This window comes from Citrus clementina, unplaced genomic scaffold, assembly GCF_000493195.1.
Source record: "Citrus clementina cultivar Clemenules unplaced genomic scaffold, Citrus_clementina_v1.0 scaffold_7, whole genome shotgun sequence".
NCBI lineage: Eukaryota > Viridiplantae > Streptophyta > Magnoliopsida > Sapindales > Rutaceae > Citrus > Citrus x clementina.
In genome coordinates, this window is record NW_006262075.1 from 8,158,622 (window position 1) to 8,276,422 (window position 117,801).

Genomic DNA, 117,801 nt, shown 5'->3' on the forward strand with positions numbered 1-117,801 from the left:
ACAGAATAGATGCTCTTGATATTGTTTCGAATTATTGAGTTGTTGTAAAGAGATTTACTGAATTGTTAGCTTTGTCTTCAAGGTCTCAATTATTATTTTTTAATATATTAATATATTACAATTAAAATTTTATTGACGGTCTCAATCATTTTGGCAAAAGGGTTTTTCCAATAAAAATCTCTGATATTTTTAGCCTTTATTTCGTTCACCTATTGAAATAGAAAAAAGTAGTGTAGAGTTCATTTCCTTGTTCATGAAAAGTCGCTACGTGTAGAGCGCTCCTCCTCATGATAGAAAACAAATATTCATTATTTTTCTACATGGCCATAAACTCATAATAATTTTATGTACTATGAGGTACATGAAAGTGTTCCCCCCTGCACGGCCAAAAAATTATGAGCTGTAAACCCCTTCAACTTCAAGGCCGCAAGGCCCACAACAGTCACGCCTTCCCCTTAAGACGACGACAACGAAACCCCCCTTATCAGAGTTCTGTGACACGAATGTCACTGTTACCATACGTGTCAAAATAATAACGTGTCCATCAGTCCACGGAAGAAACCAACTCCATAACTAGCGTGGGCCGTCCGATGAACGGATCCACCGCTTGTCAACGTGGCAGCGGTGATACCGAGACAGGAAATTAGCGACTGCCGTATGAGAACAAAATTGCCAGATAACAATGTACAGAAAAACGATGCGCATTGACTCGATGCCACGTCAGTAGGTCCCGCAATTGGGGTCGCGGGGACTGTTTGAATTGCGGTTTCCAACTGGCATCTGACTCGAATCCATGACATCAGTCAAGAACTCTATCACAACGTGGACCCCACAATATAATAAATGTGAAACATTTTCTTCGTTTTATTTTTGTTTTCTTTCAAATGATCACCTACCACATTTCTTTTAGTGGTAGATTAATGACGACTTAATTTCCTCTTTAAATTGGGACCTTTTATTTCCACTTTAAAGATTTTACGAATTAAATATCAAATGGTATATAGGCGCAACCTCAAGTCGAAGTATAATTTGCACGTTTTGTAAATACAAAGTCAGCGTAGAGAGCGAATTTAGTTTTGTTTCTTAAAAATAAATATAACAGTATAAATTTATAGATATTTACAAAAAGAAAAAATCAATTGATTCTTTTGGATCAATTTTGTGATGCCGAATCACAATTGTAAAAAAATAAAATGAATGAAAAGCCCCGTCAATCCAAGAGTCAAAGCTATAAGTTTTTTCACCCTGTCTATGGGAAAAAAAAAAAAATCAGTTGAATCTTTTGGATCAATTTTGTGATAGCACTATTCAAATATTCAAGCTTAAATTAAGTCAACTTTACTTTCAAATACTAGATAATAAAAGAAACTCGAACCACCTTCTAGCATTTGGGTTCAAGTTCCATTATATAAAAAAAAATTATAAAAACCACATGAATATGACTCAGAAGAAAATAATATAATAATAATATTACAGATACAAATAATTGTAAGCTAGGAGATGAAATGATTAGTTTTTTTTTTATGTCATGAGACTATTGCTCAAATTACAACTCATATTACATGAGAGTATAACTGATATGTACAATCATATATATATACTGAGTCCTGTTAACATTAATGCTGATATGGCACCGCTCAGATTTTTAAGCCTCTCAAATATTCGAGGGACGTCAAACTCCCACCGTGGGAGAAATACTGTCTTCACTCAAGCTCTGGGCTCTAAGGAAGAACTTTTTAAATTAAACCCCTACAATGCGTCCGCGAAATTTCGAACCCCCTCCCGCGAAGTTTCGAACCCCCTCCCTCACATTTGTGAAGGAGTGTCTCTAGCTACCTGGGCTTAGCCCAAGTGATTGATGAAATGATTAGTTGAAAAGAAAAAGAAGTTAACAAAATTATCATGTGGACCTATGATTTTTTTTTATTATGCTAATATCTTCGTGATATTTAAATCGAAGAATCTGATTCGATGGCCGCATAACATATGGCATTATAGTATTAAGTAAAAAATTATTACTTTTTTTAATTAACATTATAAATCCATGTAGTTTTATAGTTACTTTTATTATTATTATGTCAATATTTAGACTGTTATTTTGCCCTTTTCATATATTTTACGCTTTATTGTCAACTCAATCCGTACAATTTTTGTGACACTATCATAATTGAAAATAAAATTTCTAAAAGTAGCTTTTTTTTTTCAGAGTCGTGTAGTTGCGACTGGCATGGCATTCGTCTTCCTTAAATATCCTTGGTTTTTATTATATTTTGTGTGATAAAATAATACAAGTAAAGATAAATATGGAAGTATCAATCAAAGAGTGAATGAATATAAATCATAAATATTAGTTAAAAGATTTTATAATTGTGGATATGGTAAAATACAACAAAGAAAGTTTGTAGATTTTCATGGAAGGACTTGGGACCAAAGAATTCTCAGAGAAGGACTCTCCGGCCACTTATAAATACCCTGCGTTTTCCAAACCAAAAATGCAACCCCACACAAATTCTATTTCACTAAATTTCTTGCATTTTGGTTTTTGCTTCTCTTTCTTTGAGACTGTGAGCTTTTGGTACTTTGATTCAGGATGACTATCCTCATTGATCAGCCTCACTTTGGTAATAATTTATTAATTTTATTCAATTACTTAGCTTATTTTTTCTTCAATAATTGCTCATAATTACTCACCAAGTTTTTTTTGTTCCCTTTTTCATTAATGTTTGATCAATTGTACTCAGATTTTGAAGTTTCATCGTGGTTTCCCAGTTTGCTTTTCTCACAAATCTTGAATGAATTTCAAAAAAAAAAAAAAAAGTTGCATTGATTTAGTTCTAACTTTTATGCACTATTATTTTTTTTATTTTTTTTTTTGACTCTGTTGTCTAATTAATCTTTCCTTATAAACCAAACTAGGGTTTCTGGGTTATATTTTTTTTTTTCTATAACTTGTTGTTTTAATTTAATTCCATTTATACACTTTATGGGCTGTTTTTTTGTTTAATATTTTCAATTTTCTCACCAACTCATTCGCTTACAAAAACTGTATCAAGAAAAGATATTTTTTTTCCCCCGATAGTTAACATTAAGTGATTTATTTATTTATTATTACTGTATTTTTTTTTTTTTGGGTTTAAATCAGGAGTTGAGGTACAGGAAAAGAAGGTCCCTATTGATGAGAAAGAACTGTCGTTAGACGGTGGATTTCTGGTGCCACAGACCAACTCATTTGGCCACACCTTTAGGTAGCTCTTTGCTATATGATTAATCCTGCTGTTTAATATCCAAAATTTGCTCAATTACATAATATAATTTAGACTTGTTCCTGTATTATTTCCACCTGGCTAGACTAAATGTAAATACAATTAATGTAAAGAGCAAAATGAAGCGATATTGAATCTGGAAAAAAGTTTATCATGGTTAAAGCTCCATATCCCTTGACCTGGACAAGCTTTCTATGTACCCCTTAATTAACTTTCAATTTGATGCCAAACACATGTTGGAATTTCAATTGGATCGTTTCGGACTTGATGTTCATGGCCCACGGGTTTTGTCCTACTCCATGATATATACGGCATATATATTATGCTGTCAAGTCATAGTTCAGCAAGAAGTTTTCTAATTAAATTTTTTGTTGGGTGGATAAATTATTGTCTTCCAAATACGGACTTTTATTTATTTATTTTCCTCAGCAATTGCTAACATTTTGTCACACTTTTACCAGTAGTCATGTTATAATCGATAATTTTACATTAGTCATCCATCATTTCAAAGAGAAAAATATCTATCAATCTAAACATCAGATGTCTTGACAGAGAACTGTTAATCGATTCGTGACTTTTTAATTAAGTGAAATTAAGTTGATGCCTCCAAATATTTAAAAATAATAATTGTGCAGAAATGTTAATCATGACATAATTCTAGGATGAATTATAACAAAAAATTGGCGTAGCTTGTAAATTTTAGTACTAAAAAAATTTTAATTGGACTAATTTTTATTTTTTATGTAAATTTTATGTTTTACCCCTCATATTCATAATTATTATAACACAGCCTCCGTAATTTAATATTTTTTAATTATAGGTCCCATCGAACCAAAATCTTGTCTCTGCCGTTCCCTTTTCATGATCGACCTCTAATTTTTCTAAATTTTAATCTATGCTGAATTTTGTAGTTATGATTGATCTAACATTCATGTGTGTTCCATGAACAGGGATTATGATGCTGAAGGTGAAAGGCAAGAAGGAGTGGAGAATTTCTACAGAATCAATCACATTAATCAGACATATGACTTTGTAAGCAGTCCATTTCTCAGTCGCATAGTACATTAAACCAAAAAATTAATCCGAACATTGTCTAATTTTAGCAAGTAATTTTCATTTGAACTGCAGGTGAAGAAGATGAGGGAGGAGTATGGCAAATTAAACAGAGTGGAAATGAGCATTTGGGAATGCTGTGAACTTCTGAATGATGTGGTGGATGAGAGCGATCCAGACCTGGATGAACCTCAAATTGAGCACCTGCTGCAGACTGCCGAAGCTATCAGAAAGGACTATCCTGATGAAGATTGGCTTCACTTGACTGGCCTTATCCATGGTACTTTTTTTCCCTAACATTTTTCTCTTAAATTATGGCACGATCATGCTTCATGCTTGCATTGTTAGATTGTGCAACTGTTACCAAGAAAGTGCAAGTAGGGTATGATTTAGATTGAGGTGCTTTTTTTCTTTCAATCTGTGTAAATAGATGGATGATTGATAAACATTAGCGGTCGAGTAAAAGTGGGCATTTAAGCTTGTTGTGCTTTAAAATCAAGCCCGAGCAACACTTAAACAAATATGTCTACAGTAGCATAGGCTAAAATGTATAAAGATAACTCTTCAGTTTCTGATCGTTGGTTAACTTGGTTGTTTCATGGGTTGTAGATCTTGGCAAGGTGCTAAATCTTCCTAGCTTTGGAGGGCTTCCTCAATGGGCGGTAGTTGGTGAGTTGCATCCCCCCCCAAAAAAAATGATATTTAGAGAAAAATACTCTTGTTATTACCATTCAAACGACTGATCACATTTGTCTTCACAGGTGACACTTTCCCGGTTGGCTGTGCTTTCGATGAATCCATCGTTCACCACAAGGTCCTTTTTGTTCAAATTTTAAAAACATAAGAGATATATTAATAAGTTTTTGCCATGAGCAAATTTTGACTCTTATTGCTCTGTTGGTGCAGTATTTTAAAGAAAATCCAGACTACTCCAACCCTGCTTTCAACACTGAATATGGAGTTTACTCAGAAGGATGCGGATTGGACAATGTAATGATGTCGTGGGGGCACGATGACTACATGTACTTGGTAAAAAATTTACAAGCCTTTATCAAATCATACTTTTCGATTTTGTTGAATCTAGATTGATCGCAATTAACTCTAGAACGTCAAATTAGGTGGCCAATGAGAACAAAACAACTCTGCCTTCAGCAGCTCTTTTCATCATTAGATACCACTCATTCCATGGTAAGTAGAAAACACTTTTTTTTATTTTGACAAGTAGTACTTGTGAATTTGTTTGTTGTTTAGATAAAAGTTTCGCTAATGGAAGTAATTTTCATGTTGCAGCGCTGCACAAATCAGAAGCATACAAAAACTTAATGAACGAGGAGGATGTAGAAAATCTGAAGTGGCTTCAAATATTCAGGTAAGCCCTTTAAGTTCTTTTAGCAAGTCCAAGTACACGGTGTGGATATGCTTAACGTTCTTGCTATTTTTAAATTAATTCCAATTAGTTAACTCCTCGTTCTTGTTTGGCCAGCAAATATGACCTTTACAGCAAGAGCAAAGTCCGGATAGACGTGGAAAAGGTCAAGCCTTACTATCTCTCCCTCATTGAAAAGGTGAGTGCCAATAAATTTTTATTTGATTAGCTCACTTGCATCTACAAATATTTATGTGTTCTTAACTCAAGACAACTCTCTTGTTGCAGTATTTCCCGGCGAAGCTAAAATGGTGAGACTCAAGAGTTTTCTGAAACTGGCGATGGCTCAATATGGGTACTGGTGTGGTCAGCAGACAGAGAAGTTAGCTAATGAATATGATGATGAATTAGTTTTTGAGAGGTCATCATAGTTGCTTTGTTAAATAGCTAATCTATCTAGTTTGAAGTTCTTGTACGAAAAAATAATAATGTTGCATTTTATGGTTTGTGTGAGATGCATTTGGTATCTGTTTGTTTCTAATAAAAGAGTTCTATTTGGCAGTCTCTTGCAAGTTCTTTATCGCTAATGCCAAGTCTAGACTTTTCAGAAATATCTGTTAAAATTAATTTTTATTTCGTTCTACAATTCAATAGACAAACGACATACCTTATTTAGAATTGTAAATGTCAGTCTACATGACATTGGTCCACTTTTTGGTTAGACCTTTGCCGCACATGTTGGCTTGCGCCTTCAGCTATTCAAACCTCAAATAAAAAGAATAACCGTTATTAATTTTAATCAATCTAAATGAAAGTCTTATATGTGTGTGTATACATACATATTGACCACATATATATATATAGGGAACTGTTCCAATCCCAGACTCCTGGATTGGAACAGTTTCCGGGACAAAACCTAGTGGCCTTTGAATTTCAATGTGCAGCCAAAAAAAAAAAAAAAAGAAGACACCAACGGCCGTTGGATTGAAATCCAACGGCCCCTGGTGGATTCCCAGACAATGATCCAATATGGGACTCCCAGATTGGATCGCTATCCTACACACACACACACACACACACATATATATATATGGGTTGGCCTACCTTACGTTTAACGTAAGGTACAACCCCCTCACACAGCTGAGAAACGAATGCCAATGAGATCCAGATGTGTGAGGGGACTGTACCTTACGTTTAACGTAAGGTAGCAGCTCCCTATATATATAGACACACACACACACATGGTCAATAAACCATCCTTTAACTAAATTAAAAAAATTTGTGCTGGCTCATTATCTTACTTGATCAAAGTTTACTTGCTCACCTACTTCCTGATAATATATACAGGATATATTAGTTTATTTGGAGGCATTATTCCGCTCCAAATGCTGTTCGGGGACCAAGGGCGAATCCGGCAAATTAATTCATAGGGGACAACATTATAATAAAAATAAAAATTCATAAAATTGGTTTTAATATCAAATTTTATTTATAAAATTACCTCCACTCAAAAATAATTTTTCCAAAAATTGGTGGAAAATTAAAAGGAAATTTATATTTGAGTGGGATCAACTGCCCCCACGCTCTTGAATTTAAATCCGCCTCTGCGTGGAGCTCCTTACTACTATATATGAGCAGTGATCTATTCTCCGAAAGTAAATTCCGATTAACCCCGATAAAAGGCAAAAAAAAAAAAGAAATAAATAAAATAAATTACATTTGGGTCGTGTTCAGTCGGAGTTAATTTCGGGGCAATAAGCATTTTCCATTCTATATGAAATAGAAAAAGAATTTTGGGCTCACTCTTTGGAGCCTGTGTAAAAGTTCCAGCTTATTTAGGTTTGATTAGGCCCAACCCATTTCACATCACATTGAACAGACATTTAATTTTGCAGAAAAAGCAACCAAGATCCTCAATCTTTGCTTAAATGTACGTAGACATCCTTAATTTAGGCTTTGTTTGATATTAAAATTGTGCAGCTATAATTTTTAAAGTACGTTATCAAAATTTTGATAAATATTATCTGTTATAATTTAAAAATTAAATTAATTTGATCAACTACTTTTATAATGAAAAATTTACAATATTTTTTTAAATTGTTATTTAAAAATTATGTATACAATACATTATTAGATTTTATTTCATAATTATAATTTTTTTTATAGCAACTGCAACTTAAAAATTGTAGTACCTCAATATTAAATAAGACTTTAAAATAGTTAAACAATCTCTTTTCCATACAAATCTTAGGATTACTGTGATTATTTTTGAAAAAAAAAATGTGACCATTTGGGACTAAAAAAGATCTATATGTAAAATAAAGGCGGATCCGAGGATGGTTACAAAATACAATAGCACAAATAGTACAAAACAAAACTTGAATTAAAATAATAACAAATTGACACTATTGGGATAAAACATTGATGACGGCATCGTTTTCATCTGAAACAGTGTGCAAGTACACTAGAATTTGTCAACTATAAAACCTCATCAATCATCAAACTGTCCTTTTTGCTGTCATATCAAGCAAAATTGTTTATGCCAAAGCATTTCCCGAAATATATATATATATATAAATTTGTACATTATACAAGTAATCAAACAAGTCGGTAGAGAGTGGCATGGCAATAAATTCAAAGATTCAAGTAACATTAAAATTGCATGGTAAAAGTCCAATTATGCTGAGGTGGCTACTTGAAAGTTCCAACTAATTAAGATATAATTTGATTCACACCCTGTGATTAGTTCTCACAAGCATAAATACGTCTCCTTTGCATTGACAATCTGAGCAAAAGCAGTTATAGTTCTTCTCACAGCCTAAAAGAAATGGCAAGCAAAATTTCAAGCTCTGTGCTGCTGACCCTCTTCATCTTTGCCATGGTATTTTCATCAATATTACCTCTCGAAGCTGGTCCATCTACTGGTATATTTCTGACTCTTTTATCTTTTCTTGGGATGTTCTTTAGAAGCTGTTTTCAAATAAAATGATTGTCATTTATTGATCATCAGTTTAAGGTGCCTCCTCGAGCACCAATACGGCCTTCAACACCAATAAGGTTCTGTCCACAATGCGTGTGTTGCGCGCCAGCACCACCAGGCAAATGCTGCCCCTGCCGCTGCTAATGAAAACGCAGTTCGCAGTTGGGTCTCTATATGTTGATGTAATATGCATACCGTTCCAAGTGTTTCTGAGACCTATATCTACATATATATAGCTGGCTGATATGAATAAATGAGAGAAACAGTGAGCTTCTACCTTATTGTAATGCAATATGGATTCATCGTCATGTGAATTCAATCCATGTCTCTTGTCTTCGAATAAATAAATATCAAGTCTGTTTGGTACAGACAAGTATATATCACAACTATCCGAGACTCCGAGTAGCTTTGTGTGTAAACTAGATGACTTAATTACGAGTTTTTATGTGGCACCCTTGAACTGACAATTAACAGTAAAAACAAATTAATGATGTGAATTAATAGGAGCTAGAATCATCATACATTCCAAATGCTAAAACAATCTTGGGTTTCTGGCGATCAATGCCTCGCCACTTTCGTTACAACTAGACGCAATTGGGCTTGTATCCAGACAGGCCGAAAGTTAACACGAACTTGGGTTTTTTCTTTTTCACATCGGGCGCAATTGATCGAACATTAATGATGTAATAAAGATCTCTTTAGTTTTTTTTTTTTTTTTTAACTTTTACGACTTAAAAAAATTATTTATTACATCATTAATGTTATAAAATTGTAAAAAAAAAAAACACCGCTTTTGGGTTCTTTTACTATTATAAACTTGTTGCAGTCCTATGCGAGAGTTTTTAAAAAATAAGAACAAACTTTGCGTATATAAATGTTTGGACTTTAAAATTATGATAGTAAACTTAGAGATGTAATAGATAATTAAAAAAAAAATCAATAAACAAAAACTGAAAAAATGGAATAGTTTACGATCAAGTTTTTTTTAGTTAACTTTAAACAACACAAAAAAAAATTATTAAAACGAATAAATCATTTCACTTAATTAGTGATCACATAATGAGTAGCAATCTCTGAAATATGAACGGTCGTGGCGTCTAATTATGATGCGAAGAAAATAAATCATTTCATCATTAGATACCACTCATTCTGCGGTAAGTAGAAAGCACTTTTTTGACAAGTAGTACTTATGAATGTGTTTGCTGTTTAGATAAACGTCGCGCTAATGGAAGTAATTTTCATGTTGCAGCGCTGCACTAATCAGAACATACAAACACTTAATGAACGAGGAGGATGTAGAAAATCTGAAGTGGCTTCAAATATTCTGGTAAGCCCTTTAAGTTCTTTTGGCAAGTCCAAGTACACGATGTGGATATGCTTAACGTTCTTGCTATACATAAATTTAATTCCAATTAGTTGACTCCTCGTTCTTGTTTGGCCAGCAAATATGACCTTTACAGCAAGAGCAAAGTCCGGATAGATGTGGAAAAGGTCAACCGTTACTGTCTCTCCCTCAGTGAAAAGGTGAGTGCCAATAAAGCTCTTGTCGCAGTATTTCCCGGTGAAGCTAAAATGGTGAGACTAGAGAGTTTTCTGAAACTGACGATGGCTCAATATGGGTACTGGTGTGGCCAGTAGACAGAGAAGTTAGCTAATGAGTATGATAATGAATTTGTTTTTGAGAGGTCATCATAGTTGCTTTGTTAAATAGCTAATCTGCTTGCACTTCCCATTTTTTCCTCCACAAATGAGCCAAACAGTCAAAAACTTTGTAGTTAATGGCAAGAGTAACATCTCTTGAAATTAATTTTTATTTCATTCTACAATTCAATAGACAAACGACGTCCCTTATCTAGAATCGTAAATGTCAGACCACGCAACATTACTCCACTTTTTTATCTAGACCTTTGCCTCGCTTGTTGGCTTGCGCCTTCAGCTATTCAAACCTCGAATTAAAAAAATAACCATATTTAATTTAATCAATCTAAATGAAAGTCTTATATATGTGTGTGTGCATGTATTTTGGTCAATAAACCATCCTTTATCGAAATTAATTTTTTTTTGGTGACTCGTTATCTTACTTTGAGCAAAGTTTACTTGCTCACCTGTTTCCTGATAATATATACAGGATATATTAGTTTGAGTACTGATGTTTGATGTTTGCCCTGGGTCAAACCCCAAAAAGAATCGAAATGACGTTGTTTCTACTCTAATTATTTTTGTTTTTATTCGCTATGAAACAACGACGTTTAGGGTTATCTGTGACTCTGTCACCAAAATATCACTCTCCTTCTGCTGCAGACTTTTTTCCCCCCCTTAGAAAGGAAAGAAAATCAACCATCTAATTCTCTTTTTCTCAGGGAAGCCAAAGGTTTGACATTCCCTCTTCTTGAAAGCCTAAACACACAATGTTTTATTTGTGAGGTTTCAGCAATGGAGGAATTAGAAGAAGACAATGGGTTTGAAGTGAGAGAGGAGCTCATGATTTCACCCAATGGTGGTCCAAAACCTACAAAGAGACTTGGCCATTTTCTCAAACCTTGCATCAACTCCATTAAAGCATCCACATAGTTGATGACATAACTTTTTCTTTGTTCTTTTTTCATGGCAAAACTCATTGCCACAGAAAGTATCCACAGATGACAGAACTCATTGCCCTTTCCTTCATCGACATTGACATTTGCATTCTCCTCGTTTCACCGGACAACCCCTTTTGACTAAACAACCGCAACCCAACCACAACCCAACTGCAATCTTCCATGTAAATCAGAAACGGTTCACAGCAAATCAGAACAAAGAACAAAGAAAAAAATTAAATCAGAAACACAAGCCAACTGCAATCTTCCTAATGTATCCTAACCAAAACGATTTCGACCAGACAACCGCAACCCAACCACAACCCAACTGCAATCTTCCATGTAAATTAGAAATCAGAACAAAGAACGAAGAAAAAGTTTAAATCAGAAACACAACCCAGCTGCAATCTTCATGACGTATCCTAACCAAAACCACTTCATTCACAGCTAATCAGAACAAACAAAAAAAAAATTCAAGCTGAAACAGTGCCGTTAAGAGAATGAAGAAAAGGAAGAAGCAAGGGTTCAGATGGATTAAAGAAAGAGGAAGAAGAAGGTTGCAAACCAAAACCAAAACGACTTCGTTGAAATCAGAATAAAGAACAAAAAAATTCAAGCCGAAACGTCGTCGTCCAATACCACTTGCAAACAAAAAAAAATTAGAACGACGACGTTTTGAATCTTTTCGGGGTTTGACTCGAGACAAACATCATTTTCCTATTAGTTTTTTTGGAGGCATTATTCCGCTACAAATCTTGTTCAGGGACCAAGGGTGGATCTAGCAAATTAATTCATAGGGGGGACAACATTATAATAAAAATAATAAATTATAAAATTGGTCCTAATATCAAATTTTATTTATAAAATTGGTGGAAAATTAAAGGAAATTTATATTTGAGTGGGATCAATTGCCCCCACACTCTCGAATTTAGATCCGCCTCTGCGTGGAACTTCTTACAACCGTATATGAAAAGTGATATATTCTCCGAAAGTAAATTCCCATTAACCCCAATAAAGGCAAAAAAAAAAAAAATAAATAATAAAATAAAATAAATTATATTTGGGTGGTGTTCAGTCGGGGGTTAGTTTCGGGGCAATAAGCATTTTCCATTCTATATGAGTTACAAAATGTAGTTTGTGCTCATTCTCTGCGGCCTGGGTAAAAGTTCCAGCTTATTTAGGTTTGATTAGGTCCAACCCATTTCTCAGCACATTGACCAGACATTTGACTTTGAAAACAAAAAAAAAAAAGCACCAAGATCCTCAATCTTTGCTTAAATGTCCGTAGACTGCCTTAATTTTGGTTTTATTTGGTATTGAGATTGGACAACTATAATTTTTAATATACAACATTAAAGTGTTTAATAAACACTAACTATTAAAACTTAAAAGTTAAATTGATTTGGTCAATTATTTTTATGATGAAAAACTTATAATATTTTTACTATTTTTGTCACAATTATTATTTAAAAGTTATGTATAATAATATATTATTAACTTTTATTTAATAACTATAATTTTTTTCACAGCAACTGAAATTTAAAAATTATAACATCTCAATACCAAACATAACTTTAAGGTAGTCTAACAGTCTCTTTTGCATATAAACCTTAGGATTATTGTAATTATTTTTGAAAAAAGTTTATGTGACCATTTTTGAGACTAAAAAGATCTTTGTGTAAGGTAAAGGCCGATCCGAAGATAGTTACAAAATCCAATAGCACAAATAGTATAAAACAAAACTTGCCCTAAAATAATTACAAACTGACACCAGTGGGGATAAAATATTGACGATGGCATCGTTTTTCTGAAACAGTGTGCAAGGACACAGGAATTTGTCAACTATGAAACCTAATCAAACTTTCATTTTCGCTGTCGTATCAAGTAAAATTGTTTATGCCAAAGCATTTCCCGGAAGACACACACACACACACACACACACATTATACAAGTAATCAAACAAGTGGAAAGCGAGTGGCATGGCAATAAATTCAAATAACATTAAAATTGCATGGTAAAAGTCCAATTATGCTGAGGTGGCTACTTGAAAATTTCAACAAATTAAGACAATTTGGGCTTCAATTATTTTTATTGGTGGGAATTGAACCTTTTTTATTCACACTGTGATCAGTTCTTACAAGCATAAATATGTCTCCTTTGCATTGACAATCTAAGCAAAAGCAGTTGACAGTTTTTCTCACGGCCTAAAAGAAATGGCAGGCAAAATTTCAAGCTCTGTGCTGCTGAAACTCTTCATTTTTGCCATGGTATTTTCCTCAATACTACCTTTCGAAGCTGCTCAACCTCCTGGTAATTGTATACTCATATATTTCTGACTTTTATCTTTTTTCTTGGGATGTTCTTTAGAAGCTGTTTTCAAATAAAATTATTTGTCATTTATTGATCAGGCCCTCCTCTGTATAAGATGCCTCCTCGAGCACCAATACGGCCTTCACCACCAATAAGGTTCTGTCCACAATGTGTGTGTTGCGCGCCAGCACCACCAGGCAAATGCTGCCCCTGCCGCTGCTAATGAAAACACAGTTCACAGTTGGGTCTCCATATGTTGATGTAATACGCATACCGTTCCAAGTGTTTCTGAGACCTATATCTATATATATAGCTGGCTGATATGAATAAATAAGAGAAACAGTGAGTTTCTACCTTATTGTATTGCAATATGGATTCATCGTCATGTGAATTCAATCCATGTCTCTTGTCTTCGAGTAAATACATATCAAGTCTGTTTGGTGCAGACAAGTATATATCACAACTATCCGAGACTCCGAGTAGCTTTGTGTGTAAGCTAGCTGACTTAATTACGAGTTTTTATGTGGCACCCATGAACTGATAATTAACAGTAAAAACAAATTAATGATGTGAATTAATAGGAGCTAGAATCATCTTACATTTCAAATGCTATAACAATCCTGGGTTTCTGGCAATCAATGCCTCGCCACTTTCGTTACAACTAAACGCAATTGGGCCTGGATCTACACAGGCCCAATTGTTAACGCAAATTTGCGTTTTACATTTGTCACGTTGGGCCCAACCACAACACTGGGCTGGATTTCGCTTTGTTGCAGTGAAACGCACCTTTCAGTGGAGAAGCAGCAACACGGTGCCGGTTCGGAGAATTCCGGTCATTGACAGTCTTCTCGACAGACTACGAACTCGGTGGGGGAAACAATTGATCGAACATTAATGATGTAATAAAGATCTCTTTAGTTTTTTTTTTTTTTTTTTTTTTTTTACTTTTACAACTTAAAAAATTATTTATTTCATCATTAATGTTATAAAATTGTAACAAAAAGGGTAAAAAAAAAAAAAAACACCGCTTTTGAGTTCTTTTACTATTATAAACTCGTTGCAGTCCTATGCGAGTTTTTTTTTTTAAATAAGAACAAGTTTTGCGTCAATAAATGTTTGGACTTCAAAATTATGGTGGTAGAGTTAGAGATGTAATAGATTTTTTTTTTTAAAAAAAAACAATGACCAAAAATTGAAAAAATCGGAATAGTTTACGATCAAGCTTTTTTTAGTTAACTTTAAACAACACAAAAAAAATTATTAAAATGAATAAATCATTTCACTTAAGAGTGAGGCTATTGGCACTCCTTTACTTATCTCTTAAAATTCCACTTGGATAATTACAATTATTTTCTAAATTAAAATTACGAGAATAGACAAATAATAGAAGAGTTTAATTGAATGCAGAAATGATTTCATAACTCTTTAAATTAACTAATTTTTTTTTTTAACAACGAAAGAAAGCTGGCAAAAAAGATAAAGAATCTTCTAAGAATTTAAGAGAAAAAAATATTTGCAACACTTGGTGCAATTTTTTAGTCCCAAGAGCTTTAGGCATACAAAAGAGTCGATTATGTGGTTTCCAGCATTTATGAGGATGACAAATCAATATTGTATATGATTTATCATAAGTCTTGTGAATCTCATTACCAAAGAATCCTTAGCACTCCCCTTTCCTGTTTACATATTCAAACCAACACCAAATCAATCACAGTTCTCAAATGACAATTGAGAGAGCAAGTTTAAATATTGAAATAAATTCTCCTTCTTAATTATGTTCAATGTGAATATTGAGAAAAAAAATTTTATGGGACATTGAATTATACGTAAATTACAGTAAGAAAAAAAAAGTACTAATTTTTTGTTAAACCCAGTCAGTTGATTCACATAAAAACAAAATATTCTAAGAAATATTGTTCGAGAGGTGTAAACCGTGAGAGAGGGATACAAATTATCAAGAGTTTTATATATAATTTCACATATGAGTTGTTCGCAACTTCACATATAATTTGACTGAATACACAAAAAATAAAAAAATAAAAAAGAAGAGACGTTGAGAAAGAGATGACGAGACTCGTGAATGGGGTTTACGATCTAGGGCTAGTTTTAGAAATTATGTGAGTGTTAATAGCAATAGTACAATGTTTTCAAATTTTTAATGGTGTTTATTTAGTAGAGAGGTTTTAAGAGAACATTAGGGGTGTGCCAATAGCCAGTGGCGGATCCAGCTTGGGACCAGTGGGGACTTAAGTCCCCACTGAAAAAAAAAATCCTTTATTAACTAATTTAATTTATCAAAAATTTCTAATAAATTTTTTCCTAAGCCCCCACTAATTTATATTCAAACCCCTAACACATAAACATAATTACATACTTTAAGTTTTTAAAACAAATAAAAAGATATGAGCTTTACAAACTAAAATTAAGCCCACAAATATTAATATTAATCAAATTTTTAAATAACCCACAAACCCATTAATAATATTTTATTATTCTTTACCTTTCTCCAATTCCTCTGCCTGCACCAATACGCAAATCTGAAACCCCTAAATCATCTTCTTGTTTCGGCATCTCCAAAAGCAAAGTGGAAAGTGATTTCTCCTCCAAATTTCAAACAACCCCTCGTTTCTTCATTCAATAAAATTAAGGTACAAATTAATATTTTATTTGCTTTTTATTTTATTATTTATAAATCATATATAATTATTTGTTGAATTGATGTAGTTGTTTTTCTTCCCCATTAGTTAGTGTATCATCGGGCTATTGGTGTATTTGAAAAATATAATGTGAATTATGTGATTGAGTGTAGATTTCATAAAAAAGAACACATATTATTAATTAAGAAAATAACAATTGCAATTAAGCATTTGCTTGTTTAGCTTTATTGTCTTGTAATGTTTGTTAATTAATTTATAGCATTAATATAATTATATAATAGGAGAATATGCTAAAAGTGCTACTAGCCTAAGTAAACTACTCAATATTCATAATCTTTATTTATATTTTGAAATAGGTATGGAAAGGTTTTACAAAAGAAAGGAGCCACAATTTTTAGAAAAAAATGATGATGCTTCAACAAGCAGAAGCATCCAAATGAGTTCTCTACAATTGATATCATGGCACTTGAGATTCAACTTGATACATATATTTTGGATATGGGCACTAGTGGTGAGTTTTCACAATTAAAGGATATTGGTGATCTTGCAAAGCGGATGGTCGAGACTAAGAGACATAATGTATACCCATTAGTTTACTTGTTAATAACATTGGCATTGACTTTACCTGTTGCCACTGCGAGTGTAGAGAGAGCATTTTCAGCCATGAACATTTTGAAGAATCGGTTATGAAACCGAATGGGAGAGCAATGGATGAATGATAGTTTAATTGTTTACATAGAAAAAGACTTATTTAATAATATTGATAATGAAGTTGTAATGCAACGTTATCAATGTATGAAAACTCGTAAAGGACAATTATAAACATATATTGAAGTATGATAAATCTTTCAAATTTATATATTTATTACTCTTTAAATTTTTTTATCGTCGTTGGGTAAGCCCCCAGTCAATCAACATGCTGTCTCCGCCCCTGCCAATAGCACCACTCTTCACTTAATTAGTGATCACATAATGAGTGGTGATCCCTGAAATATGAATGGTCATGGTGTTTAATTATGATGCGAAGAAAATATGGAGTTCGATATTTCTTTCGACTTTCTATTCCTCAAAAGCAATTTGGAGTCCATGGAACGGAAAATGTTGGCTCCTATAAAATGTGTAGGAAATGGTCGACTCACGACTCTGCCACAAAAGTCACAACTGTTTGTTTCTAGTCATCATCAACGTCAATTTTTTATTAATTTCCAAACTCGAAATCCTATGCCACCATCAAGTAATTTAATGTTTTTAGGAAGATATTTATGAAAGTTCGATAGTAGGTGTGTGGAATCAACTCGCAAGGATTTGACGTGGTAGACTTGGCGTCAATTCAAAACTTCAACAGTATGAAAAGATATATATGAAATTGTGGGGAAAAAATCTAAGAGACCTCAAAAGTATTGAGGTTCCAAGTTGGAAGTTTAATTCGTCTAATAGTTAGACCATGTGATCACATCTTATGACTATAAATATGTCTCAGTAGCGATATTAATTGAAGCATATAACAGTCAATTTTTTTTGGGCTAAAAACTGAGCTTATAATAACTAAGATATGGCAGGCAACAATCCAAGATGCATGCTGCTAACTCTTTTCATCTTCGTCATAGTATTGTCTCCAACGTTGCCATGCAAAGAAGCAGCTCGTTTAACAGCTGCTAATGGTAATTAATCTCATACAGAAATATATGACATCTTTTTACATATATTTCATAAGAGTACTTTTAAAGAAAACGCTTTCTGTAAAAATCTATAAAATTTCTCTAATTACTTTGAGTAGAAATTAATTAAAACGCCGATATATTATCCTTCATTTTGACAGGCATTAATGTTTATCAATTATTGCAGGTCTTAGCGGAGTGCAGAGAGCACCTTTCGCACCTACAATCGTGTGTCCACTTTGTGTTAGGTGTTGCGAGCCTGCACCACCAGGTCGATGTTGCAAGTGCGGCTGCTGAACGTCAATCAGGATGCTTTAATACATAATTTATACGAGGGTCAAGCTATGCTAAATATAGAATGTACCATATAACAAACCTTGAGTTGTCATTGGCGACAACACATAGATTTGTTGTTATTACAATTATATGTAATCTGATATAGTCCTATATACGGATAAGAGAATAAAGTGAGTCTATTTATTGTAATAATATGTGGATCGGTGTACGATTCCCATGGCATATTTATGAATCCATTATGATGATTATGGCTTCCCATTTATACGTATTTTGCTTTTTCTATTTTTAGAATTTAATTAATTAGGCAACTTAATATTATGAAAGATTTATTAATTGAGAAGATGAAAGATTTGCAAGATTTAAGGGTTTCTCAATCATTTTGCAGAACAAGGTTTACAGACAAATTAAATGTTATGAGTAACCTATTTTCATTCCAAATAATAAATGTGGGTGAGGCTATTTGCACTCTAAAAATATACTTTGAACACTTATATTTTTTAAAAAAATTTAATTACAAAAATATGCTTAATATACTCTACAGTTATTGATAATTTAGTATAATTAAACACAAGATTATTATTTTGGACACCTATTTATTTATAATTAATCTTTATTTTAAAATCTAAAACTTGCTTCTTCATGTCCAATAAAACAATCATTTGTCTAAATTAGAGATTGTTTGCAGTCCATGTATGATTTAAAAAAAAAAATTAGGTTCAATTTTTTTCCTTTTTAATGAGAATTAGGATCAATTTTTGTGGTACAAAAAGAATAGCAAGAGAGAGAGAGAGAGAGAGAGAAGCAATATAGGAAAAAACAACAACATTGAGGTGTAATAAGTTAAGAAAAATATTATTAAAATAATAATTTGTCAATGTAGACTTAAGATTGTACTACTTATTCTTACGGGTGTGTAGAGTAATAAAGATGAGTTAGAGATTTAAGTGATTTTTTTTTTATATTTTAAAGAATGTAAATAATAAGATTCAATAATATAAATTTTAAAGATGAGTCGATAAAGTAATAAAATATTCAAAATAATAAAATATTCAAAGTAATATATAAAAGTGTAAATATCTCCCACCTGTTTAGGGAATGAAATAGGGTGACCAAGATAAAGATGTTTGCTCATACATTATCGTGCTCTCCTCCAGAGTAAAAGCGAGTGTTAAGTACATAAAAGCATCAGGTCGGCCATGCTACTATTTCCGCCCCAGCACGAATCGCTCAGCCAAAGTGATATGAGCAGAACACGTGGGCTAACATGAGCCGACCAGAGATGAATACAACCAGGGAAACATACCGACCAGAGGTATATACCGAGCCGGCATCATCCCCAGAGAAGCGGGAACACGATCCCACAGAATCGCGGTAGTTGCGCTTTTCCCAGAACCGTTGAAGGACACGCGAGATCCACGTTTGCCCACAATGTAACAAGTAGAGTCCCATGAGGGGCTGCCACTACCCGAAAAAGGTGGGATGAATGGCAAACGGAAACGTGGGGACAGCGGCTATAAAAGAAAAAGAAATCGATGAAGAAGGGGATAAAAAAAAAGAGAGAGGGAAAACGCTGCCAAATTGCAACCAGGTCATTTCCTTACAAATTTTTAATAAACTCCTGGAATCCAAATTACACTGTTTTCCCGTAAACACCTTGTGCTAACTTAGGCATCGGAGGGTTTACGCTGGCAAAACCACCGGCGTCTCTGATCCATTTTTAGTGAGTGCAGGTCTATTGAGAGAAAGGAGGACGATTCCAATCCCAGTGAACGAGCAACAGTAGATAACACAAACGTTGGTGAAAGAATCTGGTCGGTCAAGAGGCGAGCAGATTTCAGCATCGACAGTGAGTAAATGGTCGAGCAGATCACCTCGACCAGGATATTATTGGTCACCTCGACCAGAATAATATGTGGTGACCTCGAGCAGATCACCTCGACCAGGATGTTATTGGTCACCTCGACCAGAATAATATGTGGTGGCCTCGAGCAAATCACCTCGACCAGGATGTTATTGGTCACCTCGACCAGAATAATATGTGGTGATCTCGAGCAGATCACCTCGACCAGGATGTTATTGGTCACCTCGACCAGAATAATATGTGGTGATCTCGAGCAGATCACCTCGACCATGATATTATTGGTCACCACGACCAGGATGTTATTGGTCATCTCGACCAGAATAATATGTGGTGACCTCGAGCACATCACCTCGACCAGGATGTTATTGGTCACCTCGACCAGGAAGTTACCAGAAAGCACGATTCAGTCAAAACATTTTCTCCGAAATATTAGGGACCATATTCTTAGTGGGCTGAAAATTAGTAGTTTTCTTGAGAATTCTAGGGGAGTGGATAAAAACCGCTATAGTTTCCTATAAAAACCCTAGGAATAGGGGGGCTTGGGGCTATCTCTTTCTCTCTTTCTCTCTATAAGCAACTGAACCCATTAGACCTTTTTCTCTGTTTATCACAGAGAAATTTCTCTTTCGCCTATGATTTCTTTAAGATTGATTATTTTGAATTCTTCTCCTTTAAATTTACTTAAAAACTTTTTGTTTAAAGCAATCATAATTAAGCCACATGAATTGTGGTATGGATTTTTCCAAGTAAGACCCGAATTGTTGACTTGAGCGTCGGAGGGCTCTCGCCGGAAAAACTTCCGTCACCTCCTGACTGTTGGTTGTGCTCACAAGCTCACAGGTTATCTGCTCATGGATCGTCTGCTCATGGATTATCTGCTCATGGGTTGTCTGCTCACAGAACATCTGCTCATAGAAAATCTGCTCATGGTGCTAACTAATCAGTGGCTTCGTACCAAACAAATTTAATGCTGATGCAGGATCTGAGATTTGATCAACTTATCCGGATTTCGGCATCAACATTTGGCGCCGTCTGTGGGGACCGGTACGAGAAGCCAATTTTTTGTCTCTATTAATTTTCATCTAGTCGAAGCAAATCAAAATGCTACAGTGCATAAATGGATGAGCTTGCTTAAATAAGGAAGCAAAAACCTTAAATGAGAGCACATTGAAGGCACACGTTTGTAGAAATCAGAACAGGTCAGAAGTTAAATTTTTATCTACAAGTAATTTTTTCATGAAAATTTAATTATTTCTCTAAATCCTGCTATGTGAGATGAGGATACCTTATATTCATTAAATTGATTGTGCTCATATTAGGGCTGACGGTATAACTTTGTTAACTTGATTTCTTGAAAGTTACTCAATATGAGAATAATTTAAGAAGGGAGAGCTAGGCTAGCGTTGAGAAGCCAATCAAAGTTTACTAATAAGGCATGCAAATGCTCTAAAGTCTCAAAGCCTGTTTTATGGCGAGACCAGAAACCAAGCGTGCCAGGATCTGCTCGACCAAGCGAAGGCGAGCAGACCCTTAAGTGTTATAAAAATTCCTAAGGCATGCAAAAGCTCACCAAGTCTCAAAGCCTGTTTTATGACGAGATCAGAAGCCAAGCGTGCCAGGATCTGCTCAACCAAGCTAAGGCGAGTAGACCCTCAAGTGTTATAAAAATTCCTAAGGCATGCAAAGGCTCACCAAGTCTCAAAGCCTGTTTTATGGCGAGACCAGAAGCCAAGCGTGCCAGGATCTGCTCAACCAAGCGAAGGCGACCAAACCCTCAAGTGTTATAAAAATTCCTAGGGCATGCAAAGGCTCACCAAGCCTCAAAGCCTGTTTTATGGCGAGACCAGAAGCCAAGCGTGCCAAGATCTGCTCGACCAAGCGAAGGCGAGCAGACCCTCAAGTGTTATAAAAATTTCTAAGGCATGCAAAGGCTCACCAAGTCTCAAAGCCTGTTTTATGGCGAGACCAGAAGCCAAGCGTGCCAGGATCTGCTCGACCAAGCGAAGGCGAGCAGACCCTCAAGTGTTATAAAAATTCCTAAGGCATGCAAAGGCTCACCAAGTCTCAAAGCTTGTTTTATGGCGAGACCAGAAGCCAAGCGTGCCAGGATCTGCTCGACAAAGCGAATGCGAGCAAACCACCAAAATTTCCAGTCTTGATTCGTTTCACTCTCAACACTAGAAACTAGGGGACTGGTATTTAGGGAATGAAATAGGGTGACCAAGATAAAGGTGTTTGCTCATACATTATCGTGCTCTCCTCCAGAGTAAAAGTGAGTAAATGGTTGAGCAGATCACCTCGACCAGGATGTTATTGGTCATCTCGAGCAAATCACCTCGACCAGGATATTATTGGTCACCACGACCAGAATAATATGTGGTCACCTCGAGCAGATCACTTCGACCATGATGTTATTGGTCACCTCGACCAGGATATTATTTGTCATGACCCAACCCAGACCTGGCAAGATATTGTCCGCTTTGGGCCTTAACAAGGCCTGCACGGATTTGTTCTTGGGGCGCCCATACACCCCAAAACGCGTCTTGCCAATTAAGGTGTGGATCACCCCTTATAAACCCAGCATCTCTCCCGTGCTTTGCCGATGTGGGATTCGCCTAGGGTGTTACATACACCCCCCTTTGGGGACTCAGCGTCCTCGCTGAGGTTTGCCCCACCATCGCTCAAGAGGACACGCGGAGCCGCTCTGATACCATAATGTCATGACCCAACCCAGACCTGGCAAGATATTGTCCGCTTTGGGTCTTAACAAGGCCCGCACGGATTTGTTCTTGGGGCGCCCATACACCCCAAAACGTGTCTTGCCAATTAAGGTGTGGATCACCCCTTATAAACCCAGCATCTCTCCCGTGCTTTACCGATGTGGGATTTGCCTAGGGTGTTACATACACCCCCCCTTGGGGACTCAGCGTTCTCGCTGAGGTTTGCCCCACCATCGCTCAAGAGGACACGCGGAGCCGCTCTGATACCATAATGTCATGACCCAACCCAGACCTGGCAAGATATTGTCCGCTTTGGGTCTTAACAAGGCCCGCACGGATTTGTTCTTGGGGCGCCCATACACCCCAAAATGCGTCTTGCCAATTAAGGTGTGGATCACCCTTTATAAACCCAGCATCTCTCCCGTGCTTTGCCGATGTGGGATTCGCCTAGGGTGTTACATACACCCCCCCTTGGGGACTCAGCGTCCTCGCTGAGGTTTGCCCCACCATCGCTCAAGAGGACACGCGGAGCCGCTCTGATACCATAATGTCATGACCCAACCCAGACCTGGCAAGATATTGTCCGCTTTGGCCCTTAACAAGGCCCGCACTGATTTGTTCTTGGGGCGCCCATACACCCCAAAACGCGTCTTGCCAATTAAGGTGTGGATCACCCCTTATAAACCCAGCATCTCTCCCGTGCTTTGCCGATGTGGGATTCGCCTAGGGTGTTACATACACCCCCCCTTGGGGAATCAGCGTCCTCGCTGAGGTTTGCCCCACCATCGCTCAAGAGGACACACGGAGCCGCTCTGATATCATAATGTCATGACCCAACCCAGACCTGGCAAGATATTGTTCGCTTTGGACCTTAACAAGGCCCGCACGGATTTGTTTTTGGGGCGCCCATACACCTCAAAACGCGTCTTGCCAATTAAGGTGTGGATCACCCCTTATAAACCCAGCATCTCTCCCGTGCTTTGCCGATGTGGGATTCGCCTAGGGTGTTACATACACCCCCCCTTGGGGACTCAGCGTCCTCGCTGAGGTTTGCCCCACCATCGCTCAAGAGGACACGCGGAGCCGCTCTGATACCATAATGTCATGACCCAACCCAGACCTGGCAAGATATTGTCCGCTTTGGGCCTTAACAAGGCCCGCACGGATTTGTTCTTGGGGCGCCCATACACCCCAAAACGCGTCTTGCCAATTAAGGTGTGGATCACCCCTTATAAACCCAGCATTTCTCCCGTGCTTTGCTGATGTGGGATTCGCCTAGGGTGTTACATTATTGGTCACCACGACCAGAATAATATGTGGTCACCTCGAGCAGATCACTTCGACCAGGATATTATTGGTCACCACGACCAGAATAATATGTGGTCACCTCGACCAGAATAATATGTGGTGGCCTCGAGCACATCACCTCGACCAGGATGTTATTGGTCACCTCGACCAAGAAGTTACCAGAAAGCACGATTCAATCAAAATTATTTCTCCGAAATATTAGGGACCATATCCTTAGTGGGCTGAAAATTAGTAGTTTTCTTGAGAATTCTAGGGGAGTGGATAAAAACCGCTATAGTTTCCTATAAAAACCCTAGGAAGAGAGGGGCTTGGGGCTCTCTCTTTCTCTCTTTCTCTCTATAAGCAACTGAACCCATTGGACCTTTTTCTCTGTCTATCATAGAGAAATTTCTCTTTCGCCTATGATTTCTTTAAGATTGATTATTTTGAATTCTTCTCCTTTAAATTTACTTAAAAACTTTTTGTTTAAAGCAATCATAATTAAGCCACATGAATTGTGGTATGGGTTTTTCCAAGTAAGACCCGAATCGCTGACTTGAGCGTCGAAGGGCTCTTGCCGGAAAAACTTCCGACACCTCCTGACTGTTGGTTGTGTTCACAAGCTCACAGGTTATCTGCTCATGGATCGTCTGCTCATGGATTATCTGCTCATGGGTTGTCTGCTCACAGAACATCTGCTCATAGAAAATCTGCTCATGGTGCTAACTAATCAGTGGCTTCGTACCAAACAAATTTAATGCTGATGCAGGATCTGAGATTTGATCAACTTATCCGGATTTCGGCATCAACACCACCCATAACAATACATAATACAATCTGATAGATGTTGTGGACTACAAAGGTTTCCACACTTTGTTTTTCAAGGCGACTCGGAGTCCGTGGAAAGAAGATGCCATGGGGCACCGAGAAAATGTCCAAGAACTAACTTGTCAAGGTTAACTATCCATATGAACTAAAATTTATTCTAAATCAAAGTTTTTCCTTTTTTTCTTTTTTCTTTTCCTGAACTTAGTGAAATCCCATCAAAACTCTCTGTACTGTTAAGAAAATGTTAAGAACAATGATAAATACATAAAACAATGAAATAAACAATGATGAAGTATTTTATCTCTGAGTGAATATTGAGAATTCTTTTTAAAAAGAGAAAAATATAAAATCAGTGATTAAAATTTTATACAATCATTACAAGATAATAATAATAATATTTTTTTTTTTGGAGTTATGGTTGTGCTCTCCTTTATTGTTTTACAAAATTTTATTATCATAAATCAGATTTTCATGATTATTTTCCCTCCTAATTATGACGATTAATTAATCGCAATACAAGCCTACTGGATACACAATACTTCGTCACCTCCTGTTTCTCAGAGGTGTCCTGGGAGTCCATGGAAAATGTTTAGGGACTGGTCAAATATAAGTGGCGTCAGGCTTTCGTTTGCAGTCACTTCGGCCCTGCCCCAATACTATTAACATGAAAAAGACCAACGTGCCATTCCAAAATAATAATTAACGAAGTAATCCAGAACATTAAATTGCATGTTCCCGGTAGATATGGAGGTTTAAGATTGTAATTACAAATTAACGATTTGCCAACTTGCCTATGACAGATTATTATTGCTTTTCTTATTTATTTCGGAATAAATTAATTCAGTCAAGCAAAGCGAGCCTTAAATTCGACGTACAAAGTTTTTATAAAGGTGGTGGAATCAACTCCTAGAAATCAATATTCAAATTAAATGGTAAAAGTCTTCGACTTGAGGAGTACGTAATTAGGGCTGCCTAGGCTGGTGCTGGGGAAGTTTCAAGGTAACCAAAATGCACTCAATCTGAAAAGGAGCACAAGCAAAATCAACCCTTTCGAATTAAGACTTTATGAATTGTGATCACTTGGTGTGACTATAAATATGTCACACATGTTGCCATGATAATTAATCACAGCATATAACACTACTAATTAATTAATAGTACATCTCTTTTTGCTTTCAATTTGAAAGACATGGCACGATTGATCAGTTCAAAATCCGTGCTGCTTACCCTCTTCATCTTTGCCATTGTATCGTCTCCAATGCTGCCTTGCGAAGCAGCTGCTAAATCCGCCGCTAATGGTAATTTTAATACGTGTTTCTATATAAGAGCCTTTTAATTTATTTTTTTTAATTAAAATCCCATCTAAACGAGTATTCTCCCAAAATCTTTTGATGCTTCAAATTTTCTTACCTTAATAAAATCGATCGCTTGTCCTCCGTTTTGATTTATTTATATATCTTAACGTTCAATTCATATGCAGATCTCGGCGCAGTGATGCGAGCAAAGAAGCTGCCGCCGTTCCCACCGAAAGTCTACTGTCTGCATTGCGTGTGTTGTGCACCTGCGCCTCCGGGTGAATGTTGCAAGTGCGACTGCTGAAAATAATTTAATTCGACCACAATAAGCAACTCGGTCGTCGTAATTAAGTAAATTCTATATATGTACTTAATTTACAGGTGTTTTGATCGCATGATGAACAAGAAAATATAAAGAGTTCTTTGTATAATTTATAATTCATTGGAGTATAATAAGATGAATCCACAGTATTATTTGTATCCACTGTGTTGATCGATCTAAATAATTTGATCTGAGCATTATTGTAATTTTCAATACTCCAGTAAAATGCAAATTTAAAGTTGGGCTCAGCAATGAATCAATGGCAATGCAGATTAACTTTTCACAGGACACGAGATAATGGTGTTTATATATGTCCGCAGAAATCTCGTGATTATATATTTACGTAAACCAATTGACTTGTTCAACAAAATAAGAAATTTAAAAAAAAAAAATTGTCCCAATCAATTCTGTGATGCAATATCCCGAAGTTGATACATTAAGTTTTTGGCATTAAATTTTGGAAAAAATTTTAGATTGTCTCTTTGTAAAATGATAATTTTTAAATTATTGTAGATTTCATCTTATTTCATTTTTGTTTAAAAGATGAAAATGAATTGACGTATACAATAATTCGAAGGATATTTTAAAATTTATTATTTTACTAGGTGTACTCTATAATAATTCCTTAAAATTTAGGCCATGGGAGATGGCAAATGGCAATGGCAACGTCGTGTGGGTCGCAAGAAGAAATAGTAGAGGAACCAGTCAACTATATATATATATATATATGTATGTATGTATCTATGTGTGTGTGTGTGTGAGTGTGAGTGTGTTGACCTTAGAAAATTTAGTCTATAAGTCTATTCCAAATAATTCAAAATCGATGCAAGTTTTCTGTAAATAAAAGTTTTTTAAGAAATGAAAATTTTATTAATAAAATTACTGTTATGAATGGGAAATAATCCAAAATTTAACAGTAGTCTTAGAGTTCAAGAGAGAGATTTAAAGGAACGAGCTAGCACATATTCGTATTCTCGTCCATAAATCAATTGTGTCACGGCTAGGACAGTTTTGGGGGGGGGGAGGAGAGAAGAATAATAATAATAATCGTCTCTTTTAGTCTTACGGCTTTGGGCTAACTAATTATCTTTCCGTTGAAAAACATTTATACTGCTACACGTCCATCGTTGTTGGGCTCAACGGACAACAACTGTGGGTCCTCGAGACGAGGCGGTTGTTGCCCCCTGCCGCTGCACTGTGTTATCAGCTGACTCTCCGTCCCAAAATGGCTCTCCATTACGAGTATACACTTGTTCGTGATAATATTTTGTGCTGTTATTAACTTGAATAATTGATGTGCTTGACTGTGTTAAAAATTACAGTCCTGTTATTTACTTGAATGCAGCTCAAGTCAGAAAAGCAATTCATGCCGTAGCCAGCCACTGAAATATCTCATTATTTGATTATGGACTGTGCAAAATTGCAAATCACGTCGTAATCATCTCTATTAGGACATGCCAACTCAAATATTACATCAATTTTGAGCCAATGTCATATTAATTGGAAACAGATATTTGATTAAAAAATTGGGTCCGCGGAGGCCAAAAGTTAGCTCAAGCATTAAAGATGAACAATTGCGTAAAAATTTGAACGTCAAGACACACCTTTATTGACTATGCATACCATCAATCTCAACATGGCCTTAAAGATGCCATTAAAGACTGAAAATAACAAAGCACAGAGTTACTGAAACAAGTTGTATACAGTCCCTTTCATGTATGCTGTACTCTTTAATCGCTTTATAAATAATGCACAAAAGACTCCACTAATGGCTACCTTAAAAGGTAAGAAATGGGTTCAAAATGTAAAAGCAGTAGGGCTTATGATTTAATGATGAGGTTTATATTCATATCACTCTTTGCCATTTGTGTTTGCATTGAAAAGCAAACAGTTTTGGCTTCTGATGCTACATCTTCTGGCAAGAGTGAGAAATTTGTCGGTCACAAGCATGCTAGAAGGAAACTAGATGACATAGGAGGTAAGTACTTGAATGTCTGCAATTTGTCAATGTAAGTGCAATCAAATTTTACAATAACAAATAATTGAATGATTAATTTTTCTTTTATATATATATATATATATATTTTGGGTTTATGTAACTTATTGTAGGCGACATAAGTATAGACTGCGGGGTACCGGCAGGTTTCATGTACCTTGACGAAAAAACACAGCTAAGTTACAAATCGGATGAAGAATTTATCAGAACTGGAGTGAATAAGAACATTTCTTCAAAGTTCATGTCTGCAAATCTTCAAAACACTTATGCAACTGTCAGAAGTTTCCCTGAAGGAAATAGAAATTGTTACTCACTTAGACCTCCAGAAGGCAAAGCAAAGACCTACTTGACAAGGGCTTCTTTCATGTATGGGGATTATGATGACGAAGACAAGCTGCCTGAATTTGATCTATACATTGGAGTTAACCGATGGGACAGTATAAAGTTCGACAATGCATCTCATGTTGTAATTAAAGAGATTATACATTCAGCCTTAATGGATGAAATTAACGTTTGTCTCCTCAATACTGGTAAAGGAACTCCTTTCATTTCAGCATTAGAGCTAAGGCATTTCCATAATGCCACTTACAGAACTCAATCTGGAGCTTTAGTGTTATACCGGCGCCTTGATGTCGGTTCAACGACCACTCAGATAATCAGGTACCAAGTGATTATATCTCAATATGTGAGTCTCATGGATAAATTTTAGGCTGATAGAAAATTTTTATATGCTGACCTGGGTTGACTAGATATCATAAGTTCTGTTCCAAGTAACATACTTTCACTCAGGTTTAAAGATGATCACTATGATCGAATTTGGGTTCCTTACCCTGGTTTCCCTGGTTCTGCATCAATCAATACCTCATTCATCATTGATTCCCTGGTTGATTCTCAGTATAGACTACCATCAGCTGTTATGAAAACTGCTGTCAAGCCAATGAATGTTAATGATTCATTGGATTTTGACTTTGAAATTGGCGATCCGACATTACAGTTCTATGTGTACATGCACTTTGCTGAACTTGAAAGCCGCCAAGGGAACCAGTACAGAGAATTCAGCATAGAACTGAATGGTAACTTGTGGGAGAAGTCAGTTGTTCCTGAGTACCTACAGTCAAAAACTATATCTAGCACACAGCCGGCGAGAGGAAGCAAGCTCAATTTCTCTTTGTGTAAAACATCAAATTCCACCCTCCCTCCCATTCTAAACGCAATAGAAATATATATTCTGACAGATACATTACAAGAACCAACGGACCAAGATGATGGTATGTTCTTGCCATGCTTTTATGTTTCCGTTGTACTTAAAGGCTAAAGTATAAGCTAAATTTTGATACTGATATTTCTTTCAAAAAATCAGTCAATGCAATCATGGACATAAAGTTGAGCTATGATGTGGGTAAAGGCTGGCAAGGAGATCCATGCTCTCCAATGTATTATTCTTGGGATGGCCTGAATTGCAGCTACAACGGTTACAAACCCCCAAAAATTATCTCTTTGTGAGTGCTTGTGCCTAGTGCTTTGAAAAATTACATATGAGACTAGCTGTAGCTTGATTAACTATAAAAACTTACAAAAATATGTTTATGAATTATCTGCAGGAATCTAACGTCAGAAGGATTGACAGGCAAGATATCTCCTTCACTGTCCAATCTAAAGTCACTAGAGAATCTGTAAGCATAAGCCAAATACAATGTGATAATTTATCTTCTAATTTCAAAATTACTTGCAAAAGGTCCTAATCTGAAGATTTCTTTTTTTAAGGGACTTATCGAACAACAGCTTGACCGGATCAATTCCTGAATTTCTGTCACAACTACCTCTCTTGAGAGTTCTGTAAGTTATTGAGCTTTAATCGCATACCCTGATATTGACTTCATGGAAAACAGGATCATCTGAATTGAGTATGTATTTACAGGAACTTGGACGGAAACAAACTCTCCGGTTCAGTTCCCACATCTCTCGTGGCAAGGTCACAGAATGGATCACTCTTATTGAGGTTTGCATTTTATTTTGCCGTAGTAAATGATAATATTTTTGATATCCTGTTAACAAAATCAGCTTCTTTCCCATTTCTCCAACTTCAATGTTTTTCTCTAAGAACAATTTACCCAATAACAGCATCGGCAGAAACCCAGATCTTTGTTTGTCAGCTCCATGCAAGAAGGAAAAGAGAAATAGTGTGATGCCGGTAGTTGCAGCCAGTGTGTCATTGCTAGTTATTTTAATTGCATTGCTTGTTTTCTGGACCTATAAACGAAAACGAGGTATATAAAATTTCAGCTTTAAATTCCAGGAATTTTGCTTAGCAGACCAAATGCTAACTATATGATGCACTTTGATTCATAGCTGCAAGGCTGAATGTCGATAATTCTCACTCAAAGAAAGAAGGGTCTTTAAAATCAGATAATCAACAGTTTACGTACTCTGAGATTGTGGATATCACTAATAACTTCCACAGGATTCTTGGAAAAGGAGGGTTTGGAACAGTTTACCATGGCTACTTGGCAGATGGTTCTGAAGTTGCCATCAAAATGCTCTCTGCCTCATCATCTCAAGGGCCTAAGCAATTCCGAACCGAGGTAGAACTGATTGATTACTATAAAAATTTATCCCCAACATATTTTTAGTTTGGTTATTTAGACTTGTGTCATTTTGATGTATACAGGCACAGCTCTTGATGAGAGTTCATCACAGAAACTTAGCTTCTCTTGTTGGATATTGCAATGATGGTGGAAACGTTGGACTCGTCTACGAGTATATGGCATATGGGAACTTGAAGCAATATCTATTTGGTATTTTCTTAGTCAATCTTCATGTTTGTATAAAGAACACATTAAAATGAGAAATGTGTAGTGTGTTTTACATTTTTTTTTTCTCCTCCTCCAGATGAAACAAAGGAAGCTTTGAGTTGGAAAGATAGACTTCAAATTGCAGTTGATGCAGCACAAGGTGAAGAAAACAGATTGACCAATTAATAAATTTGATCTCTCTAGTTTTCATCAGTCACAGCCAAGCTAACATATTCTGCAATGAAATTTACAGGGCTAGAGTACTTGCATCATGGCTGCAAGCCGCCTATAATTCACAGAGATGTGAAGACTGCCAACATTTTGTTGAATGAAAAAATGCAGGCAAAATTAGCAGATTTTGGATTCTCGAAAATTTTCCCAGCTGAAAGCGAAAGTCATATATCGACATCAATTGTTGGCACAGTCGGTTACCTTGATCCAGAGTAAGTCCATCTAATTTCGAAAAGCTGAAGATAGCCAAAGGTTGCATATGTGAAAATTTTTTAATTTGATATCCTCTGCAGGTATTATGCATCGAATCGGCTAACCGAGAAAAGTGATGTGTACAGCTTTGGAATTGTTCTGTTAGAACTAATCACTGGCCTGCCTGCAATAATAAGAGGCTATAATAACACTCATATTGTTAATAGGGTGTGTCCATTTCTTGAAAGAGGGGATGTCAGAAGCATCGTTGATCCTAGACTGGAAGCAAATTTTGACACTAATTCCGTCTGGAAAGTTGCTGAGACTGCGATGGAATGTGTGCCATCAATTTCCTTCCAAAGACCAACTATGAGCCATGTGGTGACAGAACTAAAAAAGTGCCTGGAAATGGAAACCGCCCGTGAACAAATTCAGAGAACAAAAAGCCAAATGCTGAGTTTAAGCAGTTCAGTTGACATAAGTGCTGTGGAAGTTGAAACAGAAATGGGTCCTGAAGCAAGGTAGAAGTAAAAATTTGTGAATGCATTACCCATTGGAAGCTTTTTTCTTGGTTGAATAAAGGCCACTCTGTAAATATTGTGCTTCTGCTAAATTGTGAAATCAAAACAGATAAAGTGTTTGTAAACAAATGTCAATTCGGAGTTTGTACTAAGTTTCACATTTATTTGGGATTCATTTGACATTGAAGTATACATTCCCCTAAAGTGGTCACATAACCGAGCCTATTGTGCGTGCTTCAGCAGGACTGGCCGCTGAAAATAGAAACTGAACGAGCTAATCATGGACTGAATCAGATTTCATGTCCGTTTCAATTTGGCCCATAAACCAAACAGTGTTTCTTTTTCCTACTTTTCGAGTCTTTGCAAAATTCATTTATTCTAGAAAAGTAAACCCAACTATGGTGCTCAGGTCAAATGAGCAATTCTATTTTTGACATTAACGTTAGATTAATTAGAAAAAGTGTTGACTGGAATGACTCATGAAGTTAAATTAGTTCTATTTGTTGCTATTTTTTAGGATTATGACCATTTCTTCATGCTATTTTCTTACACTTAGTTGTTATTCTCAACATGTAGCAGATTTTTCTGCAATTTAGTTTCCATTATGCTGTATAAATAGAAGATTTTTGCTCAATAAAATATAACTCAGTAGTCTCTAAATCAGCCTTCTCTCATTATCTTTAAATCCAAAATAATGGTACCAGAGCACTTGATCTTTAGGGACCTGTGAGATTGAGAAAGCTTGAACACAATTCCTAAACAATTATCACCTATCTCCCCAAAAACACAAAACCTTTCCAGAATGAATTCAGAAAATCCATTCACTGTAATTGCACCTCCAGTGTTTGATGGAACAAATTATCAAGCGTGGGCTGTTAGAATGGAAGCTTATCTTGATGCGAATGATCCGTGGGAAGCTATTGAACAAATATATGAAGTTCCACCCTTGCTAGACAATCCAACTCTTGCACAAATCAGAAATCAAAAAGATATGAAGCAAGGAAAATCAAAAGCAAAAGCAACCTTGTTTACAGCAGTCTCATCCACCAATTTTTCCAGAATAATGACGCTGAAAACAGCCAAGGAAATTTGGGATTTTTTGAAGCAAGAATACGAAGGAAATGAAAGGGTTAAAGGGATGCAAGTGCTGAATTTGATCCTAGAATTTGAGATGCAAAAGATGAAAGAATCAGAAACAATTCAAGAATATTCTGACAGACTTTTTGAGATTGCCAACAAGGTAAGGCTCCTTGGTACTGATTTTTCCGACTCTAGAGTTGTTCAAAAATCCTAGTTATAGTTCCTGAAAAGTTTGAGCCTACATTTCATCTTTGGAAAACTCAAAAGATCTATCAAGTATTACCTTGGCAGAGTTGTTGAATGCTTTACATGCATTAGAACAAATGAGGTTTATGAGACAAGAAGAATCTGTGGAGGGTGCTTTTCAAGCCAAACCACAAAACAATAAAGGTAGCAAAAATAAGAAAAAACATAACAAAGTCAACAAGCTTGGAGGTTCTGCAAGCAGTAACAAAAATAGCCAAAGCAGCAACACTCAAGTCTTTCCAACTTGCCTTTACTGCAAAAAATCAATCATCCACAAAATAAGTGTTGGTGGAGGACAGATGCAAAATGTCATAAGTGTGGTCAGTTAGGGCACATGGAAATGATATGCAAGAGTCAACAGCAGCAAAAGAGAAGCCACGGTTGTTTATGATCAACCTCAAGAGGAACAATTGTTTATGGTATCATGCTTTGCCACCAACAGCTCCATAGAGAGTTGGCTTATAGATAGTGATTGTACAAACCACATGGCTTATGATCGAGAGCTCTTCAGAGAGCTTGACAAGACCGCTATTTCCAAAGTCAAAATTGAAAATGGGGCAGACATTGCAGTAAAAGGCAAAGGAACAATAGCGATTGAAGGCTACACAGGTCTGAAATTGATTTCTCATGTTTTATATGTTCCTGAACTAATCAAAATCTTTTGAGTGTTATTCAGTTGTTAGAAAAAGGCTATAAGATGCTGTTTGAAGACAAGAACTGTGTAATCAAATATGCAAAAGATAGAGAGGTATTCAAAGTTCAGATGAAAGGCAAAAACTTTGCCTTGGATTTGATGAAAGAAGAACAAGCTGTTGTATACAGAGAAGATAGCAATACGATGCTTGGGCACAAGAGATTAGGGCATTTCCATCATATTGCTCTACTTTACATGAAGAAGAACAATCTGGTCAAAAGCTTGCCTAAATTAGAGGAGGAGCCTCCTGAATGTGCTGCCTGTCAGTATGGGAAGCACGTTAGGATTCCATTTCAACAAAACAAAGCCTAGAGAGCTACACAGAGGTTGTAATTAATACACACAGATGTTGGAGGACCAATGAACACACCATCTTTGAATAACAGTAAGTATTATATTGTTTTCATTGATGATTACTCAAGAATGTACTGGATTTATTTTATGAAGCTTAAATATGAAGTTGCTGACATCTTTGTGAAGTTTAAAGCTTGGGTTGAAACTTAAAGTAGATGCAAGATGCAAGTGGTTAGGTCTGATAATAGAACGAAATATACCTCTAAAAAATTTAACAAGTTTTGTGAAGATGCAGGCATTGAACATCAGCTGACAACACTTTACAATCCTCAGCAGAATGGTGTTGTGTAGAGGAAAAATCAGACAATAATGGAGATGACAAAATGCTTACTTCATGACAAAATGCTGCCAAAGAAATTTTGGGCTGAGGCCATAAACACAGTAGTTTTTTACTGAACAGATTGCCAAAAAAAGCTTTTGCAGAAAAAGACTCCATTTGAAGCATGGTATGGCTACAAACCAAAGCTGCTTAATCTGAAGACATTTGGTTGTCCATGTTTCTCTTACATCCCTTAAGTTAAGAGAGACAAATTGGACAAAAAGGCAGAACCGAGGATTTTTGTGGGCTATAGCTCAATTTTAAAAGCCTACAAGATCTATTTACTAAAAAGCAACAAAGTAATAGTCAGTAAAGATGTTCAATTCTTTGAGTTAGATAACTGGAGTTGGGAGAATGACAAGAAGCTTGAGGTTCAGAAGGAGAATGATGATACATATTATGAAAACGTTAGAGGAACCAAATCACTCTCTGACATCTATAAGAGGTGTACTATTAATGTAACAGAGCCTGCATGGTATGAAGAAGCTGCAACTGATCAGACATGGATAGCCGCAATGAAAAACGAGCTAAAGATGATTTAAAAAAAATCAAACATGGGAGTTGGTAGACCGACCTGAACATAAGAAAGCTATATGAGTCAAGTGAGTTTACAGGACCAAGCTCAATCTGAATGGTTCTATAAATAAGTACAAGGTAAGACTTGCTGTCAAAGGATATGCCCAGATGTTTGGGGTATATTTTTCTTGCCCCAGTTGCCAGGTTGGACACTATAAGGATGTTGTTGGCTCTTGCTGCACAACAAGGTTGGGTTATACACCAAATGGATGTCAAATCAGCCTTTTTGAATGGATACTTGGAGGAAGAAATTTTTGTGGAGCAACCTGAGGGGTTTATTTTTCCAGGACAAGAGGAAAAGGTATATCAACTAAAGAAAGCCCTGTACGGTTTAAAACATGCAACTTAGGTCCTGGTATAGTAGAATTGACACACATTTAACAAACATAGGCTTCGAAAAAGTCTGAGTGAATCTACTTTATATATCAAGAAGGCTGATAATAAAATACTTGTGGTATCTCTGTATGTTGATGATCTACTTATTATAGGAAGTAGCAAGGAGTTGAGTGACAAGTTTAAAGTATAAATGAAAGATGTCTTTGAAATGACAGACCTTGGGAGGATGAAATTCTTCTTTGGTATGCAGGTATATCAAAAGCAAAATAAAATATTTCTATGCCAGCAAAAGTATGCAAAGGAAGTTATCAAGAAATTCAACATGGAAGAGTGCAAGCCAACTGCAACTCCAATGAATCAAAAGGAGAAGTTTTGCAAAGAAGATAAAGTTGAAAATGTGGATGAAAGGCTGTACAGAAGCCTAATAGGCTGCCTAATGTATTTACCTACAACCAGACCAGATGTCATGCATGCAATAAGTTTGCTATCAATGTATATGCACTGTTGATAACTCTATGAAATGAGAGTTATTACATCAATTCTAGACTTAAATCAAGTTAGAGAACAAATAAGGTGTTTTTATTACATTTTGGTTATATTTTGCATAAACATTCATTTTAGTTGAGTCTTAATAAGTTTTGCTTAAATCAAAGTAATTTGTGCTCAAAACAGGTGCATAATTGTAGGTTTTCATAAAGTCTTAATTCATGAAGGGATGCTGAGGCATTAGATTAGCAAGAGGAGGAAAGAAGATGGCCGCAAGAGAAGTAAAGCACAATCGGAAACAGTGCAATGTTGCAGCTGTTGTTAGAGCAACCAGTGCTATAGCATTCTGGAAGCAATGAGGGAGAAAACTTAGGTGCGGGCCAGCTGCAGAATCGCGATCTGCATGTTTCCTAATTTAACTCAGGCAAGGCCACATACTTTTATTTTGCCATAGTTTGCAGTATAAAAGGGAGGCGCGTACCACATAGAAAGGCGGCAAGGGAATTATCATTAAAATCATTAGAGAGGAAAGGAGAAGAAGATCATAATTGAAGAGTGTTGTTTGAGCAACATTGAGGAATCTTGCAGAATTATTTGGATTTGTCTTTCACCATTCTCAACTTATATTTATCTTCTTTCTTTGATTGTTCTGATGTATCCCGTGAACAATATATTTATGTTTGTTTTTCTTATTCAGAATATGAACTAGATTTGCTTGTAGTTGAGTGACAAACAATCCAATGGGTTCTTGACTATTTTTATGTGTTGTTATGTCATTGCTGCAGCATTTTACTCTAGTAGTGTAACACCCCAGTCCAAAATCCAAGGGCAAATATGTCCACAACTCACATATGATTTAAATAACTTTTTACAAACAATAAAAATTCGAGCCTCAAATACAAAGGCCAGCGGAATAACTTAAAAATTTAGCCAAACCATCTACCATCTTCAACTTGTCACTCATCACGAATCAATCCTGACTTCTGGAAACTGAATCACAATAAACTATAATGAGTACAAAACTCAGTAAGCAAACTAGTTTTTCTTATAGAAAATAAATACATACTTATACATAATGCAATGGATGATATGCCATGATCTTTTGGAAATACTGTAAAATAAATTCATAAAAATCTCTTTCTATCGCTCTCAAACTTTCTCATTTTCTTTCGATGAAATACGTATCCTGCAATGTGGCACTTTGTGCTGTGCGTGGCACTTTGCAGCGCTCTGGCCCTCAAGAGGTGGCCCCCGCATAGTCTCAAGAGGTGGCCCCCAATGCAAAATCTCATAAAACAGAAATTCCGTTTGCTAAAATCCACTTTCTCATTCGTAGAAAACTCAATGCATTTTCGTGCTCATGCCAATAAACCATCACACATACATATGCCCATGTACATAATCACGCTCAACACATGCCAACACATCACATAAACACATGGGCAAAGACATCTAAATCCATATCCGTATATATATCAAAGTAGGCTTTTCACACAAGTCAAACATATATATTGTTTAGTGTGATTCGTTTTAAAGTCTAGTTTACTTACCTCTTGGCATCCTCATGTAACAAATGCGTACTGATACCATCAACCTAAAATCATCAATAAATTCTCATAAGATATAATCAAATCTCAATCATAAAATCTAATGTCCTCAAATATCTCAATTTAAACAACTCTTAAGCTCAACTTCAAATGTCCTCAATAATCGGCCCTCAAAACATAACAGTCCATACTTCTCCGATTTTTAATAAATTATTCTCTTATTGGAAGAATCTCAAATGTTACAGACCATGTTGAGTGCATAAGAGCACCAGGTCGGCACCAGGTCGACCATGATACTATTCTCGCCCCGGCACGGATCGCTTCAGCCAAAATGATATGAGCAGAACACGGGGGCGAGCATGAGCCGACCAGAGATGGATACAACCAAGGAAACATACCGACCAGAGGTATATACCGAGCCGACATTCATCCCCGGAAAAGCGGGAACACGATCCCACAGAATCGCAGTAGTTACGCTTTTCCAGAGCCGTCGAAGGACACGCGAGATCCACGTTTGCCCATAATGTAACAGTTAGAGCCCCATGAGGGGTTGCCACTACCCGAAAAAGGTGGGATGAAGGGAAAACGAAAAGGTGGGGGCAGCGGCTATAAAATGGGAAGAAATCGATGAAGAAGGGGACAGAAAAAACTGAGAGGGGGAAAACGCTGCCCAATTGCAACCAGGCCATTTTCCTATAAACTTTGAGCAAATCTCGAACCATTCGTAAATCCAAATTTAATCGTTTTCCCGTAAACACCTTGTGCTAACTTAGGCATCGGAGGGTTTACGCCGGTAAAATCACCGGCGTCTCTGATCCGTTTTTGGTGTACGCAGGTCTAGTGAGAGAGAGAGAAGGGCAATTGCAGCCTTAGCGGTTCAAGCAACAGTCGAGAACTTAAACGTTGGTGAGCGAATCTGGTCGGTCCAAGGACGAGCAGATTTTGGCATCAACATTTTGGCGCCGTCTGTGGGGAGCTGAATAAAAAGCTACCACCAACTTAGTAATTATCGGAGAAGCAGCAAACGATTGGATATGGATGTGTCAAGAAAGGATACTTTAAGGGAGGACAATGAAACGGTAGAGACAATCACTCTCCGGGAGATTGCAAATGAAGCCCGAGAGAGGATGATGCAAGATAGACTGGAGCGAATGGAGAAACAAATGGAGACTCTTGCGGCCGTATTGTTTGAGCTGAGGGACGAGCGGAGAAGGGATTGTGAAACCCCCGTGAGAAGAGATGAAGTTGGAGCCAAACCCAACCTCCGGGGGCGTAGAGTCGGGGAGATCCCTCCGCCCGCAGACCAACCTAACGGGGTGCATCCCCACCGAAGTACTGGTCGGGTCCCAGGGGAACACGTGGATGAAGGGAGAGATCAACCTCGCCCCGGACGGATACTGGAAATAAATGGCCGAGGGGCCAGTGTCGATGAAGGAGAAATCAGACAGCGGTTGCAGAACGTTGAGCAGGAGCGAGACCAGGTAGCTGCACGTGACCCTAATCGTGCCATAGAACTGGAGGGGGAGGTGCGCAGGTTGGCGCAGGTGATAGAGGAGATGCAGGGAAAGAAAAAGCCCCCGAGCTGGAGGATAATGCTAGATGAAGAATCTCCGTTATCAACTGAGATCATGAGTACCATCATTCCAAGAGATTTCCGCTTCCCCGACCTCAAATACTCCGGGCGAAGTGACCCGTTGGTGCACATTGAGCGTTTCAACGACATGACGGGTGTGCAGGGGCTGACACCAGCTCAGAGGTGCAGGGTGTTCCCGTTGACATTAGAGGGACGAGCCCGAGAATGGTACCGCAAGCTGCCCCGAGGAGAAATAAAGGGGTATGAGCAGATGTGCCAAGAGTTGGCCGAGCAGTTCCGAGGGGCAGTGGCCCTGGAGGACAACATGATGGAACTGATGGGGATGAAACAGGAGGATCATGAATCCCTGCGAGACTTTGTGAAACGATATCACCGAGCCGTGCTGGATTTGGGAGCTTTTAATCACCCGCAGGCGTTGAGGGGATTAAAAGAAGGTGTAAGAATCGGCCGATTGTGGTATAACCTAAGGAGCCCCCTCGTACAGAACTACTCGTCGGGGTATGAGCAGGCGAGACGAGATATTGAAATCGAAGAGGAGAAATCAGCTAGACTTAAAAGTGAACAGCTGGAAGAGCTGAGGCAAAAGGAACGGAGAGCCCCGAAAGGGAGCGGGTCGGTAAAGCGAGCTGGAGAATCTTCAGGGATGGGTGGAATTTCAGCTCGGACCCGCCCTTACCCCATAGCTCCGAGAGCACAACAGTTCCAACACAGCCGGGCCCAACCTCCGCGCCCTCCGATCCCAGAGCGGTAGCGAGAATTCAGGCAGATGGCTGCCCACCCTTATCACAGCACTCCCAGAAGTTTAAGTGCACCTAATTACAGGTCGGGACGACCAGAGCAGCCATCCGCTATGCCAACCCGAGGTGACATTCATGATAGTCGAGCAGTTCAGCTAGTAGACCAGAGCTCGGCATATAGACAGTACACGCCATTAAAGATTTCCATGGAGGAATTATATGAGAGGATCGAGGGACGAGGCCTATTGTACCCTCCGGCCCCTATAACAAAACCCGCTCACCGGCGTGATAAGAGCAGGTTCTGCAAATTCCACAACACTCACGGTCATACTATCAACCAATGCCGTGACCTAAGGATTCAGGTGGAGGATTTGGTGAGGAACCAGTACTTGGGTGAGTACGTAGATGGGGTGTCCCCCGTCAGTGAGCCGCAATATGCACAGGATGTAGGAGTTGAAAGGGGTTTAGAATGAGAACAGCCGACTATCCGAGTGATAGCAGGAGGGCCAACATTGGCCGGGGATTCAAACAGAGCACGCAAAAACTATGGGAGATATGCCATGACTGGCAAGGAAGTGCTTCTCAATTTGCCAGCAGCCAAGAGGGCAAAAGTGCGGCAAGTTCCTATTATGTGGACAGAGGACGACGAAGAGGGCATTTTGTACCCTCACGAGGATGCATTGGTGATTAGAGCATTGGTGGCCAGCACAGAATTGCGGCGAATACTGGTAGACACGGGCAGCTCAGTAGACATTCTGTTTAAGTCCGCCCTAGATGATATGGGGATTTCAGACTTAAAGCTGGAACGAACGAATACATCCTTGAAGGGATTTGGAGGGGGACGGTTAACTCCCATGGGGGTCATTGAACTCCCGATTACTGTGGGGACAAAGCCATTTGAAAGAACGATGATGCTGGACTTTGTAGTGGTAGAGGAGAGGAGTCCTTACCAGATGATATTGGGTAGACCGTTCATGAGGATAAGCCAATGTGTAATGTCCACGCATTACCTGGCACTGAAGTACAGAATAAATGGAGTTGTGGGTGTCGTGAAGGGCGACCAGAGAATGGCCAGGAGCTGCTATGCTACAGCGGCCAAGGAAACACTGCAGGTTACGTCTCTAGATAACCGAGGGGATTCAAAAAACGGTCGCCAGGAACCTGTTGAGAAGCTGGAAGAAGTTGTTGTAAGCAGGAGTGACCCTAGCAGAGTGGTTAAGGTCGGAACAGAATTGAGCGAACCAATAAAAGGCGAGCTGGTGAAATGTCTACAGTCCCATGCAGACATATTTGCCTGGTCTCATGAGGATATGCCAGGTATTGATCGCGGGGTAGCATGCCACAAGCTGGCAATCAAGAAAGGGGCAAGGCCGGTGAGACAGAAAAGGAGGTGCTTCAACCATGAGAGGTACGAAGCCATAAATGCCGAGGTAGAAAAACTGCTAAAAGCAGGGTTTATGAGGGAAGCCAAGTACCCGGAGTGGATTTCCAATGTAGTGCTGGTAAAGAAGGCCAATGGGAAGTGGAGAATGTGTGTAGACTTCACGGACCTCAATAAGGCATGCCCGAAGGACAGCTTTCCGCTACCAAAAATAGACCAGTTGGTGGACTCAACCGCGGGTCACAGTCTGCTCAGTTTCATGGATGCCTTCTCCGGATACAACCAAATACCCATGAACGAGCAGGATGAGGAAAGCACGACCTTTATAACTAACATGGGTTTGTTTTGTTACAGGGTGATGCCCTTTGGTCTGAAAAATGCTGGAGCTACCTATCAAAGGTTAGTGAACAAGGTCTTCAAACCATTAATCGGCCACACTATGGAAGTATATGTGGACGATATGATCACCAAGTCAAGAGAACCGAGAGATCATGTGAAGCACTTGGAAGAGACCTTTGATTTGCTGAGGAAGTACGAAATGAAGCTGAACCCGGAGAAATGTGCATTTGGGGTCAGCTCGGGCAAATTTTTGGGGTACCTGGTGAGCCATCGAGGGATTGAGGCCAACCCAGAAAAGATACGGGCGGTGATAGAAATGCGGTCCCCAAGAACAGTTAAGGAGGTGCAGAGCCTTACGGGGAAATTGGCAGCATTAAACCGATTCATTTCGCGAGCCACTGATAAGTGCCACCCTTTCTTCCAAGTCATAAAGAAGGGGAAGAAGATGGAATGGACACCAGAATGCGAGGAGGCATTTGGACAGTTGAAGGAATACCTGGCCCGCGCCCCGTTACTATCAACTCCCAGAGAGGGTGACCAGCTGCTTTTGTACTTGGCAATCTCTAAGTGGGCTACCAGCTCGGTCTTAGTCAGGGAAGAAGAAGGAAAGCAACACCCAGTATACTACACAAGCAAGGCCCTGGTAGACGCAGAAACCAGATATCCACTAATGGAGAGGTGGGCGCTCGCCCTGATAACGGCAGCGCGCAAACTCCGACCATATTTCCAGCCCACCAGATCGTTGTGATGACTGACCAGCCCCTTCGGCAGGTGCTTCAAAAACCAGATGCGTCTGGTCGACTAGTAAAATGGTCCGTGGAGCTGAGTGAGTTTGACTTGTCCTACAGGCCCCGAGGAGCAATCAAGGCCCAAGCCCTGGTAGATTTTATGATTGATCGTGCTGAACCAGGGGAAGAGGTTCACGAGGAACAATCAGCTGAACAGGAGGATTCAAAGGGGGTATGGCTGGTAATGGTTGATGGATCGCGTAGTGAACAGGGATCCGGGGCAGGAGTTATAATACGAAGCCCAGAAGGTGTTGAGGCATCCTATGCAGTGAAGTTCGAGTTCCAGCTTACGAACAACCAAGCTGAATATGAGGCCTTCATTACTGGGCTCGGTCTTGCACATGCGCTGCGAGCAGAAAGGGTAGAATGTAACCAGCTCACTGATCAGTTCCAAGTAAGGGAAGAGAAATTGGGACTTTATTTGAAGAAGGCAAAGCAGATGGTTGGGTTTTTCCAGGAGGTGGAAGTAAAGCAGATATCCCGGAATGAGAATTACCGAGCGGATATGTTGGCTAGGATGGCTGCTATTGCAGATCCAAAATTACCGAAGTCAGTTCCACTAGAGATAAGGACCTCACCAAGTATTGAGGAAGATGCAGAGGTGATGAGAGTAAGTATTGGCGAATCCTGGATGGACCCGATTTGCGCATATGTCCGCGATGGAGTTTTACCAGAGGATAAGAGACAAGCAAGAAAATTGAAATGCCGAGCAGCAAGGTATACGCTACTGGATGGGGTGTTGTACCGCCGAGGGTTCACCTTGCCCCTTTTGAGATGTTTGGATGATGAGGAGGCGGATTATGTTCTAAGAGAGATTCATGAGGGAATATGCGGCAATCACTCAGGAGCAAGAACTTTAGCCTTCAAGGCACTCCGGCAAGGATATTTCTGGCCAACCATGCACCAGGATGCCAAGAGGATGGCAAAAAATTGTAAAACATGCCAAAGCTTCTCCGAGGTTCCTGCACAACCCCCAGAAAAGCTGACGGCTATGACATCCCCATGGCCTTTCGCTCAATGGGGAATCGACTTGATTGGTCTGTTACCTAAGGGACGAGGAGCGGCGACACATGCAATTGTGGCAATAGACTACTTCACCAAGTGGGTGGAAGTGGGAGTCCTCAGCCAGATCACAGAGAGGAAGACAACAGATTTTATTTGGAAAAATATCATCTGCAGATATGGGATCCCCTACGCCATCATCACAGACAATGGGAGGCAGTTTGACAACGGCAACTTCAGAGAGTTTTGCCGAAACCTGGGGGTGGACCTGAAGTTCTGCACCCCCGCACACCCCCAGGCAAATGGACAAGTGGAAGCAGCCAACAAGGTGATAAAGAAGCTCCTGAAGACTAGATTGGGAGAGAAGCAGGGAGCTTGGGTTGATGAGCTTCCAGGGGTACTGTGGGCCTACAGGACAACTCACAAAACCGCCACAGGAGAAACACCGTTCGCTTTAGCCTTTGGTCATGAGGCGGTAATCCCAGCAGAGATTGGAGTGGGGACACATCGAACGGAACATTTCGCTGAGGAGCAAAACGACGAGCAGATCTGCCTAAGCCTAGACCTGCTGGAGGAGAAAAGGGAAGGGGCCTCGAAGAAAGTGGCCCAATGTCAGCAAAGGGTCATGCGTTATTACAACAAGAATGTACGCGTGAGGCAGTTCCGAGCAGGAGATTGGGTACTTAGGAAAGTGAACCAGAACACCAGGAATCCTAACCATGGAGCTCTTGGTCCGAAGTGGGAAGGCCCGTACAGGGTGATACGAGCAACTGGTCCGGGAGCTTATAAGTTAGCATACCGAGATGGACGAGACGTGAAGAGGTCATGGAACGCCGAGCATTTGAAGAAGTATTTCCAGTAAGCAAATACTCTACCAAATCTTCAATTTGATAAGTTATATTGATCAAATGCATGATGGCTTGGTGCACATGCATATGTTTTGTACTTTTGTAACACATTCAAATTTCAATAAAGAGGAATTCAGCATGAAAAGTCCCGGCTAATAAGCCCATCAAAAATCCATTAAGGCAAGAAAGTGCCTACCTCTGCTCGGTCAAACGAAAGACCAGCAGCTAATCTACTAAGGCAAGAAAGTGCCTGCCTCTGCTCGGTCAAACGAACGACCAGCAGCTAATCTGTTAAGGCAAGAAAGTGCCTACCTCTGCTCGGTCAAATAAACGACCAGCAGCTAATCTATTAAGGCAAGAAAGTGCCTACCTCTGCTCGGTCAAACGAAAGACCAGCAGCTAATCTACTAAGGCAAGAAAGTGCCTGCCTCTGCTCGGTCAAACGAACGACCAGCAGCTAATCTACTAAGGCAAGAAAGTGCCTGCCTCTGCTCGGTCAAACGAACGACCAGCAGCTAATCTGTTAAGGCAAGAAAGTGCCTACCTCTGCTCGGTCAAATAAACGACCAGCAGCTAATCTATTAAGGCAAGAAAGTGCCTACCTCTGCTCGGTCAAACGAAAGACCAGCAGCTAATCTACTAAGGCAAGAAAGTGCATGCCTCTGCTCGGTCAAACAAACGACCAGCAGCTAATCTACTAAGGCAAGAAAGTGCCTGCCTCTGCTCGGTCAAATAAACGACCAGCAGCTAATCTATTAAGGCAAGAAAGTGCCTACCTCTGCTCGGTCAAACGAAAGACCAGCAGCTAATCTACTAAGGCAAGAAAGTGCCTGCCTCTGCTCGGTCAAACAAACGACCAGCAGCTAATCTACTAAGGCAAGAAAGTGCCTGCCTCTGCTCGGTCAAACGAAGGACAGCAGCTAATTTATCAAATGTTACTAAGGCAACAGAGTGCCTATTTCTGCTCGGTCAACGAATGACCAGCAGCTAAAGCTACGAACACTCTCCTAAGGCGAGCGCCTGTTTCTGCTCGGTCAATGAAAGACCAGCAGCTAATTCTACGAGAAGTTTACTAAGGCAAGTAAATACATACACCTACTCGGTCCACTAAGGAACCAGCAGGCAAGATCAGATAAGTTGTGCAATCATTTTGCAGAAACAGCCTATAAGTAGACATTAGACAAGGGAGCCAATAAAGAGCATCTAAAAATTTATTAATGTTCAGTTGGTTACAAAACTAATGAAAATCTAAAGTCTATACAAAAATAGACCTAAGGATTAGGAGGGTCAACGGCTTCAGCAGGTGAAGGATCAGTTGTCCCAGGAGGTGGAGGATCAGCAATACTGGGAGGGGGCGGCATGGATCCTTGTCCCATTTCAAAAGCACGTCCCCCAGCTCCCCCCTCCTGCACCTCATCTAAAGGAGCCTCCACCTGGTTCTGCTCACCCTGCTCCTTACCTCCCTGGCCGACCCCAGCCATGTACCTCTCCACTCCAGCCTCCAGCTTGCTCATGTCCAGCTCGGGATATTCTTCCTTATGCACAGACATGATGCACTTATAGGAGAAGGCAACCCCAGAGTCATACTCGGCATCCAGCCGATCGTCCACATCAGCGGATTTGCCTTTCTCCTCAGCCAGCTGCTCACCCAAGGATTTGATTTCCCCCTCAAGGGCGGTCCTCAGAGTATCCCTTTCAATTTGAGTAGCCTGAAGATCAGATCTCAGGTCACCCAACTCGCCCTCAAGCTTGGAGGAAGTGGACTCAGCAACAGCAGTTTTCTCCTCAAGCTCCATAAGCTGTTTGTTCAGCTCGGCCAGTTTCTCCTTGGTGCGGTCAGCAGACTCAACTTTCTTTTTCAACTCTTGGTTATCAGCCTGGAGCTTCTTCTCATGACGCGCAGACCCGGTCTTGTAGCACGAGACCATTGTGGCCAGCCTGAAGGAAACTCTCTGAACAGAGGCAGCCAACTCAGAAAGGCTCATGCTCTCGATGTCCTTCACCATCTTGGGCCCAACGGATTTCTTATAATCCTTCTGGTAGGGGCTCAGGTAGTCACCTTGATCTCGAGATGGAAGAGGAGAAGATCGGTCCCCAGACTGCAAGCTGACCTCAGGACTCTTGTCGGAGGTTTTCTCCCCAACACTCTTACGAGGTGGAGGAGGAGGCAGAGCAGGAACAGGTGCCTTGGAAGGACCGACGCTAGGTTTCTTCGGAGGAGGAGGAGGGTTGCTGGAGCTGCTTGCAGCCCGACCACGCTTCCTGCTCATCACGCTGAGGATCTTGTTATCCATCCCGGCAGCTATGTCCACTAAACCCGAGCCGACCAGGCTTGTTGGTGACAGGAGGTCTTGGCAGGTAGACGCGTTCAGCAGAGCCGTTTCCACCTAAAGCAAAGGCCGATCTTCAAGCCCCCCGATCAGACCCCACGACTCTGAAATAACACAGAAGGTTAAAGAACCCAATAAGTAGCAATCTAATTCAGAATATAGGCAAAAATGAACGACCTGGGGTGACAAAATGGGTAGGAAGATAAATGTCCCCACCAAGCGACCGAACCGCTGGACACCAGTTCCCTCCAGCAAAGAAGAATTTGTTCTTCCAATTTTTACATGAAGATGGAAACCCAGTGATCGGTTTCCTCTTTGCGGAACTGGACATGAAATAGTACCAGCCTGCCTCCCTCGGGCTACTCCGCAGCTGGTACAGATGTTTCACTTCAACAAGAGAAGGCTCCTCCGACCCGCACCTCTCCCACAACACAAACATTGCCGAGAGAACCCTCCACCCATTTGGGTGTAACTGACCTGGGGCCAGGTGCATACCGCCCAGTATCTTGGCAAAGTAAGGTTGAAGGGGTAGCCGAGCTCCTAGTCTGAAACTCTCCAAGTGCATCGTCACATACCCTTTCGGAGGCCGACTAGGGACGTCACCTTTCCCAGGAACTACAAGACGAACCTCGTCGGGGATGTTGTAGAGGTTCCTAAGTTTAAATAGATCAGTAGGGGTGGTGGCACAAGCCATGAAATCAATAGGGTAGGAATCAGCCTCCACCCTATGGCCTAGGTTCCTTTTCTGAGCAGCTCGGCTCGGTCCAGAACTGCTCCCCTCACCATCACCTACTCCTTCAGGGATCCCAACCCCACCAGAACTGTGGTTCTCACCAGAGCCCGACGCAGGTCCACCTCTATTCCCAACAAGCTCTAGTTCAGGGGAAGGAGAGATAACTAAAGGGCGTGGGTATTCAAGGGCATCCCTGCCATGGGAAGGACCTACACTACTGGAGGGGCCTAAGTAATCAGTGGGTATTGGCACATTGAAGCCTGAATCCCCAGACTCTTCATCACCCTCATCAACAATTAATTTCCTCTTCCGATTTGACATACCGGAATCCCAAAAAGAAAACAAAGAAAACCCAAGTACACGAATACAAAAAGGGGCAACACAGAACCCAATCAACAACAGCCAAAGAAGGGGTTAAAGGCTATACCTGGAATAGACTGACACTGATAGCGCTGCCGTGACAGAGAAGACACCCAGCAAATGGATACTCCGGGCGCTGGAAGTGTGAGCAAAGTTCAGAGAAAAATTTGGTTAGCGGCGGAGAAACGAGTAACAAGATGATGATGACTCCAGTCTAGGGATTTGAAACGAAAAGGCGGAAATAGAAGCATTTAAGTGATGGGATATGCCAGCTCACCCCCCATATATCGAGGACGAATAGCCCGTCGTTTCAAATTTCAAATTCGGAGAGTCGGGAAGCGCCACGTCACCAACCGTTACGAGAGGCCAGGATAGATGCAAGCCCAGATATGCAATGGGCATGCTTATTTAGGCCCATGCTCAGGTCGGAATCCCCCCAGAACAAGGATGGTACCTCAGGTCCGCCCCAGCAAACAAAAGACCAGATGAGAAGTTCCCCGGGTTGGCGAGATTTGACCATCAGTTTCTGCTCTTCATTCATTTCATTCACCAGACCAGAAACTGGGGGACTGGTGTTGAGTGCATAAGAGCACCAGGTCGGCACCAGGTCGACCATGATACTATTCTCGCCCCGGCACGGATCGCTTCAGCCAAAATGATATGAGCAGAACACGGGGGCGAGCATGAGCCGACCAGAGATGGATACAACCAAGGAAACATACCGACCAGAGGTATATACCGAGCCGACATTCATCCCCGGAAAAGCGGGAACACGATCCCACAGAATCGCAGTAGTTACGCTTTTCCAGAGCCGTCGAAGGACACGCGAGATCCACGTTTGCCCACAATGTAACAGTTAGAGCCCCATGAGGGGTTGCCACTACCCGAAAAAGGTGGGATGAAGGGCAAACGAAAAGGTGGGGGCAGCGGCTATAAAATGGGAAGAAATCGATGAAGAAGGGGACAGAAAAAACTGAGAGGGGGAAAACGCTGCCCAATTGCAACCAGGCCATTTTCCTATAAACTTTGAGCAAATCTCGAACCATTCGTAAATCCAAATTTAATCGTTTTCCCGTAAACACCTTGTGCTAACTTAGGCATCGGAGGGTTTACGCCCGCAAAATCACCGGCGTCTCTGATCCGTTTTTGGTGTACGCAGGTCTAGTGAGAGAGAGAGAAGGGCAATTGCAGCCTTAGCGGTTCAAGCAACAGTCGAGAACTTAAACGTTGGTGAGCGAATCTGGTCGGTCCAAGGACGAGCAGATTTTGGCATCAACAGACCATATGCTGACACATTGAAAGTTCATTGATAAAAATTTCATAACATAATCCTCCAAAACGATGAAAATAATTCACATTTCAGACATCATCAATACCGTCAAACAATTTTCTATTTTAAACACACTTCCTTTAAAAATACAAAACAATTTATTTCTTTATCATAAAATCATGAAAATTTCCAGAATCATACTAGACACATATAAAAATCATTGGTCCAAATTTCATAATTTTTGAAGAAGTCTAGATATGGTAGAAATAATTTCGTAATTCACTGAAATCATAAATTTCCAGGTTTTCAGACTTGATTTTGAAAAATCATAATTAATTTAAATCTTATCCGATTAACTTGAAACAAGTTTCAAAACATATTAGACGATGTCTAGTTTAACATACCCAAAAATCAGAATCAAAATCAATTTGTACAAATTATTATGATTTTCGTAATAATTCACTATCAGCATATTTATGTAAAATCTTTGATTTCTACTTCTATTGCAATCATGCTTCTCCACAACAATTTAATAGAAACCAATAATTAAAACATACCTCCAAAACTTCTCCCAACAATAACAACTTGATCCAATGTGTTGTCTATGGCAAAATTAAGAAGAAGAAGAAGACTTTCTTCTTCTTTTTTTCTTTTCTTTTCTCTCTTGTCTCTCCATCTCTCTTTTTCAACCGATCCTTCTTTTTCTCTCTCTTATAATGAAAAAGACATATTGTTCTATTTATACAAGGGTAAAAAGAATCACTAAAAATTAAAAAGACTTAAATACCCTTAGGAGATTTGGGGTATTATAAGTAGTTATTATTAATATAACTGTTATTTCGGTTGACCACCCATTTAATAGTTCAAGTTAAGATAGAGCCGCAAAAGGACATGTCTTAGCGAATATTATTAGAGTATTACTTGATCTTAATTTAAGTTTTTTGGATTAAGTTATCTTGAATCCCATAAAGGCTATACTTGAAGTTAAGATTTGTGACACACTAGACATAGGTGCTCACCTTGTAGGGTGGAGAGACTAAATGATCATAATGTCATACCATAAGTAGATTAGCAACTAGTCATTGTTAATAGATTTAAGGGTATGAGAGTTCCAATATGCGATAGCTGAGGATGTAGATTAATTTTGTCCAGTGCTGCAGCACTTGCCGTAACAACTAGTGTTAACGTGATGAAAAGCAGTCAGCCCATAAGGAGAGTTTGATCATTCAACTACCATAGTCTCAATTGAATCTTAAACACATTTAATTTGGTTTAATTCATTACGGTACTGTTTTATTTTATTCTCTCACAATCATCAATTACAATAGAACCCACTCTACATTTGTTAACTTCAGATTGAATTTAGTTGCACTATTGTGATTGCTATAACATTTCAAGTGACATCAATCCCTGTGGAGACGATCTTGAATATTCATCACTTTATTACTTGTTGTGTACACTTGCACATTGACACCAATAGCATTTGATTATAAAATTAACCAACAACTGTGCTATTGAAATTCATTTTCAGGCAAAATTCTTAGATATGTTAAGGGCACAATTGATTGTGGAATAAGGTTCAGTCAAGTTAAAAACTTCAGTCTTTATGGATATTCTGATAGTGATTAGGCTGGATGTGTTGATGATATGAGGAGCACCTCAGGTTACTATTTTAGCTTTGGTTCTGGAAATTTTTCATGGTGTTCTAGGAAGCAAGAAGTCATAGCTCAATCCACAACAGAATCAGAATATGTAGTTGCTGCTGCTGCTGTGAATCAAGCCCAGCAGAAGCAGAAAGTCATGACAAATTTGCATATGGAACAACAAGAAGGCACACAAATATTTGTGAACAACCAAGCTGCACTTTCAATTGCTAATAATCCAGTGTTCCATGGCTAAACAAAACACTTCAAGATAAAAGCTTTATTTTCTAAGAGAGGTACAAAGAGAAGGAGAATTGCAGCTGATCTACTGCAAAATAAAAAAATCAAAGTGCTGACATCTCAACAAAAGCACTTTCAAAAATGAGATATGAATTCTTGAGGCAAAAACTTGGTGTATGGAGGAGAATGTTGACCGGAATGACTCATGAAGTTAAATAAGTTTTATTTGTTGTTATTTTTTAGGATTATGACCACTTATTCATGCTATTTTCTTGCACTTAGTTGGTATGCTCAACATGTAGTAGATTTTTCTGCAATTTAGTTTTCATTATGCTGTATAAATAGAAGACTTTGTTGCTTAATAAAATATAACTTAGTAGTCTCTAAATCAGCCTTCTCTCATTATCTTTAAATCCAACAAAAAGCCTAGGACCACATTGCTAGTAGATTAGGGTAGAAATGTAGATCTATACATAAAAAATTGAACTCCTTTTTGGTCATATGTTTTCAGTTTCTCGATTTTACCTCTGACCTGCAAGATTCGCAGAAATTGGTGTGGGAATAGAAATTTATAGTTGTAATATATTGACTATCGCATATAAACATGGATGATGGCGCACATTTTAAAAACATTATTCAGTAAAGATATGCACCTAACATATCTGAGCAACTAGTTAGATGTTAGAAGCAATATGGCAACAATATATTAACTGAAGCACATGCAACTTTCTCATGGCTCCAACTCATAATGCCGCCATCTATTTATTCATCTCAACTACCAAGCCCCCCTCATCACCTACATCCAAGAGAAATCATTAATATGGTTTCTATACATTGTCTGAGCATGAAAAAATATCTGAAAAGGAAAACAACGAAACAAGATACGGAGCACATGCTTGGATGTTGGTTAAATTTACACAAAAAGTGCATACGGAAGCCTTCAATGTTCAGGCAGTGACTTGAACTACTCTCATTTATTAACTCCACTCTCAACTTCTATCCTCCTCCTTTAAGGCATAATGGGTCATTGACCTTTCTATTATAAGATCCAATTCACAGCTAAAAGACTCGACAGCAAAACCAGCTTAATGAAAGTGGATATGTGTTGCGGGAAAACAGTTCTGTTTGTGGTGCTTGCATTTGCACTTGCACTTGCAAGCAAAGGGTATGCACAAGATGCAGCACCACTTGTTCCTGCAATCATAACATTTGGTGATTCTGCTGTAGATGTTGGAAACAACAACTATCTTGCCACCCTTTTCAAGGCTAATTACCCTCCTTATGGAAGGGACTTTATCAATCATCAACCTACTGGAAGATTTTGCAATGGGAAATTAGCCACTGACTTCACTGGTTAGTAAAAACGCCTACTCTAAAGATACTGGATTCTCAAATAATGTTATATGTAAGTTCTGTTTCTTTGTTTGAATTTCTTTCTGCAGCTGATACCCTAGGCTTTAAGACTTATGCGCCAGCATATCTCAGCCCACAGGCTACAGGGAAAAACCTCCTTATTGGAGCCAACTTTGCTTCAGCGGGATCTGGTTATGATGACAGGACATCCTACTTAAATGTAAGAAACATTTCTTGATCTTATTTAATTTACAAAGTTTCTTGCCTCTAAACAACTGTTCTTTGTGTTGCAGCATGCAATTTCATTGACTCAGCAGTTGCAGTACTATAGAGAGTACCAGAGTAAGCTAGCAAAGGTAGCCGGTAGCAAACAATCAGCTTCCATAATCAAGGATGCGATATACATAGTGGGTTCTGGGAGTGGTGACTTTCTTCAGAATTACTATGTCAATCCTTTACTTAACAAAGTCTACACTCCTGAGCAGTATAGCTCAATGCTTGTCAATATTTTCTCAAGTTTTATTAAGGTGTCTTGCCATCTTTACTGCTGTTTCTGTTAATTTTTCAAAGTTAAACTGCTGATTTCTTAGAAAAAGTTGAAACTGATAATGGATTTTGGCTGCTTTGTTGTAAAGAACATGTATGGATTGGGGGCAAGAAAATTTGGAGTGACTTCACTGCCACCATTGGGTTGCCTTCCAGCAGCAAGAACTTTATTTGGATATCACGAGAGCGGCTGTGTCTCTAGAATCAATACTGATGCTCAACAATTTAACAAGAAGGTCAGCTCCGCAGCAACAAATCTTCAAAAGCAACTTCCTGATCTGAAAATTGTGATTTTCGACATTTTCAAGCCAATCTATGACCTTGTCCAGTCCCCTTCAAAATCTGGTATTGCACAAACTTGGGATCCCATTTAGCTGGTCATTTGAAACATGATACAAGCATTGGCTTAGCCCTTATGCCCTTATAATTAACGTTAGTCGATACCTTCCATGTTTTTTTAGGCTTCGTGGAGGCAACAAGAGGTTGCTGTGGAACAGGAACTGTAGAAACAACTGTCTTTCTGTGCAATCCAAAGTCGCCTGGAACATGCTCCAATGCCTCTCAGTATGTGTTCTGGGACAGTGTTCATCCTTCTCAGGCTGCTAATCAGGTTATTGCCGATGAATTGATTGTTCAAGGATTTGCCCTTCTCTGAAGGGGATGTCAAATCCATGGAAATGATCAATATTTCTGTTGAGGCTTCTTAATCTTCTTGGTGTCTGTGCTTCAGTTTATCAGCTTGTCTATACATCATTTTAAGATTTCCTTTGTTTCTTCTAACATTTGCTATATATACATAGTGTTTTGCTACTATTTTACCATCTCTATTATAGTCCTTAGCGAAGCAAAAAGCTTCTCTTAACAGTGATATAAATGGGGTGCTTGTTGTCCAGCAAGAGAAATTTCAATTCATGCTGCTTGTTCTGATCATAAAAAGTTTCACAATGGCATAAGCGCAGCTTCTATATAGTCGTTTAAGATCGATCTTAATAACATATACGCAGGGTAAAGAACAAACAAAAAACAAAAGGACATATCAACCTTTGGAATGAAACTAAAACTTTTACATGCGACATTTCACGGTGCCTCCACAGAAATTAAGTCATAAAAACATTTTTCATTTCACAGTCAAAGCAAATCATAGAAGAGCTACTTGTACGATGACATACTATACGATGATTGTGAACATGCACATCAATCAGCCATTGTAAATCAATAAATATATGAATAGTATAGGAACCACGTTTCTTATTTGAGAAATGAGTGGAGGCACATGAAACGCACATTATATGGGAAGCATGCGGAGCTTCCACTTTGCGAAATTTAGCGAAGTGCACAAATAAATGACTAAATAATAACAAGCCAGAAAATATGATAATTTTGACTATTGAACTTCATTTCAGTGGGCACTTTGCTCCTTTTCCAAAAACTCTCAGAGAATCAACTAAAAGAACATAAATGGCTAAAACTTTGATAGAAAAAAATACCTCACAATTTCTTCCCAAAGAAGTAAGCATCATGATGAGCAGGGCGAGCTGTCATGGCTGATTCCTCTGAGTCGAACTGAACAAATCTGAAACCCTTGCTTTTTGCTATCTTCTTCAGCTACCTTGCAAGAAAGAACAGCTGCAAATTGGCAGAACAAACCGAGCAAGCAAGTGCCTTCAACTGAAGAGGCCAAGTGCTTGACACGAAAGACTACCAACACCACATTTCCCAAGTGAAGGATGAAGGATCCCTCTGGCACCACATTATCCTCATTTGTTTTCTCTTTTTAGACATGCCATAGCCCTTACAAGCTAAAGAAAACATGCAAGAACTTTTCTTCTTTCTTAATTCTTTTGCCCTCTAGTGGATTTTCTGTTTTTGTTTAAATTGATAAAAGGGTTCCTGTAAATTTTCAAGCAAAATTAAAAGCCACGCAATGCAACCAGAGAAGATTGATGCTTGTAGCTTTGGAATTGTTTTTTGAATAAATGCCATTTGTAATTACTTGCTTCGCCTTGATCTTGAGAGCACAAAAGTTAGTGGTGCTATTGGCACACCTCTACTAAATAAACACCTCTAAAAATTTGAAAATATTGTACTATTGTTATCAACACTTACATAATTTTTAAAACTAGCCTTAGATCGTAAACCCCATTCATGAGTCTCGTCATCTCTTTCTCAATGTCTCTTCTTTTTTATTTTATTATTTTTTTGTGTGTTAAGTCAAATCATATGTGAAGTTGTGAACAACTCATATGTGAAATTATAAACAAAACTCTTGGTAATTTGTATCATTCTCTCATTGTTTACACCTCTCGAACAATATTTCTTAGAATATTTTGTATTTATGTGAATCAACTGATTGCTTCTAATAAAAAATTAATGCTCTTTTTTTTCTTACTGTAATTTACATATAATTCAATGTCCCATATAATTTTTTCTCAATCTTCACATTGAAAATAATTAAGGAGAATTTATTTTAACATTTAGACTTACTCTCTCAATTGTCATTTGAGAACGGTGATTGATATGATGTTAGGTTTAAATATGTAACAGGAAAGGGGAGTGCTAAGGATTCTTTGGTAATAAGATTCACAAGACTTATGAAAAATCATCTACAATATTGATTTGTCATCCTCATAAATGCTGGAAACCACATAATCGACTCTTTTGTATGCCTAAAGTTCTTGGGACTAAAAAATTGCACCAAGTGTTGCAAAGATTTTTTTCTCTTAAATTCTTATAAGATTCTTTATCTTTTTCACTTACTTTCTTTTGGTGTGAAAAAAATATGAATTAATTTAAAGAGTTATGAAATCATTTCTGCATTCAATTAGACTCTTTTATTATTTGTCCATTCTCGTAATTTTAATTTAACATATAATTGTAATTATCCCAACATAATTTTAAGAGATAAATAAAGGGGTGCCGAGAGTTCAATTCGGACTTTGTTTTAAATCAGTATGATATTTAATTGGGATTGGTATGACATTGAAGTTTATCTTCTCCTGGAGAGATGGACCCATAACTGAGCCTATTCTGCAACCTTCAGCAAGGCCCACCAGTGAAGAGATTTGATTTTTGAACCAGCTGGGAGTGGACTCGGTCAGATTTCATGTACTAAATTTGGTCCACTATCTAAACGACGTTTCTTTTTCCTAATCATTTATTGTAGACAAGTGAACCCAACTATAATGCACAGGCTAATTGAGTTACTTCATTTATTGCAAAACTGTGGACCGAATAGAAAAGGAGTGTAGCTATTGTCACCCCTATATTATTCTTATAAAATCTCACTTAAAATAAAATTATAATTAAAAATAATTAAAAATTAAACACATATAGATTTTTTTCAGTAAATTATTTAATTCATAATCAATTCTTTTAAAAAAAAATCTATATGTTACTTCCTATCTAACTAAAATAATTTGTACAAAATTAGAATAATTTATTGTTCTCTTTTGATTTTTTATTGATTAAATATTTTTATACTTAAAATTGCTTTGAAATTATAATTTGAAATATGTGTTATTTTAGCCAATGATTAACACTAAAAAACTTATTACTCATATAACTTTTTAATTTGTGTGTAGAGTAATAACAAAATTGAAAATAATTAAAAAAATATAATAATAATACTTTGAGGTTTAACAATAAAACAAATCAAATGAAAATTGTGAACTTAGAAAAGTGTATTAAAAAAAAGAGTATTTTCGGAGTTAAAATGAATATAATTAAAAAGGGGGTTTTATGAGGAGATAAGAGGGGTGCCAATAGTCCAACTTGAAAAGCCTTGGACTACATTACAAATAGATTAGGGTAGAAATATACAAATTGGACCTGTTTTTAGGAGAATTTTTCACTTTGTGGACCCAATTTTTGACCAGCAAGATTTGTAGAAACTGAGATGGGATTGCAAATTTCGGGTTATAAAATATTGAAAATCAAATGCGAAAATTGACGGGAAATTTACAAAAATAACCATAAAACTTTTGTTATTTTCACAATTAACCCTCTCAACTTTTTTCTATCAACATTAGCCAAACACACGCTTTTCTCCCCAAATTACCCTTCTTTACAAACCAAAAGCAATTTTCTTTCTCCTCTTTCGTCAAACCAAAGGCAGCTTCCCACTCTTGAATCATCAACCAACGACAACGGCAAAAGGTAACGATAAAAAGTGAAATCCAATCATAGTTTATCCGGATCCAACACTAATCGGCATCACATAGTGGTATGAGTTATTTTCTAAACTTGCTCGTGAGTTTGACTGAACTACGGATGGTTTCGTGGGTGAATCTGGCGACAGGTTGCCTGTCGCACGAAAAGCCAGATTCATTGCAATTAACTATTAATTTGATAGGGCTGAAATAATTTTTTTTTTTATAATTTCAGGCTTAATGGATTCAGTTGTACTTGAATTGTGTTACGATGGTTGGTGGGAGACATTAGAGGATGGGCGTTTGGAGTATGTCAATGGTAAAAATAGAGCTTTTTTGGTTGGAAAAAATTATCTTTTTGATTAGTTATTGGCAAGAGTATACGACGTGTTACAAATTAATCATAATGAATATAGTATCACAATGAAGACAACTTTGACGGCATCGCATTGATTGAGGGTTGGTGTTGTATCAAATATCATTTAAAATTAATAAATGAAAAGTCAAAAATTTCGATTAAATATAATTTATAGTACTTAGATTTATAACTGACCTTATGAACCCAGTCTGGAATGCTTGGCATGTAATCCTTCACAGTGAGCCAATATTTTCTACTACTCTCCTTTGAATTTGGTTCAAGGGTTTGTAAAACGTCCCCCTGCCATAAATTCAATTGAAAATTTTAAGTATACATAACTTAAATTTAGTAAAGTTAAACAAATAACTAATACATATTACTTACAATACGAGATTCGTCGTTGAAGAACGAATAAACCTCAGTAAAGTTGATTCTCGAAGAAGCCATGGGCTTCCATTGCACGATGCGGGGAATCTTGTTCTTCGTTTTCACGACCCATGTTGACGGCAAACCTCCGATCGCTTTGTAAATCCAAGCCTGCAACAACTAAAGTGAAAAACCTATTAACACATCTATCAAATATTTAATACTATAAAACTTATTAATAAACAAAAAAACAACGCACCTGAACCCCGGACGTAAAGCCGTAAAGATTGTACTTTTCAATGTTATGATCTGGGTTTTTCAACCGAATCATCTTAAATTTCTCGTCTTTCTCGAACAGTGCATCATCAAGACTATCGTATACCATTTCCCACGATATAAGACCCCATGGACGGTTTCGAAAGTACTATATATCATCAACTTCGTTAAGCCAATTGAAATTGATTTGACAGTGATTTTTTCTTGCATTTAGTACTCTGTCCGCAAAATAAAAGAGCGAAATCTTTAATGCGTCCATGTCGTCCATTTCCTCGAATTCCAACTCCTTAAATAATGCATCGAATTCCTTAACATTGATCTTGCGATGCACACCACTAAAATACGTTTTCCGTAGCCTATCCACTTTTTTGTCATTGCTTAGTTCGGTATCAACACCATATGAAAGTTCAGTAACCAGGCACCATTCTACAATTGACAAGCGAATCAAATGCTCACCAATTTGAAACCATAACTGATCCTCACGGCTATCTTCTTCATGGGCTACTTGCCTCAATAAAAGATTGTGCAAAATTACCCCACTAAATAGAAAACTTCGACACTCCAAGAAATGCCCAAATATATCCTTCTTGAACATATTCAACTGCCGCTTTGTTAATTTTTCCTCGATGTCTTTTACGACCGAAAATAACTTACACATGCTCGAAATTCGATCAGGAAAGTGATCGCCATAACCAAAATACATCTTGCCTACTTCGATATCCGGTGATTCTGATTTCGCCATGTATCTGTAATATTTATAAAATTATTACATTGCATTTACAGAAAAAAAAATTGACTTGTCAAAAAAAAAAAGACCACTGTAATTTTTGGTGCGAGAGGCTTGCTGTCGCACCTATTTGGTGCGACAGCGGGCCTTGCATGCACGCGCGCTGCCCATCCCCCCTTCCCCACCCCTAAAATTAATCCAAAAACAATACTTGCAAATCAACATACTCCCAAAACACCACCAACCACCATTATTCTCAAACTAAAACCATTATTATTCTAAAATTTTATTTTAAATTAATGAAAATAAGTAAATTGGCTAACCTAGGTTTTGTTGAAGGTTGTAGATCGTAGATCGGACGCCGATGAGAGATGGAGCCGCCGCCGATGAGGGATGATGTTGCCGCCGATGATGGGAGTTGGTTCGGTTTGGGAGAGATGAGTGAAAGGGAGTGTTGGGGGAGAGATGAGGGAGAGGGGTATTTTGGTCTCAAAGGTTGTTTTATGGCTAATGTTGATAGAAATTTGTTTGGGGGGTTAAGATGAAAAAAACCAAAATTTTAATAGTTATTAGTGTAAATTTCCCAAAATTGACGATGATGCATATTCTAACAACATTATTCAGTGAAAAAACATACTATATATTACCTCAAGCACATGCACGCAACTTTATTGTGACTCCAATTCACAGTGTCATCACCCATTTATTCATCTCTAAGTCTCAACTACCGGCCTCCTCTCATCACCTACATCTAGAGAAATCAAATTAAGGTTTCTATATGTTGTCTGAGCACAAAGGTAGTAGGACTCGATCCAAGCTGGCTAAACTCGGCTGGACAAAAAACAAAGCCCAAGCCGGCAGGAGCCGAAATATTGCAATGACTTTAACTACGCTCAACCTCTATCCTCCTCCTTTAATGCACATCTGAAGACTGACATAATTGGGTCATTAACTCATTGGCCTTTTTATCATAAGGTTCAGTTCACAGCTCAAAGACTCAAAAAACAAAACCAGCTCTAAAGAAAATGGATCTATGTAGCAGGAAAACAGTTGTGTTTTTGGTGCTGGCATTTGCGTTTGCAAGCAAAGGGTATGCACAAGATGCAGCGCCTCTTGTTCCTGCAATCATAAGTTTTGGTGATTCTTCAGTAGATGTTGGCAACAACAATCATCTTCTCACCTATTTCAAGGCCAATTACCCTCCTTATGGAAGAGATTTTATCAATCATCAACCTACTGGAAGATTTTGCGATGGGAAATTAGTCACTGACTTCACTGGTAAGTAAAGAACACCAACTCTAGATGATTATACTTATCATCAACATGGAAACTCTCTCTTCCAAAGAGTCTAGCACAATAGCATAATAAATCCTCTAATAAATTTATCTCATATATGAACTCAATCTGTAAAATGTTAGAGACAAGAGGTGAGTTGTTGAGTAAACGCATGCGTATGAATTGGTTATATAATAAGTATACAAAAAATCATTAGCCATAGCCATTTAGCATTTATTGAAATATTTAAACTTTTAATTGTCGAATATTTAAATATTGAACATTTAAATTACTTGGACATTAAAATATTTTAGCCGTTAAATTGTATATCATATATAAATCGATACAATATCATAATAAATTTTTAAAAGTTTTGTTAAAACAAACAATTTTATGACAAAATTTTCTTTAAATAATATATGATTTTTAACTCAAATGTATTCAATCTCATAAAATATTATAAATATAGGGAGCCTCTAAGTTACAATCATTATAACTTACACCTCTCATGTGAACCACACAAAATTATGAGACCCACAATTTATGTGTTTTACATGAGAGGTGTAAGTTACAATAATTGTAACTTATGCTGCGTTTACTTTTTGGATTGGAGTGGGAATCCTGAGGAGTGGGAATCCTTGGATTAGGAGTGTGGAGTGGGAGTGGGAGTAGGTTGTTTACTTACACTGGAATGGAAGCATGGAATAGAGATCATAATCCAATTTATGTGTTTACTTTGTCTTGGATTGGGAGTAAATAGTTTCAAATTACAATTTTATCCTTATTTAAAGAATTATAGTTTTTAATTACAAAACTAATAAAAAATATATTTAATGAATAATATATTTTTATTATATTTGTAAATTTATTATAATTATTAATATTCTTAATTATGAACAATAAATTATTAATTTTAATATAAAATGAAACCTTATTTTATTTTATTTAATATAATTATATTAAATTTATTATTATATAAAATAATAATATAATATTATTTAGTACAAAATTAATATTTTCTTAGAATAAACTATTTATTATTATTAATATTAAATAAATATAGTACTATTATTGTTAAAATAAATATAATAATATTATATTTATTAATTCTCTATTAATATAATAATATTATTTTAAAATAATTTTAACTTTGAATCAATGTAAATTATTATTTAATTAAATATAATATTATTATTCAAATAAATATTATTTATTTTATTTTATTAATTATAAAATATTAAATTAAATTAAAAATGAAAGGGTAAAAAGGGGAGAGGTGAGAGTGGGTGGGAGTCCCACTCCCACTCCCCACTCCAGCAAGTAAACACAACCTTAGTATTTGCCATAAATATAATACATGAATTCACTTACCTTGAATACCAGCAATCAATCAATCAAGAACACAACAATTATTTGAGCTCAGTCATGCCTTATATTCATCAAAATAATTAACATTCATCAGTAGCTCCAAGAAACTCAAATACGATACTCCCATTGATTGTCCCTTTTTCCTTTTTCCATATCTTTACTTTTCTAAGCCTTTCTTCTCCTCATTCTCTGCATCTCCTTTTTCATTTCCAAACCCTTTTCTCTTGTTTCTTTGTTTGAATTTCCTTTTGCAGCTGATACCCTAGGCTTTAAGACTTATGCGCCTGCATATCTTAGCCCACAAGCTACAAGGAAAAACCTCCTTATTGGAGCCAACTTTGCTTCAGCTGGATCTGGTTATGATGGCAATACATCCATCATAAACGTAAGAAAAATGTATTGATCTTATTAAATGCAAAGTTCCGTTTCTCTAAACAACCGCTCTTTGTGTTGCAGCATGCAATTTCATTGACTCACCAATTGCAGTACTATAGAGAGTACCAGAGTAAGCTAGCAAAGTTAGCGGGTCGCAAACAATCGGCTTCCATAATCAAGGATGCAATATACATAGTGGGTGCTGGGAGTGGTGACTTTCTTCAGAATTACTATGCCAAACCATCGCTTAACAAAGTCTATACTCCTGAACAGTATAGCTCAATGCTTGTCAAATCTTTCTCAAGTTTTATCAAGGTAACTTGCCACCTTCACTGTCGTTTCTCTTGTTTGTTTATGAATTAAAATGCAATGATTTCTTAGAAAAAGTGAAAGTGATAATGCTGCCCTGTTATGAAGAATTTGTATGGATTGGGAGCAAGGAAATTTGGAGTCACTTCATTGCCACCGCTGGGTTGCTTTCCCGCAGCAAGAATTTTATTCGGTAATCATGGAAGGGGCTGTGTCTCTAGAATCAATATTGCTGCTCAACAATTTAATAAGAAGGTCAACTCTTCAGCATCAAATCTCCAAAAGCAACTTCCTGGTCTGAAAATTGTGATTTTCGACATTTTCAAGCCACTCTTTGAACTTGTCCAGTCCCCTTCAAAATTTGGTATTGCGCAAACTGAGGAGTCCATTTAGCTGGTCAACTGAAAACATGCTACCAGCATTGCTTATAATTAATGTTAATTCGATTCCTTCTTTGCTTTGCTAGGCTTCGTGGAAGCAACAAGAAGTTGCTGTGGAACAGGAACTACAAAGAGAACTGTATTTCTGTGCAATCAAAAGTCAGCTAGAACATGCCCCAATGCCTCCCAGTATGTGTTCTGGGACAGTGTTCATCCTTCTGAGGCTGCTAATAAGGTTATTGCCGACGAAATGATTGTTCAAGGATTTGCCCTTATCTGAAGAGGATATCTAGTCCACAAATATGACCAACATTTCTGTTCAGGTTTCTTCACCCTCTAGGTATCTGGGCCTCAGATTATCTATTTGTTCGTTTTTCATTTCAACATTTCCTTTGTCACTTTTAATATGCTTTAGTGTGCTGCTACAATTTTATCCATCTCTATTATAATCCTTAGCAGAACAAAATGGTTGCAATCATAAAAGACTTTTAAAATGGCTTAATTGCGGCTTCTACACAGTATTTTATGTAACATCCTAATACCATAAAAGCAGGGAAAAGAACAACAAAAACAAAAGGACATATGAACCCTTTGAATGAAACTTAAACTTTGTACATGCAACATTTTGCTGATCTATGCAAAAATCAAGTGAAAATAATATCTTCTTTCCTCGTTATATCTGCACCGCCAAGCAAATGAGAGAAGGGCTACTTAGTTCCATGACGTTTATGGTGATACCAAACAAGTACACATCAATCAGCAATGATCTATTGTTCTTTTTCAAACATGATAATGAAAAAGGATTTTGCTATGTTACAATTAATGTAACATACACAAGCCACAAGAACCACACAAACATGTGGGTCCCATAATTTGTGTGGTTCTTGTGGCTTGTGTATGTTACATTAATTGTAACATAGGGACTCCCAATGAAAAAAGCTGCTCTCCAACTAAAAGATTTGACAGTTCAATCAACATGTTAGTGAAAAAAAAAAAAAGGCAATTATTGGCTGATGACATTTTTTTTAAAATACATATCTTTTCTTTTTTTCTTTCAGAATTCCACTGAAGTTTACATTATCTTGCACCTGTCCATTTCTATCTTAACTCTGTTAGAACCTTATTAACATCATAGGGGTAAAATTTTTATTGTATTTAAATAAAAAATGTAACACCTCGGCCTGAACTGCGAGGGCAAATCTAACCACAACTTATTGATTTACTTAAATGTCTTTACAATCAATAAAAATTCAAGCCTCAAATACTATTATTTAAATAACAAAAGACTTTAAAAATTTACCAAACCATCTATCGCCCTCAATTCAAGTCCTTCTCCTTACTCATCATGAATTAATCATAACTTCTAGAAACGGAATCATAATAAAATATAATGAGTACAAAACTCAATATGTAAACTAGTTGTCCTTATATCAAAATACATACATACTTATATATAATGCAAATGGATGATATGTAAACTAGTTTCAACCTTAGGCTTTCCTTCAACTTCTTCCGAGTCTGGATTTCAGTCTTCATCTTGCTGTCATACCTCATAATCTGCCCTTGTAATTGGTTGCTATGCAGCCTAACTTTTAAGAGACAAACTGGAAAGCATTCATCAATGCAGTAGCAATGCAGCCTTCCATGTCCTCAATGACTTTCTTTTTAACTATCATAACAGCATTATAAAAGAAAGAGAACAAATGTTTTGCTAGCTCAAATGGATGAGACTGCGAGGAACTAGCTAGAGCAAGAGAAAGGGGGGGCTAGAGACTTTGGGAGTAATGGAACTTGAGTTCGGCAAGGAGAAACTTAAAAGGAACCATAGAAGAAGTATCAGAGCCTTTGAACAAAGGGAAAACATCAACTAAGCCTCGAGCTTTATAACAAGTTCGCTTCCTCTTCAGCATTCTCAAAACATCTTTATTAGTGTCCATTTATGTACTTAAAAAGAGCAATTGAATCAAAGCAAACCAAAAAAGGCAAACAAATGAGAAAGGGCTATGGTTTATACCTGTAGCAGAGATGACCAGACAAGAATTAACTAAGCTACAGGGGAACAAAAGGTTTCTAAACGTGGCCTTCTTAGTCAGAGCAATTTGAACACTCTTGAGCAGATTATCATAAAAAAGGTGATCAACGCCTCAAAAGTCCACATAACAGAAAAGACAACAAGGATGATGAAGATTTAGTGGCCAGAAAAGCAGAAGCAACATGAATAGCAAACGATCTAGTTTACAAAATTATAAGGGAACATGAACATTGCCAGAGTTAGTTAGAGCCACTTGACCCCAGTAGGGAACATGAACATTACCAGAGTTAGTTAGAGCCACTTGACCCCAGTAGGGAACATGAACATTACCAGAGTCAGTTGGAGCCACTTGACCCTAGTAATCTCTAACAAAGAAAAACTTGCTCTTCCAGCTGTTACCAAAAATCGGGAGATCAATTATGAGTTTCTTCTTTTGTGCTTGCAAAAAATAATACCAACTTGTGTCTTTAAGGCTACACTTTAGCTGGTGTAGATGCTTCACCTTATGAACAATAGGTTTTGCTCATATCTATACCTTAAACCGTATTAGCTAGCAAGTATTCTCCACCTGCTAGGATCGAGCTGACCAAGAGCTAAGTGTAAACTATCCAATATCCAAACAAAAAAGGGTTACTGGTGGGAGCGAGACTTAATGTGTGTATGTTAGCAAGGTACACAATAAAGGAAGGTAGGGGATAACATACAAAGAGCTGAGGAATGTCTAGTACTTCTGCTAGTTAGTAACAGGGAGATTTTTCACATATTTTGTAGTTTTTAGTCTTTCTTCATTACATTCTCAACACTATAAATTATGAGAGTGGTGTTTAGGTGATAAAATAAGGCAATTACATTCAGGCTTTCCTGGAAATTTGACTATGCTTGCCTCACAGTATATCACTACTAGAAGATAACTAATGAGTAAGATTTTGTCAAAGAGCCGACTAAACTGAGTCAACCCGAAAGGAGACTCAATCAAGACCACTTCTCCTATCCTCTCTGAAAAATTAAGGATTAAACCCTATCTCCATTATGCTGTGATCCAAAAGAGAGAGGATTTTGATCCCTATAAAATTCCTAAGAGTCCAAGAAGTAAGGAGCTTCAGAGATTTTTATCCACCTAACTACCTATATTATCTTATTTTATTTGAATTAATTTGAATTCTTCTTCTTCTTCTTCTTTATTCACCTTTATCTCTCTCTCTCTCTCATTTTTTTGCTTATTTAAAGCAAGAAATGTTCTTCTTATGTTTTTTTTTTCTTCTTTCATTTTTACATAAAATCAAACATGATATTTTTTCTAATAAATCTGTTATACTGACTTGAGCCTCTGAGAGTTAATACTAAAAAAACTTTGAGTGCCCTTAAATGTTTCTGTGGTTGTATGTGCTTACTAGAATTCAATTCATGTTCGCCAATTTCTAGTTAGACTGTGAGACAAAGGGGAAACCATTTTCCTACATAAAAAAATCAAATGTTACATTAGGATTTGGTTGATAACCTACACACTAACTCAACTAGATTTTGGCATAAACATAAATGTACCTAGGGAACATATCTGTCTCCACAAATAATCTAGAAGAAATCAAAGAAACCTCAAATTATTAGCAAATATCATGATAATCAAGAGAAGATAAAGTTAAGAAAATGTTATTATCAAGTTAATTGCTAATAATATAAAACTAAAGTAGTTTTTTTTTTTCCTTTCCTTTCCACCGTTGCTCATCTTGAAAGGGGGGGGGGGTCGTTCCCCCACAATCATTTGATTTTTTAATAAACTAGTTTTTTACTTTTAAATTGACTGAAAATAACGAATAATTCTAAAAATGAACGAAAAGTAGTAGAAGACAAATTTCAAAAGGACTTTTTTACAATATTTGTTAATTTTCTCCTCCAACTGCTTTTAAATATTCCCGAGGGGGCCAAAATAAATTTGGATTAACAAAATTCGAACATATAAAAACAAAATAATCAAAGTTCTAGTATAATATTTGTCACTCAGTCAAAAAATACCAATGCAGTGATGTACAAAACGACATTATATTATGAGATGCCATAAATATGAGGTAAGAAAAGAAATTTTAACTTTGAATTATTCTACTAAATTTAATATGACATGTTACATTAGTTTCACGAACCACAAATATAAAATAAGAAAAGAAATTTTGCTTTAACATATCACATTAAATTTTTCTTTACATTTTTCATATTTATTATTGCAACAACCCAAATAATTTTTCAAGTTTGTCATTGCATTTTCACACACAAGTACGTCTAAAATCTTAAAAACTATTGATCACATAAAAACTTGGTGTTTATGATTTCTCATGAATATACAACGTTAAAATATTTTCATTTACATATACTTTCATAAACGATTTCTCATGAATTTTCTAAGTGATGCTTCCAATAAATTTTACAAAATTTTATCAATGTTGTTGATTAATTATGGGAATTTTGATGATGAGTTCTAAAATTTTCAAGTGAAATTTCTAGAAAATTTAAAACCAATGAAGTATATTTATATATGGTTTAACCAGACTTTACGAAGCCAATGAACTCGTAACAAATCGGTAACTTATGCTCTTAAGAGAGATAAATATGATAAACAAATCACTTGCCTTCCTATTCTAAAACTAAAGGATGACAAGTAGGCTACTTAGAATGGCTTCAATTGACTTGTCATCTGCACGAGCGAATCCTCAGTGACTGCTTTGCCTTTTCACCCTCAACCTAAAAATGCTTCCACCCGTGAACAAAAATAACAAGCTTGCATGCCTTTCGATCACTTTACTAACTTAGCAACGACAGTGAAAGCAATGGGTTCAAATACTCATGAAAGTTAAAAAGTGTATTCATTTGGGTAATGACTGCCTTGCAGATCCACATTTGTATTCATGTTTTTAACAAAAGCTTGAAACTTTTTACAATGCACTAACAATACTAACTGGGTATTTATAAACAGGGTATGAAGCTATACAGTACTTATAGTCAGCCAAATGTAAATGAAGACGAATTCGTTCGTAATCTGCCCTTTTTTTCGCCATGGGTACTCTTCAAAACTTGAGCAAATTTCAACAGATTAGCATCCTGATCAGGTTGCTTTCCAAAATCAATAGAACTTTCTCTACTCAAAGAAAACCTCTTGTATGCATCAGAAGATACCAAATCACTATTACTCCGACGACTTTTCACATTCCTAATTTCATCCTCATTTACACTTCTCAATCTTTGGATATCTAGAGAATGTCTATATGAACTCCGAGGCGAAACTGGATTCATTACCGTCGAAGTACCCGAACTGTACCACGGTGAATCGCCATCTTCAAAGGACCCTATTTTATCCACAGATGAACTACGTTTAAGAGGACTAACATCTTTCCCTCGTACAAGTTTCCTTAACTTATGGAAGAATTTGGTTTTGTTTGAAGAACTGATCTTGGTAGAAAATGATTTATCAGCAGAAGAGTCATCATGGTGATTTTTAGAGTCTGTGATACACGATGCTTGAGAGGTCAACCAGTGGTCAGAGTCGATATTCATAATGTTTCCATGCCCTTCAGTATGTGCATATTCAAGTATTAACTGCTTGGCTTTCTCTTCGGAATTGGGACTCAAAGTTTTGCTAAGGTCTCTTGCAACTGTCTTACCGGCTGGGGGCTGATAATTCCGCAGCTCATACCGTAAGCAAGCATTTATCCACTTCAGATAAACCAACTCCTCAACACCAGCACATTTATCTGCATGTAGTTTCTCAACTTCCTTAGACAGACTTGTGTTTTCTTCCCTCAAACGTTGGCTCATTTCGTTCAGAGCTTCTCTCTGCAAGAGAATGTACGGATAGGAGGAAAATAATTCAAGAAAAAGCAGTGGTATAAAGAAGAAAATGAAGAAATTACCACAAATTGACGGATTACCTCTCCATCTTCCAACACAGAAATTTCAAGCATTTGGGTGGACTCCAACCTCCGAGCCAATTGCGAATTTTCCAGTTGCAATTTCATGTTAGACTTCCTCAAATCTTCCGCTTCAGCCTCTAAAACCTTTAGCCTTTGCAATCTTGATTGCGTATCTGGATCTATTGCAGCAGCTTTGTGTGCTTGTTCTTGCAACTTAGTGACCCTTTCCTGAACGGCTAAGATTTGTTCCCTGTTCTGCTCAGCTTCAGTCCTCAATTTCTTCTTGAGCAGTTTAATTTTTGTTTTTGCAGCTTCAAGCTCACTAACAGTTTTTGCATGATCAGCCACCTGTGCTTCTAGTCTGCGATTATCTGCCTGTAAAGATTCAATCTTGAGATTAAGAAGTCTACCCTCCATATTGTTTAGCTTTAATCGGTTTTGGAGCTCCATCACAATGGTTTCTTGCTCTTTGAGGCCATAATATTCAAGTAACTCGACCTCAAGATTCTTCTCCCGGTCCTGAAGCATTTGAACCATGTTTTTCAGGTTCTTGACTTCTTGCTCACAATCATCCTTCTCTGAACCTCTGCATGGTCGGGGATTTTCGACATCTGACTTAGGTGTCACAATGACTTTCTTTGGATGATAACCAACATTGGGGCCACCAAAGTCTATTTCCTTCACTAGTTCATTGAACTCTGGCAGGAGGTAACTGTTATTATCTCTACTATGTCTACTACTAGGTGAAAGACCAACCATGGAATTGTCAACTACCACCTTCTCCATATAAGACTCTTCCTGCAATAAAGAAAGCAACAAATGATAGGTTTGCTGAAGTAATTCCCAGAGTAAGCTCATGAAAATGGGCACGATAGCAAGTAGTAATCGACATCATTCTCGATTCTAAACCAATTATATGTTTTTATTCTTCGAAACTCTCGGGTATGTCATTCAATCAATTCATAAATCAATTTGCAAAATTCATTTGAGCCTCAAGCCTAGCATTCAACTCATTGAAGTGTGTCACGGACACCAATTTCAATTGGAATAAAACTTCAATGTGTTAGGAACAAAAATTGAAATCGGACTAAACTTACATATCTTTGGCTAGCAACTGAAACAACACTGCAGGAACTAGGCACTGACTTTAAGTTGGGGACTTCGTCTTCATGTTGGGCCCTTACTCCTAATTCAAATTCACTTCCATGATCTGAAAAGAAAAAAATAAATAAACAAAACATTATCGATACAAGTACAGAAAAAGCCAAATTCATAAACAAGAGAATAAAATAACAAAGCGGCAACTCAAACCTGAAAAACCCGATGATGGAGGAGGCAAGGAAGGTTTACTTCCTTTTTTTCTAAGGCGCACAACAAAAATCCCTGCTAAAGAGAAAACAAAAGCCACCCCAAATTTCACAAGAAGAGGTTTCATGTCTTTCCTCTCTCCCAGCTTCATCATTCTGAAACACTAATTATAGCTTAATCACCGATCAACATAAAAAGAGGTATCATAGTTCTTCTTCTTCATCATCCATCTACACAGCCAACATCAACAAAATAAACAATTAGATGAATATTACCAAATAAAACAACACATGATTAACCAGACATTAAATTAATTACACATCCACAGACCAAAACTAACATGATCAATATAACTATAGCATATGCCCAAAATTTCATATGATCCATCACAGAACAAATTAGAAGGCACATTTAAAATAAATATATAAATCAACTTATGCTGATTACAAGGAAAACACACACAAAATCAAAAGAAAACAAAACATTTTATGCTAACTACATATAAAGGAAGTAATTCATACTTGCTCAGAAACAGAAACATCAAAAACAAAAACTAAGCAATACCCATTTCAATAAACAAGCCAAATAAACAACGAAGATCATGAGAATCATATAACCCGCATCAAATCAGTCAAAAGGTGCAACAAAAGCAAAACCCACATGAGTTTTAATAAAGACGGGCATAGAAACAGAGCACTCACTTTAAAGAGAGGATTGATTCCGAAGCACCTTGTGTTAAAATAGGGAATCAAACAGAGCAGCAACAGTAACAGCTTTGTCCTTTGATTTTATTTGTTTTATATATTCAAGTTTGAAATGTGATTTTTTAACTGGGTGTATGTTTTTGTCTCTTTTAAAAACACAAAACAAGTTGACAAAATTCAATGAATTAAGAAGTCTTCAAACAGCAATAATGACAAAGACGGACACTAGTTGTTGTTGGGTTCTCTGTTTTAAGGTCATGTTAAGTTGCCAGATGGGGTAAAGATTTTGTCCCATGAAGATTCTGATTCCAAGTCTAGACCAAGAAGAAATGGACTATGAATTTTGGATTTTTTAAGATTTTCAGATTTTTAAGATGATTTATGTATTTTTATAATAATCAAAGAGTTTTTTTAATTTTAGATATTAGATAAAGCTTGGCTGGAAATAATGGAAGGCCTTATTATGCGCCTTTTCTTTTGTACATTTTATCTCCATTGCCAAACTAATCGTTGCTGGGCAACAAACAATTGAATATTGACACCTGCTTTAGGTCTCGGGTTCGGATTCAACCCAACTAATTTTCCTTTTCTTTATATGTTTTTGCCTCTTCTAAAATAATGCTTTTAGAATCATCTTCAAAATCAGAAGAATTAAAAAGAAAAAAAGTATTTTCATTTTTTGCGTTTTTTTATTATTCTAATATACAAAATTGAACCGAAAACCATGAAGCCACGTAGAGGCATTTAATTGAACCGGTGTGAACAAAAGAAAGTTCACGTAGAAAAGCCCCCGTTTAAGCTTGATACACGTCAATAATTCCCACCAACCTTTTTCACTCCCACGCATTAAAGAACAAAAAACTTCCACGTATTTTCTAGAGAAGAAAAGATTAGAAAACAAATAATAATAGGAGAATAAAAACTAAAAAGACACAATAGTATTATTAGATTCTCAGGAACATGTCTTAAGATTTGGAAACCACGTAAATATCAAAAATTAATATAAGAGTAATTTAATCTTACTTAATATAAATATCTACGACTGCCAAAGTCACCAACTTGTGTGACTAATAAAGATATGAATTTGACATCATTAATAACTTTGACCTTCCGTGTCTTGAAGTCGGATCACCATCCTTAAATACTTGATCAAGATGTTTCTGAAGTAGTTGATGGTTTGAAGCTTGACACGTCCAATAATTTTACATCACTCAATCTCGCCATACAAATCAATTTTGGAATTGAATTCTTATTACTCAACCAAACATGTGGAAGTTAAAATCAAGGACAACGTAAAGGGTGATAGCATGCTGAGATTTGCCAACCTTTTACATTTTCACTTTTTCCTTAAAAGTGTGTTTGGGTGTTGGGTAAAATGCTTAGATTGGATTAATTTCGTAAAGTCTAAATCTAATCTCATGTTTGGTTATTAAAAATAAATAAATCAGGATAGTTTATCCTGAGCTCACACTTTTTCGAAAAATCATTCAAATTGATCGAATCAAGACTCAAAACATGTAAATCGGATAGTAGTCTGTCTCATGAATAGTTTTTGTTACCCCAGTTTACTGGCAAATCAATGTTAGTTACAGATGATCCACTAGGTCTCGTCAATATGTCCCCTTCATTCTCTTTCTCTCAAAACATTTTTAATCATTAGGCCGTCACTGAATCTCTCTGTTTTCACTTGCTGATGGTTAGCTCAGCGGCAATATTAATGGGGAACGCAGAGTAATGATTTCTTATTATGCGGAAGTAAAGCCCACATTCCTGAATCTTCTCCACTAATTGCTTCAACGCATTCTGCATACTTTTCATCTCATACTTAACAAAACCACCTTGTCGACGTGACTCAAACAACAAGTAGGATGGAGAAGATATCTCGAAGCATGCACAAAAACAAGTAGAGAGAGGGACACTAAAAAAATTAAAAAAAAAAAAAAAAAAAAAAAAAACTCAAAATTTTGTGGCTGCTCAGCTCAGGCTCATCAATTGTTTAATATTTTTGGTGCATGGTTGAACAATTGGGTATCTGGTTTTCCCTCCTCTTTGCTTTGCTTGACCTTTTTCGGGTCCAAGAAGCTAGGTTGGTTTGTTGAAGATAGAAGCCTTGCCCACATCCTGTCTGTTATCACAACCCTGTTCTGCCTTTCAGTAATTCGCTGCAAACCATGTAAGAAACATAGAGAAATCGAGTAAGAGCTCTACTTCTAACTCGCTAAGTATGGTATTTCCTATTGAAATAACTCATCAAGAGACATTCATCTCTATTACTTTTAGACAAATTGGTCAAACCAAGTTGCCAAAGGAAAAGATTAAGACTGGCCACTTTCCAGTCATCATAGGATGATCTGGAATAATAGCGTGAGCCTAGAAGCACAAATTCAGCATCACTTTACACTGAATATTTGGTTTTATAAGATACTAAGAATAGCATATAAGCCAGTAGAAGCATGAATATTTGCGTAAGCAACAAAGTACAAAAGAAAAGAAGATGATTGCTTCTAGCAAGGGAAGAACTTACGTAGAATGGTATGTAAGCATGTCTCCCATTAACAGGACCAACTGTGAAGCCCGTGTACCCTGCCATTGCACCATGAATGGCACTGTGAGCAAGAAGTGTGCAGTACACATTATCAGACGCATTGCTTGGAACAGCGCGGATCATGTAGGTGGGATCTGCCAGGCAAGAGAATTGTTAGTCGGTTACATTTTCGTTAAAATGGCTATATAAACTTTAACGGAGGAATGGAAAATATGAAGGCAGAATTCAACCAACTCACCTATATATTTGAGATTTATAGTCATCTTTCGCTTTTTACCGAAGTGATCCTGCAACAGCAAAAATTAAACGGGTTAAATGACAGGGCAAGAGATCTCTAACTACCATAAATTTCTTGAAGCAGCACCCAGTGTTTCTGAGACATGAGAAACACCACAATTCAAAATAAACTAATTTATTCAAGTATCCGTACCCTTATCTTTTGAGATATCCACAACCCAACATCTTGAAGCAATTTGTTTCCCGAAGCATCTTGCTGGTCCATGGTGTGCATAATTTCGGAAAGAAGCTCTTGCCCTGCGCCTTCAGCTATTACAATGACCATGTGTCCATTTTCTTTTAATCTTTTCTCAATGTATTCAAAAAGTCCACCAGGTCCTTCAAGATAAAATGGTGATTCTGGAATCAAGCAGCAATCCACATCTCGGCTGGCAATAGTAGCATACATTGCAATGAATCCTGTATTGAGTGTATAGTGTTAGATTCTAACAAGAATTTGGCAGAGTGAGTTCAAGTACAATAACACTGATAGCTGATAATCTTGCAAACCGATCTTATAGATTAGTTGTCTTGCATGACACTCAAGACTAAAAAACTTCAAAATACAATACAAATGCCTGCAACTTACCACTGTAGCGGCCCATTAACTTGACAACACCAATACCATTCTCAAAGCTTTCTGCTTCGACATGAGCTGCACTAATAGCTCGTTGAGCCTCTTCAACAGCAGTGTCAAAACCAAAGGACTTGTCTATAATCTGAACCAGGAAATGAATGGTTTTCATTACAAGAAGTCCTTACACAGTAAAATGCTAGTTTTGAACCATAAAATGAAGTGAAGTGAAACTCAAAACTCCAGAAGTTGAACATAACAAGAGTAATACCGGAATGTCATTATCAATGGTCTTAGGAATTCCAGCTACTGCAACTTTGAGGCCCCGCCTTCTAATTTCCTGAAAAGAAGAAAAATCATGTGAATAAATTAACAACATAAATAAACTAAAAACATTAAGTAGATAACTCCATAGATTATGCATTCTGCAAAAGATGAGGCCCTTTTCTCAATCAAAAATATTACCTCAAAAATTGCAGAAGCCCCTTTCTGAGTTCCATCTCCTCCAAGTACATAAACCTGATAGACATAAGTGTTAGACTTCTTGAATCCATTTACCAGAGCTAGTTGCTGGGGCAGAGGAAACTCGGCAAGCTCTACTATTTAAATCCTATTACGTGAATTACAAATGGCAGGCAATATACACCTGATTAATGCCACGGTCCTGTATGCTATCAACAATCTTTGAAGTATCATGACCCCCACGAGATGTCCCAAGGATGGTGCCACCACGCTTATGGATGCCGTTCACTATTTTTGGTGTTAAAGGAATTGTATTTCTAGCGTAAAAGCCTCTGTATCCTCCCTGCAAGCACAAAATGACCTCTTCAACTGATTCTCCATATCTACATATACTGTTTATGAGCAGGAATCGCAGAACCCAACATATAAATTGTGATTTGAACACGCACGAAACAAGAATGTGCTTACCTCTATTCCAAGAACTTTATGGACTCCATACATATAATATAAGCCGCATACTATTTCCCTAATCACTGTATTTAGACCAGGGCAAAGACCACCGCATGTTACAATACATGCATGCACATCATCTGATTCAAAATAAACCTGAAAAACCACACACAGTAAAGCATGTTATACTCGTAATCAGCAAACATGCCGAAACAAGAAAATTGCGGAATCCAGAAAGGGAGTTCAAACCTTCTCTCGAGGTCCAACTCGTCTAAAATGTCTCCCTCTTGGACTATCCTGGTGAACAACAATCTACAAAAAGGAACAGAAAAAAAAAAGAAAAAAGAATGGGAACTGCAGTGATCAGTCTCTCAATGCCATCACGTCATAAAACTAATAATTTCTCCCCTTCAAATGCATAAGCAATTATGTCAAGAAAGCCTTATACCACTAGTTTTCAGCAGAATTTTCACCAACTATTTTGCAAAATTAAAAGAATTGACAAACGGTGAAAAGCAAAAACTAACTTACGTTTTGGGCAACAGAGTCATCGACATCAACAAAATGCTGCCTGTCAATAAAGAAAAACCCGTTTTTTTAATCAGATCATTAGCTTTCTGAATATCATCACAACTCATTATCATCAATCAAATACAGGCAAGTCTCCAGATTCAAGTAAAGCAAAACTTACTTTACAACTGAATATGAAGGATTGTCTTGCAATGGATTAGGATGCGTCTGCACCAAAACGTGAAGATAAACAAATCAATTAATTTATCAACAGTTATTCACCAATATTTTGTGATTCTGTATAATTAATTGCGTCCAAACAGAGCCTTGCGTAAAGAAAGACATGCGCACTAACAATCACATAAATAAATATATATATGCTAACCCAAATTTTCTTCTTCTTTTTTCCTTTCCAGAATCTCAAAATATATATATATAATAATGATAAATCATAAATAGCGGGAAAAGGTTAAATTGAAGAAAACTAACAGAATAAACTAAGGAAATTAACAGAACTAGTTAGTTTTTTAAAATTTTGTTGTTGTTATTATTATTATTATTCTCATTAAGATTTTTGCTCTCAAACAAAATAATTAAACACTGATGGCAGTCCAACAGCGGCAAATGAAAACATTCGCCAAATAGGAATTAATCTCAACATATAATTATACAATTAAATCAAAATTTGGCTATTCAAATAATAACTTTAAAACACTTAATAAGTAACTCAACATAATCAGATTAACTGATTTTAAGGAAAACAGTTTCTAAAAGAAAGTTTCAAATTTCACTTTCTTTCATTTCTTCGGTTTTTCTTTCTTTCATTTTCTCAGCAGCCAAACCGGCAGAAACGTACCGGAAGATCGGAAATATAATCCGAAAAATGTGGAACATCCTCAAGAACATATCCAGCTTCTCCGGTGATGATTTTGCGTTCAGAATTCACCGAAGTCGCCATGCTGCCGTTGGAGTTTGTAGCACACGGAGTGAGACTACGGGACGAGGTAACAAAAGAACGTCTGTGATTGGGGGTCGCAGAGTAAGCGGACGTAGGATCGAAGCACCGGAACTTGAGAGTCACGAAAGAAGCAGCAGTGCTAGAAATGGAGGAGGAGTCCATTGAGCGTGGGGTTGGTGGTGAGAGTTGTGGAACTCTGAGAAAGACACAGCATATTTGTAGCCGTTGATCAGAGAGAGATATAAAATTGGAATTATTTTTATTTTTATTTTAATTATTTGTTCGCCATTGGTCACTGTGGCGGGTTCTAGAGTCAAGGGAAGAAGGAAGGTGCATGAAGAAGAAAGGAAAGCGAGGTGGTTACTTTGGTCTTCGGTTGACGCCTTGGCGGTTACGGTTAGGCACTTGAATGACAATTTTGGATTTGTTTCGGGGTAACAGTGTCCCCATAAAGTTTGAAATAATTTACTATTAAAGTAAATAGGATAAAAAAATTTTCATTTTTAATAAACAGAAAATTCGCCGACTAAACATTAATTTTTTTTTTCAATTATTCGAACCAAGTAGTTACTGCTAATCGTACCATGGTCAAGTTGAATACAATAATATTTACGAGTATAAAGATTTTTATCATTTTATACAATTAATTAATTTTAAAAAAAAACCTCAAATTGAAATGAGTTGATCTTATGGCAAACAAATCAAGCATGAGAAAAGTCATCACTTTGAAGTGGCACGCCAACCTTGAAACGGGTCCGAATCAGAATTTAGAAAAGGCGGAGAGTAGTTTTAACTTTCCTGAAAAGTTTGGTATAATATAATAATAGCACGACATAAAATAAAAAATTAAATTACAAAAAAAAAAAAAGAGAGAGTACGTAACAGTTCGTGCCTCAATCTTTGGAAAATATTTTGTTCTAAATTAAGTGCGTCAGCGTGCATGTGCGCGTCCACAATCTTTGGACCGGCTGCTGAGTGCTGACCAAGTGACCATTGAGTCCCACAGCGGCATGCCTGAGTGACGTAATACGGCACCGTTTTCATTTTAAATTTTTGGACGTATTATTGTATCGTGTTAGTCGAGAAATGAGCACACATTTTAAATGCGATTTTTGGTCTTGAAAGTCTTACTGACAATAAGAACAGTAGTACATCAAAATTGAATACATAATATGAATAAGTAGTACGTCAAAATTGAATACATCTGAGACGTTCATATGATTTTCTTTAATATATATATTTTGTTCATTGTCATATAAATTAGTATAATTTATACATAAGGCAAAGCCAACTGAGCTAAGAGTTTGCATGACAATTATTTTTTCTGTGTGTATATTTGGTTCGATTTGATCCTACAATTTGTTAAGCTTTCTCTCAATTTATTTTTTGATGTTTCACCAAATAATTTTACTAACTTTGTGTTAAGTATTCTAACTAACTAGATAATATTCTAGTACCATGGGTTAATTACCACATATACTTTTTGATTTTTTTTTAGGGGGATTGATTTGTTCCTATAGTTCCATAATTTTTTTTGGTTTCATGGTTCCCCAGTTCTACCTAATTATTTTGCTACTTTTTATTTGGTATTTAACTAAATGGGTAATATTTCAATCTTCTAGTTTAGATATCAAACATGATTTATAGATTCTTGATTAGTTCCTACAATTCACTAAGCTTTTTCAATTTATAATTTTGACATTTCACCTAAAAGTTTTACTAGGTTTGTGTTGAGTGTTCTGATTAATTAGTTAATACTCCAATACTATGGGTAAATATTACATATGCTTTTTAGGTTCCTTTTTTTTTTTTTTTGGTTTGTTCCTATATTTCATTAGGCTTTCTCATTTCAGGGTTATGTTATTCCACCTAATAATTTCACAACTTTTATTTTATGTATTACTGCTAACTAGGTCAAATTTCAATACTTTGTGTTAGATACCAAATATGATCCATAAATTTTTTTTATTTTTTTTTTTTTGTTCCTACAATTCGTTAAGTTCATTCAATTTATGGTTTTGATGACTAATAGTTGCAGTAGGTTAATGTTGAGTGTTCCAACTAACAACTTAATATTTCAGTACAATGGGTTAGATATCGCATACGCTTTTTAGGTTCTATTTTTTTTTTTTTCCATTTGATTTGTTCCTATATTTCATTAAAAAAATTTGTTCTATAGTTCTCTTGTTCCACCTAATAGTTTCAATAGTTTGTGTTGAGTATTTCGACAAATTGGTTAATATTCCATTATTATAGGTTATATTCCATATATGATTTATAGATCTTTTTTTCTTTAATTTGTTCCTACAATTCATTAAACTTTCTGAATTTATTGTTATAATGTTTCACCTAATAGTTTCACTCGTTTTCTGTTGAGTGTTCCGACTAACTAAGTAATATTCCAATTCAATGGGTTAAATGCCACAAATGCTTTTTAGTTTTTATTTTTCGTTTTCTGTGTTCCTATATTTTCTTCAACTTTCTCATTTCAATGTTATCATGTTCCACCTAATCATTTCACTACTTCTGTGTTTTCCATCCCAACTAGCTAGTTTATGTTTTGATATTGTGGGTTATATAGCAAATATGATTTATAGATTCTCTTTTTCAGTTGATTTATTCCTATATTTCATTAAAATTTTCACTTAATGGTTCTCATATCTCACCTAATAGTTTCACTACGTTTGTGTTCAGTATTCCAACTAAATAAGTAAATTCCAATATTTTGGGTTAGCTACTGAATACGATTTATAGATTTTGTTTTTGGATTTATTTGTTTCGATAATTCATTAAACTTTCTCAATGTATGGCTATTATGTTTCACCTAGTTTTGTGTTGAGTATTCTTAATATTTAGGTAATATTTCAATACCAAATATGTTTCATTTAATTTTTTTTATTGATTCCAATATTTCATTAAATTTTCTCATTTCATAGTTTTCATGTTCCGCCTAATAGTTTCATTAATTTTGTGTTGCATATTCCAATTTACTTTATAACATTCCAATATTATTGATTAGATACCGAAAATGATTTATAGGATTTTTTTTGTTTGATTTGTTCTTACAATTCTATAAACTTTCTCGCTTACGGCTATGATATCCCAGCTATAGTTTCATTAGTTTTGTATTAAGTATTTTTTTGGGTTTCAATTAGTTTGAATCCAACAATTTGAAATACAAATATGCAACCCAAGAGGGGGGGTGAATTGGGATTCTAAAATATTATTCAATTTATTAAAGAAAAACTTAATGCAATTATAAATCAAATTCAAAGCAATAACAATTAAGATGATCACAATATAAAAAGATAAGGGAAAAGGGATTCAAACACCGAGATTTTTACGTGGTTCGGCCAACCTCGCCTACGTCCACGCCTCTAAGCTTTCTAGGCTTGAGGATTCCACTAAGCAAGCCTCCAAGGCTTCAAATACTTACACTTGACTTCCAAGGTGTCAATGGACCTTTACAACAAGAGATTATCCTCAATCTCTTAACCCAAGTGTATCCCAACACTTACAATCACTCAAAGTAAAAGATTACAAATTGTTTTGCCTCTCACAACATATAAGATTACACAATGATGCTTAATATGTGAATAGATGAAGCAAGAATGTGTTTTAAGCTCTATGAAGATTGTATTCTCGAATATTAGCTCAAATGGTCGTGTTGTGATCAGCCTTCTTTGAATTTGAATGAGCTTATTTATATCTGGAGCTGAAAATCTAACCGTTACAAACTGTCGGACAGAAAACGGTTCGCCGTTAACCCTAAACGGTTAACCGTTTCGGTTGGTCAAAGTTACCGTTGGGCCAGATTTCTAATAAACGGTTTGCCGTTTATGATTAACCTTTAGCCGTTAACTACCAGAGACCTGCAAGATGAGCATTTGTTATCCGTTTACGCTAAACGGTTAAGGACTTGCGTGAAGTAACGTTTCTGAATATTATCGGTTATCCGTTTGAAATAAACGGTTCGCCGTTTGTCTCCAGTAACCTGCAAAACAATTTAGCCTTATCAGTTTTCGTTAATCAGTGCCAGAGGAGGACAACCTTCAATTCTGGACGTTATCGGTTAACCGTTTAAAATAAACGGTTCACCGTTAAGTTCCAGTAGCCTTTCCATTCTTGGTGATTTCCGTTTTTCATAAACGGTTAGAGCTTTAGGTATTATGTCACTCTCTGGTGTTAATCGGTTAACCGTTTAAAATAAACGGTTCACTGTTAAGTTCCAGTAACCTTCCCATCTTTTGTGTTTTCCATTTTTCATAAACAGTTAGAGGTTTAGGAAATATGTTGCTTTCTGCCTTTAATCGGTTAACCGTTTTAAATAAACGGTTCACCGTTTATAACCAGAATTGCAATTTTAAACTAGTTTTTGCAGAGAATCTCTTTCTAATTTGAAAGTCCATCTTTTATGAGGAAAGAATGCAATGATTATTAAGGCTTTCGTTTATTAAGAAATAGCTCCAATATTTTTGTCAAAAAACCATTTAAAATTTGTTATCATCAAAATTAATATTATTAACATATTCATGTTAACACAATTTATCCTATTGTTGGCATGGTGCAGGCTTAAACGTGGGTAATTGACTCCTGTAGCATAAGCTCGAAAATGGAGGCAGGCAATAATAATTTTATTTTGGCTGTGGAAATTTAAATTGATGGCCACATTTTATTTTTTAAAATATATATCAACCTCAAAATTTTAATTAAAATATTATTACAACAATAACTTAAATACAGTTTACCAGCAAAGATAATTTCGTTTAAGTAAAGGAAATATTATTATTCTAATAAAGAGATATAAACTATTTAATCGACAATGATACATTAACTAACCACCAATCGAAATGAAAATCAATGAATGCTAATAAATGGCATGTTTACCTACTCAAGAGATAGAATTGGAATCAAAGTGATGGGTCTCATCCAAACTTGCGAACGATTAATGGAGCTCTTATTCTCGTGGAGAATGTGAGAATGGGAAACGCTTGTTATCTTAAGTGACAATTCTACCCCAACTCAATTTTTTAAATTCTCATTTTGTCTTTCTTTATATTTTGTTAATTATTGCTAACAATAATTTTTTAATAATAAATATTTTGTTAATTATTGCTAACAACAATTTTTTAATAATAAATATTTCAATAATAATATTCACAATTATCATAACAAATAATAATAATGATAATATTAGACTAAAGGTATTGTAGTAATTTATAGTAGTCAATTCCTATTATAAGACAAAATAAACATATTAACAATAATATAATTCATTCCAATTATGTTTCCGTTAGCTCAAGTAAATATTTTTATTTTGTTTGTCATTCCTCATTCATGTTGCATCCCTTTCTGATTCTATTTTATTCTAATTTTAGTCCATTTCGATTACTTATAGTAAAACACCAAATTTTAATAAAAAATAAAATTCACATTAGAGAGAGTGTGGAAGGTAAACTTTTTGTAGGGTGTGCATATGATATTGTAGGAATTTGAAAATTCACAAAAAGCAAATTCTCTTATTTATACAAATAGCTTTATAATTCAAATTTTTACTTTTTATTTATAAGTTTTGTTGTATTTCGGTTACACTTTATTGTATAACAAATTAAAGGTCCGGCTACCTTGCAGCCATGACTTTGTATCCCTATTTTTTTTTTCTTTTTGTGATCAACGTAAATAATTTAGATTGCCATTTTTTTTGTTTAAGCAATTATAATACATGACTCATGCCCTATCCATGAGAGCCATGGCCCCTTAAAATACAAAATAAAGCCTACAATTATTCCCTAACTTTGGCAAGACAAATCCATTGATTTATTTCACAAATACATCAATATTCCATGATTTCTCAATTATTGCCATCAATTCCCAAATATCCAAGAGCATGTTTGCAAAAAGACAAAAAAGAGGGGTAAACTAATAACAAAGGTAATATAGCTATGACCAAGAAATTATTTCACATTAGCAAATTAAAAGAACTAATAAATGCAAAATAGATCACTTTTGAAATGTGTTATTATTGTGTAAATTTTATTATACTTGTAAGTACACAAATCTATTGCAGAATAAATTTATGGTGATAAGTGTCGATCCCACGAGAAAGTAGATTTAATTATGTGTAAGGTTAATTTTTTTAGTGTACATGTGAGTTAGTTTGAAGTGATTTTTTTTATCTTAAGATTTAAAATAAAATAGCAAGAATGAATTATAGATAAAACAATGCAAATGAAGTGTTTGAGTCTCACACTTAACATTTCATCACGAGCTTAATATTTCTTTTTTACTTCCAATTAATTTATGAGGGGTATTTCTACTCCTTATAATCTTCATTATAATAAATATGGTATCAAGCGTTCGGTGTGCCTGAGTATAACAATCTTCCACTAAATGTGGTGTCAAGAGTACGTTGTGCCAAATGATAATAATTTTTTTTTACCAATAATACAATAAGACCGCCTACTAAATAGTTTAAATGCATTGTCTATCAATATTGAGTCAAGACAAACCACAAAATATTAGAAGGAAATTTCTTTCTAATAAATATAGTGTAAAGTGCTCACTGTTTTAGACAATAAGCCGATATATTGTACAAAATCTAGATAAGATATACTGTCTGTCGACAATGACTTAAAACAACCATGTAAATTAGAGAGGAAAAAAAAAACTTACCAAAGCTTGAAACTAAATACTATAATAAGCTCGTTTAATAAGCCAATTTCATAAGCTTATATAAAGTTCAATTTCATAAGCCTATGGGCCTCAAATGCTGTAATAAGCTCATATAAAGTTGTAGACACGAGCTCCTCTAGACCTCGTGAGAAAGCTCATCATTTGACGACGGCGATTGCTACAAATGGAAGCCGTGAGCAGCTGAATAAAATAAACACACAAATAAGAGAAAAAAAATATATAATCAAAATGAATTCAACTTCAAAACAAAAACTTAAACTAGTATAGTATAAGTTGTTGTATACCTGAAATCCGCAGTTAGATTAGTATAAAATTGTTGCTACTCCGTATAATCTTTTTATTCTTGTTTTAATTATAAATAGGATAACAAATTAACGCAGACCTGAACTCTGTCCGCCCCAGGCCCCAGTCCCCAGTCCCGACTCCCGACATTCGCCATTTAGGTCCATTTTGCATCAAATATAAAAACTATGTTATTATTTGATAAAAGATAAACCTTCAGGGAGCTAAATATTATTAACCCTCATTCCAGTTCCTTGCTATTTGACACAAGCCCATCTTTTTGTTTAGCTCTCTCTCGTATTAACAGAAAATAGCACAGAAAGGAACAATCGTCGGGGTTTCTGTATCAAACTGGAGAAGCAGTCACTATGTACAGAGCCACAGTTTCAAGACTTGGATCTCTGAAGGTCAGTATTGGTTCAACCCTTTAAGCAAAAACCCTAACTTTCAGCTTGTTTCTCCATGCAATGCAGGAGCTGGCAACTGGAAAAAACGAAATTTATTGCTTTTGATGACTGGGTTTCACTGAAATGTTAATTTAAATTTATTAAACGATGAAAAAGAAAAAAAATGAAAAAAATCCTTTTCCCTTTTTTGGCATTTTCGTGGGTTCAATCTAGGATATTGAACTGGGTTATATGTGCGCTTTTCAATTTCTCTATTATGCATGTAACTTTTTTATTTTTTGGGGATTATAAATGTCATGCTTGTTTATGATGCTTAAATATCTTATGCATTTTTTTTGGTTTTGTGGGGGTGGGGGGGGGGGGGGGGGGGGGGGGGCGCTTTGAGGTCTTGGTACTGTAGTTTCAAGCTTGCATTTTTCCCTTTTGGCTTCCTGGGTGGGGCATTATTTGTTGGCTACCTTTTAAAATCTTTCAAGTTATAATGGTCTTTTAAGTTAATTTTGCTTCTGACGTGAGGATCTCATTATAACTTTTTCTCCGAATAGGGCCGTCTTGGCAATTTCCAAGCCATGCGGTATGCAACTTCAGGTGCAGCTGCTGTTAGGCCATCCTCGCCAGGATTCTTTAGCTGGTTGACTGGAGAACAGTCTAGTTCTCTTCCTTCTTTGGACACACCGCTTGAGGGTGTTTCTTTTCCACCTTCACTTCCTGATTTTGTTGAACCAGGCAAAGTTAAGGTCATGACTCTTGAAAATGGCATCAGAATAGCATCAGAAACTTCAGTTGTATGTATTATTTGAACTCCTAATTCACATGGGGAAGTTATCCACTATTGTTGTTGTTAATTGTTCTAATGGATTTTTTTGGCTAATTGGTCAGAGTCCAGCTGCCTCCATAGGGCTATATCTGGATTTTGGTTCTGTCTACGAGACACCATCGTCATGTGGAGCTTCAAACTTGCTGGAAAAGATGGCATTCAAGAGCACAAAGAACCGGAGCCACTTGCGCATTGTAAGGGAAGTGGAGGCTATAGGAGGTAGCATATTAGCTTCTGCCTCTCGGGAGCAGATGGGGTACTCCTTTGATGCTCTGAAGACTTATGTTCCTGAAATGGTAGAGTTGCTTGTTGACTGTGTGAGGAATCCCGTGTTTTTGGATTGGGAAGTCAATGAGGAGGTAATCGTAACATATATTTGCGTTCTTCAATAAAGTTAAAATGGTCTGTGATAATTTAGATATTTTCTCTATTCAGTACACTTGCCTGTAAAAAGGCAAAATTCACTTTTGGTGTTCATTGTGGATTATCATTGCGTGATGACCCTTTTATCCTTATTGAGGAAGTCCATGTCAAATGCTCTGATATGTTTGATGCCCCATGTCTTTGCACAGCTGCGTAAGTTGAAATCCGAGCTTGGAGAACTTCATAATAATCCTCAAGGTCTACTCTTGGAGGCAATTCATTCTACTGGTTATGCTGGTGCTTTGGGCAATCCTCTTTTAGCTCCCGAATCAGCGCTGAACAGATTGGATGGCACTATATTGGAGGAAATTGTTGCTGTAAGAGCAAGAAACCTTTTGATTGTAGCTTATATATTACATAAATGAGGCATAAAATGCACATATGCACATACATGTGCATACATATATTTTGATTTCCAAAATTCTTATCTGATTCTTTGTTTTGACTCTTGTCTATGTTTTTGTTTTGTCAAATCGGGTTGATGTGAGAATTTCAGGAGAATTTCACTGCTCCTCGTATGGTGTTGGCAGCATCTGGGGTTGATCTTGATGAGCTTTTACCAATTGCGGAGCCGCTTCTCTCAGACCTTCCAAGACTACCTCCTCCAACAGAACCAAAATCTGTGTACATTGGAGGGGATTATCGTCAACAAGCTGATTCACCGGTTTGAATTACTAGCTGCCTTTATGAAATGAGTTTGCATTGCCTCGGACAAAGAAAGGAAAAAAAAGAAAAAGAAAAAAAAAATAGCTTCTTCTCTTTTCAGCTACAGTTGTTCATAGGTTCATTGACTATGTTATAAATTTCAGGAAACACATATTGCTCTTGCTTTCGAAGTGCCTGGTGGCTGGCTTAAAGATAAAGAAGCTATAATTTTGACTGTTCTTCAGGTGATGCATTATCATATTTTCTTCTTAAAAGAATTTAATGCACTTACAATCATATACATCCCCTCTAATTTTGTGGTGCTATTTTGAACTGTAGGATTGGTCTCCTGCTGGTTTTTCTGCATCTGTTGTTTAATTTTTTAACGTGGCTTTGTTTTTCTGTCTTCATATCATACCCAATTATCTTGTGTTAAAATGACAATTCACTAGTTCTGTGTTAAACCAAAAAAAAAAAACTATTTGATTGTTCTGCAGGTGCTTATGGGAGGAGGTGGCTCCTTTTCAGCAGGAGGCCCCGGAAAAGGGATGCATACACGTCTCTGTAAGTTTTGCTTATTGGTGCATTAGTATCTTTTTCCACCACTTTTCTTTTTATTTGATTTTATTTTGGTCATGGTTATAGGTTTTATTTGCATATGAAACTTAATATACCAATTACTTAAGTTCTGCCGAGTTTGGTGTATATATGATGCTGAATTCTTCTAAAGTTTGAACTGTTCTTTTTCTTACATTTTGAACGCAGATCTCCGTGTCTTAAATGAATATCAGCAGATTCAATCTTTCTCCGCATTCAACAGCATCTTCAACAATACTGGATTATTTGGCATCTATGCTTGCACTGTAATGCATCTATTGTTTCTTTTTCTTTTGTGTTTTGGTTTTAAGCAGATTCCAAACATCTAATGATTTTAGTGGAATTCTTAGTTAAATGTTTGTATGTGAAGAATAGTTGCCAAATATTTAATGATGAAGTAGACCAATAAACCTATATTCACTTTGCAATTTGATTTACAGGCATAAATTGATTAGTGATAGGGATACAAACTTTTTGCGTACAAACTGATGTGTCAATATACTATTGGTTTGATAAAAATAAAAAGTTCAGCGTAATTAATGAAGTGGGCCCATATGAAAATCATCCAACCAATGATTTGATGACACAAAAAATTTCTACAAGAGTTCGTATCTCCATTATTATTGTAAATTAATTATTTTGCAAATAATGTCATCTCTTTACATTTGTAAGAAATGTTTGTTTGTTTCCTGTTCTGGTACACTAACCTCGAGTATGTTCAAAATTTTGGATTCAGGGTTCAGATTTTGTGTCTAAAGCAGTCGATTTAGTTGTACGAGAGTTAATTTTAATTGCAACACCTAAACAAGGTTTGTTTGCAGCTACCTGATTTTCCGTGTTTTCATCAGAGATAAAATTTCTTCTGTAGCAAGTCTTGACATTAGTTTCTTTTCAATTTTGCAAATTTTACTCTTGTTTGTCAGTTACCCAGGTACAGCTTAATCGTGCCAAAGAGGCCACAAAATCTGCAGTTTTGATGAATCTGGAATCTAGAGTATGATCTCCTCTCACCATACATTACTATTATTGTGGTTCTTTCATTTATTAGTATTTGCTTTTCATTTTTGGTTTGCTATCACGAGCATAATTATTTTGTGGCTTTGATATGAAGGTGATTGTTTCAGAAGATATAGGGAGGCAGATTTTGACATATGGAGAGAGGTAGGTCTGGAGTATATTCCTCTAGTGTTGTCTGCATATATTCCTACTAAGCTCAAACAAAATTTTTACTTTCTAGCATTTGTAATATTTGCTTCAATGCATGAATAAGAATTTTGTTTCTCATAGCATGATTTTTTTCATTTACCAGGAAGTCTGTGGATCAATTCTTAAGCGTTCTCGAACACATCACTTTGGATGACATTACCAACATTGCCCAGAAAATTATTTCTTCACCTCTAACAATGGCATCTTATGGTGATGGTACAGTCCTGCATTTTCAAGTTGCTCTCTTTTCCTAATTTTCATTGCATCTGGATTTTTATAAACTTATAATTGTTTTCTTGGCAGTGATTAATGTTCCTGGCTACGAATCTGTTAGCAGCAAGTTTCATGCAAAATGATTACTGCCATTGCGATTCAAACTACGTGGTTGCTCATCCCTTCACAATCACCCTGGCAATTTTCCAGCCCTCTCCATCTTAACAGCAGCTAAATAGAATAAAATACGAGGGAATTTTGGCTCGGATTGACCAGGAAAATGATCCATGCATAGCTTTTTGGATTTGTTTTGTGTTTTTCCTATTCGCTTAGGGGGGGAGTTGGAACATGGTTGCATACTTGCATGTCCATTTCACGATCATGTCATGAAAAATTTTGCCATTCTTGCCTTTCTTATGTTTTATGTTTCTTCAAAGGAAAATGAGCCTAGGAACGAGTCTTTTTTTCGAAGATAGTTCAGTATATTATTACTTGTTTACTAAAAGCCTTGGCACTAACAACTTATCATACGATAACAATTCTGGGATGGTTAGCATTATTCATTCAATTACTGAATATTACAAGTTAATGCCTTAGTGGTATCATTAGTTCATTACTACCCCTTTCATTTCATATGGATTCAAGTTACATTTTAAAATGAAAAAAAAAATCTTAAAATAAAAGATCATTTTCACCAATGTTTTGTATTATTAATACAAAGATTTTATTTCTTTCTCAATTTTCAATACATCAATTTTCAATACATCCTTAAAAATTAATTAAAATTTCTTTCATATTTAGCATAAAAAATATTATGGAAAAAAAAACTCGCAGAATAAAACCTTTTCACATTTAGTATTTATGCGTCTTTAGTGAGTCTTTAATGCCACCAACTTCGACAAAATAATATTTAGCAAAGTTGAGAGCTGCCACAGCAGCCTGCAGCCATGCACCGCCGCCGCCGCTACAACAACATCATGTGCGTCACCGTCAGGCGCCGCCATTACGCGACTAAGTACATAGCCAAGATCACCTCAACATCCCCTACAGGTCGTTCCGTCACAGCCGAGGTGACCCCACCGCAGCCAATCCCATCCGACACGCGCGGCTACCCTATACCGCGCCGCCACGTCATCTGCAAAGCCACCAACCTCCTCCTCCAGTCCCGCCCCTCCGGGTCATCCATCTCCGACTTCTTCTCCTCCCTCTCGCCGCCCCTCACTCCCTCCGAGGCCTCCGAGATCCTCAAATCCCTAAACTGCCCCCGCCTCGCCTACAATTTCTTCCACTTTTGCCCCTCGTTCTCCCCCGCCTTTCACCACGACGCCTTCACTTACAATCGCCTCATACTAGTCCTCTCCAAATCCAACCTTCCGGACAGATTCGACCTCGTCGGCACCCTCCTCGACGATATGGAGAGGTCCATGACACGTGGTACGATCTCCACCGTCAATATTCTCATCGGATTCTTCGGCTGTTCCAATGACCTCAAAAGATGTATTGGGTTGGTTAAGAAATGGGATTTGAAGATGAACTGCTACACGTACAAGTGTTTGCTGCAAGCGCACTTGAGGTCACGTGACGTGCACGAGGCGTTTAGGGTTTATGGCGAGATGAGAGCGAAAGGGTACAAGTTGGATATCTTTGGCTACAATATGTTGCTGGATGCCTTGGCCAAAAATGAAAAGGTTTCTTCTTTTCCTTTTTGGGAATTTCATTTTTCTCAAGTTTTAATTTTTTGAATAATTCCTGCAATTGTTAATCTTTAATGGTTATTATGCTGGGTTTTTGCTATTATTAGTTTTTGACAAATTTTAGAAAATAGGATAATTGGCATGTTTGGGTAATTGGCTTGATGGTGATATTGCAGTGTATAGATATTACTGGAAATGATGTGGTGTATGTACAAAAAAAATTTATATATTTGTCAATACAACTTGTTTGTGATCGATTGATGGTACCATTGTGTTATTATGCTAAACTTATTAGAATAGTCAATTGCGCCAGAGGGTAGTTATCACTAAGAAAAACAGCTTGGCTGGTGATAATATGGAATGACCAAATCAATTGCGTGCTTTCTACAAATTGAACAGACTTGCAAGTAGCATTGTTACATATATTGTAGATGGGTTATACAACTGACGAGAAATTTGAAAAGAAATATATATCAGCAATAAAACTTCCATGGAGCAAATATTTTCATCAAAATTCTTAAAGAAAATAGCCAGGTTTTTACTTTTCCTGATATTTGATAAAGATTGCTGTGCTGTAGTGCTCTAACCAATTGCTTATTCAGCTGGTTGTTAACTTCGCATATCAATCCCATGGATCCTTATTATCTGATCTGCAGTATTTTGACAGGTTGATCAAGCTTACAAGGTTTTTGAAGACATGAAGAGAAAGCACCGTGAACCTGATGAGTACACATATACAATTATGATCAGAATGACAGGAAAGATTGGTAAACCCGATGAATCACTGATACTTTTTAATGAGATGATAACGAGGGACTGCAATCCTAATTTGATTGCTTATAATACTATGATCCAGGCACTTGCCAATGGCCGGATGGTTGACAAGGTCATTCTTCTCTTCTCTAAAATGGTAGAGAGAGATTGTCGGCCTAATGAATTTACTTATAGTGTTATTCTGAATGTTCTGGCTGCAGAAGGGCAGCTTGGCAAACTAGATGAGATTATGGAATTGTCGAAGAAATACATGAATAAATCAATATATGCATACCTTGTAAGGACTCTAAGCAAACTGGGCCACACAAGTGAAGCGCACAGGTTATTTTGCAATATGTGGAGCTTTCATGAAAGAGGAGATAGGGATGCTTGTATGTCCATGTTAGAGACTCTGTGCAGCAAAGGTAAGACAGCAGAGGCTATGGACCTGCTTGATAAGATTCATGAAAAAGGAATAGACCCCAATACAGTCATGTATAACACAGTATTTTCAGCTCTTGGCAAGTTGAAGCAAATATCACATCTGCATGATCTTTACCAAAAAATGAAGCAAGATGGCCCTTCTCCAGATGTATTTACCTACAATATCCTGATTGCAAGCTTTGGTAGGGCAGGAAAGGTTAATGAGGCCATTAAAGTTTTTGAAGAACTAGAGAATAGCAATTGTAAACCTGATATTATCTCATATAATTCATTGATCAATTGTCTTGGGAAGAATGGTAATCTTGATGAAGCTCACATGAGGTTTAAAGAGATGCAGGAGAAAGGGTTCAGTCCTGATGTTGTTACATATAGTACGCTAATTGAATGCTTTGGCAAGACGGACAAAGTTGAGATGGCATGTAGATTGTTTGACAAGATGCTTGCTGAAGGATGCGCCCCCAACATTGTGACATACAATATCTTACTTGACTGTCTTGAAAGAAGTGGGAGAACTGCCGAAGCAGTGGATCTTTATGCAAAACTTAAGCAACAGGGGTTAACACCTGATTCAATCACATATGCAGTGCTTGAACGGTTGCAGAGTGGTTCACATAGGAAAGTCAGAACTCGCAGGCAGAATCCAATTACAGGTTGGGTTCAGGGATTATGTCTTCATCCGGTTGCTGCCGCAGGTACCTGAGCTGCCTTACCCGACAGGTTTTATTTTGCTTAGAAAAATGAAGGCAGTTACATCTAAATTTGAACCCCCAGACCAAATTCTCTTCCCAAGCTGCCTAAAATTGGATACTTTTGCCAAACCCAGCAATAGCTCCATCGCTTAGGATATGTTTGTGTTGGGTTTTGCATGCTGCTTCCTGCTTACTGCTTAGTCCAGCAAGAAGCATTGAAAGGTTCCCATCAAAATTTACGGAACGTTAAAAACCAGTTCTTGGATGCTTTTCTTGTTCATACGACCCCTTTATATTCACGTTCATTGGCCCTGAGTCGTTTGATAAATTGTTGCTGTGATGCACAGTAGGGTTTTGTGCTATTATAATGGTCGTTGTATAAGCTGTCCACAGAGATTGCATATTAGAAGCAATTACACCTCAAAGCTTGTCCGAGTTCACACCTCACAGTGTAGACGTTGTGCTTATGTTTTAAACGGGCATTATATCAACCTTTGTGTTGTGAAATTAACGGGAATATTTTAACTGCGACTGGTAGTGTTGTGTAATTGATCAACTAAGCATGAAGAATCTGGCGTTACTCAATTTTTAGGGGTTGCGCAAAAAGAACTAATGGCCCATGACCCAAACCCAACCCAAACTGAACAAGTTGGATTAGTTTCGAAAAAGTTTGGGCTAGGTTGGCTTATAAAACCTCAACCGACAGAATCCAATCCAAACTGTAAATAACCGTCGTGTCTTCATTTCCTTTTTATTTTTCAAACAATGGCCTGCCACCATCCTGCCGCCCTTTAAAGCAATTAAATAGGCGAGTTTCTAACCCAACTAGATTTTTGTTGGGTTGGATTGCTTCGAATATTAGGTTGGGTGGACTTAGAATTTTTTCAACCCAACCCATATCCACGGTAACTCATAAACATTATTACTATTATTTTTCACTTAAAAGTTAATTCGAACAAATTAACTAGGATCCACCTATGTTGCAACATACCACACTTTTTGTCTTTATTCTAAATTACCGTTGGATGTAAACTAAATGAATCTAATGGTTGAAATTAGAAAGTAGGTGAAGGTCTATGGTCGGTTGTTGAAAGAAATTATAAAAAAAATTATTAAATAAAGAAAGTGTATAAAAATATGTTAAATAAGGGGCCATGTATATACTGATTTTGACTTTGTTTTGGGAGGCCGTCGTTGAAAAATTTTTCACACCCTAGAATTTGAGATCATCAAAATCTTTTCAACCCCCAGAAAATCCGATCATCGAACAATTTTCCACCCCAGAATTTGCGATCAATTTCCCATAGAAAAAGCAATCGTCAAGTTTCATATGTAACTGATAGCATATTGCAGGAGACCTTTTTCTAGTGAGTATCCATCTGTAAAATGAGCCAAAGTTATCATCGACTCGAATACCGACCGTACAAAAGGTTACGGTTTTGTTAGATTTGGTGATGAAAATGAGAGGTCAAGGGCCATGATCGAAATGAATGGTGTGTATTGTTCAAGTAGGCCGATGAGCATAGATGTTGCAACCCCCAAAAAGGCTTCTGGATATCAACAACAGTGTTCTTCACAAGCTCTTGTATTGGCTGGTGGACCTGCGTCAAATGGTACTAGGGTCCAAGGATCTGATGGCGAGTCCAACAATGCGACTATATTTGTTGGGGCACTTGATTCTGATGTCAGTGATAAGGATCTCAGAGAGCCTTTTTCTCATTTTGGTGAGATTCTCTCTGTTAAAATACCTGTTGGTAAAGGATGTGGGTTTGTGCAATTTGCAAACAGAAAGGATGCTGAGGTTGCATTGCAGAAGTTACAAGGGACCGCTATAGGCAAGCAAACAGTCCGTCTTTCTTCGGGTCACAATCCTGGGAACAAACAGTGGAGAGGAGATCACATTAACCTTATCGCCCTAGCCCAAGATGCAACATACGTGAATAATCGAAATTTTTTCCCCAAGAAATTGTGACAAATTTCGTTCGATTTAGTTGTCTCCAGATTGATTCTCAACCACGATCCATCAAAACCTAATTTCTAGTTTTCATACATAAAACATAACTAGTTTAATCGGATGAATTCTGAGCAACCGGCATCAACAGTTCCCGATGTATACCTCATTTATCAACCATCTAATTCAACCTTTCGATTCATTTAATTTATATCCAACGGTAGTTTAGAATGAAGACAAAAGTTGTGGTATGTTGCAACTGTTGCAACATAGGTGAGTCCAATTAACTAAAGCCTTGCAGAGAAATAAAAAAAAGTTCATACTGCTGTAAGAAATTATAAAAAAAAATAATGGCATGAAAAATATGGTTTGATAATATGGTAGATAATAAAAGACTAATACTAAATTATATATATATATAACTTACAATCTTTTATATGAATACTAAATAGTATGGATCCACTCACCTTGCATATAACTTAAGAAATCCATAATAAAATGATATTATGTTCAGAACTCTGTACGTAACATAACAAATGAGGAGCATCCACGCATTGCAGGAGAGAGAAAGCTGTAGGAACTCAGCTGATACAAGGCCAGTTTGCACTGAGCTGTTACATATGGAGTCTGCAACGCAGCCTTGTCCTTATGTTCAGCTTTTTATGGCCTCTATCAATTATTTACTGTTTCAGCAGGATATGGCCGAGTAAAGGACAAAGGCGGGGCCCAAAGAGCAAGCGCCAAGGGGAGATGGGTCAGGGTCCCAACGTTGAAAACGTGTAGAAAATGGCCGTAAAAGTTGTGAAAAAATATGTGGTTAGAAACCAATTAATATTTTACTCTCGAGAGTCCAGACGGTGAATATTCGATGAAATTTGTCAGGGTAATGCTTGATGATTAGCTGATTGCTTGAAATTTCATTCATCTTCTTATGATAAGGTCAAATTCCAGCTGTCGGTATATGAAGGGTCCCTTTAACTTCAATACATAATTAGATTCAATAGAGTTTGGACCTTTCTACAGTTTTGGTCGTTTTCAAAATCAGCTGGATCTTGTAAAAAAAAAATAAAAATTCTACATTTCAATTACATGATCCGTAATGACATTATTGCTTGCCTCATGCATGCATGTTCATTGACTTATTAATTAATTATTTTCATGAACAGTTCAATCTTTTAAATGTTGGTAAAAGGCACAGAACCAGTCTTGAATTTATCTCTATTTATGCTTGCATTTAATTAGATTATCATTTTGAAAGATTTTCTTTAATTTCCGCTGACGATTGAAAATTGAAGTTAAATGTTGGCTGGTGGCAGGAACAACTTCTGAAAAGGGTCGCAGTAATCTAGTGAAAAATGCATGGTTATTACTGTGGGTGCTGGAGTTTCATTTAAATCAATGAAAGGCTACGATTATGTTGAAATTTATTTACAATAAAATACGAATTTTAATCGCACACATGAAATAGTAAATAATAAAAAAATTTATTATAATTTATAATTTATTATTTTATATGTATAATTAAAATTTGTGTTCCACCGTTACCGAACCCTCGATGAAATAACGTTCCTTCAATCATCGAAAAGTACCCATTCATGTATTTTCTTTTTCATGCGCGGTACATTTAAGCATGTGAAGGGGAACGCACAATCGACTCCTTTAATGAAATTATTGTACTCCTTTAATGAAATTATATAAGTTGTAAGGGAATCAATATAAAAATATTAGTATTTAGATTTTTTAAGTTAAAAAATAAATAATATTAAATTTAGTGATTCAGACAAAAAAAATATATATATCATTCATATTCAACATTTAGTGTTATTCAGAATGTAAACTAATTCAGGTCTATTTAGATTTCAGACAAAAAAAAAATGCCACATTAGTAATCTCTTAATATTTTTTAAATTTCTCAATCACATTTGTGTGAGCTTTAGTGTGATCTAATTGGGCACTAATTAATCTCTGATGGCACGATTCGAATCATTCAAATGCTTTCACTCATAGTCCTTTTATGAATCTACACTTAATACGTTTCAATATTTTACACACATAGAACATATTTTTAGTTAATTATTTATTTATTTTTTGAGAAAGAATTAATAAACATAATCAAATCCAAATTGCAATTGTTGAAAGAAAATTTACTAGTACATAGTTAATTCAAAAGGAATTTTATACCTTTTAAGGGATTTAGTAAAGTAGAATATTTTAATTCATGTAGAGTAATGCTACACATCCTAACTTGAGTTCCAATTGCTATTCATCATTCATCGATTAAATAATAAATTTTATAACTTATAAAACTACTTACCCTCTAATAAATGGTTGTCACATGATTTGAGACTAGACTAGCATTAGTCATTTATATACCAGACATTAGTTTATTGCACGAATTAGACAATAAAGACAAGCATCAACTCATAAGTTCTTCCAATATGAACTAATTACAAACGAAGAATTACTTGCATAGTTGGAATGAATAATTTATATCATAACTAATGCGGTACTCGACATATCACTTAATAGAATAGTAAAATTAGCGCGTTAATGATGGATAATAAAGAAAAGCACCAACTAATAAGTTCTTCCAATATGAACTAATTAAAACGAAGTATTATTTGCATAGATAGGATGAATAATTTATATCAAATATATATGTGGTACTTGGCATATCACTCATTAATAGAATAGTAAAATTAGCGCGTTAATGATGGATAATAAAATCAATAAATAAGTATATGAAAACTAATGATAAGTAAAATATCACTGAAAAACAAATTATATATTTCAACTATACAAATTATACTGATTACAGACTATGCACAATCAATATATACCGAACTTAGTTAAGAAGTGATACTTTGGTCCCTCTTAAAACTTGTTTTTACCACTTTATTCCATATAATAGATTTTTATTACTCATTAACCCCCCCCCCCCCCATTTCATTATTGTTCAAATAGCGACAAAAGAAAACATAAAGCGTTGACGTGTAAAAGTTACCCTATAAGTGATAATAGATTAATTAAATCTTAATTTGCGAATGTCTCGAATAGAATTAGTAAAAGTAAGCTCTACGAGGGACTAATTATGGTATCAATCTCACTACGAACAACAAGGAGAAAGTGACAAATAAAACGCCAAACTTTTCTTTCTTTAATTTGTAGGATGGTACTACATAATTTTGGAATTTCTCACGGTTCACATCAAGCTAGCGATCACATGTGATCAGTATAACAATGTGTGAATATGATTCTTTTAACATGCATTATGATTTTCCTTTTAAAAAAAAATAAAAATAAAAACTTGCCCTTTAATTTGATAGAACTATGAGGTCATTTTACAAGACTGGATCTTTATAAATTAAATTTCATCAACAAGTTTTTATCGTGAGGAAAAACAATATTACAGTTGTAATGAGCATGGGAGGGGTGTCACTGCCATTATTATTCTTTTTTCTGGCTACCATATCAGCAACATCCCATGGATTTAGCATGGACATCCGCCATCTTTTTCTGGCTACCATACCAGCAACATCCCATGGATTTAGCATGGACATCCCCCATCAGATTCATCTTCTCCGACCGAAAGCCGGTTCCCGGAACAACGATGTGCCCGGCTTGTCCTGCCTGAGTTGGCGACTCGGAGTGGAAACTAATAACGTTATAGGATGGGCGACTGTTCCCGAAAAATGTGCAGACTACGTGGGGCATTACATGTTAGGCCAGCAGTACCGCCTGGACTCTGAAGTGGTTGCTAATGAGGCCATTCTCCATGCTCAGAGCCTCACGCTTGCTGGCGACGGCAAGGACATTTGGGTTTTCGACATAGATGAAACCTCGCTATGTAATTTGCCATATTATGCTAAGAATGGATTCGGGTACGTCCGTGACCGTAAATTAACTTAAATTTCACTTTGTCGCCTATATAATTTGGACTTGAGATATATGCCATGATATGTATATTTTTTAATTTTTTGTTTCAGGGTGAAGCCGTACAACCCTACTATGTTTAATGAATGGGTTAACACCGGAAAAGCACCACCGCTGCCAGAGAGCCTTAAGCTTTACAAAAAATTATTATTGCTTGGAATTAAGATTGTATTCCTCACGGGAAGACCAGAAGATCAGAGAAATGTTACAGAAGCTAATTTAAAGCATGCTGGATTCAACACTTGGGAGAAGCTCATCCTCAAGTAATTAATGATGCGTGTTTTCATCACGTTTATTTTAATGTTTATATGTCAACTAATTAATAACAAGTAAAGATTTAATAAATTGGCTGCAGGGGATCATCTCATTCAGGAGAAACAGCAGTGGTGTACAAATCAAGTGAAAGAAAGAAGCTTGAGATGAAAGGGTACAGAATTATTGGAAACATAGGTGATCAATGGAGCGATCTCCTGGGCACCAACGCCGGCAATCGGACGTTCAAGCTGCCTGACCCAATGTATTACATTGGCTAATTAATAAATAATGTTTACTTGGGATTTTGAATAAATAATCGAAGGGCCTTCATTTGTGCACCAAATTTGCTTAACTTTCAAGCTGTCTGATCCATTGTACTGCATTAGCTAATTAATATAATTAGGATTTTCAATAAATGCAAGTGCATAACTAGTATTTTTCGACAACTAAATTTGAGGAAGTCTATCAAGATTAATGAACTCAAAGGAAGAAGTGAATTGCATATTTGAAAACTATTGAATCCTTTTTTTGTTATTTTCCCCTTTTCATTATGAATGAATTTAAAAATTTTCATGTTACTTATGGAATAACAAATTTCTTATGCTACATGTGGTGTCTTTTCTTCTATCTCATATCATGTTTTGTGATATTGGATACGCAAATTTCTTTTCTTATATTTATTTTTTTTCTCAACAATCTAATCAATTGATTCAATATACATTTAGAGGAATGACTAATTCAAATTGGATAAGAAAAGTGGATAAATAGTTCAAACTGAATTAGAAAAAAGGACGCACGGGCTCTCTCATCTTTGGTCACCAATTTACTTTCTTTTATTGTTCTATATTAATTGTTGTGAAATAGCAACCTCACATTGCAATTTCACAACAATTAGTTGTCATGGAAATCAATCTACTTTATTTCATTGTCTTTTAGCATTAGGAAATCTTCATTAGATGAGCGAAAATTTTTCTTTAAGATAGTGTCTCTTAACGCGACTTGATGAAGTTATGGTTCTTTAAAAAGTTGTGATTATAGGACTAGTCATTGTTATTGTTGATTGTCATTATCACTATTCATGGTACTGTTCATAGTCGCTGCACTCACTGGCCTTGATCACTGTTTATGCTGGTTGTTGTCTTTGTCCTTGCCAGTTTGATTTAGAAGGCTGCTGTTTTGAATCATATTCCAATAACTATTGTTAATATTAAGCTCATTTACTTCTTGGAAATTAAGCTCAATCAAGATACATTCATGACTAGCTAGTATGTTAAACTCCAATTTGCCTTCTATTTGTTTTACAATATTTGCGACCAAATGAAAAAGAACTGCGACCACATAATAGAGTATCGATTCACAAAATATTCTCTTAAAAAGAAAAGTCAAAAAGCATGTTACAATATGTGCTCTTTAATTAATCGTATCACTTTATGTTAATTATTAGATGCTTTAAGAGCTTCCGGAATATTACCTAAAAACAACTGTAGAAATAGTGAGCTGTGTTGCCTTAAAACATAGTCATATACTTATTTGATGTAATCCATCAAATATGGACAGTTGTTAGATGTTCTTTGTTTGGTTTATTGGAATAATTCTTAAACAGGAAATTCCAAAATTGGTTTGCTTTTGTGTCATCTAGGGCCAAATTTTGGGTCAATAATGAATTGGAGCGTTTTCCATTTTCTTTTATTCAAGTTTAAATAGGTTGAATTTATACGGGCACGTGAAAGATCAGAAGAAAAGCAAAGAATATATGTGCAGTAATTTCTGGAATTCACTTCTCATTTAATAAAAAAAAAAAAAGAGGAGGCTGATTTTGGTAGCATGCCTATAATTCATCCTATGAATTTTTAGGAGAATATATCCGATGATCATTAATCTTATCTATCTTAAATATGCACAAACTGATGGACAATTAACAAATTAAACACTCAAAAAATACACTATTTTATTTCTTCAGCAACACTGCTCACCAATTACAACTCTTATTTTTCACTCTTTATAATTTAGAGATTTTGTTACTTCACTTAATGCATAATCAAATGACACAAGGGGTATTTATAGTACATGAAAAGATATATAAACCATTCAAATAAGAAATTACAAAAAATTAATAATCATTCATCTTTACCTACCACACCTAACACGAATAATTCAAACCTCACCAACCATACCTATTTATGGAACCTTCCATGAGTTGGGCTTGAATTTATTCATCTTAGATCAAATTTATGATCCTAACATAAACTGCATGCTGCTTCCCGTTTAGTCCAGCAAGAGGCATTGAGAGGTTCCCGTCAAAATTTACAGGATGTCAAATACCAGTTCTTGGATGCTTTTCTTGTTCACACAACGCCTTACACATTCACATTCATTAACTCCGAGTCGTTGGATAAACCGTTGATGCGATATACAGCAGAGTTTTGTTCTATTATGATGGTGGTGGTATTATTTATCTACAGAGATTGCATATTAGAAGCAATCACACCTCAAAATTTGTCCGAGTTCACACTTCATAATGCAAACGATGTGCTTATGTTTAAAACGGTCCATATATCAAGCTTTGTATTGTGAAATTAGAAGGAATTTTTGAACTGATTGACTGCTAGTATTGCATAATTGATCTACGAAGCTTGGTGAAGCTGGCGTTGCTCTAATTTAGGGGTGCCCACAAAAACTAACAGCCCATGACCCAAACCTGACCCATTTTTGAACAGGTTGGATTTAGTTTTGAATAAGTTTGGGCTAGGTTGGCTTAGAAAATCTCAATTGATAGATTCCAATCCCAACTCTCAAAAACCGTCATGTCTTCTTATTTCCGTCTTATGTTAAAACATTATTCTACTGCCCGTCCTGCCACCCTTTAAACCGAGCAAGTTTCTAAGTTCGTCCATAGTAAATGTTTACTTTTTTTTGCCCCTTTCAATAACGCAGCCCAACCCAACAAGATTTTTGTTGGGTTGGATTACTCAATGTTTTGGGTTGGGTGGCTTATAATTTGTTAAACCCAACCCGCACCTATCGCAACTCATAAACATTTATTATTATTTCACTCGATAGTTAATTCTATAACAAGTTAACTGAAGCTTTACAGAAAAATAGAAAAAAATTCATATTACTGAAAGAAAATATTAAAAAAATGGCCGATTAAAAAAATGGCATGAAAAATATGGTTTGATCTGATAGATAATAAAACTACTTTTTGTTCAGCATTTTATCATTTCCGTCAGTTTGGCTGGATATGGCCGAGTAAAGCAAAAAGACGGGGCTCAATGTGAATGGGCCCAGGGGAGATGAGAGATGGGTCACGGTCCCACATTGAAAACGGGTAGAATTGGCACAAATAAGTTGTGAAAACTGTGGTTAGAAATCAATTCGTGATTTTAGAATTTGGTGGAATATTTTATCTTAACTAATGTACGATACAACTCAACAATAATTCTTCTTTAGAAATCTCCCCGTCTCTTTACTTTTGCATGATACACCTAAGTTGTTCTATCACTAATATATTCCGTCTTTGATACTATTTGTTGGGGAGGCTTGGCATAGAATTTCTAAGTATTCAACTCAAAAAACTAACTTATTAGATAAAATAACTTAGGAGTTTTTTATCTTACATGATGGTGTAAGAAACATGACTCTTTCACAGCCGTTTGATGAAAATCCAACAGTTATGGGAATATAAGGTAATAAACTTATATTATTTCCACAACCGTTGGATTTTCATCAAACGACTGTGGAAGAATTATGTTTTTTACATCATCATGTAAGATAATTAGAGTCAGTAATTTATTCACTTATAAAACTAACTCCCCTTTATTAGTAAACGTATGACACAACTCAACAAGTAAAATTATAGCAGCTGGTATATGAAAGATCCGTTCAAGCTTTAATACGTAATTAAATTCCATAGAGTTTGGACCTTTCTATAGATTTAGGTGGCGTTTGTTTTTTAACTTAATGACTTAAAGTGACTTAACTTAATTAATTAAGTTAATTAGAGGTATTTGTTTTTATAATTTAATGAAACTTTTTAGATAATTTTGACTTAATAAAATAAGCTAATTTTTTTGGCTTTTTACTTAATGGAGAAATCTGAATTAAGTCAATTACTTGCTAATGTCAAAAATATCTTTGTTTTATAATTTATTTTTCATGTCTATCCCAAAACTCACCCATAGATATTTACCCCATATAAAAATATCCATATTTTTTCTTTCTTATATTATATACGATAAAATTTGAAATTTATGGTATTTTATATATTAAAATTCTAAAATAATTATGTATTCGCTTGAATATAGTTTTACTTATAAATATTAAAATATTGTGGTATTTAATATATTATTTATTTGACATTCAAATTTAATAAGGATACAAATGTAAAAGTACATATTTTCAGCTTTTTAAGTTGAAAAAAACAAACAACTTAATACTTATTTTTCGAGATTCAGACGAAAAAATAAATATATTATTCAGATTCAGATATTCAGACCTATTCAGAATTCAGACTAATTCAGGTCTATTCAGATTTCAGACAAAAAAAAAAAAAAACGCCACCTTAGTCGTTTTCAAAATCAGCTGGATCTTGTTAAAATCTATGCTTCAATCACATGGTTAGCAATTACATTATTACCTCATGCACGCATGTTTATTGAATTATTAATTATTTTCATGAACAGTTCTGTCTTATACATGCTGTTCAATGATAGCTGCAACACAAGACACAAAATCGGTCTTGAATTCATCTCTATTTATGCTTGCGTTTAATTAGATTATCTATATGTAAGAAGATTTTCTTTAATTTCCATTGACCATTGAATTGAAATTAAATATTAGTTGGTGGTCGGTGAAACTTCTGTAAATGGTCACAGCACAGCAGTGGACATACAAACTTCTGACCCATGCATGCATTTTCTTTTTCGTGCGTGGGACATTTGAGCATGCGAAGAAGCATGTACATTCGACTCCTTTAATGAAATTTATTGTACCATGCTAAAGTTGGTAAAAATGAAATGGCCTGTGTTTTAATTTCCCTGATCCCTGCGGCAGCTTCTTTTTTACCTTATACTCGACATATATTATAATACGACAGTTAAGAAATCGACTTCCGCTAATATTTGAAAAAATATCTACTCCTACGCGAAGAAGAAGGATGGATGGATAACTGGCTACCATACATTATAGGCAGATTCTACAAATTCTCCGAAAAGAAGGTCAAAGCCCACACATATACAATTCTGCAGCTTGATGTTAATATATCTCTCGTGTCATATTGTTTAGATGCTCTTATCAGAATGCATTAAAGCCTGCCTGAAAACAACGATCGAAATAGTGACACGGGTGCTGGCTCAAAGAAGTAATATCTAATCAAGCTGGCTTTTATTTGCTTTTATTTGCAAATGCCTAGTTGCTAAATGTTTTTAAAACAGTTACAAGAAAATGACATCCTGACGAAATCAACTTTTGGAAAACCAATGTGATCCATCAAATGTGGATTGTTGTTTAGATGCTCTTTAATTGCTTCCTTGGAACCCGATAAATAAACAAATAATTAAATTAAAATCCCTGTTTTAATTTCTTGAGTGTCCATGTCTTAAGGGGTGGGCAAAATTGGGTTCGGATCACCCAATTGGGTTTTGGGTTGTTCGGATTGGACAAAAATCAATCCAAATAAAATCTGAATTGTTGACCTGACCCTATTTGATCCGAATTATATTCAGATCGAATTGGGTTAACAATTCAGGTTAAATTCAGGAAGGATCGGGTTTGGATTTGAAACAAGTCGGATTGAGTTCGGGTAATTTCAGGTCAGTTCGGGTCTAATCGGGTCGATTGAAATCGGGTTAAATCGGGTCGGGTCAAATCCGGTTAATGCAAGTTTGAGCTCTTTTTTTTTCCTATTTTTGCAATTTTTAGGGTGGTTTTAAGACATTTTTCTTAATTGTAGTCATTTTTACTAATTTTCAACCAAAAAAAAAAGAAAAAGAAAAGAAAATGCTATGAAATCAAATGAATAAAGTTAAAATGGTATAATAAGATTATTTGCCTATTGCCTTGGAGGGTAGGACTAAGATTATTATTTACTCAACTAACAAAGTCCAAACTTAATAAAAGTTAAAATTAATACAAACTTACAAAGGCCCCGTTTGGGATTGAGGTTGAAGCTCAATAAGCTGCTTATTTTATAATATTTTATAAAAATAATATTTGGTAAATTTTGTAAAAAAAAACTTATTTTTCATAATTTTCTCTATTTCGTTAGCAACTTTTAAAAGCAGGTAGAGGGTTGCTTTCATAAGTATCTTATTCAATAAGTTATTACGTCTTTTTAAGATACCTATTATAACCTTAATATTTTGATAAAAAGACAATTATATCGTACTTATCCATAAATCATAATATGTAAATCATTAGATATTATATTACTGTCACAATTTTATTGCAAAAAAATTTATTGTGAATGTAATACATATTACTTTTTATTTTATTTAGATTACGTAAAAGTATAAATTTTTATTATATTTTATGTAATAAATTATGAAGTTCTTCAGATTTTTCTTAATTGAGTTTTTTTAATTAATTTTACATATTTAAGAAAAAAAATATGTCTAAACAATTTATTAAACATAAAATAAAAAACAATTAAAACGTATCTCCACTGTGGTCATTATATAATACAACAGCACTTTCGTAATAAGATTTACCAAACGCATGTACTCTACTTTTTAAACTCACAGCAATTGCAACATCACAGTTTACTAAATACCAAGCTACTTTTTTAATCACCAACTTATTTCATCTGCACAGCACAAGCAACTTATTTTATCAGCCTCCGCAATCCCAAACTGGCTCAAAGTCCAAAGTTAATAGGCTATTAGTCTCCATTCAAAGCACAATTTCCAAATACTAGTTTTTGAAAGTTTGAAATACAAACTCACAAAGTCCCAAAATTTAAACATAATTAAATTGTTCGGAAACACAAATCACAAAGTTCAAAGATAAAAACTAAATAAGCTTCATTGGTTCATCGCTCCACGCAAGCACTTTGACAAGTTCTAAATTCAAATTCTTGTACTCCAAGTTCAAGCGCCAATTGCCTAGAGACTGATTGAAGAAATGTAGAATAACTATTTTCTTTAAGCCACGTTGCAAATGAATAAACTTAATTCATATAAAAAAAATTGAGCAAATGAATATACTCAATTCATCACGTCTATTTTAATATTTATTTATTTAGACGTGAACTAATTAAAAAACAAGTAGCACCTAATAAATCGGTTGCAGGGGATCATCTTATTAAGGAGAAACAGCAGTAGTGCACAAATCAAGTGAAAGAAAAAAGCTTACGATGAAAGGATACATAATTATTGGAAACATAGGTGATCAATGGAGCGATCTCTTGGGCACCAACACCGGCAATCGGACATTCAAGCTGCTTGAACCAATGTACTACATTAGCTAATTTGATGCAAGGGCCTTCATTTATGCACCAAATTTGCATAACTTTTAAGATGCCTGATCCATTGTACCACACAAGCTAATTAGTATAATTAGAGTTTTGAATAAATGCAAGTGCATACCTAGTATTTTCGACATTTAAATTTGCGGAAGTGTATCAAATATCAAGATTAATGAACTCAAAAGAAGAAGTGAATTGCATATTTGAAGGCTAATATTGAACTTCAAAAAAATTGTTGGCAGCTGACTTTAACCAACAAATATATGGATGGATTAATTAACAATTTTATCTCATCGATCCCGAGTACTATTGAAACATTTTTTTGTTATTTTTTCTTATTCGTCATGAATTAACTTAAAATTTTCCATATCACTTATTGAATAATAAATTTCTTAGGTTACGTGTAGCCTCTTTTCTTCTAACTCATACCATGTTTTCTGATTTTGGATGCACATGCATCTTTTCTTTTTCTTTTTTTCTTCCCAACAATCTCATCAATATATTCAAAATACATTAAGAGGAATTACTAATTCAAATTAGATAAGAAAAGTGGATAAATAGTTCAAATTGAATTAGGAAAATGGATAAGTTCTCTCATCTTTCTTAACCAATTTACTTTCTTTTGCTGTTCTATATTAATTTTTGTGAGCAACCTCAGATTGGAATTTCACAATAATATCATTATGTTATGGAAGTCATGTTGGCGAAAAATTAGTTTTTTAAATATTTTGTAAAAACTTTTAGGATCGCTCTCATACAATATATAAGAATTTGTAATTTAGAAATCGTACCTTGAAAATTCGATTTGGCTTTTTCCGCTGCGGTGATTTAGGCTCCCAGATCACGATCCGTCACCACCACTTATGTTAGATCACAATCCGCCACCAAATAATCTTCTAGGCCATGACTCAAGTTTGATATGCACTTGACATGTGGGCGCCTTTATCACCACTAAAGCAACTAGCACGAGAAAATTTTTCTCTCAACAATAGAGAGAAAAATACTTTTCTTTGATCTCTATAAAGTGGTTGTTCTACTCCTTTTAGGAGAAAATAAGTCCTTTTATATTTCTATCTCGTGGGAACCCTAGGCTCCATTTTTTATATTATTTAATTCTATTAAATTAAGTTTGATTTAAATTAAAAATAATAAACCAAAAGTATTGTTACTTGTTTCTTGTCATAGGGGTCCACCTTGTAAAATAACACAAAGTCTCTTAGACACAAGTACATTACATGGAGCCTCCCACTAAATAATATATTTAAGCTTTTAACCTAAATAGCTAGTTATCTTGCTTATTAATCCAGTAGTGGCGCAATCAATTAAATGAGTTAACCCGGTGATCATTTGAGAATATACAATAGTGGCTATAATAATTAGGTATGTAATTAAACTATCCTAATTATTTAATTCCAAATCTACTCCACTAAAAGTTTGGAACTAACCTCCATAATTGTATACTCGAATAATAATTCGTCCTAAGCTACATTGATTTCTTTACTGCACAATCTTTTGTACCACATCGTTAATTAAATTGATAGCTCAATTGTCCAATCAATTTAATAACATCTTATTCCTTGATACTTACTGGTTTTCTCTAATGATCATTTTCAACATACTAAATATGTTGACACACTCTGGCCAGAGAATTTTATGATCAAGTGCTGAAAACTCATCAAGAGATTGAAATACAAGTATGCAACCCAAGAGGGGGGGTGAATTGGAATTAAAAAAAATTATTTAATTTATTAATGAAAAACTTGATGCAATTATAAATCAAATTCAAAGCAATAGCAATTAAGATGATCACAATATAAAAAGATAAGGGAATAGGGATTCAAACACCGAGATTTTTACGTGGTTCGGCCAATCTCGCCTATGTCCACGCCTCCAAGCTTTCCGGGCTAGAGGATTCCACTAAGCAAGCCTCCAAGGTTTCAAATGCTTACACTTGACTTCCAAGGTGTCAATGGACCTTTACAACAAGAGATTATCCCCAATCTCTTAGCCCAAGTGTATCCCAACACTTACAATCATTCAAAGTAAAAGATTACAAATTGTTTTGCCTCTCACAATATATATAAGATTACACAATGATGCTTAATATGTGAATAGATGAAGCAAGAATGTGTTCTAAGCTCTATGAAGATTGTATTCTCGAATATTAGCTCAAAATGGTCGTGTTGTGATCAATCTTCTTTGAATTTGAATGAGCTTATTTATATCTGGAGCTGAAAATCTAGCCGTTACAAACTGTTGAACAGAAAATGGTTCGCCGTTAACTATAAACGATTAACCGTTTCGGTTGGTCAAAGTTACCGTTGGGCCAGATTTCAAATAAACGGTTAGCCGTTTAGGATTGCCCTTTCGCCGTTAACTTCCAGAGACCTGCAAGATGAGCATTTGTTATCCGTTTACGCTAAACGGTTAAGGACTTGCATGAAGTAACGTTTCTGGATATTATCGGTTAACCATTTGCAATAAACGGTTACCCGTTTGTCTCCAGTAACCTGCAAAATGAACATCAGTTAATCCGTTTTCATTTAGCGGTTAAGGGATTGCATAAAGTGGCTTCTCTGGGTATTATCGGTTGACCGTTTAAAATAAACAGTTTGCCGTTTGGCTCCAGTAACCTGCACAATAATTTAGCCTTATCAGTTTTCGTTAATCAATGCTAGAGGAGGACAACCTTCAATTCTGGACGTTATCGGTTAACCGTTTAAAAGAAACGGTTTGCCGTTAGGTTCCAGTAGCCTTCCCATCTTTGGTGTTTTCCGTTAAACATAAACGGCTAGAGCTTAGGCAATATGTTGCTCTCTGGTGCTAATCGGTTAACCGTTTTAAAAGAAAAACGGTTTACCGTTAATTTCCAGTAACCTCCCCATCTTTTGTGTTTTCCGTTTTTCATAAACGGTTAGAGGTTTAGGAAATGTGTTGCTCTCTGCCTTTAATTGGTTAACCGTTTTAAATAAACGGTTCACCGTTTATAACCATAATTGCAATTTTAAACGAGTTTTTGCAGAGAATCTCTTCCTAATTTGAAAATCCATCTTTTATGACGAAATAAGGCAATGATTAAAAGAGCTTTCGTTTATTAAGAAATAGCTCCAATATTTTTGTCAAAATACATTTAAAATTTGTTATCATCAAAATCAATATTATTAACATATTAATGTTAACAATCTCCCCCTTTTTGATGATGACAAATTTCATTCAATGTTAAGCTCCCTCTTAATATGTGCTCCCCCTACATGTATGGCCAAATTGAGAAATGTGAATAAAAGGATTTTTGCTTTAAATCTCCCCATTTAAAAAACCATCTTAAAAACCATAATATCCCCCTTCATCATAAAAAAGAAAAGAGGAAATAAGAAATACGCAAATCCATTAAAGAGGTTGCCCGGCTTGGGCGAGCGAAAATTTTGGCAGAGTTTCCCCTTAAAAATGAGCAAAACCACTTATACAAAATGAGATAGAACACTTCCAAAAATAGATTGACACCAACTTCTTCTTTCAACAAGCCAACAACTCCATGATCAAAACATAATAACACTTCAATATCCAACAAGCAGTCAATCAGAAATCATCAATCATCTAATCATCAAGAACATCATACACATATGCATCAAAAACAAAAAAAAAATAAAAATGCTAGCAACCAAAATGTAAAAATGTACGTGCGAAAACAAAGCTCAGAAACTATGGAGGTGGTGAAGATGTGCTCCCCAGATCATAGCCAAAATAGCCGAGAATAGTGCGCTGTCCAGCGATAAGCTCAAGCTGCTGATCAAGGCTCTGCTGCTGGAAGATCTGAAAGTCAGAACGCAGCTGCTGGTGGTCACGGGAAATAGTGTCCAACCGATCAAGAATCAGCTGCTGGCGCTTCGAAATCCGCTGAACATCAGTGATCAGCTGCTGCACTGCGTCTGAAGCAGGAGGCTGAACTGGAGCTGGAGGCGGCATAGAGGCAGATGGCTGCTCGGGAACAGCAGAAGGCTCAGGAGCAGAAGGCAGCTCGGAAGAGGAGGGGATGTCAGTGTCTATCGCATGCTCCTCAGGGTCTGAATCAGCAAGAGGCCGAGGTACAAAATGGCGACGCGGAGGATGAGGAAGAGCTCCTAATCTAAAATCAGGAAGCTGATCGGGAGGATAGATATCATTGAGCATCTGATCGTCCTCTGCAGCAATCAAGGTATCCCGGTTTTTGGAGTTGTTGGTCTTTATCCACACTCCATTCTTCCTAGAGAATCCGATACTGGTCATGGCCTCGGGACCAATCCGTCGAGTCTCCATATGTCCAGTATCAAGAAGTGGCACCTCAAAGCGTCGCAGTATTTTAATGATGATACTGCCATAAGGAAGCAAGCGGTGGTTGACCGCTGGAGTACTCAGCATATGTCGCACAATAATATACCCGAGGTTAATGGGACGGTCTGTAAGAAGGCTATCCAATAGGGCAACGTCCAGCCTCGTAACCTCATCCGAGTGACCCTTCCTAGGAGTCACTATGTGCTGTAAAATAGAGTGAAGAATACGGACTTGGAGAGGTAAAAGTTGAGACCGAAACGAAAGCATACAAATCTCATCCGATAAGTCTCTACGACGACATATATTACGGACGCCATGAATATGAGAAAAAGTATCAAAGGAGAGGGCTTTCCTAGAGGTGTAAATGTCAAGCCCCTCACAAGAGATACCTAGAAAGTCAGCTAAGTCCGCATCATCAAATTCTATGGGTACACGGCCGACTTGAGTGACTATCCTATTTGGGCGAGTATCGGAGATTTCCATATTAGAGTAAAAGACTTGCACTAAATTTGGATAGGCCCAGTCATCAAGGTCAATGGCAGCCTCCCAAGGCTGAAGCATATCCCTAATGCTTCTACCACATACAACTAAGTTGCGGAAATCATCAATATCAATAAAAAAAGGATCAAGTACCTTTCGTCCATCAAAGCGATCTTCGAACCGCTTAGCCAAAGCAGGTGTGGGGAAGTGAATCCTTGAAAATTCAGAGACCTCTCGAGGTGGTATGGGATTCCTTGGAGGCACAGATTTACGCCTGGGATTTCTCCGAGAGGGTTCAGCCATGGAAACACGTAATGGGACGAAAGTAAATCGATAAAAGGTTTAAGAAAGAGTAGAGGATGTGAGTAGGATGTTTAATTTGGTTGAAGAAATGTGGAAATCGGATTAAGAACGAAGAAACCCGACCCGCGACAGTTAGGGTTTAGATTTGGGATTTTTGAATTTTGGGCTCGATTTGAAGTTTTGAATCGGTAGAAATGTTCTAAAGGTGATAAGAAATGATTTTGAGGGTTTGATTTGGCACGAAAAGCAAGAAAAATGAGGATTTGAGGACTAAGAGACCTTCGGCTGCGCAACAATGGAGGAAACGGTGAGAGGGTAACTAGAGAAGGAGAAGAAAACCTTTGAACAGTTTTTATACTTTGCGAAAACGGTTAACCGTTTATTGAAACGGTTAAAGGGTAACTTTCAGGGACTAAGAAAAAAGGTAACGATGAAGGCTTAAACACATAACGGCTAGGGACTAACTGTTAGAGAACTCTCTGTTGAAAAACGGTTCACCGATTGTGGCAAACGGTGAAAGGGTAACTGGACAGACACATAATCTCGTTTCTGGAATTAAACGGTGATCCGTTTATAGGAAACGGCTAACCGTTTATTTTATCTGTAATTTCGCACATTTGATTTAATTTTTGGCCAGCAAATAATATATTCCAAGATCATTTAATTGATCTGAAAATATTTTATGAGCCAATTTAATGCATGATTCATGGACATGTTTTCAACCAATCAATTCATATAATCAAGTGTTATCAATGCAAATTCATCATTTGTCTACCAAGCTCAAGCATTTCATAAATAGTAATCAATCAATTCAGTACACTCAATAGCATGAGTAGAGATGTTAATGCAAAAATTTCATCATCCCAAGTTCATGCCGAATTTTTGAAAATTGTTCTTCGCAAAGCGGTTTTGTGAAAATATCGGCAAGTTGTTTTTCCGTAGAAATAAACTCTAATGCAATATCTCCCTTTTGAACATGATCTCTCAAGAAATGATGTCTTATTTCTATATGCTTGGTTCGAGAATGTTGAATGGGATTCTTTGAAAGGTTTATAGCACTAGTATTATCACACTTAATAGGAATTTGTTCAAGATTAATGCCATAATCTCTAAGTGTTTGTTTCATCCAAAGTGCTTGTGCACAACAACTTCCGGCAGCTATATATTCAGCCTCGGTAGTTGAAAGTGCGACAGAATTTTGTTTCTTGCTAAACCATGAGACAAGAGAGTGTCCTAGAATATAGCAAGTTCCACTAGTGCTCTTCCTATCCACTTTATAACCAGCAAAATCCGCATCCAAAAAACATGTTAAATCTATATGAGTTCCCCTAGGACACCAAAGGCCAGTATCTATGGTTCCACTCAAATAATGAAAAATTCTTTTAACAGCGAGCAAATGAGATTCCTTGGGACATGACTGAAATCTTGCACATAAACATACACTAAACATGATATCGGGTCTACTTGCAGTCAAATAAAGTAGGGATCCGATCATACCTCGATACATTTTGATATCCACTTTTTTACCTTTTTCATCTTTGTCCAGCTTGGTTGTTGTGCTCATTGGTGTATTCTTGGTCTTTGAATCATCAATGCCGAATCGTTTGAGTAGATCCTTTACGTACTTGGCTTGATTTATGAAAATTCCTTCCTCATTTTGTTTGATTTGAAGTCCAAGGAAGTATTTCAACTCTCCCATCATACTCATCTCAAATTCTTTGCTCATACACGATGAAAATTCTTTACACAACAACTCATTAGTAGAACCAAAAATAATATCATCAACATAAATTTGAACAATAAGTATGTCTTGGTTTTTATGCTTAACAAATAAAGTAGTATCCGCTTTACCCATTGAAAAATCATTTTCCAACAGAAAATTCTTAAGTCTATCATACCATGCTCTAGGTGCTTGTTTTAAACCATACAAGGCTTTAAGCAACTTATAAACGTGATTTGGAAATTTTTCATTTTCAAAACCAGGGGGTTGTTTTACATACACTTCTTCCATAATATACCCATTTAGGAAAGCACTTTTCACATCCATTTGAAATAAAATAAAATCTTTATGACATGCATATGCTAACAACATCCTAATGGATTCTAACCTTGTTACAGGAGCAAAGGTTTCATCAAAATCAATTCCTTCTTCTTGGTTGTAACCTTGAGCCACTAATCTAACTTTGTTTCTTACAATCACGCCGGATTCATCCATCTTATTTCTAAACACCCATTTAGTACCTATTACAGATTGATGTTCAGGTTTAGGAACTAATTCCCACACATTGTTTCTTTCAAATTGATTTAACTCCTCTTGTATTGCCATAATCCAAGATTCATCATTTTCTGCATCCTCAAAGGATTTTGGTTCAATTTGAGAGATGAATGCATTATGCTCACAAGTATTTCTAAGTGATGATCTAGTTGTAATACCTCGTGAGGGATCTCCTAAAATTACATCTTTAGGGTGAGAAGAGACATACCTCCACTCCTTGGGGAGTGTTTGAGAAGTACCTTCATTTTGCTCCACATTTGGTTCTTCATGATGTTCCTCTTGAATTCCATGTGGTGCATCCTCTTGATTGTCATTTGATGCTTCTTCTTCTTGTTCTTCTTCTCCTACATCATCATCAACAACGACTTTCTCCGTAGAGGAGGGGTTAGACTCATCAAACGTGACATGCATAGATTCCTCCACAACTAAAGTTCTTTTGTTATAGACTCTATAAGCTTTGCTGGAATTTGAATAACCAAGAAAAATACCAACATCAGATTTTGGATCAAATTTACCAAGATTATCTTTTGTGTTCAAAACAAAACATTTGCATCCAAAAACTTTAAAATAGCCAATGTTGGGTTTTCTATCTTTCCAAAGCTCATATGGAGTTTTATTAAGATTAGGTCTAATCAACACCCGATTTAAAACATAACAAGCGGTGTTGACGGCTTCAGCCCAAAAATATTTTGGTAATGCATTTTCATTTAACATGGTCTTAGCCATTTCTTGAATAGATCTATTTTTTCTCTCAACAACTCCATTTTGTTGTGGGGTTCTAGGTGATGAAAATTGATGCTCAATGCCTAGATTATTACAAAAACTCTCAAATGCATGATTTTCAAATTCTCCTCCATGATCACTCCTAATGCATACAATACTATGCCCTTTTTCATTTTGTAATTTCTTACAAAGTACTTTAAAAGCATCAAGAGCATCGTCCTTATTGGCTAAGAATAATACCCATGTATATCTAGAGTAATCATCCACTATCACAAATGCATAATATTTGCCATTTAGACTTGCATATCTAGATGGCCCAAAAATATCTATGTGAAGAAGTTCAAGTGGTTTTGAAGTAGAAATATGGTTTTTATTCTTGAAAGAAATTTTAATTTGTTTTCCAAATTGACAAGCTTCACAAATCTTATCCTTTTGAAAACCAATTTTCGGAAGACCTTTAACTAAATCATCTTTCGAAATTTTTGAAATCAAATCCATACTTGCATGTCTTAACCTTCTATGCCATAACCAACAATCATCATGTAATGCCGAAAAACATTTATCAAGAGTAGATGCACATTCTATGTCAATGATATAAACATTACCACATCTATTTCCAACAAATAAGGTTTTGCCATCACATGAGTTCTCAATAACACAACTAAGTTTATCAAAGATAACTTTATAACCTTTGTCACATAATTGACTAATGCTAATTAAGTTGTGTTTCAAGTTTTCAACCAAACATACATTCTCAATTAGAGTTGAAGAGACTTTACCAACATTTCCAATTCCAAGAATTTTTCCTTTTGAGTTGTCTCTAAAAGATACGTCTCCACCATTTTCAATTTTGGTGAAGCTTGAGAACCATGCATAGTTTCCGGTCATGTGCCTTGAACAACCGCTGTCCAAGTACCATTTATTTTTCTTCTTCTTCAAGCCCTACAAGAAAAAAAAAGTCTCAAGTTTTAGGTACCCAAAGCTTTTTGGGTCCTTGAGAGTTAGCAACGGTTCCTTTTGGAACCCAAATGCATTTGACACCATAATATGCATTCCTTTTCACGGGACATTTAAATTTCATTTGACCATTTTGATTACAATAATGACATACAATCTTATGATCATTTGTGGAGGTAGCTTTGACAAAATAATTCTTATAATACTTTTGCTTCAAGTTAGGCTTATATCCAAGTCCTCCTTTATCAAAAACACATTTTTGTGAGTTAAGCATATTATCCAACATCTTTTGCCCATTTGTAAATTTCAAAACAATTTCATTCAATTCATTATTCTTTTTCTTGAGCAATTCGTTCTCATTTTTCAACTCATCTATGTGTGATTTCAAATGCTCATGTAAGATGCTAGGTTTCTCATTTGATAATGCAATTTCATCATGCAATGTTTTGTTTCCTACTTCTAGGCATACAATTCTTGCATTTAGAGATTCATTTTTATTTTTAAGCTTTGCCATTTCCTTTTTAAGACATACATTCTTTTTACCAATTTTCATCAACTCATTATGCAAATCTTGAAAAGCATCATATAATTCATCATAGGTAGGATCACTTACCTCATTGAGATCATCATCCCTTCCTATTGCCATGAGTGCTAGGTTTGATACTTCTTGCGATCCTTCTTCATCATTTGATTCTTCCTCACTATCATCCCAAGTTGCAACCATTGCTTTCTTCTTGAGTTTGTTGATAAGTGGGCACTCCGATCTTATATGTCCAGGCTTCTTGCATTCATAGCAAGTGATTGCCTCCTTCTTCTCCCTATAGTTCTTGAAGTTTCTGAAATTTCTTCGCTCTCCAGTTTTCTTAAAGAATTTTCTGAACCTCCTTGCTAGCATGGCTAGCTCTTCATCATCCGGTTCACTCTTCCCATCACTCTCATATTTTGAAGCTTTGAGAGCAATGCTTTTCTTCTTCTCCTCATGTCCTTTTTCTGCAGCTAAATCCTCTTCATACGAAATAAGAGAACCAATTAAATCATCAAGAGGTAAAGTATTTAAATCTTTGGCCTCTTCAATGGCGGTTCTTTTAGGTCTCCATTCTTTTGGAAGTGACCTAATGATTTTCTTAACTTTCTCACTATTTGAGAAGGTTTTCCCTAAGGCACCTAGGGTGTTCACTATGTCCGTGAATCTAGTGTACATATAATACACATTTTCATTTTGTTCCATTTGGAACAACTCATATTAACGAGTGTATCTACTGATTTTAGACTCTTTCACTTGATTTGTCCCTTCATAGACAACTTCAAGTTTGTTCCATGTCTCTTGTGCACTTTCACAACTAGATACTCTATGGAATTCTTTCTTATCAATGGCACAAAACAAAGCATTCATAGCCTTAGAGTTTAGAGACATCTTTCTCTTTTCTAACTCACTCCATTGACTCGATGGTTTAGGAATATCATCTCCTACTTCATCTTTGAACGTAGGCATGAATGGACCATCACAAACAACTTCTCAAATTTCATAATCTAAGGCTTGCAAATAGATTCTCATTCTAGTTTTCCAATAAGCATAGTCATTACCATCGAAAAACGGTGGTCTAGTTGTGGATTGCCATTCTCTAAAGGTTGAGTCATTTAGGGTTGCCATAGATCTTTTACTTTAGACGATTAAGTCTTAACAAGAGAACGAGGCTCTGATACCAATTGAAATACAAGTATGCAACCCAAGAGGGGGGGTGAATTGGAATTAAAAAAAATTATTTAATTTATTAATGAAAAACTTGATGCAATTATAAATCAAATTCAAAGCAATAGCAATTAAGATGATCACAATATAAAAAGATAAGGGAATAGGGATTCAAACACCGAGATTTTTACGTGGTTCGGCCAACCTCGCCTACGTCCACGCCTCCAAGCTTTCCAGGCTTGAGGATTCCACTAAGCAAGCCTCCAAGGCTTCAAATGCATACACTTGACTTCCAAGGTGTCAATAGACCTTTACAACAAGAGATTATCCCCAATCTCTTAACCCAAGTGTATCTCAACACTTACAATCACTCAAAGTAAAAGATTACAAACTGTTTTGCCTCTCACAATATATATAAGATTACACAATGATGCTTAATATGTGAATAGATGAAGCAAGAATGTGTTCTAAGCTCTATGAAGATTGTATTCTCGAATATTAGTTCAAAATGGTCGTGTTGTGATCAATCTTCTTTGAATTTGAATGAGCTTATTTATATCTGGAGCTGAAAATCTAGCCGTTACAAACTGTTGAACAGAAAACGGTTCGCCGTTAACTATAAACGATTAACCGTTTCGGTTGGTCAAAGTTACCGTTGGGCCAGATTTCAAATAAACGGTTAGCCGTTTAGGATTGCCCTTTCGCCGTTAACTTCCAGAGACCTGCAAGATGAGCATTTGTTATCCGTTTACGCTAAACGGTTAAGGACTTGCATGAAGTAACGTTTCTGGATATTATCGGTTAACCGTTTGCAATAAACGGTTACCCGTTTGTCTCCAGTAACCTGCAAAATGAACATCAGTTAATCTGTTTTCATTTAGCGGTTAAGGGATTGCATAAAGTGGCTTCTCTGGGTATTATCGGTTGACCGTTTAAAATAAACGGTTTGCCGTTTGGCTCCAGTAACCTGCACAACAATTTAGCCTTATCAGTTTTCGTTAATCAATGTCAGAGGAGGACAACCTTCAATTCTGAACGTTATCGGTTAACCGTTTAAAATAAACGGTTCACCGTTAGGTTCCAGTAGCCTTCCCATCTTTGGTGTTTTCTGTTAAACATAAATGGCTAGAGCTTAGGCAATATGTTGCTCTCTGGTGCTAATCGGTTAACCGTTTTAAAAGAAAAACGGTTTACCGTTAATTTCCAGTAACCTCCCCATCTTTTGTGTTTTCCGTTTTTCATAAACGGTTAGAGGTTTAGGAAATGTGTTGCTCTCTGCCTTTAATCGGTTAACCGTTTTAAATAAACGGTTCACCGTTTATAACCAGAATTGCAATTTTAAACGAGTTTTTGCAGAGAATCTCTTCCTAATTTGAAAATCCATCTTTTATGACGAAATAAGGCAATGATTAAAAGGGCTTTCGTTTATTAAGAAATAGCTCCAATATTTTTGTCAAAATACATTTAAAATTTGTTATCATCAAAATCAATATTATTAACATATTAATGTTAACAGAGATGTGTTATACAAATTTTATATTGTTAATCTATAACTCCAATACTCATAATTGCTCCCAGCAAGATACCGGGTAATCTTGACTACAAGTATGTGTCGTGTCTATTGGTAACTCAAATGAAATAACAATTACAATTATGAAATCATAATTAACTCAAGATTAAGATTACAGTCAAATCAATGCCTATGAGATTTACTAAGTCTGACAGTTATTACAAAATTAATTAAATCCCACATGTGATCTTGTTCAATGTAGTCGTACTACATCAATAAATTCATACATGATTAAGACAAATCATTCAATGAATTCATTACAGTCTATACCTAAATAAAGTGCTCAACTTTATTTATCAACTGCGAACTAAATTTATTTAATCATAAGATAACTTGTATTTATGTTTTCTGTGAATCCACATGGTGATCACATAAATACATATAATATGATTAAATGGATTTTAATCAAAATATTAATGCAATTAAGATATTTGAATAAAATACCTCATTTATTTTATTAATCAGAAAAATTATTTATTACAATTAAATAAACACATATGCTTTTAAAGAGCATATTTTCTCAACAAGTCAATCTTCTATATTTCATTGTCTTTTTGCATTAGAAGACCTTCATTAGATAAGCAAAAGTTGTTCTTTAAGATGATGCTTATAGAAGTTATTATTTATAGGACTATTCATTGTTACTGTTGGGGATGGCAATTGGATCGCTCCATAATGGATATCCACAATATCCATCCAATTGCATCGGATAATATCAATCCAAAAA

The 117,801-nt window shown here is 36.3% G+C and overlaps 10 protein-coding genes and 1 long non-coding RNA gene across 14 annotated transcripts; 8 read left to right on the forward strand and 3 right to left on the reverse strand.

Moving 5' to 3' along the window:
- Positions 1–2,403: 2,403 nt before the first annotated feature.
- Positions 2,404–6,246, forward strand: LOC18035822 (inositol oxygenase 1). Its single transcript, XM_006426773.2, has 11 exons — positions 2,404–2,621; positions 3,143–3,245; positions 4,214–4,295; positions 4,392–4,596; positions 4,926–4,985; positions 5,078–5,130; positions 5,223–5,345; positions 5,435–5,504; positions 5,607–5,685; positions 5,800–5,881; positions 5,971–6,246. Exons 1-11 carry the CDS (start codon positions 2,591–2,593, stop codon positions 5,995–5,997), a joined length of 915 nt encoding a protein of 304 aa, XP_006426836.1. The 5' UTR covers positions 2,404–2,590; the 3' UTR covers positions 5,998–6,246.
- A 22,018-nt stretch (positions 6,247–28,264) lies between these two features.
- LOC18035843 (putative leucine-rich repeat receptor-like protein kinase At2g19210) lies at positions 28,265–32,364 on the forward strand. 2 transcript variants are annotated; one of them, XM_024180622.1, is made up of 13 exons: positions 28,265–28,451; positions 28,583–29,129; positions 29,259–29,737; positions 29,830–29,968; positions 30,071–30,142; positions 30,234–30,305; positions 30,388–30,468; positions 30,591–30,736; positions 30,819–31,051; positions 31,138–31,264; positions 31,359–31,421; positions 31,515–31,704; positions 31,786–32,364. In XM_024180622.1, the coding sequence occupies exons 1-13, from the start codon at positions 28,265–28,267 to the stop codon at positions 32,207–32,209; spliced, it is 2,760 nt and encodes a 919-aa protein (XP_024036390.1). In that variant the 3' UTR covers positions 32,210–32,364. The 2 variants fall into 2 exon arrangements, with proteins under 2 accessions (XP_024036390.1, XP_024036391.1); XM_024180623.1 differs by lacking the exon at positions 28,265–28,451 and adding an exon at positions 28,465–28,482.
- A 643-nt stretch (positions 32,365–33,007) lies between these two features.
- On the forward strand, positions 33,008–33,499 carry LOC112096869. Its single transcript, XM_024181067.1, has one exon. The coding sequence runs from the start codon at positions 33,008–33,010 to the stop codon at positions 33,497–33,499; it is 492 nt and encodes a 163-aa protein (XP_024036835.1).
- Positions 33,500–37,191: 3,692 nt separating this feature from the next.
- LOC112096843 lies at positions 37,192–49,869 on the reverse strand. Its single transcript, XR_002904683.1, has 3 exons — positions 49,783–49,869; positions 37,847–37,890; positions 37,192–37,286 (listed from the first exon to the last, which is right to left on the reverse strand). It is a non-coding gene; the product is annotated as an uncharacterized LOC112096843 (long non-coding RNA).
- Positions 49,870–52,048: 2,179 nt separating this feature from the next.
- On the forward strand, positions 52,049–53,820 carry LOC18035844 (GDSL esterase/lipase APG). The gene is made up of 5 exons (XM_006426781.2): positions 52,049–52,461; positions 52,551–52,681; positions 52,755–52,988; positions 53,097–53,352; positions 53,469–53,820. Exons 1-5 carry the CDS (start codon positions 52,197–52,199, stop codon positions 53,660–53,662), a joined length of 1,080 nt encoding a protein of 359 aa, XP_006426844.1. The 5' UTR covers positions 52,049–52,196; the 3' UTR covers positions 53,663–53,820.
- A 6,004-nt stretch (positions 53,821–59,824) lies between these two features.
- LOC18035851 (GDSL esterase/lipase APG) lies at positions 59,825–63,017 on the forward strand. The gene is made up of 5 exons (XM_006426782.2): positions 59,825–60,160; positions 61,780–61,910; positions 61,982–62,215; positions 62,318–62,573; positions 62,676–63,017. Exons 1-5 carry the CDS (start codon positions 59,908–59,910, stop codon positions 62,867–62,869), a joined length of 1,068 nt encoding a protein of 355 aa, XP_006426845.1. The 5' UTR covers positions 59,825–59,907; the 3' UTR covers positions 62,870–63,017.
- A 4,441-nt stretch (positions 63,018–67,458) lies between these two features.
- LOC18035853 (protein CHUP1, chloroplastic) lies at positions 67,459–70,882 on the reverse strand. The gene is made up of 5 exons (XM_006426783.2): positions 70,527–70,882; positions 69,829–70,055; positions 69,615–69,727; positions 68,536–69,315; positions 67,459–68,440 (listed from the first exon to the last, which is right to left on the reverse strand). The coding sequence occupies exons 2-5, from the start codon at positions 69,977–69,979 to the stop codon at positions 67,610–67,612; spliced, it is 1,875 nt and encodes a 624-aa protein (XP_006426846.1). The 5' UTR covers positions 69,980–70,055; positions 70,527–70,882; the 3' UTR covers positions 67,459–67,609.
- A 1,116-nt stretch (positions 70,883–71,998) lies between these two features.
- LOC18035854 (ATP-dependent 6-phosphofructokinase 6) lies at positions 71,999–76,628 on the reverse strand. Its single transcript, XM_024180331.1, has 13 exons — positions 76,203–76,628; positions 75,528–75,574; positions 75,368–75,407; positions 75,086–75,148; positions 74,855–74,992; positions 74,571–74,729; positions 74,390–74,443; positions 74,196–74,264; positions 73,940–74,069; positions 73,505–73,770; positions 73,313–73,361; positions 73,054–73,208; positions 71,999–72,691 (listed from the first exon to the last, which is right to left on the reverse strand). The coding sequence occupies exons 1-13, from the start codon at positions 76,464–76,466 to the stop codon at positions 72,518–72,520; spliced, it is 1,608 nt and encodes a 535-aa protein (XP_024036099.1). The 5' UTR covers positions 76,467–76,628; the 3' UTR covers positions 71,999–72,517.
- Positions 76,629–83,554: 6,926 nt separating this feature from the next.
- Positions 83,555–87,991, forward strand: LOC18035865 (mitochondrial-processing peptidase subunit alpha). Its single transcript, XM_006426786.2, has 13 exons — positions 83,555–83,686; positions 84,232–84,471; positions 84,566–84,862; positions 85,076–85,243; positions 85,423–85,590; positions 85,736–85,816; positions 86,069–86,135; positions 86,337–86,434; positions 86,905–86,977; positions 87,092–87,162; positions 87,280–87,329; positions 87,478–87,590; positions 87,678–87,991. Exons 1-13 carry the CDS (start codon positions 83,648–83,650, stop codon positions 87,728–87,730), a joined length of 1,518 nt encoding a protein of 505 aa, XP_006426849.1. The 5' UTR covers positions 83,555–83,647; the 3' UTR covers positions 87,731–87,991.
- Positions 87,992–88,399: 408 nt separating this feature from the next.
- LOC18035867 (pentatricopeptide repeat-containing protein At1g51965, mitochondrial) lies at positions 88,400–91,717 on the forward strand. 2 transcript variants are annotated; one of them, XM_024180824.1, is made up of 3 exons: positions 88,400–89,275; positions 89,949–90,048; positions 90,256–91,717. In XM_024180824.1, the coding sequence occupies exons 1-3, from the start codon at positions 88,535–88,537 to the stop codon at positions 91,176–91,178; spliced, it is 1,764 nt and encodes a 587-aa protein (XP_024036592.1). In that variant the 5' UTR covers positions 88,400–88,534; the 3' UTR covers positions 91,179–91,717. The 2 variants fall into 2 exon arrangements, with proteins under 2 accessions (XP_024036592.1, XP_006426850.1); XM_006426787.2 differs by having other exon boundaries at positions 89,949–91,717.
- Positions 91,718–96,415: 4,698 nt separating this feature from the next.
- LOC18035879 (acid phosphatase 1) lies at positions 96,416–97,658 on the forward strand. Of its 2 annotated transcripts, XM_024181387.1 has the most exons (4): positions 96,416–96,619; positions 96,677–96,999; positions 97,105–97,314; positions 97,407–97,658. In XM_024181387.1, exons 1-4 carry the CDS (start codon positions 96,536–96,538, stop codon positions 97,582–97,584), a joined length of 795 nt encoding a protein of 264 aa, XP_024037155.1. In that variant the 5' UTR covers positions 96,416–96,535; the 3' UTR covers positions 97,585–97,658. The 2 variants fall into 2 exon arrangements, with proteins under 2 accessions (XP_024037155.1, XP_006426852.1); XM_006426789.2 differs by having other exon boundaries at positions 96,418–96,999.
- The last annotated feature ends 20,143 nt before the right edge of the window (positions 97,659–117,801 follow it).

Coding starts and splice junctions, on each gene's coding strand:
- LOC18035865 (XM_006426786.2), top strand. CDS start 83,648: ATGTACAGAGCCACAGTTTCAAGACTTGGATCTCTGAAG. Junction 84,863..85,075: donor ATTGGGAAGTCAATGAGGAG/GTAATCGTAACA, acceptor GTCTTTGCACAG/CTGCGTAAGTTGAAATCCGA. Junction 85,244..85,422: donor TATTGGAGGAAATTGTTGCT/GTAAGAGCAAGA, acceptor TGAGAATTTCAG/GAGAATTTCACTGCTCCTCG.
- LOC18035867 (XM_006426787.2), top strand. CDS start 88,535: ATGCACCGCCGCCGCCGCTACAACAACATCATGTGCGTCACCGTCAGG. Junction 89,276..89,948: donor CCTTGGCCAAAAATGAAAAG/GTTTCTTCTTTT, acceptor GTATTTTGACAG/GTTGATCAAGCTTACAAGGT.
- LOC112096869 (XM_024181067.1), top strand. CDS start 33,008: ATGAATTCAGAAAATCCATTCACTGTAATTGCACCTCCAGTGTTTGAT.
- LOC18035879 (XM_006426789.2), top strand. CDS start 96,536: ATGAGCATGGGAGGGGTGTCACTGCCATTATTATTCTTTTTTCTGGCT. Junction 97,000..97,104: donor TATGCTAAGAATGGATTCGG/GTACGTCCGTGA, acceptor TTTTTGTTTCAG/GGTGAAGCCGTACAACCCTA. Junction 97,315..97,406: donor TGGGAGAAGCTCATCCTCAA/GTAATTAATGAT, acceptor AATTGGCTGCAG/GGGATCATCTCATTCAGGAG.
- LOC18035844 (XM_006426781.2), top strand. CDS start 52,197: ATGAAAGTGGATATGTGTTGCGGGAAAACAGTTCTGTTTGTGGTGCTT. Junction 52,462..52,550: donor ATTAGCCACTGACTTCACTG/GTTAGTAAAAAC, acceptor TTCTTTCTGCAG/CTGATACCCTAGGCTTTAAG. Junction 52,682..52,754: donor ACAGGACATCCTACTTAAAT/GTAAGAAACATT, acceptor TTTGTGTTGCAG/CATGCAATTTCATTGACTCA.
- LOC18035851 (XM_006426782.2), top strand. CDS start 59,908: ATGGATCTATGTAGCAGGAAAACAGTTGTGTTTTTGGTGCTGGCATTT. Junction 60,161..61,779: donor ATTAGTCACTGACTTCACTG/GTAAGTAAAGAA, acceptor TTCCTTTTGCAG/CTGATACCCTAGGCTTTAAG. Junction 62,574..62,675: donor CCAGTCCCCTTCAAAATTTG/GTATTGCGCAAA, acceptor TTGCTTTGCTAG/GCTTCGTGGAAGCAACAAGA.
- LOC18035853 (XM_006426783.2), bottom strand. CDS start 69,979: ATGATGAAGCTGGGAGAGAGGAAAGACATGAAACCTCTTCTTGTGAAA. Junction 69,316..69,614: donor CAGTTGCTAGCCAAAGATAT/GTAAGTTTAGTC, acceptor TCTTTATTGCAG/GAAGAGTCTTATATGGAGAA. Junction 68,441..68,535: donor CTGTGTTGGAAGATGGAGAG/GTAATCCGTCAA, acceptor ATTCTCTTGCAG/AGAGAAGCTCTGAACGAAAT.
- LOC18035854 (XM_024180331.1), bottom strand. CDS start 76,466: ATGGACTCCTCCTCCATTTCTAGCACTGCTGCTTCTTTCGTGACTCTC. Junction 74,993..75,085: donor GAGTTGGACCTCGAGAGAAG/GTTTGAACTCCC, acceptor GTGGTTTTTCAG/GTTTATTTTGAATCAGATGA. Junction 74,444..74,570: donor AGGACCGTGGCATTAATCAG/GTGTATATTGCC, acceptor TATGTCTATCAG/GTTTATGTACTTGGAGGAGA.
- LOC18035843 (XM_024180622.1), top strand. CDS start 28,265: ATGGGTTCAAAATGTAAAAGCAGTAGGGCTTATGATTTAATGATGAGG. Junction 29,738..29,829: donor ACCAACGGACCAAGATGATG/GTATGTTCTTGC, acceptor TCAAAAAATCAG/TCAATGCAATCATGGACATA. Junction 30,306..30,387: donor CTACCTCTCTTGAGAGTTCT/GTAAGTTATTGA, acceptor ATGTATTTACAG/GAACTTGGACGGAAACAAAC.
- LOC18035822 (XM_006426773.2), top strand. CDS start 2,591: ATGACTATCCTCATTGATCAGCCTCACTTTG. Junction 2,622..3,142: donor CATTGATCAGCCTCACTTTG/GTAATAATTTAT, acceptor GGTTTAAATCAG/GAGTTGAGGTACAGGAAAAG. Junction 4,296..4,391: donor TTAATCAGACATATGACTTT/GTAAGCAGTCCA, acceptor TTTGAACTGCAG/GTGAAGAAGATGAGGGAGGA.